Source organism: Lissotriton helveticus, chromosome 1_1 (genome assembly GCF_964261635.1).
Source record: "Lissotriton helveticus chromosome 1_1, aLisHel1.1, whole genome shotgun sequence".
Classification (NCBI taxonomy): domain Eukaryota; kingdom Metazoa; phylum Chordata; class Amphibia; order Caudata; family Salamandridae; genus Lissotriton; species Lissotriton helveticus.
The window spans coordinates 386,019,373-386,163,551 of NC_136057.1; positions in this window are offsets into that span (position 1 = coordinate 386,019,373).

The following is a 144,179-nucleotide window of genomic DNA, read 5'->3' on the forward strand; positions in this document are numbered from 1 at the left end:
AAACTAATGCTAACGTTCAGCAGTTAGGATTATCAGACCTCAGCTGACAAGAAAGGCGGAAGTCCCTCAAATGTGTGGTAATCTCCTAATCCCAAGAACATGTCTGTCCACTCACATGTACAATCAGTCAGTGCTTGAAATGGAAAAATAGAAGTACAGGTACTCTGTAACAGAGTACCTGCTTGTTTCTGAGAATTGCCAGTACTATCCAATTAAAAATATTACGTTTTACTTGAGAAGTGCAGGTACTCTCCATCTCAAAATAAAAAAATGCCAGTACTCAGTACCGGAGAGTCCAGCCCATTTAAAGCCCTGCAATCAGCACTTCAGCAGTGCTACTGGAACCATTTACCGAGAGGGGGGCTGCCCATCGACTTAAGTGCTTTCTTTGCTATCTCCACACTGCTGATATATAACTTTGAGATATGTGTAGGCACATGTTTTTATTTATATGTTTTAGGAAACCTGGGAATATTGTCACATTCGCTTTTCCCCATGTCTCAGCAAGGGCGTCACTAGATAAAATTACAAAATGAAAATGAGGTCACAGAAAGGAACAGTAAAAGTTTTAACCTCTATATTGCTAATTCTCAATTTGAATGTTATCAAGGATACCTGATGGTACAGCAGCACCACTCACCCCTACTACCAGCTCCACTGTGCTTAAGTCATTTACTTGGTCGAGAAAGGTATAGAACTACTTGCCAAAATGTTGATGTAATCTCCCTCCATATATTTTCATACTCAAATGACTTATATGGCTTAAAAACAGAAGTCAGTACACGATTGTACCGCACAGAACTGCATCGCTGCTGTGCAGGAGAACTCGAGTCCGATGGTACTGTGCAGCGTGCGCCACTGCTGTGCAGGAGGGACCGCTCCTTAGGGGATTGGGACTTATTTTTTGTAGTCAGTTTTTCACCTAAAGCAATTGAAAGAAAGCCAGAAGAGGGAGATAGAACATGAAAGAGAAATACAGGAAAACTGTGAAAAAGAGAAAGAGAAGATAAAAAATAACTTGTATTAGTGAGATGAAGAGGGAGGAAGTGTAGGTAGTTGGGGAAAGAGGTATTAAGAGGAATTAATGCGAAACAGCTTGATGGTAAGTAAACCTGGCATTTGGCTCATAAAAAAAATAATTATGGTCCAGTTGAATGCAGTAGCCAAAACGCCTTGACCGTTCACGCCCACACTTATTTTGTACTAAATAAAGCACTTTGATTTTAATTACTTGTGGACTCTCTCTAGTGCTGTGGAAACTCTGGTCAAATGGTGAAGAAATGGTGAGGAGTTTTTGTTGAAGATATATATATAAATATATAAAAATGTCAATCCAATAAAGACGACGCTGTGTGCGGTTCAAAAGTTTTATTTCAAACTGCCGCTATCAAACGCATTTCGACTGTAAAACAGTCTTGTTCACTGATAGCGAAAACATGAGCGTGGCCATTTTTAAAGGGCATTACGTGCTTCAAAACCAAGTCACATGACTAAACTACAAACGTGATTACAAACGAGTGGTGTGTGGCGAGGGAGGAAGTTAAGCTCTTAAACCAACGTGATTATCACCGAGGCAAGGAGGGGTTGCAGTTAAACGGGTCTACCGTGTGTGATAACAACGATGTCTGCCGCAGAAATCAAAGAGCATGAAGAGGTGGCTCTACAGATTTTTGACGATGCGTGTGCAAGTGCAGGTTTGAATGCTGGTGAAAATCCATCTGTGAACAAATCAACTAATTTGACAAGTTTGAAAAGATTGGAGAAACTCGTTCATATGGAAATGTCCAAATGGTTGGAGTCGAAATCATTGCAAAGATACCTAGAAGTACAGCGTATCCCCAGAGGGCTACTTATAATGATGGCACCTAGCTACGAGGAGCCGAACACAGAAATGCTACGGGAATGGGCTGCCAATAACAATGACGCCTCAAGACGAATAATGGCTATTCTTATAAAATATGCGGACATTGATAGACAAAAAATTCTGGCAGAAATAGAATCACTCTATGAAACTTTAAGCAAAGAGAAAGATCAAGAAGCTGTCAGAAAATTCAAAAATGAAATGAAAGAAAGATTGAGGAAATTGGAGATCTCGATAAAAGAACGAAAAGCACAAAAATTCTTCAGAGATAAACAAGATTATGACAGAGGTCAGATATATACATTTGCTAAACAATTCAATACCATCAGAAAACAGAAACTGGGAAGAGCAACCAGGTAAGTGCAAGAAATCCATTCTGAATGGAGTAGTTTACAAATTTCAGAAGTTGACACTTACCTTGAGGACGACACCAATGCCCAGAGAATAGTACCAACTGTAATTGAAGAATTTTATTTTTTACACGAGGAAAAAAGATTCAACTTGCGACCAAGGCCACCAATACAGAATCCAACACCCATAAGAGGAAGAGGCAGAGGGCGAAGAGGCGGAAAGGGGCAGCCTGCAGAAGGCGCAATCGAGAAGAAGAAGGGGAACAAGAACTAAGCAATGACAATGACACATCTATAATAAATTTAACCAACATAACTCTCACAGTTCAAGACGAAGAAATTTTGAAATTGGGATTATCTTTCTGTCCCGAAATTGGCTTAGACTATGTCCAAAACGAGGATTGATCTTTTTAAATTCATTAAAACATTGAAGCTAAAAAAAGCACTTTCTATCTAATCCGACAAAAAGACCGATGCCATCCCCAGCCACAACAGTAGAACAGGATGGTAACTTGGCAGTCAGTGACGTGAATTTAATGCTGGAACTTAGAGAAATGAATATGGAAAATTTCAATGATGAAATAGATAACGATGTGGAAAAAGAGGCTCAAGAAGAAGGCATCGATATTTTCCAAAATGTAAGGACTAACTTTAGGCCAAACTCAAGGTTCACTCCTATAACAACAAGAGATGTAACAGATGTATACAATGATTTGGTAACCAATGATTTGAAAAAATTGGGGGCAGGAACAAGTCAAAAAGTATTTGGCAGAGGCTTATAAACAGCCACGGCCGGTGGTAGGTGTAACTGCAGGGCGGTGATGTAGGGAGGGGAGGGGCAGGGTGGGGGGTTGTAATGTATGGATTACGTACTTTAACAGGTAAGTAAACATATAAAATAATAAAACGAATTTCGTTGCGCGCACTGCATCGCATTTGGTGAAGCAGTGCACACAACGATATTCGTTTAATTAATTTATACCATTAAGTGGCGGTACTGCAATGGGCACCTGCTTCGCCCCCAGCTCTGCTAATTTGCATCTGGGCTGGTGGAAGGAGCAGGTGGTCCAGGTGCAGTACCAAAATTAATGGGAAAAACACATAATGCACTGGAGTTGTTTTATAAACGACTTGTTCTTGGTGTGGAAGGGCTCTGAGGAGGAAGTAAAAAGCTTTATTAACAAGATACAGAAGAATGATTTGAATCTTATCTTTACTAGTGAAATCAGTTCATCCAGCCTGAATTTTCTCGATTTAACTGTGCATGTCCATGAAGGTAAAGTGCAAACCACACTATTTAGAAAACCAACCTCAGAAAACACACTTTTGCATGCAAAAAGTTTCCATCCAGTAAATCTCAAACGCAGTATCCCCTATGGGGAGAGTCTCAGAGTCAGACGAAATTGCAGTGAGGTGGGTGAGACAAAGAAAGAAATTAACATACTGAAAGAGAGATTTAAGAACAGAGGGTATCCACACACTTGGATTGACAGTGGCATATGTAAAGCCACAAAAAGGAGGAGGGAAGAGTTGCTTTTTGATATGAGCAAAAAACAGATTTAAAAAAGTGAAACACAATGTAGATTTATCACAACATCCAGCCAGCAACATGATGAGGTGAGAAGTATTCTTAACAAACACTGGCATGTGATTAAAAATTATCCACTGATGGGCAAAAATGTGACTCGTAGACCACAAATTACATTCTGTTAGGTCAGGTTGTTTAAACAAGCTCTAGTCAAGAACAATCTAAAGAAACCACAACCTAAGACAACATGGTTGAATAAAAGACAATAGTTCGTGAAATGCGTCAAATGTAAAGCATGTACGCATGGGATAAACACCGAACAATACAGACTAGGCCTTTCCAATAGAATGCGTAGGATTAAGGGAAAATACACCTGTAAGACAAGTTTTGCTGTGTACGTGCTGCAGTGCCCTTGTGGCCTGCGGTATATGGGCAGCACAATCTTGGAAGTACACAAGAGAATCTTACAGCACTTGAGGGCCATTAGGAACGGAGATAGAACTTATCCAGTGGCCAGACACTTTGAGAACGTTCATAGTAAAGAGAGCAGGTGCTAACATTTTATGTAATAGACTCAGTAGATCAAAGCACATGAGGTGGAAACCGAGAAAAGAAATTGAGACGATTGGAGTCGCACTACATCATAGAATTAGACTCCAAGCAGCCAGTGGGATTAAATATGGAAGAAGACTTGCACACACATTTGTAGATGAATCATGCAGGAGCAAATCGCCATGAGAAAGAATGAGCAATATTGAATTTTAAGTATAAATAGAAGTATAGTTTTTAAGCGGACTCATGTAGTGATGATGATTATTGAGAGGTTGTTAGTCACAACATTTATACCGGTAAATCAATAAATGAATTTGCAATGGATGTAATATGTAGGCCCACTCTGGCGTAATTATGAAACTACCTCTGAAGGGAAATCGAATTATATTTTTGTAAAGGAAGAGTGATGACATATAGCTCACTTGAGCAGATTTAACTATGAGATGTAAAGCGAACGTTTGAAATGTAACGCTCACTTATTGAAACATGTTGTCACAACAAACAGTAAATGATGTGAAGATCGCAATGACGAATAAGATATAATAGTGTCCAAAAATGTGGGGATACTTGTTAGGTATAGCTTTTCTTTTACAACTAATTATGGAGATAAAACAATTTACATTATCCAAAAGTTGCGACAAAAGTTATATATTGGTTCAATCTGTGTACAATGCTTGTGAATTGAAAAACTACGAGTCTGTCTTCACATTATTCATGTTTGTAGTTTTGTCATGTCACTTGGTTTTGAAGCAAGTAATGCACTTTAAAAATGACAGTGTTCATGTTTTAGCTAACAGTGTTTTACAGTCGAAACGCATTTGATAACGCCAGTTTGAAATAAAACTTATGAACCCCACACAGCGTCGTCTTTATTGGATTGATTTATAGGACCTGCCCTGGAGAGGTCCCAGCGACGATGCAACTCCCGTTCAGGTGTGGCAAGGGAATATTCGAGAGAAGCGAGAGGATATATATATATATCTTCAACAAAAACTCCTCACCATGTATGTATGTATATATATATATATATATATATATATATATATTACCTACTGGCGGTCGCCAGTAGGTATATATAGTTAGGATTTTTTCTCTATGGGATTTTTGAAAATTCTATGTCTAATAACTTTGGCGTTTGTGGACGGAATTGGCTGAACTTTTCAGGAAAATGGCACATTTTGTTTCTGAGCAGCCCTTGAAAATTTGGGGGTGTTCGTCAAGGGGGGGCCGAGAAAAAAGGGGGGTCCCAAAACGTGTTTTTAACATTGAGTTTTCCATAGGGCGGTTGGCCTCACTTTTAGCCCGAACGGCTGAATGGATTTGCACGAAACTTGGCAAAATTGTAGGGACTGGTAGCCCGATGTGCCTTTTGTAGGTCTCAATATATGTGCTCCAGTGGATTTTGAGAAATTAACGTTTAAAAAAAGATATATATCTGTAACAGCGGACCTGGCAGCGTCCCAGGACGCGTACTTTACGCGCAACGGAGCTTTGTGAAGCGAAGCTGATTGGTTCTCCGGCGTCTGTCAACATTCCAAAAAGTCCGTAGCGGCCGCCATCTTGTCTCTCGGTAGGATCGAGAGACAAGAGGAGGTCAAAACAAAGGGGGAAATAACTATAAGGGGGCATAGTAGATCCTCGCTGACCCCCTAGGTTTGATGTGGAGGTTTTAAAAGGGCCCCGCGGGGCAAAAAAAAAAAATAATAATAATAATCGAACGGCTGAATGGATTTGCACGAAACTTGGCAAAATATTAGGGACTGGTAGCCCGATGTGCCTTTGCTAGGTCTCAATATATGTGCTCCAGTGGATTTTGAGAAATTAACGTTCAAAAAAAGATATATATCTGTAACAGCGCTCCGCTTCGCGTAACGGAGGTTTGCGAAGCTGATTGGTCATTCTGTCACTGGGCTATAGTTGGGCTACATCTGGCTGATATTTGGGCTACATTTGTTTTTTTGTGTGTCTGGCGGCCATCTTTGGGCTACATTGGGCTACATTGGGCTTCATTGGGCTACATTGGGCTACATTTGGGCTCCAACATATATATAGGCCAATGTAGCCCAATATATATTTTTCAAAGTTAATTTTCGTAAAAACCACTGGAGCATATATCTTGAGACATAGCAAAGGCACATCGGGCTACCAGTCCCTACAATTTTGCCAAGTTTCGTGGAAATCCATTCAGCCGTTCGAGCTAAAAGTGAGTCCAACCGCCCTATGGAAATGAAGGAAATGAATGGGTAATTTGTAATTAGCAAATAGCTCATCGCAAACTAGGAATGGTAAAGAATCGCTATTTATTCCTTAAAGTTCGCTATTTAGGAACTGCAAAAAACTTTGATGATACATATGGCGGTTCATCTCTAACAAGATAAGAAGCATAGGGATATATTTATGATGACTGGCGCATCACCAGGGATGTGTTAGTCATTCTGTGCCGCTGTTCCGTCACCTATGGTGTGCTGCATTTACAATGCGGCGCATCATGGGGCAAAAACAGCACAGATGCGTGATGTATCTGTGCCGTAAAGGTGGCGCATTGCTGGAGTTGTATCGCAAGTGTGATGAAGCTCCAGCAAGGGTCGGGGGTGCCCCTGTCGCAGGGTTTCTGTTCTCACACAGAACTGTGGACAGAGGATTGGAACCTCGGCGAATTAGGGTGTCCCAAAACTCACGTTAGTAATCAAAAACTCCTTAGCAAGCTAGGTACAGTGTCACATTGGATATAACAAACTCTCAATGTTTAGACAATCCAGAATATGAACTTATAGTACCTCAGGATACGTGGAACTCATGAACAGTCGGTCGTTATATATTTCTTAGAAACCAGAACATGGAGTTAAGAAGAACACATGTGTATTTGAAATGTTTATTTACTAATGCCGTCTTCTCAGGCGTAGTATCTTAGATAATACAAGTACACATATTATCAGTAGCAAAATTACCAGCATAGTTACTAGTACATAAAAAGCGAATGGTGATAGTATGTTAACATGCTGTAAATGAATAAGAGTTAGCAACACTTATAAGCAGCCGCGGGCCGTGGAGGGAGTTACGGTGAGGCAGGGAGGCGGGGAGGGGGAGAAGCAGGGTGGAGAATACAAGTACACATATTATCAGTAGCAAAATTACCAGCATAGTCACTAGTACATAAAAAGCGAATGGTGACAGTATGTTAACATGCTGTAAATGAATAAGAGTTAGCAACACTTATAAGCAGCCGCGGGCCGTGGAGGGAGTTACGGTGGGGCAGGGAGGCGGGGAGGGGGAGGGGCAAGGTAGAGAGGGCTCCACCCTGCTTCTCCCCCTCCCGGCCTCCCTGCCTCACCGTAACTCCCTCCACGGCCCGCGGCTGCTTATATCTCACCCTCCCTAATACACATATTATATTATTTGCTAAGAAGGTCTCTTTGTGTTGGTTTAGGGCGTGCCCATACTTTAGTGTCTTAGATTTGAAGGAATCACATCAGCATACACCAGCTCTCTCTTCATGTGAACCGCATCAACTGTTGTGTATGTGTGTTCGGCAAAGCAATATAAAACCCGCCTCATGCCCAGAATTGGCAGAAGTTGCACTTATGTTATGAGTATGAAGTCGTGGAGATCAGACCTCATAACAATTCTGTATCGTGTTGTTCTTGAAACTTTAGCACTCGCTGTACAGATATAGTTTAACAAGCAAAGCAGATAGTAGAGCAATAACATATTATTCTCATGTAAACCACGATGAACTACTAGGTGGAAAGCTAAAGCAACAACTAAGTGTCGTGTGCAGAAGTTGCAAAAAAGGAAAAATGGCGTTTAAACCGGTAATGAGCCCATGCTAACTTAACACGGTGTAAAGATATCCAGGACCTAGATGACACCTCCCCATGATCCGGAAACGAACTGAATAAGATAATAGAAGTGCCATCTCATGAGAGCAGATTGCAAGTTTATATGTGGACGGTCCGCAAGGTAAAGCATTAAAAACTAGGAAAATTTAATGCTAAAGAAAAATAAAACAGCCAAGTACTTTATCGAGTCTTAAGCCAATAGGCAAGGTAAATAATAAAAACTTGACAAATAAGTCAATGAATTGTCAATGAAATGCTAGTACTCAGCATATCAAACATGAAAAAGGTCTATGACATAACTGTGTATGCAAAATAAGCTGCAACAGCCTCCAATAGGAAGTCACCGTCTTCATCCGAAAACAGTTCAGCCATCCAATTTAAAAGCGGAAAAGAACATACGTGCTCTCCCAGCACCGGATCCTCTATCACCATCAGAGGACAGCTCGGTGGGTTTTCAAGAAAGCTCTGTTCCAAGAAAGACTGTGCTGCCGCCAGTAAATTCCAGGGACCAAGTAGTCCATGCATCAATGCCACAGCCATAATCCTTTCGCCAGGACAAACCAACTCGTGAGTAATGATAGGAGTCATCAGCTGATTAAAGTCGACGTCAGGAGAAACCGGTCCGCAGAGACACAAATCAATGGCCCAATCGAAATCACAGGTCAGGCAGTGAAATACAGGCTGGACACAGGTGAAGTAGGAGAATCGAAAAGATAATCCATATGCCGTGCTTAATATCGCCAACGGCATTGTGCCATAATATTCTAGCATGCGATTGCGGAACAGTGTCAGCAGCTGCAGGGTGGGAGGTTGCATAGGAGGGACATCCATATTTAAAAATGTAAAAAAGCACAAGAGCGTCCGCTGGTAATGCAAGTAAAAATGCCAATCCACGAACCAGAGTGGAGAAAATAGAATGAAAGGAAGCAGGGATGACTCCAAAGATTTTCTCAAATGAAGTCACGAGACCACTGGTAACAACTTTAAAAAAGTGCGCCAGGGTCTTTGTGGAGGATGCGTTAAAGATAGTCGTAACCATCTTGCTGAAATTGAAAGGCAAATCTGAATTGAAAAGGGTCTGCACCTCTGTACGGGTGTTCGCTATGTGAAGCACGAAAGTTTCACGGGCCGAACTCAAGGCCACCTCTCTCTGAGACAAAAGAGCTCTTATTCTTGCCATGCCGTTGAAATCTGTCCCAAGGTTGGTATTTGTGGCCAGATTGAAAACTCCCTATGTTCATGTGTGGGAGGAAATAGAACATTTCTGCAGCAAATAACCCGTTCACTTACTGTTACGATAAAAGGAATACTTTTAATTAACTCAGAACAATCTTCATTATTGAGCATCAAATAACTACCATTTTCCAACAACTTGAACGTGGGGATGATAGCAGGAACTGGCGTGCCTTGCAACACGCAAGCCATATTTGGTCGGTGTTTGTTGCATGAACCGTGTAACTGTATGTGCATACACATTAGTGAATGATCTGGCGTCTCAGTGCATTCCTCTCCATTCAGATAAACTTCTTGATCATCTTTGAAACATCTGTATGTGTATGGAAGCGACCAGACCTCATGAAAAAAGCACTACCTAAAGGTTCATAACGACCTATTGGTATATATTTCATACAATTTGAAAACTTATATAAAGCAAAAGGCAGCGTTATTAAACCGTGGATAAGGCACGTTGCCAAAAAACCCGCAATCCTCTGCTGATGATGTCACTGAGCATGTCATGAATGATGTAATATGTGACATCATCAGCAGTGGATTACGGGTAATAGTATCTCTAGATTACTCCCCTATAGCTGTCTTTCTTTTAACATAAGTGTCTGTTTCCTTCCCTTATACTTACTGTTTTTGGTTCGCTTCTGGTTCGCGTACCGGCGAGCGAACTGGGAAGCGAACTAAGAGAAATAGAGGTTGGCACAGTTCCAAATATTGTACCAATTTTTTAATAACGGGGAGGTAGTTCTGAAAAGAACTTTTTTTTTTATTGTTTTTGTTGTTTTATATTTTTTTAATTATTTTTCGGAACATTTTTTTACTTTTTTTGAATTTTTCTGAACAGTTTTATATTTTTTTGGGTTTTTCTTGGAGGGGGCAATGAAAACGATTCATTGTAAAGGGCTCAACAGGAGCAACAAAACAAAAAAAGAAGTATTTATTATTTTGGGCGTTTCGTACAAACTTGCATATGATAGTCAATAGCTCTGTTGATCAGAGTGATGCTTTTTTCTCCGTAGGAAATGAATCCATCGCAAAATACGCAGATGTGTTTTACTTCACCAAATTTCATTTGTATATTTGGCACCATCTCCCTGCCCTCTGGTCCCGTTACTTCCGGTACAACAGATCTTCTGGCCATAATAGGGAGATTATCTAGGTCGTTCCGAAACTGTGCATTTATGATGACTGGCGCATCACCAGGGATGTGTTAGTCATTCTGTGCCGCTGTTCCGTCACCTATGGTGTGCTGCATTTACAATGCGGCGCATCATGGGGCAAAAACAGCACAGATGCGTGATGTATCTGTGCCGTAAAGGTGGCGCATTGCTGGAGTTGTATCGCAAGTGTGATGAAGCTCCAGCAAGGGTCGGGGGTGCCCCTGTCGCAGGGTTTCTGTTCTCACACAGAACTGTGGACAGAGGATTGGAACCTCGGCGAATTAGGGTGTCCCAAAACTCACGTTAGTAATCAAAAACTCCTTAGCAAGCTAGGTACAGTGTCACATTGGATATAACAAACTCTCAATGTTTAGACAATCCAGAATATGAACTTATAGTACCTCAGGATACGTGGAACTCATGAACAGTCGGTCGTTATATATTTCTTAGAAACCAGAACATGGAGTTAAGAAGAACACATGTGTATTTGAAATGTTTATTTACTAATGCCGTCTTCTCAGGCGTAGTATCTTAGATAATACAAGTACACATATTATCAGTAGCAAAATTACCAGCATAGTTACTAGTACATAAAAAGCGAATGGTGATAGTATGTTAACATGCTGTAAATGAATAAGAGTTAGCAACACTTATAAGCAGCCGCGGGCCGTGGAGGGAGTTACGGTGAGGCAGGGAGGCGGGGAGGGGGAGAAGCAGGGTGGAGAATACAAGTACACATATTATCAGTAGCAAAATTACCAGCATAGTCACTAGTACATAAAAAGCGAATGGTGACAGTATGTTAACATGCTGTAAATGAATAAGAGTTAGCAACACTTATAAGCAGCCGCGGGCCGTGGAGGGAGTTACGGTGGGGCAGGGAGGCGGGGAGGGGGAGGGGCAAGGTAGAGAGGGCTCCACCCTGCTTCTCCCCCTCCCGGCCTCCCTGCCTCACCGTAACTCCCTCCACGGCCCGCGGCTGCTTATATCTCACCCTCCCTAATACACATATTATATTATTTGCTAAGAAGGTCTCTTTGTGTTGGTTTAGGGCGTGCCCATACTTTAGTGTCTTAGATTTGAAGGAATCACATCAGCATACACCAGCTCTCTCTTCATGTGAACCGCATCAACTGTTGTGTATGTGTGTTCGGCAAAGCAATATAAAACCCGCCTCATGCCCAGAATTGGCAGAAGTTGCACTTATGTTATGAGTATGAAGTCGTGGAGATCAGACCTCATAACAATTCTGTATCGTGTTGTTCTTGAAACTTTAGCACTCGCTGTACAGATATAGTTTAACAAGCAAAGCAGATAGTAGAGCAATAACATATTATTCTCATGTAAACCACGATGAACTACTAGGTGGAAAGCTAAAGCAACAACTAAGTGTCGTGTGCAGAAGTTGCAAAAAAGGAAAAATGGCGTTTAAACCGGTAATGAGCCCATGCTAACTTAACACGGTGTAAAGATATCCAGGACCTAGATGACACCTCCCCATGATCCGGAAACGAACTGAATAAGATAATAGAAGTGCCATCTCATGAGAGCAGATTGCAAGTTTATATGTGGACGGTCCGCAAGGTAAAGCATTAAAAACTAGGAAAATTTAATGCTAAAGAAAAATAAAACAGCCAAGTACTTTATCGAGTCTTAAGCCAATAGGCAAGGTAAATAATAAAAACTTGACAAATAAGTCAATGAATTGTCAATGAAATGCTAGTACTCAGCATATCAAACATGAAAAAGGTCTATGACATAACTGTGTATGCAAAATAAGCTGCAACAGCCTCCAATAGGAAGTCACCGTCTTCATCCGAAAACAGTTCAGCCATCCAATTTAAAAGCGGAAAAGAACATACGTGCTCTCCCAGCACCGGATCCTCTATCACCATCAGAGGACAGCTCGGTGGGTTTTCAAGAAAGCTCTGTTCCAAGAAAGACTGTGCTGCCGCCAGTAAATTCCAGGGACCAAGTAGTCCATGCATCAATGCCACAGCCATAATCCTTTCGCCAGGACAAACCAACTCGTGAGTAATGATAGGAGTCATCAGCTGATTAAAGTCGACGTCAGGAGAAACCGGTCCGCAGAGACACAAATCAATGGCCCAATCGAAATCACAGGTCAGGCAGTGAAATACAGGCTGGACACAGGTGAAGTAGGAGAATCGAAAAGATAATCCATATGCCGTGCTTAATATCGCCAACGGCATTGTGCCATAATATTCTAGCATGCGATTGCGGAACAGTGTCAGCAGCTGCAGGGTGGGAGGTTGCATAGGAGGGACATCCATATTTAAAAATGTAAAAAAGCACAAGAGCGTCCGCTGGTAATGCAAGTAAAAATGCCAATCCACGAACCAGAGTGGAGAAAATAGAATGAAAGGAAGCAGGGATGACTCCAAAGATTTTCTCAAATGAAGTCACGAGACCACTGGTAACAACTTTAAAAAAGTGCGCCAGGGTCTTTGTGGAGGATGCGTTAAAGATAGTCGTAACCATCTTGCTGAAATTGAAAGGCAAATCTGAATTGAAAAGGGTCTGCACCTCTGTACGGGTGTTCGCTATGTGAAGCACGAAAGTTTCACGGGCCGAACTCAAGGCCACCTCTCTCTGAGACAAAAGAGCTCTTATTCTTGCCATGCCGTTGAAATCTGTCCCAAGGTTGGTATTTGTGGCCAGATTGAAAACTCCCTATGTTCATGTGTGGGAGGAAATAGAACATTTCTGCAGCAAATAACCCGTTCACTTACTGTTACGATAAAAGGAATACTTTTAATTAACTCAGAACAATCTTCATTATTGAGCATCAAATAACTACCATTTTCCAACAACTTGAACGTGGGGATGATAGCAGGAACTGGCGTGCCTTGCAACACGCAAGCCATATTTGGTCGGTGTTTGTTGCATGAACCGTGTAACTGTATGTGCATACACATTAGTGAATGATCTGGCGTCTCAGTGCATTCCTCTCCATTCAGATAAACTTCTTGATCATCTTTGAAACATCTGTATGTGTATGGAAGCGACCAGACCTCATGAAAAAAGCACTACCTAAAGGTTCATAACGACCTATTGGTATATATTTCATACAATTTGAAAACTTATATAAAGCAAAAGGCAGCGTTATTAAACCGTGGATAAGGCACGTTGCCAAAAAACCCGCAATCCTCTGCTGATGATGTCACTGAGCATGTCATGAATGATGTAATATGTGACATCATCAGCAGTGGATTACGGGTAATAGTATCTCTAGATTACTCCCCTATAGCTGTCTTTCTTTTAACATAAGTGTCTGTTTCCTTCCCTTATACTTACTGTTTTTGGTTCGCTTCTGGTTCGCGTACCGGCGAGCGAACTGGGAAGCGAACTAAGAGAAATAGAGGTTGGCACAGTTCCAAATATTGTACCAATTTTTTAATAACGGGGAGGTAGTTCTGAAAAGAACTTTTTTTTTATTGTTTTTGTTGTTTTATATTTTTTTTATTATTTTTCGGAACATTTTTTTACTTTTTTTGAATTTTTCTGAACAGTTTTATATTTTTTTGGGTTTTTCTTGGAGGGGGCAATGAAAACGATTCATTGTAAAGGGCTCAACAGGAGCAACAAAACAAAAAAAGAAGTATTTATTATTTTGGGCGTTTCGTACAAACTTGCATATGATAGTCAATAGCTCTGTTGATCAGAGTGATGCTTTTTTCTCCGTAGGAAATGAATCCATCGCAAAATACGCAGATGTGTTTTACTTCACCAAATTTCATTTGTATATTTGGCACCATCTCCCTGCCCTCTGGTCCCGTTACTTCCGGTACAACAGATCTTCTGGCCATAATAGGGAGATTATCTAGGTCGTTCCGAAACTGTGCAGCACTGTAGTTGTTAGGATGCCACCTAGTCATATGGCGATGCATTGTGTAGTTTCCGAAACTGTATTTTTTCTCGGTTCCTCTGGACAGTCTATCTTGACAGATAAGGCAAGTTACGTATCTTGCATTTACTTTTTTCTGACCTTTGGGAATTTTAAAAAATTGACAAATGAAGTTTTCTTTCCGGTGAGACGTCCTGGGCTGCTCAGGCAAAAACTGCCTCTCTTCGTGCTCGTCGTCCTGTTCCTCTTCTTCTTCTTCTTGTTGAATTATAACTTGAGCAGGTGGTCCACTCTTCCTTGGATGTGGTGGAGGTGGTGGGGAAGCACCAGCTGAAGCTACTAAAGAAGCCATTGCTCAGTGATCACAAAGGGTCTTTCTCTCACAATGATGAAAGTCAGAGTGAGGAAAGAAGGAGGGATTTTCATCATTTGGGAAAAACAAGAGTTCTCAACCAATCAAAAGTGTTCATTTTAGATTATATGACCTAGTCTTACATCATTAGGAAACCAAAAGTGAAATGAACCAATGAAAAGTGTTATTACCAAGTCACATGACTTGCTGTGTTTACGTTAAGCGCTTTGCAGGGCCTCCCGGTTTGCTTCCAGAAACCTGCGCTTTGCGACTCGCTTCGCGTACCAGTTGGCTAACGTAGCACGTCATATGACGTATCACGCGACAACGTGAAACGTCATGCGGACGGGAGGCGTCACGATGTTGTTTTCTAACGCGGCACTTGCGGTAAAGAAACGTTTACCGGCTCGCGGTCTATTTCACGGCATCAAGGTCAGCTAACGGGAAGCTTCCCGATTCGCGAAGCGGGAACGAAGAAAAAAAAATATTTAAAAAAAAAATTATTCATAAACATATAAAATATATTTTTGGATTTAAAGAAGAATACATTTTACAGCTACAGATATTAGCTGTTAAAAAACCAATGAAATTCACAGAAAAAACCATAGGTTATAGACCATATATAGTTAGGAATTAGCATTTACAAAACCTTGAAAATTCACTGAAAAAACCATAGGTTATAGACCATATATAGTTAGGAATTAGCATTTAGAAAACCTTATTTTACTCACACAAAACCATTGAAATTCCATATATAGTTAGTTGCACTAACTATATATCGCGCACCCGCAATCCACTGCTGATGATGTCACATATTACATCATTCATGACATGGTCAGTGACATCACTGATGACATCACTGATGACATCTCAAATGACATCACTGATGACATCATCTAGTGTCTGTGTGTTTTTGTAAAGTTTAAATACGTTTTACATATTGAAGAATGACTGGATGTATGGAAGACTGAGTGTGTGTGTGGCTGGCTGGGAGGTGTGTGACTCTGTGCATATCAATGTGTACTTGTATCAGTGATTGTATAAGAGAGTAAGTATGTGTTAGTATATGTGTGAAAGGTATGGTGTTCTGTGTTTAACTATAGATGAGGAAATCGAAGTGTGATTGATTCTTCACAGGACTGACTAGGTGTATGAGTGCATATGATAGTGTTCTAATAATAACTGACTGTATGTATGAGTAATTGTATGGGTGAATGAGTGAATGTGTGTGTAGACGTACGAATCAGTGAGTGCGTATGTAGTAACTGGTATTGGTGTGTCATGATGTCATCAGTGATGTCATTTGAGATGTCATCAGTGATGTCATTTCAGATGTCATTAGTGATGTCATCAGTGATGTCACTGAAGTATGGTGTTCTGTGTTTAACTGTATAGATGAAGAAATGGAAGTGTGATTGATTCTTTACAGGACTGACTTGGTGTGTGAGTAACTCCATGGATGAGTGGCAGTGTGTGACTGTCTGCATAGGTGTATGAGTGCATATGATAGTGTTGTAATAATGAGTGACTGTATGTATGAGTGATTGTATGGGTGAATGAGTGAATGTGTGTGTAGACGTAGGAATCAGTGAGTGCGTATGTAGTAACTGGTATTGGTGTGTCATGATGTCATCAGTGATGTCATTTGAGATGTCATCAGTGATGTCATCAGTGATGTCATTTGAGATGTCATCAGTGATGTCATCAGTGATGTCACTGACCATGTCATGAATGATGTAATATGTGACATCATCAGCAGTGGATTGCGGGTGCGCGATATATAGTTAGTGCAACTAACTATATATGGAATTTCAATGGTTTTGTGTGAGTAAAATAAGGTTTTCTAAATGCTAATTCCTAACTATATATGGTCTATAACCTATGGTTTTTTCAGTGAATTTTCAAGGTTTTGTAAATGCTAATTCCTATCTATATATGGTCTATAACCTATGGTTTTTTCTGTGAATATATATATATATATATATATATATATATATATATATATATATATATAAATGTATATATATATATATATATATATATATATATATATATATATATATATATATATATATATATATATACATATATATACATAAAGGACAACGGCCACATGACAAGTTGATTTGCCTGTAACACCCATGAATAAGGTCAGGTGAGCGAAACGCGTCAGGGAGGCACTCTTTGTGTTATGTCCTGGTGAAAATAAATGGATTGGATGCTTGCAGTCATGTGCATCTCTTCTTCTCTGTGGGCATTGGAGAACAAATCTATATTTGACAGTGTAGCCCGACGCTAGTACAGGACGGCACCACCTTGCTAATGTCAGCACTGTGTCGCCTGGAGGATTGGAGGTGACTTGTGCTGCCGCAGATTCTACTGCGTAGAGGGCCTGTGTTTGCCTTTGGAGTAGGGCTATACATGTTTTATGGACATAACTAAATGGAATTGGCTGAAATTATATTGAAGGAGGCTTGTCCCCCGAAAAGCGTCGAGTGAGCGTTACTGAAAAATAAACAAGCTGAAACTGCAAGAGTGGCCTGGACATTGTTTTGTTTGAAATTTGTCTAAAACAATCTGGTGGAATAACGGGAGTCGCAACCCCATCTGGGCCCGCCGCTGTCAGTGGCAGGGGTTCGCTGCCAACGATCTTTTCTGGGTACAATTCAATTGCCGACGCATGACGTATGATGATTCTTTCCAGCTGCCCAGAGGAAGAGGCTTGCTGCCTCGAAACGTGTCGGCAATTGAATTGTACCCAGAAAAGATCGTTGGTATGCCCTAGAAATAAATCCTTTGGATTAATCAGCTGCGTGTGCGTCCTGAAGCTGGCGAGGGGGGTTTGGTGATAAATATCGTGCGGGGAGATCCCATCCTCGCAGGACAGCAACATCTTTGGAAATACAAGGAGGCTGCGAGGCGGAAACTGTGTTCACGCCCAATATGCAGTGCGGTTGATTTTGGCACAAGAATACCAACTTTCGATCTGGACCCCTACTACAGGGAATATAATATGCTGCATTGGGAATATCATGGACCCCACTTAGGGTGCAAATGTACTAAAGGGAATGGACTACCCATCCCAGCATGCCGTGCTCTTTGCTGAAACGAGGCGGGGACTTAAAAACGGCATGCAATGAACTTTATGATGATTCTTTCCAGCTGCCCAGATGAAGAGGCTTGCTGCCTCGAAACGCGTCGGCAATTGAATTGTACCAAGAAAAGATTGTTGGTATGCCCTGGAAATAAATCCTTTGGATTAATCAGCTGCGTGTGCGTCCTGAAACTGGCGTGGGAGGTTTGGTGATGAAAATCATGCGGGGAGATCCCATCCTTGCAGGACAGCAACATCTTTGGAAATACAAGGAGGCTGCGAGGCGGAAACTGTGTTCACGCCCAGTATGCAGTGCGGTTGATTTTGGCACAAGAATACCAACTTTCGATCTGGACCCCTACTACAGGGAATATAATATGCTGCATTGGGAATATCATGGACCCCACTTAGGGTGCAAATGTACTAAAGGGAATGGTCTACCCATCCCAGCATGCCGTGCTCTTTGCTGATACGAGGCGGGGACTTAAAAACGGCATGCAATTAACTCTATGATGATTCTTTCCAGCTGCCCAGATGAAGAGGCTTGCAGCCTCGAAACGCGCCGGCAATTGAATTGTACCCAGAAAAGATTGTTGGTATGCCCTGGAAATAAATCCTCTGGATTAATCAGCTGTGTGTGGGTCCTGAAACTGGCGTGGGAGGTTTGGTGATAAATATATATATATATATATGTAGTGAACAAGGCGGACCTGTCTGCCGAAACGCGTCTGATCGTTTATATTGGTGAATAAAAGCCTTTGATCTTCATCCACGGAGTCGGTGCCTGTTCTTTTTCATGCCAAGCCAGGATTGAAAGCAATATATATATATATATATATGTATATATATATATATATACACACACATATTTCTTACCCATTGGCAATTGCAATTTTACAATTCATTTTCCCATAGAAACGTTAAACACAGCTACAGCCTCTATCACTGAACATATTTACACCAAACTAGGCAGAAAGCTACATCTTAGTCTAGAAAGAGTCTTTTGGCTAAATATGTTAGGTAGTTTTTGAGCAATTAATGCTCAAAAACGTTGTATATCTTGGGACGCGGAGCCTCTGTGGATCGAGACTGATATCAAGCTGAGATCTGATTGGCTGCCACAACCTCAACCAGGAATGGTGGTAGGCAGCATAGGACTCAGAACTCAGTCCTGAGTTCTAAAGAAAGTTTTTAATAAAAGGGTGGAGCAGAGTAGGGATACCCTGGCCCTGAAGGCCTGGTGGTGGGGTCCAAGAGGGACCTCACCTGGGGCCCCAAAATATTTTTCTTTTAAATTTTGAAGAAATCATTTGTAACATTTTTATAAAAAACAAGTGCAGGCTCTGAGCTTGTTTTTGGAAAATTAAAAAACAGGGTGGGTCAGGTCCCGTGGGTGAATAGGGGTTAATTTGTTTGGGGGGGGGTTGTGCCTGGCCTCCTCCCCAGGCCAATTTCGCTACCAGGAACCCCATGCCCTCAGGCCTGATGTCTTATTTAAAAAAGGGGGAGCACGCAGCACTGGCAGGGGCGTAGGTTATAGTTACCTTGGAGCAGCAAATATAGTTTCTTGAGATAATTATAACTATAACTGGTGAAATTCTGTAGTTTTTGGAGTTTAAAACATGACGTTGTTACTAAACATTTCACCTAACTACAACGTTGCTTTAACCTTTGTTTATTTCTGTGACATATATATATATATAGATATATACATTTATATATATATTCACAAAAGACGTAGAAATTCACTGAAGAAAACAAAGGTTAAAGTAACGTTTGGTAAATTTGTCAATGACAACATTAGCGGTTTAAACTAAAAAACACAGACATTTGGTAGTTAACGTTAGCTGGGCTAATTATAACTTGCGCCCCTGCCATGCACTGCTTATGACTCATGACATGATCTGTGACATTATTTATGACCTCACTGATGATATTTCAAATGACACCTAACTATAACGGTACTTTCACCTTTGTTTTTTTCATTGAACTCCTAGTGTCTCTTTTAAAGTAAATTCTTTACTTTTTGGGTGTGTATGTCAGAATAACTGAAGAATATATTCTGTGTGTGGACATTATTATGAATTGGCTTTTTATTGTAACAAAATAGGTATGTGTAGTAGGGTGTGGGGATGGACTGGCCTTTACTGTGAGGCCTCTCTCAACTGACTGGTGTGCGTAGTATGGAGAATGGGGAGTGACAGGCCTCTCCTTTGAGACCTCTCTCTCAAATGACAGGTGTGTTTAGTAGTTAGTGTCGAGACATCTCTCTCTCAGACAACAGGTGTGTGTAGCAGGGTGTGTTGATGGAAAGGCATCTCCTTTGAGCCCTCTCTCTCAGATGACACGTGTTCGTAGTAGAGTGTGTGGTTGGACTGGCCTCTCCATCAAGACCTCTCTCTCAGATGACGGATGTGCGTAGTAGCGAGTGGGAGGGGCTGACCTCTCCTTTCAGACATTTCTCTCAAAAGGGATTGGCTTTCTATTGTAACATAACAGGTGTGCCTAGTAGGGTGCGGGGAGAGACTAGCCCCTCCTTTCACACCTCTCTCAAATGACGTGTGTGCATAGTAGGGCGTGTGGGTAAGCTTGTCTCTCCTTTGAGTCCTCTCACTCACATGATAGGTGTGCATAGTCGGGAGTCTGGATGGGCTGGCCTCTCCATTGAGACCATTCAGATGACAGGTGTGTGTAACAGTGAGTAAAGAGAGGCGGGCCTCTCATTTGAGACCTCTCTTTCAAATGACAAGTGTGCATAGTAGGGTGTGTGGAAGGACTGTTCTCTCCTTTGAGACCTTTATGTCACATGACGTACATGATGGGTGTGCCTAGTACGGTGTTTGGCTGGACTGGCCTTTCTGTTGAGAACTCTCTCTCAGATGATGGGTGTGCATAGTAAGGTGTATAGGGAGCAACCAGCCTTTCCTTTGAGATTGCTCTCTCAAATGACAGTTTTGCATAGTAGTGAATGGGGAGAGACTGGCCTCTTCTTTCAGACCTTTCTCTCAAATGATGAGTGTGCGAGGTAGGGTGTGTGGGTGACTGACCTCTCCTTCGAGACCTCTATGTCAGATGATAGATGTGCAAAGTAGACTTTATAGGGAGTGACAGGTATCTCCTTCGAGACCTCTCTCTCAAATGATGTTTGTGCATAGTAGTGAGTGCGAGGAACTGTCTCTCCTTTGAGACCTCGTTTGGCCTCTTCTTTGAGTCCTCTCTCTCATATGACGGGTGTGCGTTATAGTGGATGGGAATGTATAACACTTTACATATGTGCACACGCATTTTACATGAGGCGCTTTAAAGTAACGACTTGAGGATGAATGCAATAGCTAAAGCACTTCTAAAATAACAAATTAATGATCTGTGCTATAGTTATTTACATAAGGTACCTTGGAATCATAGCTACTTAAAAATTGGTGCAAGAGCATAATTTGTGCAATAGTTTTCTATACATAGTGTGCTGTAACCTTGGTTATATGAAGTTGGTGCAATAAAGCACAATGTATACACACACATCATACTCAATATCAGAAAAGTATTAGCTATATCATGGGTCTGTGGTTAAATTTGTGCAATCACTGATATCTAATGTTTACATTATAAAAAGCATATACACATCTAAAAAATTGAAATGCTTGGGTTTACTCATGAACCCTATTTTGTATGGAATGTTTTGCCATTAATAGAGTACAAATGATCAAAATATGGATCTTTAATACAGTTACTTTACCGTGTACTTTGATGTATTGATGATAATATCCTATTGTGGTAAAGGATCACTCTTGTCCTGACTTCCATGTTATTAAACATTGCACGTTTTTCGTTTACTTTCTGGCTGTGCTGATAATATGTATTTTATTTGACTGAAGGGGTGACTAGGATGTGCAGAAATTGAACAGGATGATTCACAGGTAATGGAAAAGCCAGTGAATATTATTCAATGAAAGGGCAAGTGAGATGTTGATAACAGGATAAAATTACCATTGCTTAAATATAATATGGCAGAAGAAAATGGAAATTCTGATATGTGCAGTCTAGTATTTCTCACTATGTTCACATAGTGGGAGGAGTATGGATGACTGGCAACCTTAAAAGTACACTTTAGGAATGTGGACTCTATGGTCTTGTTGAAGGCTGTTGCCGAAACAGGTCAGCCATATCTTCCGCTTTTTGAGAAAATAATAACAGGTGATTCACCATCTTCAAGTAATTGCTGTGCTGTTTATATATATATAATATATATATAGATCCCATTCCACAAAAGTGGTCCATAACTTCAGTGATGTCAGTTGAGATGTCATCAGTGATGTTACTGACCATGTCATGAATGATGTAATATGTGACATCATCAGCAGTGGATTGCGGGTGCGCGAAATATAGTTAGTACAACTAACTATATAGGAGCAATTTCAATGGTTGTGTATGAGAGAAATGTCCAGCTAACTATAACACCCCTAAAACTTATAGTTTTTGAGTGAATTTTAAAGGGTTTTTAAATGCTAATTCCTAACTATATAAGGCCTGAAACCTATGTTTTTTTCAGTGAATATATATATATTGGGAGCAAGGCGGTTGTTCCGCCGAAACGCGTAGAGCCATCATCGTTGGGTGAATAAAAACTCCTCTCTGATGAAATTCCCACGGAATCAGCGCCTTTTTTATTATTCGTGAAACGAAGGTTTGGAGGACATATATATATATACTCACCTACCAGCTTACCTGTATGGTAATGAACTCCCGATGTAACAGTAACCCAGATGCAATAACCACAATGTAAGAACTCCTGATGTAAACATCGACGAAGTAACAACTGAGATTCTTTCAATATGTAAAATTCTTGCCTCTTGTATGTTCAAAACTCAAATACCTTTCAACCAAATTGGTCCTTCTATCTTGCATTCTAGCTGGTCATTCTATCTACCCTCCACCTCTTTTGTAAAAAAATGTTTAAATAATTGCTTTACGGGAAAGTCCCGCAGTGTTTAGGATGGAAGAATTCCTTGCAGCATTGCCAACGAACGTGTGTGGAATTCCAAGTATAAGCTGTTTTTTTTTTGTTTAACATTTTTTTATTGGGATTTTGTATTTCATTACATCAATCATAATATCAATAACAATCATTGCATCATGAATTGCATTGACATATGTCTATTGTCAATTGAGAGATCACTTTAAAAAAGAACAGAAGTCGTCATGTAGTACATGTTCCGACATTGTAGACATGGCATGATGAACATTCTGCGTGTTGGCCCGTGCCCATCCTCTGACACTTGATGGTGTTATATGTGCCAGCCCTCGACTGAGTATGTCAGTTGTAAGTATAAGCTGTTTATACTTACGTGGCTCTCCTGATGTGGCAGTTTGGGGCAGGATGAGGACATGTAATATTCATTTGGAATGGTTTCAGTGAATGTTCTCATTCACCAACGTGCACCCAGGAACGTGAATGCCATTTTGGAACTTGTATTCAATGTGGTGTGAATACTTAAGTTCATGAACTCGACCGGCACATGTCAGCTTTCACGTGATTGGTGCATGTTGATGTACTTTGAATATACGAGGACTGTGCCCAACCAATGAGAGTGAGGAAAGCCTCACATAAAACAACATTGTTTGAGGACATTTATGTAATGGCATTGAGAAAGACAACTTTGTGTCGAAATGAGTCTGCCTGTTTTTTTTTACAAATAAATGGATTACTATAATCCCGCTGAGTGCTCCTATTCCTTTGGGACATTTGTGAAATACTTAAATTCCGTGCAGCCACTTGCAGGCAAGGAAGTACTCATCTGCAGTGTTCAGCGGTTTAAACATGGCTTTGTGCAAGAAATATTATATACTGCTGGAACCGCTGTGTGCCTAAAAGGAGAGGCATGACAGATGACAATGAGTCAACATTACCAGAATGGAGAGCATCATTTTTTTTCTTCTAGTTTTTGAGCTTTGTATAGCGCAAACTTGACCTGAGGGCATCAGAGCGCTTCACAGAGTTAGAACAACGACTACCTGAGATACATTAGTAGTAAATACAGATGCATAATGACAGGATGAGATGAGAAATACAAGGTATTGCATAAGCAGTAACTACTTAAGATACATTTGGAGTAAATACAGATAGATGGTGACCGTATGAGACGAGGTATACAAGAACATTAGGGAAAGTTGCCAATACAATATTGAGGTAGTTACAGTACACATAAATACATAGTGCTCTAAAAGCACAGCAGCAATTGTTCGAGATTACCGGAGGGGTACATAAAACAGTACATAGTTACAGTAAAACAGCAAAAACAAGATAGGCAGTAGTAAAGGTGGATGATGTAGTTCTGTAGTAGCTGGGGTAAGGCCTTGTGAGGATAAGGGAACTTATAGGCACAGTTTTCCCTGGGGTAGTGGTGTACAGGTTTATTTAGAGTGTGCGAGGAGGGTGCCCGCAGGGTAGTCGGGTGCTTTAAGGGGGTGGGTTTAGAGATCTGTTGAAGAGTAGAAGCTTCAATTTATTCTTGAAGTGAGGGATGAATTGATTTTACCACAGGCCTTGGTGCAGGGAGTTCCAGATTCTAGGAGCATTCCCAGAATAGGAGCGGGTGCGAGATAACTCTCTCTTAACGTTTGGAGGAATCTAGAGTAGACTGTTTGAGCTTCCTCGAGGTCTCTTTTGGCCAGCTTTTGATAATTTATTTGTGAGGTATATTGGTTTTTCAGTGTAGAGGGTTTTGTGAGTTATGCAGGCAGTTTTTAGTATGGCCTTTGCCTCAATTGGAAGCCAGTTTAGTTGTTTGAGGACAGGAGTGATGTGGTCAGAGAGCCTTTCCACAATATAAGTATAACCACAGCTTGGATTGTAGCTTTCAATGGGGCTTGGTAGGATTTTGGGGCACCTGCAATCATTGCGATACCATAGTCCAGCTTGGGTAGGACTGAGGATTTCACCACTGTCTTTAGGTCTTTAGTGGGGAAGAAGGGTTTTACTTTTTTAAGGATTTTTAGCATGTCGAATGCAGAGGCATTGATATGACCTTTGATGCTTAGGTGGCAGTCAAGTGTAATCCCCAGGGATTTAACAGAGTTGGAGATGGACAGTTTGCAGTTTAATGTCATGAGATTGTTGAGCCAGCTGTCTACAGGAAAGGATTTTTCTATAGGATGAATGAGAAGGAGTTCAGTTTTGTTAGGGTTGAGATTGAGGAGGCTGATGGTCAGCCAGGCTTGAACTTTGAGGAGAGTGTTATTTAGGTGCTGGATGTCTTTGATTGATGAGATTTTCATGTAGAGTTGGATCTCATCTGCATATAGATGGTAGGCTATTCTAGCATGCTTCAGAATCATTGCAAGTGGTTACTTATAGAGGTTTAATAATGTAGGAGACATGAATGAGCCATGAGCGACTCATTATGAGACCAGTGTTGTTTTTGAGGTTGAGTTGTTGAGCTTGATTTGGTGTGAGCTTTGGCCCATTGATGGCTACACGGTGTGAGAGGGTGTAAGAGGATATTGTGTTTGACAGTGTCGAAGGCGGACAAGATGTTGTCTAGGAGGACTTTTGTGGCAATGGCTCTCTAGATATGGCAGTTTGCAGCAGGACGAGGGAATGTAATATTCATGTGGAATCATTGCAGTGAATGCTCCCATTTACCAATGTGCACCCGAGAATGTGAATGGCATTTTAGAACTTGTATTCAATGCGGCGTGAATACTTACTTAAGATTCATGAACTCGACTAGAACTATGTTGGCTTTTATGTGATTGGTGCATGTTGATGTACTTTCAATATCATTGAACTGTGCCCAACCAATGAGAGCAAGGAAAGCCTCACATAAAAAATATTGTTTGAGGACATTTACGTAATGGCATTGAGAAAGACAACTTTGTGTTGAAACACGTCTGCCTGGTTTTTACAAATGAATGGATCACTACAATCCCGCTGAGTGTTCCTGTTCCTTTGGGATATTTGTGAAATACTTAAATTCTGTGCAACCACTTGCACGCAAGGAAGCACCCATCTGCAGTGTTCAGTGGTTCAAATGTGGCTTTGTGCAAGAAATATATATATATATATATATATATATATATATATATATATATATATATATAGAGAGAGAGAGATAGAGATCTACCAGCTTACCTGTATGGTAAAGTACTCCCAATGTAACAGTAATCTCGATGCAATAACCACAACGTAACAACTAACAAGTAACAACAGGGATTCTTTCAATACGTTTCATCCCGCCTCTTCTATGTAGAAAATTCAACTACCCTTCAGTCAAGCTGGTCATTCTATCTTGCATTCTATCTGGTCAATCCATCTACTCTCCACCCCTTTCAGATAAAACAAAGGGAGACATTACTTGCCTGATTGTTGCTTGATTGCGGCTTGGAACACCATAATTTCCCCTTGAAAGCTCCTCTGGTGGGACGAGGGTTCCAGGGGACACGCCGCCTTGCCTCATTGCCCGCAATGCCCACACCTCCATCTACACTCTGGGGAGGACTGCCACCCCCATAGTGTACCATTCCTCAGAGTAGCTGCTGCGAGTGAGGGAGAGGCATGGCCATCGCGCTTATAGCGCTGCCTCCCCACCCGCAGCGCGGGACGAGCGCCGGACGAAGCCCGGACCAAGGGCGGGCCCATCTGCACCCGTCAGTGACCGGACGAGACTGGACTGGGCCACCCCCTAAAATCCATATTAACATTATACTGTGCGGTAATGACTCTACAAACAATACGGGACAACGTAATAATTGTCTGGGACTTGAGAATTATTATTAAGTGCTAATTTATGTTTGATACATTGAAAAAGCATGAGCTCAAATAGACTCAAGGGGGCTGCTGGCACCCTGGATGCCTTTATCATTAGAGCAGAGTCTCTCTTAGCCCACGAGATACAGATAGCAGAGAGGCGTCTCTCGCTTGACCCCTCTAAATTTGCTACATATAGACAAACAAGCCTATCAACCACCACGGCTATATTACAGTTACCTAGGTTAAGCCCAATAGTGATTGTTCGCAATGAACAAAGTACACCAACTCCACCGATACCATGCCTAGTTTATTTGGACAATGTGGAAGCCACGGAACATTTCCTAAATAAAAAAGGCATGGCAACTAGGTTGCGTGCTCCAAGGGTAACTGAAGAACCAAAGGAGATGGGGCAATCGGTAAAACAGAGTCAAACAAATGGGCCTAGGAAATCCAAAACAAAGAAAATAGGAGGGCAGGTGCACATGGTAAATTCAAGCTGCAATACCGAGGAGCAATTGAGACTGAAACCCGGAACAGAACAGTTAGTACGCAGACAGGGTTGGATTTTGGAATGCACCGATCCTTCATAGAACAGACTAGGACATTTTTAGAGGGCTCCATAGCATCAATGCTCAAAGCTGCACTTGGGACAATGTCAACACAGATTAGGGACCTAATTGACAAGAAACTTAGCCCAATAGGAATAAAGGTAGAACAGTTGAATAGTGCAATAGAACAACTAAAAATGAGTAGCAATACCGCCCGCATTGAAAAAGCTATGGGGACATACCCATTATCACAAGCAGAGGGGTTGTTAGTAGAGCAAACCAAAACGAGTAATGTGTCTCAAGAGTCATTACCAGTGAATCACACGTTAAAGCTGATCAGTAGGGACACGGGCCAATTAGGGAGAGCACGGAATACACAAGACAATCTAAGACGGTCACAAAATAGCAACACTCCACATATATTCCCTAATGTACCTGAAATCCATATTGGTCTAACTCAAAAACAAAGCCCCAAAGGGACAGACCCTGTACCTAACAATGAAGTCCTAGGCCTACCACCGGCCTCGTGCCCATATGCACTTATCTTATCTGGGATCCCACCGCTTAAAAAAGAGCAAAAAGAATCATGGCATATTTACGGAATAAGACGGTTGATTGGCTCACCAAACACAAACAGTTTCACCCCTTAAGGATGAAAGACATCCTCATGGTCCGTAGGGTTGGCTGGATAGTGAAATCTCCCAAAAATATGGCAGGTGATTGTAAATTTTCGGCGACCACAGCTGGTATGCAGAATACTAAATACCCATCAGGAAACCTCCCTCCAAGGCAGTTGTATCTCTGCCCTTTGACTAGGCTTTTTCTACAGACCCCCACTTAAAATGTTTTAGAACAACGATGGCACCCAAGTAGCACTTTCAAATAGGTTCCAGGGTTATCAGACATAGATACATTAGATTGACAACAAAAGATACCATATCAGGGAAATACTAAACCTGGGATCATCTGGCAAAATTGTAAAAAGGTTCAGATTTGTTTAATAAATGTTCATAGCCCGGAAGCGCCCCAGTATGTCCTAAATTTTGGCAGTACAGAGGAAAATAAGCAATACTGAGTGCAGGAAAACACAAGTACTACCCAAGGCAACCTCCTAGAGATTAGAAAAACAAAACATGTGTGTGGAGGGTCAAGGGGAATATTTAACGACCTCTCTGCTCACTCCCCTACTCTGAGATACAACATACACAAGAGAGCAGACAAGGTCTGGAAATAAGGTGTACAGAGATGTTGGCGAAAGTGCAACAGTGGGTGCATGCGTGCACGTGTGCTGTTGGAAACACAGGCTGGAAAAAACTCCCATCAGACCACCCTTTGATGGTGGATTTCACGTCATATGGGATGTTTTTATCGATCATTCCATCTCACAACTGACCATATAGTGTCGCTGTAGACATGGATGTCGGTATTCTAGCCGTGATGTCCATTGTGAAGTAGTATTTACTTAAGTGCAGTGCAAAAATAACTGTGATAAATAAAATTGACTACACAGGCGCTGTGCAATATTCAAAACGCTAATCTATGTGTCAAATGTTAAAACCACGCCGAGTAGTACGACTACCCCATGGCGCTGTGCAGGACGGTCGACATGTTTCAGCCCTAGGGGATTCTACCCCGGCTTTCTTCAGGACCATAGAACAAAGCTACTGCAACTGGAAAAAATGTGTTTGCAAAGAATGGACAAATAATGTACTACAAAGGTTACATATCTACCAGGAACGCCCACTGGAAGGAGAGAGGAGCATCTTCTTCCTGGAAAAGATGTTTACAAAGCACTATATTATACACACGCAACCACATGTATACACAGACAAAAAGCCAACAAAACACACACCTGCCTGAATGAAATTTACATTCAGCATTATGAACAAGCTTATTAGCTTACACAGCATGAAGAATTTCTTCACACTGCTACTCACCCAGCTTTGTGTGGGTGAAGACCTCACCTCACCCGGCGACCGCTCGGGAGAATGAGGCCCCGCTCTGTGGTGTAGAAAAAAGGAACACTGTAAGCACGCAACTCTGCAGTGTCCAGGCCAATTGCTCTACACACCAACCCAACAGACGTGTGATAGTCACCCAACTATTAAACCCAAGATCCCACCCATTAGCCAGACACTAAAAACGTAACACTATGATGTAAAACATAAAATTACTTAATGGGTGCTAGATAGCACCTAAACACTAGCCTAGAGCCACGGTGTAGCCTACTAGGCAGGGTACCTACTGGGAAGTTGTACATAGTGAGGGGCTATTAAAAGTACCAAAAGGTGGCAAGCCATGATTTAGTTAATAAAGGGCACAGGGGGCCATACAAAAAGTCCTATACTCAATAGCATAGGAAACTGCCTGGTAGCGAAAGCTTCATCAAGGGACTTACCTATCCGTCGGTGCCCCCAACGGTGACTCGAGCGGAAGTGGAGGTGTCTGGTCAGATCACTCCTGGTCGTTTTTATAGCTACCATCCACTCAGGAGAGGCCAGAAAAGGGCGTTTGAATACTGCCAATGGAGGGCAAACGCGCGAAGGAAAGCGCGAGTAAAGACGCGAGAGAAGATAGACACTGCTCTCTCGCGCATGCGCAATAGCCGGCAGTCCAAGGATAGCTAATGGACAAACGCGCAAGGGAGACACTGCTCTATAGCGCTTGTGCAGTAGCCGGTTTATTCGAAAGATGGCATGAGATTGTCATAGCGTTACAATTAGTAACCCATAACAAGGATTGCAATGTGCCAATTGACGAAAATAAGATCAAGAGGCTTCTTGTTGAAGATTGAATCGATTAGGCACCTATCTTAATGCATGTACATGGCTGATTAAAAGACACTATCTGTGTGTCTTGCGTCAGGTGTACCTAAATGAATTACATTGTGAGGGGGCGTGGTAGACTTGTAGGCTTGAGTCTTCTCAATAAAGAAACCCTATTTTGCGCCAAAAGTCCAAAAACTTGCCTACTCTTATCACATTAGGATCTAAGACAAACAGCTAGTGAGCGTCTGTGCTACAACAATGCCAAAACGTAGTTCTTTACAGAAAGGTTCATTACAAGAATTACTGCAGTGGTGCATTGAGCATATATATACACAGGGACGGTCTGGCCAACATTCCTCTAAAAATTGGACGGTGTCCCAAACAGGGTAATTCATACATGGAGAAACGCTCCATGGTGGAGTAGGTTATCTAGTTAAGAGACCATGAGGGGCTGCTATACGCTAAGGCGTTGTGAGATCCTTATTAGGGATCAATATGATTGAAATTTGAGGAGTGTTCAGTATCACCAAGTGTCAAGGAAAATGGGTAAAGGGCTGGGCAGACAGAAGGGGTCCGCACACAATTATGTTAGGTGAGCTTTACTGGTGCAACAGAAATTGTGTTGCACCCCATTACGAAGACCCGCAACCAACCGGTTGCTCTTGAAACTAGAAAAACAAAACATGTGTGTGGAGGGTCAAGGGGAATATTTAACGACCTCTCTGCTCACTCCCCTACTCTGAGATACAACATACACAAGAGAGCAGACAAGGTCTGGAAATAAGGTGTACAGAGATGTTGGCGAAAGTGCAACAGTGGGTGCATGCGTGCACGTGTGCTGTTGGAAACACAGGCTGGAAAAAACTCCCATCAGACCACCCTTTGATGGTGGATTTCACGTCATATGGGATGTTTTTATCGATCATTCCATCTCACAACTGACCATATAGTGTCGCTGTAGACATGGATGTCGGTATTCTAGCCGTGATGTCCATTGTGAAGTAGTATTTACTTAAGTGCAGTGCAAAAATAACTGTGATAAATAAAATTGACTACACAGGCGCTGTGCAATATTCAAAACGCTAATCTATGTGTCAAATGTTAAAACCACGCCGAGTAGTACGACTACCCCATGGCGCTGTGCAGGACGGTCGACATGTTTCAGCCCTAGGGGATTCTACCCCGGCTTTCTTCAGGACCATAGAACAAAGCTACTGCAACTGGAAAAAATGTGTTTGCAAACAAAGGTTACATATCTACCAGGAACGCCCACTTCCAGTGGGCGTTCCTGGTAGATATGTAACCTTTGTAGTACATTATTTGTCCATTCTTTGCAAACACATTTTTTCCAGTTGCAGTAGCTTTGTTCTATGGTCCTGAAGAAAGCCGGGGTAGAATCCCCTAGGGCTGAAACATGTCGACCGTCCTGCACAGCGCCATGGGGTAGTCGTACTACTCGGCGTGGTTTTAACATTTGACACATAGATTAGCGTTTTGAATATTGCACAGCGCCTGTGTAGTCAATTTTATTTATCACAGTTATTTTTGCACTGCACTTAAGTAAATACTACTTCACAATGGACATCACGGCTAGAATACCGACATCCATGTCTACAGCGACACTATATGGTCAGTTGTGAGATGGAATGATCGATAAAAACATCCCATATGACGTGAAATCCACCATCAAAGGGTGGTCTGATGGGAGTTTTTTCCAGCCTGTGTTTCCAACAGCACACGTGCACGCATGCACCCACTGTTGCACTTTCGCCAACATCTCTGTACACCTTATTTCCAGACCTTGTCTGCTCTCTTGTGTATGTTGTATCTCAGAGTAGGGGAGTGAGCAGAGAGGTCGTTAAATATTCCCCTTGACCCTCCACACACATGTTTTGTTTTTCTAGTTTCAAGAGCAACCGGTTGGTTGCGGGTCTTCGTAATGGGGTGCAACACAATTTCTGTTGCACCAGTAAAGCTCACCTAACATAATTGTGTGCGGACCCCTTCTGTCTGCCCAGCCCTTTACCCATTTTCCTTGACACTTGGTGATACTGAACACTCCTCAAATTTCAATCATATTGATCCCTAATAAGGATCTCACAACGCCTTAGCGTATAGCAGCCCCTCATGGTCTCTTAACTAGATAACCTACTCCACCATGGAGCGTTTCTCCATGTATGAATTACCCTGTTTGGGACACCGTCCAATTTTTAGAGGAATGTTGGCCAGACCGTCCCTGTGTATATATATGCTCAATGCACCACTGCAGTAATTCTTGTAATGAACCTTTCTGTAAAGAACTACGTTTTGGCATTGTTGTAGCACAGACGCTCACTAGCTGTTTGTCTTAGATCCTAATGTGATAAGAGTAGGCAAGTTTTTGGACTTTTGGCGCAAAATAGGGTTTCTTTATTGAGAAGACTCAAGCCTACAAGTCTACCACGCCCCCTCACAATGTAATTCATTTAGGTACACCTGACGCAAGACACACAGATAGTGTCTTTTAATCAGCCATGTACATGCATTAAGATAGGTGCCTAATCGATTCAATCTTCAACAAGAAGCCTCTTGATCTTATTTTCGTCAATTGGCACATTGCAATCCTTGTTATGGGTTACTAATTGTAACGCTATGACAATCTCATGCCATCTTTCGAATAAACCGGCTACTGCACAAGCGCTATAGAGCAGTGTCTCCCTTGCGCGTTTGTCCATTAGCTATCCTTGGACTGCCGGCTATTGCGCATGCGCGAGAGAGCAGTGTCTATCTTCTCTCGCGTCTTTACTCGCGCTTTCCTTCGCGCGTTTGCCCTCCATTGGCAGTATTCAAACGCCCTTTTCTGGCCTCTCCTGAGTGGATGGTAGCTATAAAAACGACCAGGAGTGATCTGACCAGACACCTCCACTTCCGCTCGAGTCACCGTTGGGGGCACCGACGGATAGGTAAGTCCCTTGATGAAGCTTTCGCTACCAGGCAGTTTCCTATGCTATTGAGTATAGGACTTTTTGTATGGCCCCCTGTGCCCTTTATTAACTAAATCATGGCTTGCCACCTTTTGGTACTTTTAATAGCCCCTCACTATGTACAACTTCCCAGTAGGTACCCTGCCTAGTAGGCTACACCGTGGCTCTAGGCTAGTGTTTAGGTGCTATCTAGCACCCATTAAGTAATTTTATGTTTTACATCATAGTGTTACGTTTTTAGTGTCTGGCTAATGGGTGGGATCTTGGGTTTAATAGTTGGGTGACTATCACACGTCTGTTGGGTTGGTGTGTAGAGCAATTGGCCTGGACACTGCAGAGTTGCGTGCTTACAGTGTTCCTTTTTTCTACACCACAGAGCGGGGCCTCATTCTCCCGAGCGGTCGCCGGGTGAGGTGAGGTCTTCACCCACACAAAGCTGGGTGAGTAGCAGTGTGAAGAAATTCTTCATGCTGTGTAAGCTAATATGCTTGTTCATAATGCTGAATGTAAATTTCATTCAGGCAGGTGTGTGTTTTGTTGGCTTTTTGTCTGTGTATACATGTGGTTGCGTGTGTATAATATAGTGCTTTGTAAACATCTTTTCCAGGAAGAAGATGCTCCTCTCTCCTTCCAGTGGGCGTTCCTGGTAGATATGTAACCTTTGTAGTACATTATTTGTCCATTCTTTGCAAACACATTTTTTCCAGTTGCAGTAGCTTTGTTCTATGGTCCTGAAGAAAGCCGGGGTAGAATCCCCTAGGGCTGAAACATGTCGACCGTCCTGCACAGCGCCATGGGGTAGTCGTACTACTCGGCGTGGTTTTAACATTTGACACATAGATTAGCGTTTTGAATATTGCACAGCGCCTGTGTAGTCAATTTTATTTATCACAGTTATTTTTGCACTGCACTTAAGTAAATACTACTTCACAATGGACATCACGGCTAGAATACCGACATCCATGTCTACAGCGACACTATATGGTCAGTTGTGAGATGGAATGATCGATAAAAACATCCCATATGACGTGAAATCCACCATCAAAGGGTGGTCTGATGGGAGTTTTTTCCAGCCTGTGTTTCCAACAGCACACGTGCACGCATGCACCCACTGTTGCACTTTCGCCAACATCTCTGTACACCTTATTTCCAGACCTTGTCTGCTCTCTTGTGTATGTTGAACCTCCTAGAGATTCCATCTGACCACATGATTAATAGTTTAACACCTGAGAAATCTAACTGTAGTGCGAGTAATAACCTACATCTAGATGATGAGCCAGGTTTGCGGCCGGAAATACGCCTTATCTCATGGAATATTGCAGGTCACAATAGGAATCTCAGAGACATGGAATGGCATGAGTATATAGAGTAGAGTGATATCTGTCTTCTGCAGGAGACTTGGGCATTAGAAATTCCTCATAGAATAGGATATAAGACATTTAACGTGGAAGCCATTCCGTCAGTCAGAGGTAGACCATCGGGTGGCCTAGTCATTTGGGTAAGGATTAGCCTTGAAGTTGATTTAACCCAAATTTTATTACCATCCATGACGTGATCGGGATTAAAATAACTGCAAGGGATGGAAAAAAGATATATTTAATTAACATCTATAATAGACTGAGCCTAGTGCATAAGGAATCATTAGTGATAGACCAACTTGATTCCTTTTTAAACACACTAGAATCAAAGGCCCGGGTAATTGTTGGGGGGATTTGAACTGTTGTTTTGAACCAGTGGTGGGTTTTGAAAACCTCTTTGAGGGTGAAGATGCAGCAAACAATATCCCCAATATAAAAAATGACAAGCTAGTGCCGTGCACTGTGGCGGTGGCACAAATTTTGAAATTAACTACAGGGACCGGACTAATGGCCGCCTAACCTTGGATACACCGGGCACGTATACATTTTGTAGAGGCAAATCCAGGAGCAATGTAGATTATATCATGGTATTGATGGAGTTATGGCCAATTGCCGTAGATTTAATATTAGAGCCTAGAACTGAGAGTGGCCATAGACCGCTAGAACTGGCCCTCTCAGCGCAACTATTTCTCCCTGTGAATTCATGTAGCGAGGGAAGCAATAACCTTGTGGATGAAACCCTAGTAAGTAACAATCGTCAAGCTCTTAAATGGCCGCATATTCTAGGGAATAGCCGCTCTTTGGAATGCATTTACAAAACCTTTGTGGATATTGTTTTGCCATATATTGATAAACTACCTGACTCAACCCGAATGTTAGAGGTACACAATGCTCTCGTAGACGCATTACATCCATTCGTGAGTAATACTCCGAAGGTAAGCAAAAGAGACAAGCAAGATGAGAAATTAGGAATTAATCTTTGGTATAACAAGGAGTGTCATGAAGCAAAGGCTGAATTAATTGAGGCAATAAAAAACAACAATATAATTTCAATAAGGGAGAATAGGATCAGATATAAAAGAACCCTAACTAAAACAAAACAAATTTGGGATGATGATATTTGGTCAGAATTAATAAACGCAGCGAAAACAAAAGACCAGCTAAGCTTTTAGAGGCTAATAGCAAAAGGGAACAGGACAGGTAGGGATACTAAGGATGTTTTACTCGATGCTAATACCTGGGTCGTACACTTCACTAGTCTTTATGCAGCGGTAGAAATCAACCAGTCTAATATTGCTGTTGATTTAGCATCAAACCCAAGTATCGACAATTTACATTTTAATTTTGAGGAAACTATTTTGGCCATTGACGCTGTAAAGCGAAGGAAGGCCCCCGGTCCGGACAAAATACCAGGCGACCTGCTAAAGCATGATACCAGTGTCTGGGCACCATATATTAATTGCCTATGCAACGCAATAGCCTCAGGAACGCCAATACCAGAGTCATGGAAAGGGGCAGAAATTGTGACGATTTTTAAAAAGGGTAACCGCTATGACCTTGTGAACTATCGCCTAATTAGTTTAATTGATATTTTACAAACAATTTACGCCAGGCATATTTTAAATAGATTAAGTGACTCGATAGAGGAAGAAAATGTGCTCTCAAATTCCAGGCAGGATTTAGAATTAAAACCAGCACAATTGATCAAGTATTTCGTTTTTTGTGCCTTTGCTGGAAGTATGTAAATCTAAGAAAGGGCCATTTGTATATTGCTTTCGTAGATCTGAAAGCTGCATTCGACTCGATACCTCGGAATCTATTATAGGATTCACTAAAGCGCCAACGGGTGCCTGGCGAATTGCTCGTACAAATTATGAGATTGCACGAGGAAAATTTCGCAAAAGTGAGATGGGGACCACGGGGCAAATTCACAAATCGAATCCCCGTAAGAAGAGGTGTGCGCCAGGCGTGTGTAGTGGCGCCAACCCTGTTTTCTTTATATGTAAATGATATCCCCGAGTATCTGTATGGTTGTGCGAATGATGCTCCTAAGTTGGGGAGAGATCTGGTGCCAGCATTATTATTCGCTGATGTCACCATACTAAGATCACAGACCCCAAATGATTACAATGTTTAATAAACCGTTTTTGTACATACTGCATTACAAAAGGCCTTGAAATAAACTCCAGCAAAACCAAGTACATGGCAATAAGTCAGCATGGATGGGTTTTTTTTTAAATCTAGTACTAAATAACGAAAAACTAGAGTATGTACAAAGTTTTAATTATTTGGGTATCACTCTAGATACAAAGATGTGTTGGAAACTACATTTGTAAAAAAACAAGATAATCCTCCTCCAAAATACAGTGCAGATAGCCAAAAAACACCAAGGTAGTGTTTTGAAAGTGGTTTCCCCAGCCTTGGAGGTTTTTCAACATAAAGCACAATCAGCCTCCCTTTATGGTGCCGAAATTTGGGGGCCCTGTTGCAAAAAGAATTTTGAATTGGGAGAAAATATTTTTTTTAGAAAAATACTAAGCCTCCCTATAAGAACTCCCCTGATTCCAATCACCATGGACCTGAATGTTAAACACACTGACCATGTCGCTCTATTAAGACCACTCCTATTCTGGGTAAGACTATGGATAACCCCGGAACTGAAACATTACAGGGAAGGTCTAGAGGAGATATTAAAGAACGACAGGAGTAGGGATATTCCATGGTTGAAGCATATTTCTTCTTGGTTCTCAATGTTGGGTATACCGCATTTTTGGGATGATCCGACCCAGCTGATATCAATATCAAATAAACTGTTTAAAACCAATTTTTTGGGTTTATATCCAAAATAGTATGTTACACAGCTCTAATAATGGGTCACTTACAACTAAGTTTCTTCTCTTTAAATATGTACCAACTTTTGAGCCATTTATGGATGAGGTGCACCCACAATTAGCTAAGTCCTTATATGCAAAGTTTAGATATGGGGTGCTACAAACAAATGTTAAGAGATCTAGATGGCGTAGTAACCCTGGAAGCGAAAGTAAGGAATTGTGTGTTTTGTCTCAAAGTGGAGCAAAAGAAAAGGATTTGCATGTACTAGTTTTCTGCCCATCGTGTAGCACACCGAGGAAGAAATGGATCATACCCATTTGCAACAACCTAAACATCAGGGTTTGCAAAGAGGCAGAGAGAATTTTGAAAACCGATACATTGCAAGTAATTGTCTTTGGTGTAAGCAGGTACCTATTCAATGTAAATCGTATAAGAACGAAAGCAGGACTAAAGCTTTAAATGTGGACACTTTGGTAAACAATAGCCCAACAAAGGTAAATTGCACACGCACCTTAATTTTGCATATAGCACTTTATGTTTTATTATAACTCTGGGAAGTTGAAACATGCACATCTATGACAGTATTGTGGAATATGGGTATTACGAAGCAAGTCCTGTATTGACCGAATCTGTGGCACCATGAAGTGAAAGAGGGATCCTGTAAGGAAGCACAATAAATAGACAAGTGCCATTGGATTAGAACAAAATGTTTTTATGAATATAAATGCCTGTATTTTAGATATTTATTAGATATTATATAGTTTTATTGGCTGTAGTTGAGGCAGGTTGCACTTTACAAATTTGTTCTAAAAACCCTTTTTGCAATGTATAGTTTTCATACCTTTTACAAATTGATTTAAATTATTGGAATGTGATTTTATATATATCTTTTATGGTTCTAAATGAATCGAAATAAAGAATTTTGATTTGATTTGATTTGATAAAACAAAGTTTAAATATTAGTGTTACAGAGATTAACTGTTGGGTATCTCAGGGAAATAGAAGACCAGAATTGGTACAACCAGATGGTAAATACCGCTGTGGTTTGGTACCAAGTGGGACAATCGACATATTTTATTAGACTGTCAAAAATGTGTGTCACAGCGGAAACTGAGCGCCTGCTAGCAATTAATCTACTTATTGAATGCCAAATCTTGATATAACAATCGCCATGGCAAAATATATGAAGGCGGTAAAAAGTACTCTGTTAGAACCAAATACGATTGGATAGAAATTGGCATGGAGATAATCAATCATGCCATTTGTATAGTGCACTACTCACCCGGGAGGGTCTCAATGCGCTTGGGGGAGGGGTATGCTACTGCTCGAACAGCCAGGTCTTGAGTTGTTTCCTGAAGGCGAGCTGGTCCTGGGTCAGCCGAAGGTGGATGGGGAGGGAGTTCCAAGTCTTGGCAGCCAGGATCTTCCTCCGGCGGTGGCTCTTCGGATGCGTGGTACGGCTGCGAGGGCGAGGCTGGTGGACCGTAGCTGGCGGGTGGGCGTGTAGAAGGTCAGGCGGTCGTTGAGGTACTTGGGGCCCAGGTCATGGAGAGACTTGTGTGCGTGGGTGAGGAGCCGGAACGTGATCCTCTTGTCGACGGGGAGCCAGTGCAGGTTCCTCAGGTGGCTGGAGATGTGGCTGCGTCGGGGGACATCCAGGATGAGTCGGGCGGAGGCGTTCTGGATGCGCTGGAGTCTTTTCTGTAGCTTGGCTGTGGTTCCGGCGTAGAGGGCGTTTCCGTAGTCCAGTCGGCTGGTGACGAGTGCCTGGGTGACAGTCTTCCTGGTCTCGTGCGGATCCAGCGGAAGATATTGCGAAGCATACGCAGGGTGTTGAAGCACGATGAGGAGACGGCGTTGACTTGTCTGGTCATTGAGAGGGAGGGGTCCAGGATGAAGCCCAGGTTGCGTGCGTGGTCGGTTGGCTTGGGTGCGGTGCCCAGGGCTGGGGGCCACCAGGAGTCGTCCCAGGCGGAGGGCGAAGATCCCAGGATGAGGACTTCCGTCTTGTCCGAGTTCAGTTTCAGGCGGCTGTCCTTCATCTACTCGGCGACGTCTTTCATCCCTTTGTGTAGGCAGGTTCTGGCGGTGTCGGGGTCTCTGGTGAGGGAGAGGATCAGCTGGGTGTCATCGGCGTAAGAGATGATGTTGAGGTTGTGCTGGCGTGCGATGGCTGCGAGAGGTTTCATGTAGATGTTGAGATATAGTAGGTCATGCCCTAAGTAAATTGTGATTAGGTTGGAATGCTATCCTTATGTGTTAGCTTGACTGATTGCAATTTTAGGAGTATTGTTGTATGAAGCTTTTTTTTTTTAAGTTGCGGGAGAGAGGCAGGAACTGCCCCTTGAAGAAATAGTCCTTTTTAAAATATTCTTGAAATTTTCTGTAAATGTTTTAACCTATTTATTGTAATATGTATTCTGTTTGGAGACCAACGGTCTAATAAACATATTTTTTACTACTACTAGTGTTACAGGAAAGTCCCAACGTGTTTAGGATGGAAGAATTCCTTGCAGCATTGCTACTGAAAATGTTTAAGCTTACTATAATTACTTATTCCACGTTTTCTAAAGAGGATTTATCATTACTACAGTTTAGTCCAATTCCACAAGAGCTATCAGTTGGTGATGAGAATCAGGATAACTCTACAGTTAAAATATAGTCAGTTTCATTTACAGTTTGGAAAGAAAGGAAAGGCAGGTAATTGACTGATTGGTAAGTGGAAGGTCTGCATTTTGCCCATGTTTCCTTTAAAAAATGATTGTGACAATGTTTTCATTGTAGAAAGAATTGAAAATGTTGCATACTCATGACACGATTATGGTAGTACACAATTGAATGGCAAATGTTAGCCAGAATTTTGCTCAAGAGAAATATCTTAAAGTTTACCCATGCGTCAGAAAAACTGGATATTAATGCCCAGGGGAGATTCAACATTTGAATATTGTGGTTTCAATTTAGACCCAGGATTTCTTTTTAGGTTTAGGGACGTGGCCACCAAGCCATCATTGTTTTGAAGGCACCACGTGCACCATACTCGCAGTGGGCAGACAGGCACACCTAGCTTGCCTCTGCTGAGGCAGATATATTTTCCTCCAAACAGGCTCCGGCTGTGTTTACAAGCTGTGCTGGTTGCAGCTCAAGCACTAATTTGTAACCTTTTTGAGTTAGTATATGTGCTGTAGACTGCACAATATTGTTGAGATATAAAATGAGATCTGTATGCCTATGGTCACTCATTTGATCAGGCACACCTTGCACTTCATGATCAACCTTCAGGATGAAATAACATCTGGAGCATGCTTCCTAGATATACGTCTAATACCTAAATAAGAGTTCAGGTGGTGTGTATCCCTGACACTGGTGTTACTGCTGTAAACTACAGATGTCTGTGAAGCAAAACAGATGTTCCCTTGTGGGGCATGGGCTTCTGCCACAATATGGGCCCCTCATTCTGTGTCACATATGGGCTCACACGAAATTGACAAATTTTAAACAAACTACACCAGTATTAAAGCTCCGCTCCCTTGTTAAAGTCCCTAACCCTGGGCTCGGGCCTTAAACGCTGGAGCAGGTCTTTAATGGCTGGTACAGCCCACTACGGCAGGCTATAAGGCTATATTCAAAGTGTTATCAGTTATTCTGACATAACACCAAACAATAATGTAAATGAAAAGCATCTCAACCCACCACAGCTAAACACGTTATTATATATTATTTCTGAACATTGTTAATAATAGATTTTCTGTAAAGATTTGACCTTGAAGCTAAGCTCACTGTTTTCCTAAACGCAGGCAATAAACTCCAGTTACTGCGAAGGAGATGAAACTGGAAGAAGACAGAAAGCTACTGAAGTCGACCCATGACTCACCGGGAGCTCTGGAGAGATTCTGTGCAATTATAAAATCCTCCAGAAGTCCTGCAGAACCCTGAGCGGCCCCTGGACCTGTGAATCATGCATTTCCTGGAGAGCGGAGCCGACACAAATTCAAAGGAGAAATGTCCCTGTGCCTGCCAGCTGTGTAATGGCGAGTAATGCAGATCATGATGTAAGTAGACACGCTTGCATGACATATTATCTATTCTCATATATCCATATTTCCTGAAACTCCGGGTGCCAGAAGGCATTCAGTGCAGCCTGGCGATCAGTAAACATTATCAGTTAACTGGCCAGGGCTTGGAGATGGAAGCCACAGAGAGCCCTCCTCTAGACGCAGAGCGCCGACTTCATGACGAGACTCAAGACCTGGCTCTTCGACAGAGACACAGCGCCCAGAGGCCCCTAGGCGAGACAGAGTGTACTTTACAAATGCTGATTGGTTGAAATCCATTTTATAAAGATTTTTAGCACCCAGCCATGAGCTATCACATAACAGGCAGACAAAAGATGTGTGGTCCAGTTGCAAAGGTGCAGAGGGAAGATGCCAGGCTACTGCATCGCTGATAATATAAATGAGGAATTATTAATGGATCTACGCAGTCTCAAGTTTATCATCGAGTTCTTTTGGCTGTTGTGGGAAAGGTCAAGAAGGGACTGGTGTCAGCTTGTTGTAGCTGGCATGGCATGGCATGGGCAGGCATGGACATAACCTTTGCATTACAATTAGTCTAATTTTATACCAGGAGCCGGATTACCTCTCATTTCATGCACTTACAGTACACAGACAATGACCAATAACCATGTTATACATTCTATGCTGGAACAGGGGGACCACAGATGTTCACGGTATACATTTGCATGTACATGGGATGAAGTGACATGGAACAGAGCACCCATGCCATCCTGCGCAAGGAGACCTGCAGCTTCAATAAGTACTCCATGCTACAACTTAGAACTGTGGATGTATCACAAACAGGGAAAACAAAGCAAAAACAACAAACTTCCAACAGTGCACTCAAGCACAGCAACAGACACATAACCCGTATCGTGGAGGCTCCATATAAGGGTTCCAGGGTGGAGCCCTTCTGACTGCTGTGAGGCCCCACATTCTGCACTTTGTTTCTCTGAGTTGAACACTCGGCATCATTTCATTGACCAGTGTTCATGAAAACACAACTTTCATGTTTTCATGAATATTGTCAGTGTGTAAGTCACCTCCAGGTCCCTGATGACAGAAGGAGGAGGGGGCTGAGAGGGCTGAGGCATGATCCATCTATGGAGTGCTGGTAAAACACAACACTGAGCAGGTGGATGTCTGTATTACGCATTTCTGCAGGCGTAGTACAACAATGGTCCTCTCACACAGGTATAATCCATTTTATTTAGCAGACATTTTGAACATGCCTCAGGTAGCAGAGTATATCTGCTAAAATGTGGTTGTCAGGATGCATGTCAAGCCAGTGTGAAGCTGCACAGAGAGCAGGGGCAGAAACCCCGGCTCTGCTGAAGATTCTGGTAGGGCTGTGCTTCCAGTCCTATCAAGAAGGTGGGAGAGGGATTGAGATGGGTCTTTCCCTTATCAAACCTATCCATGCTGCTCTGGCTGGCTCCTTGTTGGAAATCATGATTTGTTGGTTCCAATGTCCGACGCCAGATTATTGCTCTGCTGCTGACATAGAACCTCCGACTTGCCAGTATGGGAAGCATGGTAAATGAAAAAAAGTTTCTCTTTTCATTTATATATGTGTTTGTGAGTTTGTTGGTGCATGATTGAAAGTGAGCGGGACTGAGTGAAAGTGTATATGTGAGTGTGTTTCTGAGTGTCGATAAGAGTAAACACTAGTTAGAATGTGAGTTTGAGAGTGTGCCTGAATAAGTGAAAGTGAGTTTGAGGGAGTGGGTGAAGGAGTGTGACTGTGTTAAAAGGAATGAGTGATTGGAGATTGTCAGAGGGAATGGAAGTGAGTTAGGTGTGGTGCAATTGCCTTCTGTGAATACTGAAAGCCTTAAAGTTAGGATTTTTCTTCAGTTTAGGACTAGTAAAGTTAGGAGTCCTAACTTTACTACTCCTAAACGAAGAAAAATCCTAACTTTAAGACTTACATTATTCACAGAAGGCATTTAGGAGTCCTAAAGTTAGGACTCCTAACTTCTGTGAATACCGAAATGAGTAAGTGCCTTCTGTGAATACCAAAATGAGTAAGTGCCTTCTGTGAATACCAAAATGGTAGTAAGTTTAGGATTTTGTCTTAGGTTAGTTCTGTGAATCAGGCCCAGTGAGTGGGAGTAAGTATGATTGAAAATAAGTAAGACAGGTGCCACCATAAAGGCCGCAGAAACTGAAAGAGCTGAGCGAAGATTCCCTGCCACAAGAAGGCTACATGGGTTCAGCATAGGTGGGGGATCTGTGTGGATTTATACAAAGGACTCCCCAGTATGGTTTGCATTGCAGATGCCTTGAAAGACCAGTAGGAGTGTTCATAAAGTGTTTATATGTTTACACATGATGTGTTGGGTCCCTCAGTGATGCGCTTCCTGTCTGCCTCAGTTAATTAAGCAGTGGTGTCACAGACAGAAGCTGCTGCAGAAGCACGGGTGCACCACTTTCCTCCCCTCTAGAAGCACAGTTAATGTTACCGGCAGTGTCTGTCTGAGCCTTTTTTTGCTTGAAACAAACGCTGCCTTGCGCCCGTGAACAGAAAACTTCCACAGTGGTGGATAAAGCAGCATATATGCTGACCGACACAGTGGCGTAGCTAGGGGGTGCGGTGGGGGCGGTCCGCCCCAGGCGGCACTATTTTGGGAGCGGACAAGCGGCTGTTTCTGTAGCTGGGCAGAGGGGCTGCATCTTTCTAGATACCAGCGTTATAGATGGTAATTGCAAAAAGCAATAATAATCCATCCATTTTCCTTTCTAATACTGGCAGCATGCCTTGCCTTGGCTTGCCTCGCCCATTCGCTTAAACGGACGTCAGGCAGCCAAGCAGTTTTAATCAGGTGCATGCGCTGTTGCGCATGTGCCTGCTATATGGTGGTGTATTTCAAGCAGCCTACCAGCTGACATGCTGTCAGGTCGGGTTTGCAATACTTCAGGTCCCTCCCAGTTGTGATGCAACGCAGCATCGTCTTTTTAATGCAGCCCCGGGTGTGTACAGTATCAGCCCTGTACTCCTGGGGCTGCTTTTGGCAATTACAAAGCCGCCTCTCAATAACCCTCCCTTTCCCAACTTGTCAACGTGACGAGCTGGGAAAGGGAGGGGTTAGAGCCTTTGTAAGAGGGCCTGACATCCTTCAAAGTTCACCCCTTGGCTCTTTCCTTAACTTGCTCTTTTCCTTCTCTTAACATCCTTTCTCTTTTCACTTTCCTGGCTAAATTTCCCACCCTCCCATTCTGTAGCAGGAGCAGTTGGCACACGTTTCTCAGCATTCTAAATTCTGCCTACCTGACCGATGCTTCTGTAAATTGGCAGTGTATCCAACATGTACGTTCTGTGTCAGGAAAGCAAGTTGCCTAATTAGAAGGTATGAGCTAGATAAATGGTCACTTTCAGAAACATCACACTTTTGAACCAAAACATGCAAACTTGCTTGGATAGGTTTTAATTTCTCATACTCAGAGGTGTGCATACTGTTAATAGTTTATTAAGTTGCTTGCTTTTCTTACATGTACACCATGACATATTACCCAGCACATTACTAGTAATGCTGAGAGGTTCTGGAAGTGCCTCACACAAGATGCAGTGGCTGAGTTGTAAAGTTCTGATAATGTGTGCTTGGAGCTATCGCAGTCCTTCTACAAAAGAATGGGGCAATCACATTTAAGGAATGATATCTTGCACTTTGGGAAAGGTTGAAAAGATGACCATTTTGTGGCAGTAAAGTGGCAGGTTAGATCTACAGACTGAAATTCAAATCCTGGTCAGAAATGCGTATCTGGTGTATTGGTTGCGTGTGCAGGTGCCACTCCTGTATTTCATGGTCCTGCCATTTATGCAGATACTTGTGCAGTGATTTGTGACACCTAGCTGATGCTCTTCAGTAAGTGGCATGGGTGTGGTCCATGCAAGCCAGCATCCATTAGAGGCATGACTGACCAGGCATTCAACAACGCAAGCAGAGAATGTGTTAGGCCACAGCTGCAGAATTTGGGATTAGGGAACTAGGTCCGAGTCTCTACATCGGCCTAGTATCCTGTGATTCTGGACAAATCACTTAATCTTGCTGTGCCTAAAAAACGGATTTGTGCAATGTAACTTGTTAGGCACGATCCTGTCAAACTCTCATCTTCCGTTGTTGGAACAATAATGCTTTGAAGCATTTATCCAACCCTTTGCCTTTTGTGACAAATCTAAAGCTGTGTCTGTGGGGAGCCAGAAATACTAGAATAAACTTGAAGCACCAGCCTGAATTTCATACACTTTCTATGGTTGCTGCCTTGTCTCAGAATATCCCAACTGCTTAAAATAGTGGAACAAATATGGTAAGATTTCCATTCTACACATTTTAATATTTTTTATTGATTACTTGAATCTCTCCAAGTGTACAATGAGATTCAAAGCACAGACACACAGCCTTATAAACAAATAATTATATTTCAATAAGTTCACTGAGGTCACATGAACCTTGAGCAGGTTAGGGCAGTGCAAACGGTGTGACGCACTGGGTACCTATTTCGGGTGGGTGCGTAGTGTTTGCAAGTATATTATGGTATTTAAAAAAAACTTGCTGCCTCCTTCCTGGCCTCCAACAATTTTCAGAAACAATAAAAATGTCATGATAACTTCGGTGATTAATGTTCTTCCTAGTGATTGGAGTTTTGTCTAGTGGAAGGGTTGACTCCTGGAAAGGTAACACAGAGGGTTAATGTGCCTGCTGCAAACAACATGTACTATGCAGACCACAAAGTGCACTGCTTTAATGGGAGGACCATGATGAATGGTCATTTAATGTCAGCTGTAGATGATGGATCCCTGAACATTGTCATGTATGTGCATGTTTGCATTGTGCTGAGGGGATTACCAGGTAATTGTTCACGCAGCTCTGTGATGGATGTCACATGCGTTTTTTCTGAGTCCCCAGATAGATCATGCAGTCTGTGTGTTCTCTTATGTACTGCCAGTCACCAGTGTATTCAACTGTGTAGCCTTGGACCGTGTCATGGATGTTCATGTAACTTGCATGATCGAGGTAATTATTAATGGCAATACTATGTGTCTCTCGGACCTCTTTCAAGTGCTCGTCGTCCTTTTTCCCCAGCACCCCCTTGCCCCCACACCAGGGGCGGCAATCTGAGGGATAGCCCCGGGCGCCACAGCTCTAGCTACGCCTCTGGACCGACATTATTTTGGGGCTAATAATTAAACCCCACTCCAGTGTGCCCCGAGGACTTTTTCATACGGCTGAATGAGATGTTGTAAAAACAAGCTGCATTGTCTGCCTCTAAATGACACCTCCCACAAGGTAAAGCTGGGACGTTTACACTCAAGGCTCCTCTCTCCATACAGGTTAGAAAGACTGCAGATGGAACTTGACCTTCTTTCAGGATCGAGGAATTGCACTTTCGTTTGTTTATCCCGTCGGTAATTTAGTGCTTGTATAACTTTGTATAAATGTCCGCCAGGAAATAGAGCGCCTCCTATAGAAATGTGAGCACCTTGCAAAGCGAGTGCATTGTGACATGAAAATGGGCAGCCAGGATCTAAAAGCAGACGATATATATTAAATGAAACCTTAAAACAATACAGAAATGGTCGAAATGTTAATAATTTTTGTTGGTTTTGCATTCAGTGCGAAATGATTTTTTATCACTTCCATGCTTGTAATTACGAAAATGTGGTTCCCGTTTGCAGCTGCTTGTCCATGTTACACCACCACATTTGATATACACATTATGCTCACATTATATAACAATTAGTGATCTCTCCATCTACCACATTCCAGGCACTGTCAAACACACCATGTCTGGAATTAAATACAGTAGTGTGATTAAGAGGATAACATAAATGCATGAAATGTTCGAGTTATACGCAGCAATATTTTGCTTTTGCCATCTGATTGTTTGCTTTCTGTTTCTTCTGTTCACCCCTGAACCTCTATGCTGCTAGCTGCTTTTCCGATCTCCTCTGTAATTTCTCATTCTATGTCCTCTAGACAGTGCTGCTAGATACTTCTCTGGTCCCATCGGTAATTTCTCATTCTTAATCCTCTACACAGTGCTGCTACCTGCTTTTCCAGTCCGAGTGGTAATTCCTCATTGTAATTCCTCTAGAAAGTGCTGCTAGCTGCTACCCTGGTCCGAGTGGTAGTTCCTCATTGTAAGTCCCTCAGACAGTGGTGCTAGCTGCTTCTCTGGTTCCGTTGGTAATTCCTCATTGTACGTCCTCTACATAGTGCTGCTACCTGCTTCTCTGGTCCTAGTGGTAATTCCTCATTCTCAGTCCTCTATAAAGTGCTGCTACCTGCTTCTCCGGTCCGAGTGGTAATTCCTCATTGTAAGTCCTCTAAAAGGTGCTGCTAGCCACTACTTGGGTCCGAGTGGTAATTTCTCATTGTGAGTCCCCTAGACAGTGCTGCTAGCTGCTTCTCTGGTTCCTTCAGTAATTCCTCAGTCTAAGTCTTCTACACAGTGCACTACCTGCTTCTATGGTCCAAGTGGCAATTCCTAATTCTAAGTCCTCCAGACAGAGCTGCTAGATTCTTCTCTGGTCCTGTCAGTAATTCCTCATTCAAAGTCCTCCACACAGTACGGCTACCTGCTTCTCCGGTGCCAGTAGTATTTCCTCATTGTAAGTTCTCTAGACAGTGCTGCCTGCTGCTACTCTGGTCCGAGTATAACTCCTCATTGTGAGTCCCCTAGACAGTGCTGCAAGCTGCTTCTATAGTCCTGTCGGTAAGTCCTCATTCTAAGTCCTCTACACCGTGCTGCTACCTGCTTCTCTGGTTCCAGTGGTAATTCCTCACTCTAAGTCCTCTAGGCAGTGCTGCAGCTGTGTCTCTGTTCATACACCCACTACACTCCAAACCACAACGCATAGGTAAAAGACATTTGCTCTAACTCTAAAAAAAAATGTGAGAGCTATTGCATTGCAAATGCTTGTTTTCTGAAGCTCGAGTTAACATGTTGGAGAAAGAAACTGTCCTTTCTCTGATGTTTTGTTCATAAAACAAAGCAGCTGGAATGTTGCCATAAGGGGAAATGTCCTTGCAAGTTTTGTTTTGAAGGATGGAGGGAAAAATCTAGCAGTAAGATTCTACGTAATTCCTGAATTTTAACCCCTTTGCTGCGGCGGCTATTCCGCAGGCGCGAAGGGGCGGGGGGGCCGCGCGGCGCTCCGGCGCTTGTGACGGAGCCGCTCCGTCACAGCCCTCGGGTGGGCTGTGCTGGTGACAGAGCGGTTCCGTCACGGCCCCGCCAGCTCTTCAGAACGCTCAGCGCAGGCGCGGAATTCACGCCGCGCAGGCGCGGCGAGCGGGCCGTGACGGAACCGCTCCGTCACCAGCACAGCCCACCCGAGGGGCGTGACGGAGCGGTTCCATCACAAGCGTGGGAGGGGTTAAACACAGAGTATTGTTCACTGTCCTGTGTAACAAAACAGGAGCCAAGCATGATCGGATCCCGCCTCCGTTCCTAGAACACTAGGTACAAGAAAGGTACAGTATACCAGTTTAGGGACAGGGTTAGACACATTGACCGGTTGCGGTAGAGATGCGAAACACAGTTTACTTAATCATTCAATCAATCAGGATTCATAGAACATCTCTGCATCACCCGTGAGGTTCTCGAGGCGCTGGAAGAACATGCTGTCTTCAAGCCTGGTGGCAGAAAATGCGGGCAGGTTTTTCATGACTGTGCATATTACAAACAAACTAATATAATATAACTAGGCTGTTAGATAGGTAAATCTAACATAGGCAGGGTCTATCCCATTCACTAGGGAAGTGTGATGAACTATGGTTGAGGAATAGCTAACCATTGCACTGGTATGTGTAATCTATGCTGAGTTGTTTACAATCCTTAACCGCTTCGACGCTCATGACGAGCTCAGCTCGTCATGAGTTGTGCCGCTCGCACGCTGATGACGAGCTGAGCTCGTCATGTAACGCAGGTTTTTTCAAATCGCAGCGCGCAGCGGGAAAACCGCTAGCGCGCATGCGGTTAAATCATTCTGATAGTACAGATTTCTCAACAAATAGTGTATTAGAAACAATGAGACAGTGTAAAATAGTAAGCATTGCATGATTTTAGGCTTCAGGGTGAGGCTGTCTGGCCAACTGCAGAATAGAGACTTTCTGACAGGTTTTAACTGACTCATCACTCTTGTTTGTATGAGAATAACTAAGTGGAGAGGAAGTGAGACACACCTGCCAGTTTTCCCTTTCTCTGAAAAGTTTGTAGATTCCTATAGGGGCTTAGGAAAGCTATTTGGCATGACTTCAATAATTTGGGGGTAACACAACAGGACACCGATAAATCATTGCATCTCACAACAGAGGACCCAGGGAGTGGTGATGTGGTAAGTGGCAGTGATTTGTGCCTCTTCTGGTAATACAAGGAGTTTCATGTGGATTTGCTGTGACCTCTTTTCTATGTGCCTCATCTTCGTCAGCACGGTCGTCATATGTTGCTCTGGAGGATCCAAGGCAGTCAAGTGTTTCAGATTCTTATCCTCAATGGCCAAGACCCATTTTAAAACTTTACTGAGGTAAATTTCTGAAATCTGAAAAATTGAGTTCCTCACATGCAACTTTCCTATCAGGATTTCATTTACTGATGGATCTATCCTCCAAGGAGGACAAGGAGTGATACAGGGGAGAGCCACGTATGGTTTAATAGTTCATGTTGTCAGCTCAGAGGCCAAATCCAGTTGGGCTCCATCCACCATTCTACGTTCCATTATGGTGCTTCATCCTGGGCTCCAAAGCAGATTCCTGATGAGTAGTTTATATGCATTGTTTTTTTTGATAGAAGGTTGATGTTTCCATTGCCACCACATATACATTGCCACACTAATCTTGTCTAATAATGGGCACTGACGCCCAGCAGTGGCTCCTTTGCTTACGTGGAGGAGTGTTGCCGCACTACCTTTAAGAGCTGTGCAAAGGAAACATAAAATGATAATACCAGAACATTATTGTCATTTAATTTTTAGCATTGAAGTTGCAGCCAGGTTAGGTAAGGGCAGGGCGAGATGGGGCTGGGCTCCCGTGACCCAGAGGGAGTGGTTGCTGCACCTTGAGTGTGCATGGCAGTTTGGCTGGCCATCTTAGGCCAGCCAAACCATCATGCACACTTAGCATGTTCTCCACTGGCTGTAATGCACAGTCTAGGTGGAGAACATGCATAGCCTCCTAGGCACCTTCTGAGCACTGAACCACAGCACACAGACCAATCACATTGCTGCTGTCAAGGTGACAGCAGCGTCGTGGTTGGCTATGGGAGCCTGGGTGCTTCCTGTTACTGTTGTTGCTGGTGAATGGCAACCAGCAGGTATGTATTCTTTTTTAATATTTAGGTATAATCACATCTGCTTTTTTGCATCACCTACTATAAAGGAACTTCTAATGTAACATACTGGAGCATAAAGGTTGTAAACTTTTTTTGGGGAAGAGTAGTAGGCATTGTTACAGATTAAACTGTGAAAAAAGAGATCGTTGTAGAGGTAAGCGCCCTGACTACCAAAATCTGTTTTCTAATTGCAGGTTTTCTTATTTTGATAAATAATGAATGCATGATGTGTTCTACTTCTTATTCGACCGATGCAATTAATTGTGCTACTCACCAGAGAGAAGTTACCAGGTTGACAGATTAGTAAATGACTGGTGGGCATCTTTCTATATGTATCCAGTGGAGTTCGATTAGTTTTGGTGAGAAGTGGTGTGCTTCAGAACTCCATGATCTGCCCGGAGAGTAACTCGATCTCCTAGAGTAGAGAGCTGTCACTGAAAACTTGGACTAAACCTTTTCCTTAGTAAATGCAGTATTGCGCCATATCCTGGAAATAACCCTACGGGAAAATTGTATTAAAGTATTCTAGTAAAAGTGGGTGGGAGGTGCACATAGTCCACTTTCAAAAATCTCAAATTATGAAGCATACATTATTGTACAAACACTTAACGACCTCTGCAATTCAGAAATACCACAAATCAGAAAGTAATTTCGTAGGAAAGTGGACCCGGCTCTTATTCTTGACCATCATAGGAATTAAAATCTCAACCTGGAGGTTCAAACGGAGGGTCAAACCTGTATGGGGCTTGCATCCCAAGTGCTTGTCTAAGAACATTTCTGAGGCATGAGCTTCTATTCTATATGTTTACTGGATGGTCCGACCCAATGTAGTTTTCTGGTGGCCGTCAATATCTCCTACTGCGCATTTTGGACCTTTGCGCTGGTATTGAGGTCTTGTTGGTGACATTGTACAGCAGTCAGCAAGTCTAAAAAATAAATCACTGGATATAATAACCTGCAGATGGACCAGCAAAAGTTCATAGGGCACCAAACAGTGGTTGCATTGTCTTACTTGGTGGAGCCCAATAAAGAGAAATTAGGAGGCACAAAATGTGTACGACCACCTCAAGATGACGTACTGAGGGTGATGTTGCCCGCAGTGTCTTTTATGGGAGCTGCTAGTGACATCTACATCAGGGTTCAAATACATGGCATGGGTGATAAAAGCGATTGTGAAAATCTGTGTCAGGAGTTCATACCCTCAATGACTCTCTCATAACGAGCCTTCAGCAGAGAAAATCAATCGCACTTGTGTGAGCATCTTGGCTGGGTGTCAATAAAGAAAAGAATCAACAAGGATGGAAAATGAAAATTCAGGGAAAATGAAACAAAGATGACTAGGCAGTCAGGTACCTACTAGGCCTTTTTTTATTTTATTTTTTACCTACTTGGCCTGTGTCATATAAAATAGATCATCTCCACTTGCTCTCTGTGGTGCAAACAAATGGCAATTCTCTTCTAAGGTAAGCTAGTTTGGGGTGCCGTGCAGGTAGAGCTCACGCTTTGGCAACAGTTTTAACGCCCCAGATTTAAAAGTAGAGTAGGGAAGCAGTCAAGTCATCTTTATCTGTTTTAGAGCTTGCACTAGTTCACTCTTTGAGAGTTTCCAGTATGACCAAACTTAAAGAGAGTTATCCAAAAAAGATGATTAGTTCCCCTAACTCCCAACACTCCTTCTTCTACCTTTTTCTTCCACTTACATTCATTCTTATATGTTTTTAAATAATACAAATACTTTGCTCTATGTAGGAGTGTGAATATATAAGTAAGGTTTAATTGCATCAACACTGGCATAATGAAACTTGAGGGTGCCCACGTGCGAGGGACGTGGAGGGGCCCCCTCCGGACTCAATCAGGAGGTCTCTGGCCAGAGTACGGTGCTTAGGGGGCCCCCTGGAGCTTGGAGATCCCCGCACTGTGGGTGCTGCGGGGGCCTGTGTTACACCACTCTTCACCAAAACTTTTCGATAGCGGTTTGATTTGAGTCAGTCAAGGGAGTGGGTGCTGTGTTCAGTGAGCATCCTCCTATATGTAGGGGTTTTTTACTTGGTGGGGGGGTTGATCTCACTAACAACGGTAAAAACTCCATTACATTGCTGAAGTTTCTGCAGAACTAACTTCAAGAAAGGGATAGTAAAAATTGAATTGTTGGGGAAATAGGTGAAGGTGGCCCACAGGAATGTTGGATTGTGTAAGTATCCACAACAATTTCCAAGTGCATTTCCCTCCACTTATTGTGCACTGAAAGGTTCTTCAAAAATCGTTTGGTCATTTTTTTTATTTAAGTGGGGAAAGCTCATCAAACACCACTAAATATTCGATGGTATACAGGAAGGGATTTCTCTAGATGTAAAAAAGAATGTCAATATTGAGAACAAAATCAGGAAAATAAACTTTGTTCAAACACACATTTACTTACCCTAGAGTTAGTGGAAACTGGTGTGCCCGAAGTTCTACAGTTATTTTCACATTTTCAAGTATACTACTGTCATTGTTTACGAATCCCCAAATATGAAGGAAACGTTTTAAATTATAGGTATAAACCTACGACTCGTAGGCGAACTTTTTTAATGTATGTATTTATTATGTTTTAAAAAGAGCGTGTTATCGAGAATTCACAAACAATGAAGCTAGCCGGCAACAAAAATACAAATGCAGAAGAATTACCTTTCTTTGTTTTATTACATACGTAGCGCTGTTAAACGATTTATTACAAAGTTAAAAATACATTGCTTAAAAAAAGTAATAGTTTATCAATATTCGCCGAATTCTCATACTGAAAAGTTAGCAGGTAATTTAGGGAAGAGCCAAAATACTGCAAGTTCAGATCAGAGCCCGATGACCCTTGTGAGCAAGTCAAGAAAAAAGAGATCCCAATACTACGAGTTTATGCTGGTTCATTGTTCACTGTTATCGTATTTTCCAATATTCTGCTAAAAGTACAGCAGTTCTCCGTTATAATTTTTAAGATGTTAATTAGCAAAGAGACACCTAAAAACGTTCCTCACGTAGTCCCCTCATCAAGCTATCTATTCTTGTAATCTTTATCTATTTCTGTTTTGGATACAGAAAGATACATGGAAAAGATATCTCAGTTGTCTTCACAGCAGCATCCCCAAACCTTCAAGATGTCCTTAGCGGAAAAAAGTGTTTTTTTAAAGGTTTCAGAAGAGTATCCTTTCTTCCGGTGCCTTACAAGTTGCAAGGCAAGGATGAGAGAGCCATCATAATAAAACGTCTCCTTCCATGAGACTGCACTAACCTTGAAAAGGCTTCCTACTATTTTTGCATCATTAGTGCTTCATATACCTCATTATATTTTCTTTTAATTATCGCACATGATTCTGACTATGGGGCCACATCTCCAGGGTCTATCAATAATAGCACTTTGAACAATTTTCTCCATGAATCCACAGTGTCGCCTAAGAATGCTTTCAGCTTTGAATAATAACATCCATCCACACCCAGTAGGAGCCCACGAGTCCTCTCTTCACATTTTGTTTGTGATGCACAGAGGCGAATCCTGCCTGCTGTATTTCCATAACACAGTCACACTGGGTAGATTTTTGCAAGGCCAATTGGATGGACTGCTGAGCGCACAGCTAAGTTATTCTTTTAATGTTTTTGTCTCAAAGAAATCAGTTTCAGCCATATCACCATGTAACACTCGCATCCCATTACCACTGGCTCCATCACCATTCTCAGATAGGCAATTGTGCCAATTTCTCTTTCACATTTTTTAATACCTGCTACCTTTTTTATTTTATTTTTTATACATTTTCTATATGGATGTTTATTGGATTACTGTAAATAGATGTGTTGTTATATATGTTCTGATTGTTGTATACTTTTATAGTCTAATTAGACTGAATAAAGATATTTAATGATGATGAATACCTGCTACAGTCAAAAAAGGGCTTCTATTGCATTTAAAGTATGGGGTTTCTGAAGGTTGCCTTTAGTATTTTTTTGACAATACACAAATCTAGTTGATTTTCCTTATCGGGGTGTATTCATCCGTAGAAAACAAATCTGTGGCGCAGTAGTAGTTTATCATTTGCTACATAGTAGGAGTGAATTATTGCCTTATAACATAAATGCTATTTATCCCTCCATAGACATCTTCGCCCGCTTAAGTCAACTTATTACACAGGCCGCTCTTCTGTAAAACCAACCAGCCATAATAATATGTTTTGCTGTTTTTCTCTTCTCTATGTTTTTATTCCTCTCTACATTGACACTGGATTTCAAATGTCATTTGCATTGATGTGCCATAATAAAGGTTCATTGTTGTCAGTTTGCAAAATGGATACATGGTTGTCTGAGTTTTCCCAAACTTCAGGCCTGGATCCACTGTTAAAAACTTTAGTATACTGGAGGAAGGCTTAATATATTGGTAATTGCTTCGTCAACTCAATGTTTCCACCAAAACTTTGAACATCTGTGTATCAGTTCATGTTGGGGCAATTTCGGTCAATGGCATTCCCCAGATTCTGCTATCCTGACTTGCATTCGAATGCATTGTCAAAACATCTACTGACCTTCAGAGATGACTGCAGATATATTTTTGCTATGTAAATACATCCCTTGCAATGATTAGACCTTAATGTCTTTATGGCTGTTGTTGAACCTGGCCCTCTAAGCAGGGTCACCCCCACATTTTTTGCCGCCTTCACTTCACATATTTCCTGAACTTGTTTTTGTTAGCTTTTAGGACTCTTTACACTTTACCACTCCTAACCAGTGCTAACATGCTTGTGCTCTCTCCCCTAAACATGGTAACATTGACTTACACTCAATCTGTCTATTTATTTTACTTGTATGTTCCTGATAAAGAGGTAATACATGAACCTAGGGCCTGGAAATTAAATGCTACTAGTGAGCCTGCAGCACTTATTGCGCCACCTCCTGGAGCAGCCCTTCAAAGCATGTCTTAGGCATGCCATGGCAGCCTGTGTGTGCAGTTTTAAAACTGCCATTAAGGCCTGGCAAAATAAACCTTTTGCCAGGCCTAAACCTTACTTTTTAATGCATGTAAGTCACCCCTAGGGTAGGCCGTAAACATTGTAATTAAGAATTTGGGCATGTACTTTAAGTTTTTCATGTCCTGGAAGTGAAAAACTCTCACATTAATTTTTCACTATTGCAATGCCAACCTCTCCCTTAGGAAAACATTGGGTCATCCTATTACATTTAATAAGTGATAACTTTTATTTGGGAGTAGGTAGGAATATTATGGTGTCTGAGGAATTGTAATATAAAACTCTCTTTAATGGTAAAGTTGTTTATTAAGCAGTGTCACTGGAATTGTACAGCAGGGACGGCCAAGAAAAGGCAAATTATGCGGCACAATGTAGCATATTTTCTGGTGGAATCAGCTCATCCTTCTGTCATTATCGGGTCGAGCCTGGGCACGCATGCAGGGTTTTATCGCGACATGCTGTGTTCACTCTGTTTGACTTACAGCCTGCCTGTTGCCTTTTTATTTATCCCTTCGATTGTCCTTCAAAAAGGCTTACTTGCTAGTGGTCAATCCTTCTCATTTGTCCCTTCTTTTAGGTCTCGGCCTTGATACATCCCATGCGCTGCTCTCGGCCGAGACATTTTGGGGCTCTGAGAAATCCTACTTTGCCGGCGATCAGCTTGCTAGAACGGGCACAAGAGCGTGCGCGCGCATGTGCGTTATAGCAAGCTGATCGCCGGCAAGGTAGCACTTGCGGTGACGCGCGTGCACACCACCCGCATCACACTCGCGTTTTTTTTATTTCATTTCATGGCACGCAACTGTGTGTTTTATATATTGCATCACGTTGCTGCTTCCAATGCTTGTTATTCTTCGCTCACACCGAGTCGCGGACCGCTGCGCTTGGTTCAGCTCTCTGTGCCGCCAGTCACGCCTACAAACCTTCCCGCTCACTTCTTCACAGTCCGCCTGCATACATAAGGTTGACATAGTGTTCCTATTTTGTCCAATCATGAACGTTTGCTGTGAAAAATTCAGAGAGAGAAACGGGGCTAGTGTTGCTTCTACTGCCTTCCGCACACACACCCCGAACCCCCCCCCCCCTCCCAAAGGGATAGTGCTAGCCAGGGCCGGTCCTAGGACTTTTGGGGCCCTGGGCGAAAGGGAAGATGTGAGGCCCCTCTAATTTGGGACATTCAGTGCCGGCGTTAGTGCTGGTGGCCGTCGGTGCGACAATGTTAGTTGGTCTCCTCGCCAATGAGCTCCTTCGCTATGAATTCCCTCACTAACACCCTGTAACAGTGCTCCTCAAGTTATGCTATGTAGATTTATTCTATGCAGATTTATAAAGTAGTTAGCCGCCTGAGGGCTTCCCAGTGCTGCGTGAGTCGATCGACGTGTATACTAGCGTGATTCTGAGGCGGTAATTGTCTAGAGCAAGTGGGGCAAAGCCATGTTTTAAGCATTTTCTTAATCTGGTCTTGTTCATTTAGTTTCTGAGATCAGTGGGCATAGCATTCCAGAGCTTAGGGGTCAAATGCGAGAAGGATACACCCCCCCCCAATCTGATCTTTGGACCTGTAGCAATCAAGCATTGGAGGATGTTAAGGTACTGCTAGGAAGTATGGTACCAGGAGGGTCCATTGTAGTTGATTCCCCTATGCACCAAGTAAAGTGTCTTAAATTCTACCCTTTCCTTCACTTGAAGCCAGTGCAATTTTTGCTGAGGTATGTTTGGGAAGCTTGAGGATAGTCCTTGCTGCCACACTTTGGGCTAACTGGAGTCTCTTGGTGATATATTTGGGTGAGCCCATATACAGGGAATTTCCATAGTCCAAGCAGGAAAAGAATCAGCACTTGGGCCACTATTCTCCTAGATTGTGTAGGTAGGAGGTCTAGGATTTTCCCTAGGGTTCTGATAAAGCCAAAGCAAGATGCTGTAAACGTTTTTACTTAGGCCTCCATAGATAGGGAGCTATCCAACCACATACCTAAGATCGTAATGGGGAGGGGGAGAGATTGGTAGTGCCCCCAGACACTCTGGCCATCCGAGGGTTGTTTGCGGTGTTGGCTTGTTTCTTAAAATCATCAGCTTGGCTTTGTTTCCCTTCAATTTAAGTGAGCAGTTAGCCATCCATTATGCAACTTTCTCTAAAAATGGGACTAGTTGTTGCAAACCTTTTTCCAGGTAAAGGGAGACTGCCAGTTGGGTGTTGTCGGCAAAGGAGACCATCAACTCCTAAAATTCCTTGACGATGTCTGCCAATGGACTTAAATAAATGTTGAAAGGTGTAGGCCTCAATGCAAAGCCCCATGGAACCCCACACTACTCATTCAACAAAGCCCAGCATTACATTCCACTGTTTAGTTGGAAGGCTCAAGGAACAGCTTGGCGTCAAAAGATTACAATCATTTTCATTATTTAGAGATTTTTCTTCACAGCCTAGCGCATGAGCATATATTCCACAGTCAGATATTAAAAATCGATGACTTCCTGTCAGGAAACTGCCCTGCGATCAATACTTAGAAGCGGGTGTTACAATCCCCTCTAATGACGACAACTGCGTTTGCTAACCTGATATTAAAGGGAATTTAAAAAGCTCTGCCCGGTAGTGATATGTGGCAGCCCAGTTATTTTTGGCACATGCCACCCTTCTGTTCTGGCCCGCAGGTCTATATACTTCAGACCTGGCAACTGAAATGGTGCCACTGCATGATGTGCTGTTCCAGTCCAGGTTTTTTCTTTGATTTCTGGGGCTTGCTTTATAATGGCATCAACAAAACTACAAGCACCAGAAATCAAAATAAAAACTTGGGCTGTAGTAGCACATCTTGCATGGACCAGGGAAATTTAGCAGGTGGCCCCTTAGTGACATACAACCAACCTCCAAGCCAGCCTTTTCTCGCCTGACACCATTATATGTGTATTAGAAAAAAATTACATCCTATAGCCTTTCCTTTTACATCAGCAAGATTGTCACATAGATCAATTTGTAAAGTCCTCTCACTTTGCACTCAAAGAAAAGAAAAAAATCTCTATGTTAAAAGAATAGGCAGCAATTTGTCAGAACACATCCCCTGATATTTGATGTCTGTCTTTGAAATTTACAGGCATCTTTATTGCTCATTCACCTTCCAAACTCCAGCATTTTAAAGTTAGGGGTCCTGCAGCTGCCCCCTCCCCCCGCACTCCTACTTCCAGCACCTATAGCCTTCTTTGTCTCCTATACGGCATGTATCTTATTTCTTTACACTTTTCCTTACCTCCTCCTGGTCTAAGCACACTGTTTCCCCGTAGTCAGAGTGTGTTGCTGCTATTTACTTCTCTCAAGTATCCCCTTTGCTTTCCTCTCTCAGCCTCCCTCCAGCATATTGTCTCTTGATCACCTTTCTCGTCCTAACACAAACTGTCTCACGTTTGAAGTCTTCCCATTTCCCCTCTATTGCTATATGTTATCTTCACACTTTCGCTCCGCACACTCCCATCCACTTATCTCCTAAAGGGCAGGGTACACCACAGACCCAGATGTTAACACACACAACAAATGTGACAATATAAAAGCAATAATTCTAAAGCATCTTTATTGCTTATTTACCTTTGGAACAACAGCAGGGTTATTTAGGGGGTGCTGTAGCACGCCACTCACCCCTATTTCCAGCGCATGTGAAAATTCTCTGGACTGCCCACACAGCAAATGCACCCACAAATGTAAAACTCTGCTGTGTTACATGGACTGTGGCAGTAAAGTCAGGCATGACTCAGTTCCAGAACGTGAGGATATTTGCAGTCTTATGTTATGTGAACTCAGCTCTAAGGCATTAGAGAGCTTTACATGATCGCCAGTTACGTTACAAAAGGATATTTTCATTTTTTAGGGGCGTGTGGAAATAGTGATATGCCCAGAATCACAGGATGTTCAGCAGACGCTGGGACTCTAACCTAGTTCTTCAGTTCTATTAAGCTGCTCAATGCGCACAAAGCCCAGAAGAAAGCGTTTGTCCCATGGGCTTCAGAGCCATACTTTAGTGCTGCAAAGTTCAGGAGATGGGGTGGGGGGGCCTACCCTGGGTGTCACAGTTCTGAATAATGACTGTATGTCCCAGGGTAGGGGCCCCCAAACTTGGGCTTAGAGGTCTGATCCATTGCTGCAGGGCACAAGGGGCCTCTCCTACCCTGGGCCTCTTTGCGCTGGATAAGGGATGTGAGGCCGAGAGAAAGGGGCTCCACACTTGGGCCCTGATCCAGTGCATGGAAGCCCAGGGAAGTGGGGGCCACCTCCCCCGGGCTTAAAAGAGGTGTGGTGCTTTTACTATAAACTTTGCCCAGCCACGGCTTCTCCCTCTTCTACTGCGCCGCCTCTCCACACCTATTACAGTTCAGCCGATCCTGAAAACAAAAGGGACATTTGTTGCTTGGAAACGCAAATGGCACCTTTTCAACAGAGCACAGCCTGGCCCTTGACCTGCTCACACACAATAGTCTTCCCTGCTGTCCCAAGACCCCCAGCCATTCTTTCCATCCCCCCATGCCCGTAATTCCAGGACTGACACCACGCCTTTATAACTGCTCAGGTTTAGGCACCTCATTAGCAAAATGTAAAATTGCAGTCATCGGAGGGGAGGGGGGCCTGACTTTAATGAAGCCTTTCACGTGGAAGCGAGGCCCCATGTTTTTGAGCTGAGCGCGAGGCCCTGGGCGGCTGCCCATACTGCCCATGCCTAGCGCCGGCCCTGGTGCTAGCTGTAGCAAAAGACAAATCCAGCTTCTGGATAATCCAAGGTTTTTGTCAGTCCAGGCAAAATTGCAGCTTGCCGCTGGAGGTCTCGCTCTCTTCCAATAAAAATGCCATTTTAAAAGTATCAATTTCTACTTGGATTTGTAGATCAGTAATTCAATTACTATGTGTGTGCTTTGTTTTCAAGCTCCCACGCCAAGCCAAACTCGACCTGCAGTGCATGATTTGTGCTATCTGCAAAGTAATTCCAGGTTGGAAACGAATGCAAAACTGTTATCAGCAAGTTTACATTTCGTGGCGCTTTTCCGTGCAGAATGGCTATGTGGAGCAAAATATACTGTTTTCTGTGATGCCTATATCTGGTGAGTCATTTTGTAGTGAAATTAGCGCCGTTGCTTTCACTTTCGCGGCGCGTTGCCCTTGTTTATTGTTTCCTACTGCTTGTTTTACATAGCAGTCATGCGGATTTCCACGGCTTCTCATTTGTCTGTGCTGTTTGTGGTTCGGCAGGGAGGCCGACCATGTTGTATCACGCCATTGGATTAGAGCTGTACCTTGCTCTTCTTAAGATGACTCAGTGAGTTAAACTTATGCTTTTGACATCTGGTGTGAGCTGCATATTCTTCCTTCGAATCACAGCAAGCCCAGGCTAGCGTTAAATAATTCAAGTAACCTGCTATTTACCGCACTTCGAAATGGTAAAATTGCAGTATTAAACAATACATAAAAACATTCTACTATTAGGGTTACCATAGGTATATTAGAAGAGTTTGTATTTGGCAATATTTTGAAGGAGGCGGCAGGCGCGATCCTTAATAAAAATGCTTATATCCTGCTGGGAATTAGAGTGATCGGTTTCAGTTGCTGAAATTGGCTTTCTAACATGATGGAGAAGCAGTCAAAAAGAGCAGACTGCGTTCGGTATTTCACGCATTGCAATGTTTTGTAACATACTATGTACATAGATGTTAAGGTCCAGAAGTGTTAAAATATATGTTTTATTTCTACACTCGAAAATGTTTGTTGAAAACAGTAAGTTAAGTAATGGTAATGGACCGCACCGTTGACATGGTTAAGGGGGTGTTGTTTTAGTAAATGTTTTATTGCTGTATTAAAAAACAGATATGTCTTTGACTGGAAAGGGCTCTGCAGCTGTTGTCAACTAACAGAGGCCTGTGATTGCAATTGGTTGGCAGGCAAAACTTGCACAGAGTCCTAATGCCAACAAAAATGGGTTCAGCAACAGAAGGCAAACATCTGGGAGAGAACCTGCAAAGAGGGCCATATCCAACCCAGTGCTACACCGAACAAACAAGAATATAACACCTGGCAACACTTCTCACCTTACCTTCTCTATATCTCTGGAAAACATAGCTATTGCATTACACCACAACTCCCTGCTCATATGGGCACTGGGTTGCACCTTGCTCAGGCTTGTAACTCAAACTTATTATTAGTCCATGTGTATCAGCATTTCTGCTTCAGGCACCCTTGTGCTGCTATCAGACGATGTTCTTCCAGATTATCAGACAAAGCAACTTTTTCTTTCACAAAGATCTACCAGCAGGCAGACATTCAGAGTTTGCCTTTACTACAGGGCATGCCACTCACACTGTGCCCATCACCATGAAACATACTATTTACTCAGGAAACTCTGCTTTTGTCTTCCTCTTGACTACCTTGTCTTAATACAGCTCCACAATAGGTTTCAAAATATGATAAACTTCCTGATTTCAAACCATTGATTTAGTAAAACAGCCGGCTGACAATGGCTATAATAGTTGCTAATGGCCATGAACCTGCTCCTCAGTCGTATAACGAGAATGAGAGCCTTTAACAACCAGTATAGTCTGAGGCAGAAGGGCTATTTTGCTGCTAAAGGTTTCCATCCATTGAGGTTAAAATGTTTTAAATTAAAGAGAGAGTAACAGAATAACAAAACCTTGGAATGTTGGAGACGAATTTCCATAACAGTCATTACCTGGAACTCAATTGCCTTCAGTTCAATTCTCAACACTGCAATGTTCTAATTATGCTTCTAGGTCATGGATTAAACACACCATTTGTTGTGTGAATATTGTGACCAAAACTTTGGCTTCCATGGGCTTCATATTAACCCAAAACAAAAATCTGCTATACATCAGGTAAGAAGGTTTAATTTTGAATTTGGCTATTTCAATATAAAGAAACCTTAAGAAAATAAAGTCAAATGAGAGACTCTTTGAAACAAAGTAGTGCTTGATTACGATGCCATGCAAAGTTGCCTCTGACCGACACCGTCGTGGTCTCGGTACCGACCGACCTCCGGTTGAGGGTCCCAACACCGCAATTACAATGCGACAGCACATGGTGAGGCCACACACTCCCACTTCTCTATGGGAGCTTGTGCTGCAGACGTAAACCGGTCAAAGCACAAGCTCCCAAAGAGAAATGGGAGATCGTGTTAGTCCCTTCACTGGATGGCAGGCACTTGAAGGTGCCTGCCACACAGTGCATGGATTAACAGGGGGCACCACAGGTGTCTCCTCTGCCCCCAACTGGAGGCTGCATGCAGAAGGGGGCCCTAAACTCGCTTTTCTACAGACTTTTCATGTCATTAAGCCCAGCATGGAACGCCTATTGGGAACCGATCATCGAAATCCCAACGGATGGAAACGCCTTCCATTGGGATTACAGGTTGTTGGTCTCCGACTGGCTCCTTGAGCCTGTCGGAATCCAGCCGGAATGACTGGCCGTTTTCAGTTCCAACTGCCCAAATTTTAATTGGGCGGTCGGAATTGAAACCACAATGAGGCCAATCTGCGGGCAGAGGCTTTCCAGGCTTCATCGTAATAAGGCCCTTAATCTACACTGTAAATGGATGAGACAAAATAGAAGATGCATGCTTGGTTCATGAAAATTATGCAACCTAAAGTATCAATATATAATTCAGATATAACATTTTGAATGAGATCATTTTTCTTATTTATGTAAACCATTGTGATGATGGCCCAAAAAGGAAGTATCAATTCTGTACTATGGACGAAGTTTACACCACCATCCTAAAAGAAATACACCCAAAAGGTCGAAACATTATCTGCTTCTCATAAATATAAATTGGCTACATGCTCAACCCTTTGAAAGTTTTGCGATAGAAAAAGGTATTGAGATGTAAGAGGTCATTCTAAGCTCGGTGATCCAGATGGCTTAACTCTGGACCATTTTAGCAATTTCGAAAGCAAATTTATCTCCAACCCTCAAATATTGTGCATGTGGTTGTGTTCATTACTACATCATGTATTGTGAAAGGGTAATCTTCCAGTTCTTCCTAATAAAAAACTATGGAAGGAATGTTGCTCAGTAACTGCCTTTAATTATTTTTTGGGTGAAATGTAATTCAAAGCGTTGCAAATAATTTGATTATTATCTTTAGTTTATCTTTTGAAAAGACAAAGATGGCCAATTAGAACAAAAAAGGGACAGATTCTGATGTTTTAGTTCATCCCAGGGTTTTGTAAATGTTTATCGCGTTAATTGAATCAATACTAGATTCGAAAGAAGACTACAACTGTCTAGCCATTGCTCTTATCCCTAGATCAGTGGTGACTACTTTCCTTTGAAACCAGTTAATTGTTGTCCCCAACATCCTATTTCTACAATGCTTTACTCCAGCAATGGTCCTTCTTTGTCGCCTGTCCCAGCTGTGCAGCAGCTACCCTAATGAGATCTCAGAAGCGATGATGAGTGTCAGCACCCTACATGGCCTATCTGCTGACGGAGACAGCTACACCGCTGCCACGATGAGACTTGTCGCGAAAGCTGACACAGACCTCCACTGCAGTGCGCAGAAAACAAGTGACTCTATAAAAACATGTGTTCCTTGTCTATCAAACACAGCATCTTCCCCTCTCCATGCACACATCTTCAACTCACACACAGCAGGATTAAATCTCGAGTGCTCCAGTTAGCACAGCATTACGGTGAACTGGAACACATATGTTTTCTTTTGATTTTGGAACTTGCTCTATTAATACAAATGCCCCTATTGTTGTCTGTGCTTTTGCCACATACAGTTTCCAACCACTGTGGTGAAAGCTCCCCAGTGAATGCCCCTTGGACTGATCTTGAATGCACTATACATTGAGGCTTTACATGGCATTTCTCTAACCCATGTATCCTTGTTTTATCCACACTTGTCCACAGATGGATATCTGAATCTGTCACACTGAGGGTAAGACCTGAGATGTGTACATGCCCTGCAGCAGGTTACTCATTCAGCTGAGCTGCTGCCCAGCCTACAGATGGCATGCTGCAGGCAATGGCAGGGGGTGCCAGCAAGGTTAGGAGGAAACCACTTGTGTTGCATGGCACCACCAAAAATACCAACTTTGCAGTCATATAAATCTCTGATTAGCAAATCAGAGAGGCAACATGTTCAGAAGATGTAATGGTCTTTTCCGCTTCAAGTATCAGTAAGACCTGCATTCCTACATCCCTGGACTTGAATCATGGGTAATCAGCTATAGTAGCTCCTACCCCTGGCATGCCCCTTGCTACTCCTTAGGCACCGATTATGCCAACCTTATGTCTCAAGGGCCCTGAAGGCAACAACAGTAAAACAAAGGGTTCTAAGACCCCTCTTTACTTTCTTTACTTCTTTTTTTCTTTAGTCCTTGTCCTCAGCCAGCTCTCCTCCCCCCAGGCCCCCCCCCCAACCCCGGCTCCTCAGTGGCATGTATAATGCTCTATAAGTGCCAACACTGTGATAGTATGAGGGGTCAATGGATCGCCAATGTTATTTCAGAGACCCCTGCCATTTCGGTGAATCCACATCAGTACCCCTTATAAATTCCTCCTATTTCGCCTTGCCTTCCTCAACTTTCCATAACCATTATATGTGGCAGGAGAAGAGAAGAGACAGGAAGGGGAGGGGAGGGAAAGGGAAGGGGAAGGATAGGGGTAGGGGAAGGCGTATGGGTGAGAGGCAAGAGGGATAGTCTCCTCCTATCAACATGTACGATGCTTTCATAATGAAATATCTTATCAAATATTTTGAGCACTTTAAAAAATATACATTAGATTACCTTAAATAAAGTTAATAAATGATATGGTTTAAAGAGAATGAATCATGTATTAGTAGGACAACCGTAAGGTAACACAACAGCACAATTAAATACCCATATTTGACAAATAATACGTCATTCCTGTCCCTTTTAATATCCTTAATAAACTCAGGGTTTCTTCACAGATCATTAATCGATGCTTAGATTGATTTTCGTCTTGGCTTCTGTTATGTTTTTTGCACATTTTAAATAAACAATATGGTGAATATAAAGTAGTCTGCAACCTGTAAATGCATCCTGTTTTTGGAGACAGATTAGGAATCAGGATAGTTCTACAAGAGGGAAAGGTCCAATTAACAATGTTTGTGATGTATCTAATTCCATCAGAATACGCCTCTAGAAATAGGCTGACAACTACAGCCGCAGATGGAAATTAATACCAAGGAAATCTTACAATAGTGCAGATTTTTCATAGTACTAAGCATAGTGGGAAAGGCAAAAAAATCAGAGACTGAGATGGAGAAACTTCTACATTCGGTCCTCCCTAGAAACTTAAAAAAGATATAACTGACACATAGTTTTCGAAAAAGGGACATTACTCTATGGGCCAGATGTAGGTAAGCAAATACCGGTCAGTAACGGCCGATTTCGGCCGTTACTGACCGGTTTTTGGCTTTTGACATGTAGGTGGCTCGGAATTTACAGAATCGGTATATTTACCGATTCGATAAATTTACCGCTTCGGTATTTTTCCGAATAGGTAAATATACCGATTCTGTAAATCCATATGTAGGTGGCACAGTTTGCAGTGCCACAGGCCCTTAGGAATTCTTAATTTACCACCCAATCCTATTGGGTGGTAAAATACCGAATTCCAGTGTACATGCACATCTGTGCATGTACACCTATGCCATGTGGCACACACAGACATGCCCTTAGGGCATGTCTGTGTGCCACATGGCACACAAGCCTGCAATTGGGGTGCTACAGGGTGTCAAAGTGACACCCCATTCCCCCTGCCAGGATTCGGTATTTATCGATTCGGTAAATACCGATTCGGTATTTCCCATTGATTCCTATGGGCTTCAAGGCCCATAGGAATCAATGGGAAATACCGATTCGGTATTTACCGAATCGGTAAATACCGAATCTTACAGAATCGGTAATTGTAAAATAAAAATTAACTACATCTGCCTACTTCCAATTTACCTACTCTTAAATACCGAATCGGTATGATTCGGTATTTAAGAGTAGGTAAATCGGAATTACCTACATCTGGCCCTTAGTCTTTTATTCCTTTGCAGATATCAGAATATATTGGAAAAGGATAATTCATCCACTAACATTCGTAGCATGCTTCGTCATTGTTGTCCTGCCATCTAGATGGACTCAATCACATTTGTGAGTTCAGAGATACAGGCCCTGATTACAATGTCAGCTGGACTTGCCTCTGCCCGACACCGTTGCTGTGAAGGAACCGCCCGACCACAGGTCGGCAATTCCTGCAAACCAATTAGGATGCAATGTGGAAACTTCCATTTTTCAATGGAAGCTTGTGCTGTGGGTGCTTTCAAATGGAAGTTTGTAAACATCCCTGCATCATGTAGCAGGCACCGATGTTGAGGGGGGTATCATAGGTGCTCCCCAGAGCAGTATGCAGGGGCCACGGAGGCCTCAAAGACACTTTCCAACATCAGTTCCATGTCGGAAGGCCGACATGGAACTGCTGTCGGAAAGTGCTATCATAATCCTGCTGCAGAAATGCCGTCCTTAAGAGATTATATAGTGTTTCCAAATGACCAACAGGCTCCTTGAGCCCATAGGAACCACGTCGGCATCCCCTGCAGTTTTAAACTCCAACCACCATCATCCTAATATGGCAGTCAGACTTTAAACCTACCATGTCCTTACGAAAAGCATCCGACCACTGGTTGTTGGCTTTCTGCCCGACATTGTAATCAGGCCGATTGTAAGCTGGACCACCCCTTTGAGCAACGTATTCTGAATCATTTATTTGGTGGCATGATTCTGGTTTCAAACCAAAGACACTGTCAGCATTTCATGGTTCATAAGTGAAGGCCTGATTTAGAGTTTGATGGACGGGATATAATACACATGAAATAAGGGTATTGGTGGTTTGTGACAAAGTAATCCATCAGCCAGACTCTAAACAAGGCCCTCCGTCTTCTTCCCCCTCTCTTTATTTCTTTTGTTTTGGATGCAGATAAAGGTCTGCGTTATTTGGATGACCCTTCTCATGTTCCTGAAAAAACAGCTCATTTTGGAATTCAGATAGACTATTTGTGATGGTTAGACCATGTAGAATGGCTAGTTTAATAACATTAAGCAGGAAGATCAGCTATACAATTTATCTGGTATTCACTGTGGCAGCGTGGCCAAATTTGAAATTATTCAAGGCAAATTTTCTAGGGTGCAGAGGTACAGGGCGTCCTATTGTCAAACCTACACAGGGAATCAATCTGTGTGATCCTTTGGACATTTATACAGCACTATTCATTGGTGAGTGGAGGCATAGATGCATTCAGACAGTGTGATAATTATCTGTAAACATTTTCTACCATACATCTTCATCCACTAAAACTCCCTGCCTTAGCTGCATGAAAGCAGTTGCATTGCACACCTAATTATTGGCAGGTATTTTTCCCTCATATACAACAAATACATTAGCTTAAGCCTTAGAGTAACACTGAAGCTTGTGCTTCCATCACCAAGTTCTTGGTGAATTACCTGGACTCGTGAGACCTCCTCTTTCTATTATGCAGCATGGTTACTCCTTTCCACCTTACACCCACTGGTTGGCAGGCCATTGGTAGCTAGGTCAGTATTACTTGAAAAAAAGACATTTGTAATATCCTCTGTAATATCTGCCCTATCTTCAAATGATAGCTATCCTATAATTTGTCTAAATCAAATCCTCTTTTCTTGCATCAAACACTCTAGTTAAACATTTGCCTTTACTACACTTATCAGATATCACAGATTTTTGCACAGCTTTCTTTCAGCTGGTCTGTAGGGTTTCCCATCTTTTCAGATGCATATTTAACTTGGTAGAGCTTTAGAGCTTTACATTCCTCCTCCAACAGGCCACTATCTGGGCCAGGGTAACCTGTGGGTAACCTAGTAAGAAGCATATCACAGGTTGCACACCTTAGGGCTTCTTGTAGCCGTTGTGGCTATGCTATTCTCCAGAGGTTTTGAAACTGACAGCTTTTTTCTATAGATGCTCTCTCTCAAATTAAAATAAAACTAATTTTGAGTAATGTTGCAGGGACCTCGATGAACTATTAGGAAACTAAACTAATGAGCAGGGACAAGTGCTGGAGTAAAGAGATGGTCTGTTCCTATAGGATGTTGCTGTGTCGTCCGCCTACTACTGGGACTTCAGGATAAAAAACTGTTGATCTGCAGTCTCTTAAAAGACCAGTATTAAAGACACTGAATGGAGTTTGTATTCGTGAGAGCACATCTCACAAAGGGGTCTACAGCACTGTTTTTAAGATGGATAATTCTGCCTGTGCATGACCCAGCAGCATGTATATTTGCACTGAGGAACAGTAGTATGTGCACAGTTAGAGAAGTACAGGTAACCAGGTTAGTAATGTAATACACGTGGAGTGTAAACTAATACCCTCTCTGTTTGTAATACTTGTTGGCGTCCTTTTTTTACCCTATCCCACATTCCTCATTCCTCACATATCACATGCTCTATTTTCATTTCCATGTCCTCTTCCCTCCTCCTCTCGCTCTCTCTTTGAGCAATGCTTCACATGTAAGCATGCATTCCGTGTATGTAGGTAACGAATTTCATGTGAAAGCTCTCTTAACACCGTCATGCAGCACCAAGCTTGAGGGGATGTCAGGCTCTGGCCAGACAAGAGCAGCCTACAGAGATCTTTGTGTGCACAGCATTTTTTCGGGTATAATAATAACAGAAAGATAGCTCTGGTGATTAATGGAAATTATGGAGAGATCTCTGATTTTTCTCATCATACATAAGAATACAGGGCTAATGCTGCTGCAAAAGCACAATATACAACATGCAGATCATAGGTATGAATTTTATGTTGATGGCTCAGTGGATTACTGCTGTGTTACTTGCAGTTCATAGGATACAATCCTTCTAATATATCACAGTGAGCAACAAACAAGCACCAAAGAGATGAATGGAAACTGCAAGGTGTAGGTTTAGAACCTTATTGTTTTTTTCTCAACCTTTCATTACTCTAAGGTTGCTTAAAAGGGTTTTGGGGCTAAGACATTCTTATTGGTATAGGAAACCACAACCACTGTGTTACATTTTACATCCTAAGTTTGTGGGGCAGATTTGTGTGGGGTTAACCTGGGTCAAGGTATTATTTTAGGATTTACTTTCCAGCGCAGATCAAGATTTGTGTTGGAAAGTAGCCATAAAATAAAACAAAGTAGTGATTTGCATTACTATCCACTACTTTGCATCAAGGGTGTATACTGTAATAGCTAGATATGTATTTCCATACAACACCCACAGATGTTGACACTAATTGCTATCTGCTAACATTGGTGGAAAGGGATTTGTGTCAATAAATTATGCGCACTTGAGGTCGACATAACGTTGGAGAACAGTTTTATTTTCTCCACACTTTTCCAACTTTATATGTGGGTGCACAATACAGGATATAGGTGATTCCCAGCCTGGCATGACCAGGTAAGGCAGAGGTTGAGGCAGCCCCTGTGAGAGCGGTGACCACAGCCGGGAGGGGGAGTCTCCCGAGTTCCACGACTGACTTCTGAGCTGGCACCATCCAGCAGAGAGCGTAGGAAACATCTGTCCCGAGAGGCAGAGCAGAGGGAGCAAGCATATGCCAAAGGTGTCAGCAGGCAGAGACGTCGAGGATCAGCAGAGGGTTCGGTCGGCCTGACAGCCTATCACAAATGCAGCGGGCTTATGGTTTGCTGCTGCAATTCTTTCCACCACCCCCTGTCAGTGGGAGCGGAGGAGCAGAGATCACTGCGGAGGTGAAAACAAAGGGAGCCGCAGGTTCCCCTATCAGCTGGAAAGGTCCGCTCTACCCTTCAGGGGACAGCCCTGGGGTTGATATTGGCAGCCTGGCAAAAAAACAATCTGAGGGTGAATTGGAAGTCACAGTGGGTTGCAGAGGGGAGAAGTTGTGAACAGCATCAAAGCCTGTCCAAGGTAGCCATGAAAACTCCAAGGACCCCATACCTGCCAAGACTACTCCATTACACCTGAGGAGGTGTCTGGCAAACTGTGGGCAAGGGGAAAGCCAAACAGACACTGCCTATGGGTCAGGGACGCATGGATAAATTCACAAAACCCACATGTCTTCAGAGGATGACCTACCAGGCTAGCATCACCCCCTAGATTCGGAGCCACAATATTACAAGCTATTCAGGGCTCCGGAGCCTGCTTCCTGGGATAGACCAGAGAACTTAGCATTGACCTCTGCCTCCTCAGACAGGACCTGCGAAACACTATGGACAGGGTCACCCAGGTGGAGGGCCATATATTTGAAACAGAAGACATGGTCCGTACGCTACAGGGAAGCGGTCTGTAACTACTGAAAACAGTTTGAGTACTTGAGCACAGCGTGGAAGATGCTGAAGGGTGGTCACGCTGAAATAACATCTGGCAGGTAGGGTTTCCAGAAGGAGTGGAGGGACCCAATCCCACAGACTTTGTCACCCGGTGGTTACATTCTTGGGTGCCATCACAGGACCTGTCATTGTGCTTCCTGGTGGAACAGGCCCACAGATTCTTGGTGCCCCAACTACTGCCAGGGACCCATCCAGATACTGATAATAGCATGCATCCGCAATTCCTCAATAATGCTAACAGGGAAAGGATCCTCAGGGTGGCACGCAAGATGGAAGTTCTTCTTAGTGACTCCTCAAAAGTCATGTTGTTCCCAGACTGTACAATACAGGCCATGCAAGTGCAATACATGCTCTTGACGCCCCTTGGGCTAAGTTAGCGCGATATAAGATACTATTCATTCATTCATTCTTCCCAGCCTGCCTAAAGCTGATATTCGCCGGCAAGACAATTTTCTTCGACAGTACAGAAAATGTAGTGGAATGGATTGAGGAGCACCCTAACTGGAGGAGGCGAGACACGGACAAAGAGGAAAGGCCTGAGCTGGGCAGATGACCAAGAGCTAGGTCGTAGATAGTGCACAGGAGCTAGAGAAAAAAATGACACCACCGGTGAGCGGAGGGGACAGTTGGTGACTGACGCTACAGTGGACTGTCCCTTGAGACCGCAGAGTTAGCATTAGCAAGGTCAGACATTCGCTGAGACACTGGTACACCATGCCCATGCTGGTCGACCCTGCTGCAATCCTTCCCTGCAGACTGCTGGCATTTCTCTTTTCCTCCGCATGGAGAGGGTGGGGATTGCCTGCCCCGATTGTTTGACTCTTTAGTTGTTAATGGATTATTTTCAAGGGAGCTATGCATGGGAGTTGAAGAGTAGGGACGAGTTCAGGTCAGAGTTCAAATGCCCAGGTGATTTTTGTACCTACCACTCTTTTGAGACAAACACTTCATGTTTTAGAAGTATTGGGAGGAGGGGTATAAGAAGACAGCACAATGTATTTTCACTACTCAGGAACAGTTCAGCAGGTCTGCCCACCGAGGCAAGGTATCTTGCCAGGACTAAATTAGTGAAGGCACAATGCCCATGACTCCCCCATAACAACTCATGGATTGTCCCTCAGTGAGCAGGACCGAATCAGGCTCCTGGCCTGGAACATGAATGGCTCCTGGACAAAATTAAGCGAGGGGCAATTCTGACAGCAGCACGACGACTTAACCTTGACGTACTCACAGGTCTTCCATGATGGTTTCACTAGGGGCTCCAGTGGGGTGGCCGTCCTGCTCTGCTCTACTGTCTCCTTCTAAGAAACGTATGTCAGGAGAGATAAGTTAGGGAGATATATAGCCATTTTGTGCTAACGTAATGGGCAACAGATCTCCTTCATTCCTTATACACACGCTCCCATTATCAGCAGAACACCTCTGCACATTGGGTGAGGTCCTGATGCAACTTACCCCAGGGATGTGGATTCTGGGGTGCAACCTTAATGGAGTTAACAATGAGGTTTTGGATAGGTTAATAGTCTTGACTACCCACAAACTGCGAAGATGGTTGTCAACCTATCTAGACAGTATGGCACTGACGGATGCCTGGTGCCTCCATCACCCCAACAAGCGGAGCTACATGTATTATTTGGGAGCTCATAAAGTGTTTCTCCTTCCTGCCTATGAGGCCCTGTGATGGATAGACACAAGACTAGTGGCCAGGGGCCTGTCTGACCACTCCCCAGCTGGGCCCGCGGCAGATGGTGTTGGGATGTGGTGGAAACACCATGTATGTCTACTCAGACCCACGACCAAGGGAACACCTCCGGGGAGAAATAGAGCACTACACAATACATGATAAAGGCACCGTCACATCAGGAAGGACATTGTGGGAGGCACTCATGGTCACACTGAGAGGAGTTATCATTATTTACCAAACTGGGATGCAGCATCGCAATCAAAAGGAGATTGCTTGGTGGGACGCTCAACTGCTGGAAATAGAAAGCAATTATCCGGGGGGATCCAGAAGCGGTCCTCCTTACAAACATCACATGCACCCAATCCCTATTTAGACGGACACTTCAGAACAAGTCCCGGCAGGCATGGGAGGCGATGCAGAGCCACATCTACCACCGGGGAGACAAAGCTAGCAAAACTCTCTACTTCCTATGCTCGCCCACCAGGGCACACCCATTGATGTGCAGGTTGGTGGACAAGGCAGGGAAGAACATCACAGACCCACCCCTGATAGTGGCTGAATTCCGAATTAGCTCTATTCCACCACAGACGGGCCCTCTGACCTGGGCATGGCATCCTTTATCAAGGATCTATAACCATACATCTAACAAGCGAAGAGAGACGCCCCCTCAAACAGTTGCAAACCTTGGAGGAACTTGGGGAGACCCTGGCTTAACTCCATTCGGAGAAAACCCTGAGTCCGATCAGCTTTCCACCGGAATCCCTAAAGGAGTATTGCACCCAAATGAGCCCACCATTCATAGATATGTTCCACAAGGCGCTCAAGGAAGGCTGTCTGCCCCCAACTAAATAGTGGTGATCCCCAGGCCGGGGCAGCCTTCGACAATCTGATCTACCTACTGTCCCTTTTCCCTATTGAACATTGAAGTTAACAATTGGGAGAATGTCCCTGCCAATAGGTTACTGAAGGTGGTGAGCTCCCTGATCCACCCCGACACCTCTGGCTTTATGCTGAGTAGAGCAATGCGACATAACATCCAATGGGTATAAAACGCCCTAGCCCTATCCAACCAGATACTAGGGGGTAAGGCATTACTCCTAATTGTTTTCAGAAAGGCTTTAGATTAAGGGCAAAGGCCCTATCTCTTTGCCTTCTCTCCAAAATGAAGCTTGGTCCAAAATCCATTAGTTTGTTTGATTTCATCATACCAACCTCATGGCCAGATCCAGGTGTGAGGGTCGATCTCCTGGGCATTTCCCATACGCTGCGCCCCACTACAGGAATGGTCCCACTCCCTACTACTCTTCGTGCTGGCAATTGAGCCTCTCATAGTGTGAGTACCGGTTTATGAAGAGCTGCATGGCTTTAAATGGTGTCCGGGTACATCCGATGTGATTGCCTTGTATGTTGACAATGTTCTTCTCTTCTTATCTGACCTACCTGGGCCCAAGCTCCTTCTGAATCCTGCAGATCTTTGGTGAAAACACTTGCTTACATATGAATATTTCCAAATCCGCTCAATACCCAGTCAGGAATTAGGCACAATTATTGTCTTTGGCAACAGAACTTAGGATATAGACTGACGGTTTCCAATACCTAGGGGTGTATATCACAGAGGACAGCCATTGAGTGTGGGATGAGAACCTACAACCACACACGGTCAGAATACATACCAATTTTGATTCCTGGTCCATTCTCCCACTTTCTCCTATGGGCAGGTCGACCATCTACAAGAAGGTCAGGCTTCCCAACTACTATACCAGCTGCAAAACTACCCATATTCCATATCCTCAATTTTCTTTACACACCTCAGAAAGCCCTATGAAGCTTCCTCTGGAATCGTTGGCTGTCTGGAATTGTGCTGTGGGGGGTTGGCCACTCCAGACCTTCTTTCTTATTATAGGGCTGCACACATCACGTGGTGGCATGGACGTCGGGATGACCCGGCCTATGCCTCAGAAATGTGGGCCATGCAGGAGACCGGGATCTCACATGACCTATATGGATACTCTGTTCCCCCTATCATTTGCCCACAACGTGAGTAGTCTACCACATATACAGTGATACTCTGCGCAAGCAGGGTTGGAGCAAGCACCTTACTGGAGAGACCCCATGATGGACTGGATGCCGGCTGTCTCAGGTATTATCTTAGGAGGTTTTTAAAGGGTAGGACCTCATCATAATCTCCAACATGGGACATATCATGGTGGGAATGACCATTCCATGTTCTCAAGCATGCAAGTGAAATATGAGTTGCATACATTTCAGTTTATCACTATTTGCAAATCAGACCTACAACTCTACACATCAAACCTATAGGAGCTCCCTGAGTTCAACCGCCTACAGGCCCAGGTACTCATAAACCCCCCAGTCTGACACAAATCTGCAATATACAAATCACAAGTCACTTTCATCCCAAATTCTTTCTCTACTCTGAGAGCCACCTGGGCGAAAGGCCTCGAACAGATAGATGACAATGGCTTCCCAAGGTATGCAGCTATAGCCACCCGATTCTGCCTTATACAGTTCAAATATCTACACAGGTATAATTGATATTTAATTCCTCTTGCTGGCCCTACCTCTCACACTCTAAATTATGGCAAATGGGCGTGATCACTTTAACATTGTTCCTGCGATGCACATTCCATCAGGGAGTCTCCTTCCACATGGTCTGGGCCTACCTGAGCCTTACCACATTTTGGACTGGAAGTCTGGCCTGTCTGGGCAAAGTCCTGGGGTGGCCTTTGCCCACGAACGCCAAACCCACATTGTTACACATCACAAAGGATATCGAGGGTGGCAGGTGCAAAATACATTTCTTATCGGTAGGTCTGGTGGTGGCAGAGATATTGCCAAACATTGGCAGTAATTGGTCGCCCCCCCACAAAAAGAATGGAAGATGGGTCTGGACTGGCGCATGGCACTAGAAATACCCATTAATACAGCTAGAGGTTGCCCACGGAAACACAGGAAAGTCTGGGTGAACTGGGCTTATCATGGGATTGTAATAGAGTCGCACGATGGTCAACCCCACTGTCTCGACACAGAGATACAGGCCTATGAGGTGACATGATTTAGTCCGGAAACACACGGGGAGGAAAACAGATGTGGGGGGGGGGACTCCCCCGGGAGGACAAGGAGCCCGGGTCACTAAGGGGTGGCATGGCAAGTTATGGTACCATCCTCAGTCATGCGGATTGAGTGATACACAAAACGGATATGGACATAGCACTGTGGTATATTTTATTCCTTGTAAAATACACTGTCAGGGTTACTATGAACGAAATGCTAATAAAATGTGTTATAAAAAAAGAATGTGTGCATTGGAGCAAGCAGACTAAAGCGCACACGCACTAAAGAAGAGAGCAACAGCACCATATCCTAGTAGACAAGCTGCTGTTGTACTCTCTCCCTTTCAATCAACACAACTTTGGTTACAGCACTGCATTGGTGAACACTTTGTAAATATGTCCCGTGGTTTCTCCAGTCCAATTACTCTTAACATGTAATGGCTACCAGTACTGCTACACCTTGTAGCCCTAATTTTCTTATCTAACATTTACTACACGTTGATTTACGCACTGGTATGATTCATTTACAATAGGTGTGTGTGATGTAAAGCGCTCTGGCACCCTACATTCGCATGAGTAGCAATGTCAAACAAATGAAATAAGCATGAGAGGCCCCTACTGTCATGTAAGACTAGACAAATATAGTTTATAAAACTGCTTCCCTCTCTGTACCCAAATTTGCCTTAAGTGTGTCCCGGCCACTCTCCTCAACTACTAGCGCCTACCCTCTCTCTTCTTCCCCTCTGTTAATGTCGCAGCTCACAGGCTGGGAGGGAATTAGCTTGTTCACCTAGGGCAATAGCATGTCAGCAGGCTGGCTGTCAAAGCAGTACCCAAAACATCCGGCTCAGCTGCCCCTTCCACAATTGCCTCAGGGGAGCTGGAAATTCCCTCAGGAAGCCATTGCCACCACCCTCCCATCAAGAAAACAAAAGGAGTAAGAGAAAGAAACACACAATATCAATACATTGGAATGTGATGTGTACAAAAGAGACTCAGAGACTGAGTGAGCAAAGAACTAATGAACCATTGTGGACAGCAAGAGGAATTAAATATCAATTATACCTGATCCTGTGAATGGAAGCTAATATTTAGCCAAGATGGTGAGAGATGAAACTCTTGATTTGATATTTTCATCAGAGTACCCTCACAATACTTCATTTTGTGTCCTGCGTGCAGTCCCATTAGGCTAACCACCGAGCAGGCATGTAGCCCATCGTGTGAGACATTCTTGCCTTCCCTGAGAAGTCAGCTAGAGCTCTACATAAAAAGCTAACTGTAGATCACAAACTCTGTTTCAGCTGGATGGAATAGAGTCTTATAGAGGTCATTCCAAGGACCAGGGAGAATCCAACTAAAGACAATCTCATCTGCAGTGGTGGAAGGCTCAGACATTCTTAGTACAGCTCTTCATATCATATTCTGGGCCTAGTAGATTCAATCACTGATTAATAAACAGAGGGGAGTACTAGCATTGTCACATGTGGTTGCAGTGTCTTACTTTAACATTTGGAGAGTGCTGACTCTAAATTCCAGGGTCTTGATTTACTTGGGTGATTAAAAACGGGGATATCGTCTTAATGTCTTGGGGAACCAGACATGAATATTGTTTCAAGAGAACAAAGTGGTAACTGCTAAAAATACAAACCTATCACATGTACAACGTTTAATTCTCTGAAAGTGTTAAAAAACTGGTCTCTCAGAACCCAGCCAAAACAGTGCAACTTAGTTTGAAAGCTTCTGCACCAGCAATCACTCTTACAATGTCCAAAGCCAGCACAACAACTAGCCTAGAGCTACAACTCCACTGTCTCCACCTTATATCCTGATCCACCATCTGGCAATGCTTCCTTCCAGCAGTGCAATTTTCTTCATATAAACACTTCTTTATCTAGAGAGCTAATCATAGAATGTGCAGCCTTCATCAAACATCACTTGCTACCACTTACTACCTGTTCCCACGTATTTTTATTTATTTATCAAATTTTATTTAGCGCAAACATGACCCACGGGGGTATCAGAGTGCTTTACAATACACTGTTATCAAACAATAGGGGATTGGGGTAATATACGTACATTCGAAATTCGACATTCAATACAAAAGAGGTATACAGTGGTGTATGGACATCATAGTTGGCTAAAAGTCACCAAAGAGTTAAAGTCATAGGGTATTAATTTGTTCATGAGAAGCATTTTCACTTCTGTTTTAAAGAAGGAAATGGAAGAGATTCTGAGTACATCTGGAGGTAAGGAGTTCCAAATCTTGAGTGCGATACCTGAGAATGCTCTGCATCCAGTTCTCTTTTTGTGGAAGAATTGTGGTTTTAGTAGTAGTGAGCTCGCGCTTCGCAAATGTCTGCATCCTCCCGACCGCTCTAGCTTTTGTGCTAAGTAGTTGGGTGTGTGGCTATGTAGGGCTTTATTGGTCATGCAGGTGATCTTTAGTTATATTTTCGCCTCGTAGGGTAGCCAGTTCAGAGCCTTCAAGGCCGGAGCAATGTGGTTATTTCTTTTTGTTCCCGAGACCAGTCTGGCTGCAGCATTAAGCGATGCCCTCAGCAGGGCTAGCTTGTATTTGGGAAGACCACATAGAGTGGTGCTTGCATAGTCCAATCTTTGTAACACTAGGGCTTGTACCGCCATTTTTAAGTCGGTCTGTGGGAGGAAGGGTTTAAGTTTCTGATGATAAGCTCCCTTGGTGGCATTGTTGATTTGCATCTGCATATTTAGGTGTTTGTCTAGGGTGACTCGCAGGGATTTCGCAGAGTTGATGATGTGGGGAGTTCAATCAAAGGAAGTTAGATGTTTCAGCCATAAGTTTATCTTGGGTGTGTGATTGGGGGGGAGATGAGGAGGAATTCCGTTTTCTTGGTGTTAAGCATGAGGTGGTTGCCGTTGAGCCAACTTTGAGTATTATGTAGAATAGCACTGAGAGAAATGAAGTTCATCTGGAGAGAAGATTTTCATAGACAGTTGTGTGTGGTCCGCATATACGTGATATAGAATGTTCGCAGAGTTCAGCGCTTTTGCTAGGGGTTCCATGAGTAGATTAAAAACAATTGGTGATAGTGCTGAGCCCTGTGGAACCCCCTAGGGTGACCATGGAGGTTTGAGAAAGTGATTGCTTCATCTTGATTCTTTGGGTTCTGTTATTTAGGAAGGAGGTGAACCATTGTAGCACTGGGCCCATTAGGCCCATCCTTCGTTCGAGTAGGGACAGTAGGTTGTCATGCTTAACTGTGTCGAAAGTGGAGGAGAGATCAAAAAGACATGATTCGTTATGATCTAACATTTTTAGTATGTCATCCATTATGTGGGTGAGTGCTGATTCAGTGCTATCACCGTCATCCATTATGTGGGTGAGTGCTGATTCAGTGCTGTGACCTTGACAGAAGCCGGATTGGTGTTTGTCTAGAAGGTTGTAGTTCTCGATGAGATTGCATAATTGAATTTGTACACATTTTTCCAGTAGTTTCGCCAGAGTGGGGATGTTGGATATAGAGCTGTAGTTGTTGAGATCAGTGTAGTGGGAGTTGGCTATCTATAGTATAGGTGTGACCTGCCCTACTTTAAGGCAGTCAGGTATGGAGCTTTGCCTGAGAGAGGCGTTGACAATTTTTGACCATAAGGGTAGAATAGAGGTCTTTATCATTTTGAATAAAGAAGGGGGTAAGGGATCAGAGAATTGATTGGAAGGGTTGATTGCTAGAAGAGTGTTATAGATTTCGTATACAGGGCTGGATGAGAAGGTGTGCCAATAGGCATGGTTTTTGGGAATTTCGATTGGTATGCTAAAATGGTCCTTGATCTGTTTGTAAAGAGTAGACTTATGATCAATAGTTTGTGGAAGGGCATTCTTAGATTGAATGTTGTATTCAATGGTTTTAGTCTTTTCTAGGAAGAAGTTGGCAAGCTCATCGCTCATCGCAATTAGGGGTAGCCGGGTTGCTTAGTTCCATAGCGTTAGGAGTGTTGTGCGATAGTTGTTTTATGATTTCAAATAGTTTTTTGGGTCGGTGAATGGCTTGGCTCAGCTGGGTTTTGAACAAGTCTGCCTTGGTCTTTAAGATTTTTCTGTATGTATTCCTCAGCGCTCTAAGGTGATATAGGTGATCAGCAGAGGGTGCTGATTTCCATATTCGCTCAGCTGATCTTAGCTTGTGCCAATCAGAGTTCAGGTTTTCATTGATCCATGGTTTGGAGATTTTGGAGGAGGCATTTATTTCTTGGAGGGGCACTGTAGAGTCAAGGATTTCAAGCATAGTGTAATTGTAAGTCTTTGAGGTCATGGCCGTCAACCATGCCTGATGTGGTGATAAAGGAAGAGTTGCATTGGGTTACCAGGACGCTGGGGTTAATATTTTGGAAATTTCTTTCCATTGTTTTGTTTTTGTAGGTTGGCATCTTTTTGGAATGACCTCAATGTGGATGGAGAAGAAGATGCTGTAATGGTCGGTCCAGTCAAATGGGATAATGGATTCTGCTATACTTTAGGAGAAGTGCCATGACTTTTCTTGGTGGTTATGCATCATCCCCAGAGTTCCAGGTCCCTGCTGCTTCCAGTTTGTGAGGTCATCAGAATGTTGAGAGTGTTTGTGGTTTAAGTTGAAGGAATGGGCTAAGCAGCAAGGATGCTGCTACTGGTGGGGCTTTCCTATAACTTGTAACTGAGGTTAATAAACCTCTATCTTTAATCAATACGTCTTGGCTACACACCATCTTTCATTAATTTTAACATGAAGTCTACCATTTCAACATCAATTTTTGAAAACAAAGGGTTCTTGATATAGGGGTGCAGCACCTAGAAGCATTAAGATGACTGTGGTCTTTAGAAGTCCGAGTATCAAACTAAGAGTGGCGGGGGAGCAAAGCGAGGTAATACAAATTGAACGTGGAACCCGGCAAGGATGCCCTTGCTCCCCACTGCTCTTCGCCTGTTATATAGACTCATTTATAAGACATATAGAAAGAAATAAAGACATCTACCGAATGGGGTTGAATTGATATGAGACCAAAATGTTGGGATATGCAGATGATTTAGCAATTACATCATCAGCACCAACTACAGCGCTAGGGGAAATTGAGAAGGAGGCTAAAAGGTATGGACTTCTGTCAGGGTGCAAATTGAACCAAGGGAAAACACAAATAGTCGTAAATCAATTCGCTGTGATTAATGACGAGAGAGTCACAGAGTCTGCGGTCTATTTGGGTGTCACTATAACGTCTGATTTATCTAAGGTTGTGGCGAAAAATTTCACCCCAGTAATTAAAAAGGCTAAACTAGATTTAGATAGGATGGACAATTTACATTTAACAACTATAGGTCGCTGCAATGTTATAAAGATGTTGTTTTTGCCCAAGATTTTATATTTTTTCCGCACAATTCCTTTAATATTCACTAACAATTGGTTTAAGGAAATTGAGAGGATTTGTAATCGATTCATATGGGCTAAGGGCAGAACTCGAAGGGCCATAAGCTGTTGGCACTCTCTAAAGATCGGGGGGGGTCTTGCAGTACCCGACTTCAAGGTTTACTATTTTGCTTCAGTTCTTCAGTATTGTAGAGGACTCCTAGGTGGGAATACGAAAGATATCTGGAGGGGCAGCACTGGTATTCCGGATATATATGATCTGCTGGTCCTGGAGTCTAACAAGGGACTTCTCACATTTAAGGAGCTAAACTACTATAAAAGAACAAAGTTTAAGGTGTTGGGCGCGGCCATTTCAGTTTGGTCAACCATCCGGAAGAAAATTAAACTAGGGAGAATGAATTTTTATACCCCTTTGTATATGAATGAGCTGCTCCCAGAGGTGTTCCATGATCAAGTGATGCGGCGGTGGGATAATCTTGGGGTTGGGACAATTGGAGATATTATGGACCAGTCAGGTTTAATATCATTTGAAAGGGTGCAACAGCTATATAAATTGGATCGTAGAGATTTTTTCAAATATTTACAGATCAGATCAGTTTTGCAAGAAAAACAAGCAGGTAATTGTAAGTTTATTAGGGTGGATTTGATGGAACTTGTTCGAGATGAAGAGGGATGTTCAATTTCTCAACTTTATGGTGCATTATGTCAGTATAATGAGGATGATAGAGTAAAGGTATTTGATAAATGGAGAACTAAATTAAGTCTTGTTGGGAATGAGAGCGAAAAATCACTTATGTTTGGAAATACTATTTTAAAGGTTGCAAACCTGCAGGCTCAACACTATAAGACCATGTACGAATTATACTATACACCGCATAGAATAGCCAGTTGGGGGGGTACGAATGGGATTTCTTGTCCAAGATGTCAAAGTTTACAGGCAGACATGATACACATGTTTGCATCTTGTCCTAATCTAGATCCCTTTAAACAAGCTATGGAAAAAATCTTTAAGGATGAATTGGGGATCTTTATTAAGTTATCTAATGAGATCATGGTTCTTGGGGTGTCAAAGGAGGGGCAGGATGTACCCCATCAAGAATTCATGTTTATTGCAATGACGTTGCGCCGGCTATGTATTGCAATGATATGGAAAGACCCTAATCCTCCATCATTTCAACAATGGCTCTCAAAATTATTAGCTATTTATACTCTGGAGAAAGCTCTGTACGAAAAAAAAGGTGCGAGGTCAAGGCAGCTTGGTAAACGCGTTTGGGCACCAATTAAAAAGTGGAAATTAAAGCTAGATGATTAACTCAACAGGGGGGGAGGGATATGCTCATTTAGATGGGATTATAGTTGGGTGTGCTGATATTGTTTGATCCCCACTTTTATGCTTTTCTTCTTTAGATCTCTCAACTTTTCTTTTTTGAATATTATTTTCATATTATTTTTTTTAGCATCTCGTTGTTTGTTTTAAGATACATAGGGCCAGATGTAGGTAATTTTATTTTACCACCTCTTAAATACTGAATCATACCGATTCGGTATTTAAGAAGTGGTAAAATAGAAGTACTGAGATGTAGGTAAATCCAGATGTGCATTTACTGAATCGGTAATATTCTGCATTTACCGATTCGGTAAATACCGACCGGTAATGCCCATTCATTCCTATGGGCTTTGAAGCCCATAGGAATGAATGGGCATTACCGATTCGGTATTTACCGAATCGGTAAATACCGAATTTCACAAGGGTGCACGGGGTGTCACTTTGACACCCTCTAGCACCCCCAAAACGGGTTCGGGTGCCATATGGCAGGCATACATGCCCTAAGGGCAGGTCTGCCTGTCATATGGCATAGGTGTGCATGCACACATGTGCATGCACACCGGAATCGGTATTTTACCATCAAATTGAATTTGATGGTAAAATACCGATTCGGTAAGGCTTGTGGGACTCAGAAGAGTCCCACCTACATATCAAATTTACCGAATCGGTAAAAATACCGAATCGGTATTTCACAGAATCGGTAAATTTACAGATCGGTAAATTTACCGATTCTATAAAAATATGCCCCCTACATCTCAAATTCCATTTACCGGTCGGTAACGGCCGAATTCAGCCGTTACCGACCTGTAAAAGCCTACCTACATCTGGCCCTAAGTCTTAATTGAAGAATATTTGTTGTATTAGATATATATATCGAATTGATTAATTGTTTAAACAGGTTTTTTTTTCTGATGATGAACAATAAAAATAAAAAAAAATAAAAAAGTCCTACACTAGAACACACCTAATGCAGCTTTCTACAGCAGGCTTTGCTTTTCGGCCAATAGCTAAGTACTTCCAGACTTGGCACTGCTCTTGAATCTGCTAATGCTAAAATCAGCCATGTGCCTTAGACATTAGCTGGAACATTATTCCACTAACCTAGACGTTAATGTGCCATGATACGAAGGATTTAGTTCAGGTTTCAAATTTATACACTTATTGGATGCTTGCTCGTACTTTTGGTGGTCAGAGTATTACTTACATCATTAATGTTAACTGCTAGTCAGAATATTCCTTTTATTTTTGGAAATCACTATTGGATTATTCTTCAACATTATTGCACTGTACATGAATATGCATTAACCAAGCATTATAGATGTTGCCTCTTGCAACTTTCAGGGCCTCTTGCATGGTTAAGTCAAAGCGCCTAGACCTTGTCCAAGTTACCAAAACGAGAGACGGGGACATCATACAGAGCCTTTCATTTATTCTGTCTGCAAAATGCTGAGCTGCAGAGATGTGGAAGCTCAGCTCTAGCTGAGCAAATGTTATCCCTCGTCCAGTCCTACCTCGCTCTATGAAAAATTTATTTGAAACACATAACATAAAAAAGTATTTTTGGAAGCACCCCAATGGCTGTGCTGTGGCACTAATGCTCAAATATCAGTGTAGTGTAAATGATATGATGGCATACCATATGCACTCCCTCTTTTGCTATCTATACTACTATTATAAAGGAAGAACTTTGAGGCTTTGAGGCGGGTAAACTCGGGAACCACAGCGCCAATCCACACACCCGATACATCGTTGGAATCCTCAGGGTGTGCAGATGGACATAGGCTATATAAAGTTAAAAAATACGTTATATTTAAAAAATTTACATTATAAAAAAAAGTAGTCCCCTCGAAGTAGCGCCGGCCGCAACCTGCGTGCTGACATCAGGAGCACGGGGAGGAGCAGCGTCCAGGAGCGGCGGACATGGCACGGGGGAGAAGCGGTGACGAGCGGCGAGGAGCGGTGGTCTGAGGAGCGGCGGCTGAGGTAAGGCAGCGGGGGTCGGGGCAGGCGGGGGACGGGGTGATGTAAGGCTCCAAACTACCAGCTCAGGAAGTTTAACTGCAGAGCGCCAGCGTTTCAGCATTTCAACTTTAAGGGTCATTAGGTTGACACGCGGGCATTATGTTACCATGCTGGAATCTCGGCACGCCGAGCTCCGTCAAGGGTAAACCCCGCTCAAAGAGACCCCACAGGCGAAAGTGATCCGTCAACCTCGGAGCCGTGTTTAAATGTGCCCTCTTTTCGTGGTACTTTTCATGTGGAAGGGAAAAGCAAACAGCCCGAAGCGCACTGCTGTGACTATCATATGTCGCATTTTTAAGGCTACGGGGGACAGTGTCGGTGCAGGCGGGGGACGGGGCGGGCGGGGACGGGGAAAGCAAGCAGCCCGAAGGAAAGCCAGGAAATCGGGTTCGGTTTATCCCCACTCTAAACACATGGAAATGGTAATTTCCAGGCGAAGGCTGGAGTAATAGCTGCAATACAGTGAGACGGTTTTACAATATAGTGCACTGCTGTGACTATCATATGTCGCCTTTTTAAGGCTCCGGGGGACAATGTCGGGGCAGGCGGGGGTCGGGGCAGGCGGGGGACAGGGCGGGCGGGGGCCCCAAAATGCTGGACAATGTCGGGGCAGGCGGGGGTCGGGGAAGCCTGATTGCTCCGGGACAAGGTCGGGACGGGCTGCTAGTTAGTGTTATATTTTCAAACTTTACCATTTTTCAAACCAGTACTTTGACTGACCAGTTGCTAGTTCATTTTCCAGATCCCATCCTATTTTGTGGATCCTATTTTAGAATATTATGCATATGGTGGTTCCCCCTCGATTAATGCATTGCACTCTAATGGCAAACAATTAACAGATTCACTTAATGCATCTTACCTAAATGTAGTATTAAAAAATCTGGAAAACAGGTTTTTGTATTAAAAAAAAAACTGAACTACTCATACATTTTTACCTTTGGAGAGTTACAACATCCTAGCCCCAAAGGTTTACTTTAAAATGTTATTTTGTCATATCAGAGTATTTATAATGCGCAAACCTAACCTCAGTTAAACCTAACCCCAGTAGTCGAGTATTGTGCATAGCAACATGTGAGGATAGAGAGACATGAAGGACACACAGGGCCTCATTACAAGCTGGGGGTAAATCCCTCTCAGTTTGAACAGACGTTTGCACAGGGTTTGGGATTCTGAGTTGTGTGACAACTTTCAAATCCTCACTGTTTTCCTCTGACACATTTCGCAAGTCAAACCTTTTGAATTTAATCTAGGCAAAAGGCACTGAAAAGAGGTAAAGCATGCAAAATGTAGTAAGTTGAATACCGTTTCCACATGGTATGTCACATTTTCAAGATGAAATCTCATATATTCACCCTATAAAAACCCCACCATATTCCACACAATTTGTAATGAAGGCCTACTGATGTAGACATACAAAGATAAACACAGCATCATAGTGGATGAAATGAGGGAGAGATGGTGGTGGCTGTAAGAGGTATTCTGAAATTCCTGACCCGCAGGTACATTATATTACTATAAGTGTTCATTTTACAGCGAGTGAGTGGCCTTGCTTATTCTACTTCAGTAATTTTCTGGTTAAATGAACAAGGACTGCTGCTTGGATAGTTGCAGATAGACCACCCGTATTATAAAAAGGCCCAAAAAATTGAATGGGCTACAAGGAACCAGAACACTTTACTTTCTTTCTTTCAATTAGTCTTTATTAGGGTCGGTCAATATTCAATACAGCATGACTTTATCAAGTGGAGGAACATGATACAACAGTCTTGCGTTAACTCAAACAACAGCTTCATTAAGCAAACCAGGCAGTCCACAAGCTCCCTTTTCTGACTGTCAAGCAGAGTCCCAAGGGAACAAGTCCTCTCACAGTGTGAGTCCACTCAACTTTTCATCCAGCATTTGTGAGGGGGAAACCGACCTGAAACAATAGAAAAACTTCAGATATATTTAAAGGGCACACCTCCCAAAAAAACCACACAGCTATCTAACCCATCTCCAGCCAACATGCAATATTCATGGGAAGTTAAGCACATTGACACCTGAAGGAAGCTTTTAAGAACTTCTTATGTCTAGTTTACTCACATGTGCCTCAGTTGGTTCACTAAACATAAGTTCCCAAGATCACAGAATTTTAAGGTGCTGAGCCACCTTTAGAAATATTTATTTACCTCTTTTCTTGACAGAATGTAATTTAGGCTTCACGTTTATAATTATAGTCTCTGTGTGTGATGGTTTCTTCAGAGTTTACATATTTATTGCTTTTTTGCAGGTATTATTAAAATATACACAGAGTACCTGCATCAGTATGGACTGCCCAATTAATATCATAATCCCCAAATCCTTAGAAGGGAAAATGAGAGGAAAGAATCAATTGCTCAATGTCCATGGAGTTTCTCTCAGTATATGGGAACCACTGACCATTTTTAATGCATGGGTCCACTATACCTCATATGGTGGTTCAATTCAGATCCTCTGCCGCCCTATCATTTTAAGAATTTGGCAATTATTTTTCATTAACACTTTTCTCTACATCAATAGCCTACCTTCACACCTTTAATCCAGATTAAGGGGCCAATTACGATGGCGGTTTCAACGCTATCGCCAATCACTTTTACACCTGCCATATTATGAAGGCGGGCAGTGTGCTGGCGGACGATTGCCTGGCAGACCTGGACAGCATACGTAAAATGGTGGCGTGGCTAGCAGGCAGTGTCCGCCAAATTACGATGCTGCTAAAAGCCAGCCTTTCTATGACGGTGAAACCGCCACAGAAAGGCTGACGGGGATAGGATTTTGGGTCCCGTTCCCAGCCCCCCTTGTGTGATGGGGGAGGTGGTTGTGCACTGGGGGAGTACCTATGGTACCCCCTACATTTCCCTGTACCAGGTGGCAGGCACCGCATGGTGCCTGCCACATAATGCAGGTAAATGCACATGTTTGTTTAGCAGTGCGGCGGATGCTGCTGCCAGCAGCACCGACCATAATGTTAAATGAGCTGGATGCGACCGCCATGTTGATGGTCGCATCGTGATCGGGGTGCGGGACCGCTGCCTAACAGGCGTGCGGTCCCATTCCCCGCATCGATGGCAGGTGGACTAAAGTCCGCCCGCCATTGTTATCAGCTCCTAAGTTATTGCCATTCCACAGAAACTTAGTAATATTATTATTATATGTCTCACTTTCATTAACCGGGGTCTCATCCCTTTTTATTACAGTCTCACCTAAACGTTGGTAGTCTTATCTCCCTTAAAGCACTTTAACGGTACCTTGAACAGTAACTGTTTCCTGTCTTTATTATAATATTCAATATGCCCCATTCTCTTTTCTTTGTATGTGATTTAGCTTTGTCATCACTTATCTTGAACTGCAATCACTCTTCTTTGCTGATGATTCCCAGGTCTTCATTGCCTTTCATCTTCTCCGAACTCTCTTTAAAAGAAATACGTGTCTAATATTTTGTCTTACATCTGTTGTCTTTTTTGATGTGTGGTTTTTAACTCTGATCCAAACTATCCAAAACAGAGATACTGAATATGTCTCTATCGCGTTAAGCCTTTCCTTTGCTTGTTTCTCTCTCGCTCTCCCCCTATGCACAAAATCTGCATGTATATTTGGCTCCTCCTTTTTATTTCACTGAAATAAAGAATTGTAAAGGCGACCTGTTTCTGTCAATTTCAAGACTATATAATACTGTTCTCACCTCTTGTTTTTACCTCCTAAACTGTTACAGTATTGAACTAATCGTTCCAGTTCTAATTATATCTGCTCCCTTTCTTTTTTGCTAACTACAACATTATCTCCCTTTCTTTTTATTCTAAAATCTGCTTTTCTTATTCATACTCTGTACATATTTTACTCTATCTTTGCTAACTTGAATGGCTTCTTGTTTAAATTGTACTTTGCTTTGTTCACTCCCTCGCTCATTTTTATCTACCTGATCTTTATACTCTAGGTCTATCATGTGTTCCCTCCACTGTGTGCTTCTCCATGGTTTTTCATTTTCTTTTCTAGACCTTAGTTTATGGAATTCTCCACCTATTGCAAGTTGCCTGTGCTAGTCACTAGAATTTTTCGAGAATATTATCCCTTGCCATTCTCTAACCAACTGCTGTTGTTCCTTTTGCTCATATGCTTTAATATTGTTTGTGTTGTAAGTAATCTTGTTATAGTTTTTCGGACTAATATTGTATAGAGGTTAGATTAAAAATAGAGTAAGGGAAATGATAAACACACAATCCTTTGATTTGATTTTAAATTGCTGATCCATGGAAAACAGTGAGAATGATATAATTAGTTAACGAGAAGTAAGAGATATTTTTTAAAATGCTTTCTTAATGGGAAAACAAAAGAACTTACTTAAAGTATGGCAAACATGGTAGTCCATCAAAACATGGCATGTGTCCCGTCCACCGAATTTCGCATGCCATTGACTATAATGCACTTGTAATACCGAGAACGGGACATCCACCAGCTTTTTTATGCCAACTCTAAATAAGGGCCAAAATGGGAAACAATGACAGAATCCTTCACACACATTGAGACTAGATTAAAAAGGAAAAAAGTACATTATATCGCATGCGTAAAAGCAAGGTATTAAAAACACTGTTCAACTCGTTCTTTCTAATGCCAAATACTTTATATAGACTGCTTGTTATTGGCACATTCCAAATTGGTACATTTCTTCACTGAAATCCAGTGATGTAAATACAAACATGTGTTCTCCCATGGCAGCGTTTTTTTTAACCCAAGCATTTTCCCAGTTCCTTCTATTAGTTCTGTCAGGCTAATCCTAAAAAAGGCAACAGATGTATAATTTTTCTACAAACTCTCTGGCATATTTTAAAATCTAACTAAAAAAGCCACAGAGCAGAAGCAATTTCTGGTGCCACTGAAAAATGCAGAATTAAAAGGAGAGTAGGGGAAACTTGTCCAACAATTCCTCTTTTTTTAATACTGCTAAAACAAAGATATCAAAATATTATGTGTACGCACATTAAAACTAATTGGAAAATAAAGTTGGAAACTAGAATGAAGCAAGGGTGTACAAAGTAAGAAAATTGTGAAATGCTTTATGGATGGTTACTAATGGTTCATGAATGAGGGGAATGGTGCGCAAAATATCCTGAAATCTATAAGGATGCAAAAAGGACCCACTCTCTTCATGCTCAGTTGACACATCGTCCGGTTTCCATTTTGAAAAACAAATAAAGGCAAATGGCTGGTTTCTTGTTTGAGAATATATTTTGTCTCTCTCTGGCTAACATCATTGCCTATATCGAGGTGATCCTTTTGCGGCCTATCTTCCGCCCCAAATCAAAGTGCCAGGGCGGTGAAGAAGGTGATATGATGAAGCTCCATGAAGCAAGACTGTCTCTGATCACTCCCAACCTGCTGTCATGGCCATGGTCTACTGAGTGAAACACTCCACAAACCGGTAATTTGGTAGGAATCCTCCTGAGTGCTTCATTGTGCTGGTCTGTGCCTTTGATGTCACTTTTGCGTTTGTGTTGATTCACATGATCCTTCTTCCTGCTGACTGTCTCTTTAACTGTCAGTTGCCAAACGCCATCCACCAAAAACCCCACTAGAACCTTCAAGGCAACCATGATGTCATTGTTCTGAAGACACTCAAAAGATGGCAGCTCAGATTAATTCATCTCTTTAAAAAGAAAAGAAAAGGACTAATGTGCCCCTTTTAAACATTCCCTTCTCCGCAGTTCACTGTCTGAGGCACACTACAACTTTTGTCAACGTGTATGTATGGTTTTCCAGTCTATCAGTCATTTCATCATTGTAAAAAAAACAAGGCAAGGTCTATGACATCCCAATTATAGTCTCAAATGTCTCTAACAATAGATGTTGTATTGATGGGGATTCTTAGCACCCTTCAGCTATTATGTTGGTTGGGTGGTACTTAATGTTTTGTGTACTGTACAGCACGCTAATCACCCGTGAGGGTATACAGGTGCATTGCAGGTGGGTAAGGAAGCAGTCTCTTTAGTGAGGTTATTCGAAGAGCCAGGTCTTCAGTTAGTTGCAGAACTCCAGAAGCGCAAAGAAGACTCTGCTGTGGTGAGGAAGGTCGGTCCAAGGTTTGGAGGATATATGGGAGAAGAGTCAGTCTCTGGCTATGGTTTTGCGGATGCAGTGTATGCATGTAAGTGAGAGTCCAACTGAGCAGCGTTGCCTGGGAGCTGTGTAGAATGTTACTGTATGCAGGGCCAGTGTTGTGTAATGCCTTGCATTTCTGTATGGAGAGTTTGAGCTGGGTGCATTTGTGGATTGGGTGCCAGTGCATTTCTCTGGGATGTGGGGTGATGTGAGTGTGGTGAGGTAGTTTGAGTCTTGCTGTGGCATTTTGAGTGGTCTGGATCCTGTTCAGGAGCAACATAGTAATTTCTGTGTGGGTTGTGTAGTAGTTGAGTCTGCTGGTGTTCAGGGCCTGTGTAGCCATTTTCCTGGTGTTCTCTAGCAGCGATTTGAAAATATTTTGCAACGTCTAAGGATGTGGAAGCAAGTGGAGGTCACTGCATTTACCTGGGTTTTCAAGTCAAGCTTGTCACCCAGGATGATTCCAAGAATTCTTGCCTGGGTAGAAGGAGTGGGTATGGGGCCGACGCTAGCTGGTCACCAACTTGTGTCCCAAGTGAAGCCTTTCCTTCCAAAGATCATCACTTCAGTTTAGTTTGAGGCTGTTGGATTCATCCAAGTAGTTACCACTGTCATGCATGTGGCAAAGTTATTTTAGTAGTGGAGGTCTTGTCTGACAGTAGAGAATCAGATGGATGTCACCTGCAAGGGAGAGTATGTTGATGTTATATGATCTGATGAGGTTCACCAGCGGAGTCATGTATATGTTGAGTATCGTTGGACTGCAAGATATTCCTTGGGAACTCCACATATGGGGTTTCTGGCTTCTGACGTGAAAGGTAGTAGGTTGACTCTGTGTTCTTCCTGTGAGGAAGGAACAGCTGCAGTTGAGGGCAGGTTCTTGTACTACTGTTTCTTGCTGTTTTCGGATCAGGGTGGGTGGGAGACCATGTCGGAGGCTGCAAAAAGTTCAAGCAGTATAAGAACCTCTGTGCCTTCATGGTCGAGGATAAGTCTGATGTCATCAGTTGCTGCGATAAGGGCAGTCTTGGTGCCGTGGGTGGTACGGAAACCTGTTTATGTCGTGTCTACAAGCTGGTGTGCATTGAGGTAGTAAGAGAGTTGCTTTTTTATGTTTTTTTCCATGACCTTGGCTGGATATGGTAGGGTAAAGGGAGATCAAGCGGTTGTTTTCTAGTTACGTGGGGTCTGTTGTGCGTTTCTTCAGCAATGCATTGACGTCACATGTTTCCAGGCATCTGGGATCATCTTGGAGGTGATGGAGCTGTTCAGGATGCTGATGAAGACTTCGCTGGTAGGGGCGGAGCATATATTGTAGATGTGCTGAAGATAGGGGTCCGTTGGGGCCATGGAGTGGACGGTTCTCATTATGTTGGCTGTTTCTTCTGTGTTGTACATGACTTTGATTGTGTTGCTTAAGAATTCCGAGAGGTTGTCACAAAATTCTTGCAAGGGGGTGATTCTGTTAGTGGTGGCAGCTAGTGAAGTGAAGTCTTTGAAAATCGTGAACATTTCTTGCTTTTGTTGGAGCTGTGTGTTCTGCTAGGGCCTTCTTCATGGTTTCATTGGTTTGTTGGTGTTAGTATCTCAGGGCTGTCTTGTATGTTTCTTAGTTGTTTTCTAGGTGGTATGCTCTCAATCTTCTTTCCATTTTGCGGTGTTGTTTTGTTGGGCAGAGTTCCTCAGTTTACCATCTGGCCTGCTTCCATGTTCTTTGATGTTGCTGCTGAGGTCATCTGTAGAAGATGGTTGATTCAGGCGCAGGGTAAAGCTAGTTAGAATCCTAGATGCTGCTCCAGTTGTGTTTGGCTATGCTTGTGGTGGCGGGTCTCGTGAGACTGGTTGTGGATTTCGAATTGGATGATGGCATGGTCAGTCCAAGTGAGCAGTGTAATTTGGTGATCTTAATACCTGTGAAAGGTGGTGAAGACAGGGTCAAAGGTGTGGCCAGAGGTGTATGGGTCCAGTGGCATGCTGTGTCAGTCCCAGGTTCACTAGGCTCTCTAGGAGCCCAGTGGTATTGGTGTCGCTCTTGTCTTCAAGGTGGAAGTTAAAGTCTCCTAGAAGGATGAAATTGTTGGAGTCATAGTGAGGGGGTGATGAAGTCAGTGATGTTGTCGGCAAATGGGACTATAGGTCCCAGGGGTTGGTAGACCAGGGTTCCACTCAGGGTGTATGTTGCGGATGCTCGTACCTTGAAATTTAGAAGCTCATGTGGGGAGTTGCTGTCTCTATTGTTGTAGTGCAGTTGAAGAAGTCTTTGAATTTTATTGTGATTCCTCCTCCTGGCCTGTGTTCGTGGTCCTGACGTGTGAGTTTGTATACTGCCTTGATAGCCACGGCGATGTCGGGAGCCGATTTGGTGGTCAGCCTTGTTTCCATTAGGAAGAGAGCTGGTGTATCGCTGTATAGGATATCCCAGATTTCTGTGGCGTGTTTGCTGAATGAGCAGGTGTTAAGAAGCATGCATGATAGTTTATCTTTGGGTGTGTGTCTGTAAGTAGGTGCGGAAGGTGAGCTGTTTGTGGGTTGGGTGGATGGATTAGGCCTAGTGGGTGGAGTGGAGAATTAAAGACAGTCTCTCTCCTGGCCTTTTTCTCTATAAGCTTATGGTAATGACCAACCTGTAATGAATGAAAAGAGGGGCTTATCTGTATGGCCAGTCATGGTGTCCTTATCATTCACCCCAGGAAGGCTTTCTGAATGGCAGATGATTGGAGATGGAATTAACTACAGCCAGTAGAGGGCTTAAGATAATGGAAAACAGTGTCTTAGCAACACGGAAATGCCTGTGAATTGGCAGCGTTATTAATTGATCTTCGACAGAGCTTGTCACTGAGGGACAATGCATGTTACTGCCCCCAGGCAGCACGTTTTTCATTTACAAAAACCTGCACTAAAATTTGTTACAGCATTTCCAATGAACTCAAAGGGGTCGGAATTTATTGGACAATCAAAATGAACAACCTGACACTATCTGACACCTATTGAGCCAGCATGTTAAATAGGCTCAATATTGTAATATCAGAGGAGGAGCTTCGCGCGCATCCAAGATGGCCGCGTGAGCATAGGGCTCTCGAGACCCTCGTAACCTCCCGCATATATCCTGTCGTTTATCCTGATTTTTATTGACGTCTCCATACAGATGACTCACAGGAGAAACTAAAACTGCAACGTACGTCCCGATCGGACCCGGGAGTCCGGAGTTGTGGTGTTGGGCACTTTGCGGCCTTGGACTCGAGGAAGCCTGGTGCTAGAGTTGGCTGTGTGCCCGGGGTGTAATTGAATAACAACGGCCAGAGGTGGTGATTGACATCCGGAGCTGGTTTTACTTTCACTTTCGATTTCGCCCCGGAGCCAGATTCCATCGGGGACACATGCCCGACCTGACAATCGAATGAGACTTATATTGCTGGAAGTGCTGATCTTTGGTCGGAAGGCTGACCGTCTCTCTCTTCTGACCAAGTGCCATTTTTGGACCTCCTGTTTTTCCGCTTCACGGCCGTCCGCCGTGTAGATAGACATCCCTGGCTATTGGGCGTCGTCTGGTGTTTTTTGGCTGGTCTTTTCGTTGGTTTTCCCCCCCTTTGGTCCTGTCTCGGACTCTACTTGAATATCTCCTGTAATGGCGGGGAAGCCGGAGGGAGACAAACTGAAGTCTAAACCTACCAGGCGGGGTGGATATACCCAAACCAATGTTATAGATCGATATGCCCAGGTCAAGGGGTCGCCCAGCGGACCGGGTAGGCCATTGGAAGAGGCGAGGGATGCGACGCCTCTGACCACCGACCCAACTTTGCAGGACATTATGGCTGCCATCGAAGGCATCAAGTCGTCCCTCGGGAAGCAAATGGAGACTCTTGCTTACAAGCTGGACACGGTGGCGTTAGATGTCAATTTAATTCGTACTGACTTGACTAAAACCAACGAAAAAGTCAAGTCCTTGGATATAAAAACTTCGAGTTCGACGGGCGATGTAGTAGACTTGCAGACTGAAGTCCGCAATCTAAGGGCTTCTAATGATCTGGTTACGCGTCGCCTGGAGGATTTCGAAGGGAGGGCTCAGCGGAACAACATCCGTATCGTTGGAGTTCCAGAAAAGGCGGAGGATCCGGCAGCTGACCACTTCGTGGAAGACCTTATTACCAACCATCTGGCGCCCAAGGGCATGAGTAAATTTTTCACCGTTGAACGAGCACACAGTGTCTCGGGGGGTAAGCCAAAGGTGGGTGCCACGCCCCGGCCTATGATAGCGCGAATTTTAAACTTTCGAGACAGAGATGCTATCCTTCAGGCCTCACGAACGGGTGGACCCTTGAAATTTGAAAATTCCACCATCAGTTTCTATCCTGACTTTACCCAAGCGGTCAAGAAGCAGAGACTCAGTTTTCTTGGGGTAAAAAGGAGACTCTGTGATATGGGCCTCAAGTATGCTATGCTTTTCCCCGCAAAGTTGCGGATTGAATACGAAGAGCGGGCCTATTTCTTTGATAAACCCGAGGTGGTAGCTGATTGGCTGGACACTCGACCTGCACGACCAGACCCGGAGCAACGGTCCGGTGGAGCGGAGGGAGGTTTGCCCGAACAGGAATGAACAGCATCTATCTGGTTTCTGGGGACGCTTCGGAGACTAACACTGTGGGGTCTTAATAATGCTATATGATCATTTGTAGATAGCAGGGGTATGGGGTTTCTGGTGGGTCTCTTTCCTCCTCAGTCCGACTTTTTGTAGTTTAGTTTAGATGTGTGGGTGACAGGCACACTGCAAGTTGGGGTGGCTTTCTAGGCTTATGCAGGGGTGCAGGGTGGGGGGTGTTCTGTGGGGTTGTTTCAGGGGGGGAGGAGGGGTTTGTTGGGATTCCAGTTTCTCTTTTTACAAGGCACCATATTGCAAGACTCTTTCATTGAAGTGCTGGACTCTGGCCGAGGTTGGATCTTTTTCCTTTTTCGTGATGGGGGGTAGAGGGTTGAGATTGGTGAGTTGGAATGTGAATGGGTTGGGGGATAGGATAAAACGTGGGGTTGTATTGCAATTGTTAAAATGTTATTCCCCTGATGTGGAAACTCCAGGAGACCCATTTGATCGGGAATCCATGCCATGCCATGAACAGGAAGGGTTATCGTCTTTTTGCCCACGCAGGGTTTTCCTCTGGTTCCCAGGGGGTGGGAATCCTAGTCAGGAATCCCCTCCCGCTGGAGATTGATGCTACAATCCCTGATGATAGGGGGAGATATGTTGCCGTATCTGGGCGTTGGGAGGGTCGGACACTTTCCCTGGTTTCTGTCTATGTACCTCCGGGTTTGCAGTCTACCACCTTTGCTGATCTGGGGCGGGTCTTACTTGATCTCCCTGAGGGCTCTTTGATCCTGGGTGGGGATTTCAATGCTGTTGTGTCTGGTATGCTTGATAGACATCCGCCTAGGGACCTTAGGGGAGCGCACGGCTGGCTGCCTGGTTTAATTGATACCTTAGGCCTGGTGGATTGTTGGAGATTGCTACATCCCACCCAACAGCAGTACACATTTCACTCTGGTGCACATGGCAGCCTCTCTAGGATAGATTACGTGTTGGTACCAGCGGCACAGGCTTCCTCTGTTGCGGAGGTCAAACATATGGCTCGAGGTATTTCAGATCACTCCCCTATATGGCTTTGGGTCGAATTGGCATCGGGGACCGAGGGACGGGTAGGCCCGATTAACCCTTGGTATCTCCGCAATCCTAAGACCCGTAGGGAACTGATTCGGTCCTTAGATCTCTATTTTCAGGAGAATGAGGGCTCGGTCTTTTCCGCGGTGTCGTTGTGGGAAGCCTTCAAAACTGTGGTGAGGGGACAGGCCCTGTCTTTGATTGCTGGAGTCAAGAAACAGAGAGATGAGGATATAGTACGGGTGGAAACTGAAATAGTGGATTTGGAGTTAGATCTAGAGCAAGAAGTAACCCGCGCCAAGATAAATATTTTGCAGTTGAAACAGTTGGAATATAAGTGAAGGCTCTTGGTCGGGAGCAACAGGGACGTCTGTATGATGTCGGAGATAAAGCGGGTAAGCTGATAGCATGGCTGGATAAAAGAGATAGAGCGAGTTGTGTGGTGCCTGAGCTTGAGACTGCAGAGGGACCTCGGATCACTGACCCGGCGGAGATAGTGGCAAGCTTTGCTGAGCATTTTCGGCCAGTCTACTCTCCGGTCTCGAGTAGGCCGGAGGAAGACTCTCACTTATTATTGCGAGATATCGCCCTGCCGTGTCTATCTGACGCAGACTGGGAGCTTATGGATAGGAAAATAACTGCGGACGAGGTGGCATTGGCGATGCGTTCCCTACGCTCGGGTAAGGCTATGGGTCCAAATGGTCTGCCGATAGAGCTGTATAAGCTTCGGCCCGATAAAATTGATCCTTATTTACGGGATATGTTTTTAGAATCTCGAGAACAGGGTTTTCTCCCCCGAGATCAGCGGCTTCCGTCAATTGTCGTGATACATAAGGACGGGAAGCCGAGAAACAAATGTGGATCGTATCGGCCGATCTCGCTTTTAAATGCCGAACCTAAAATCCTTGCCAAGTTGCTGGCCAATAGACTGGTTACTGTTATAAGTGATCTGATCCATCCAGATCAATCCGGTTTTATTCTGCATCGTAACACAGCACTGAATCTCAGACGTCTACATGGTGTGCTGACGAGGGCTGCGACGCTGCGTGAGTCGGCCATTTTGGCATCATTCGCCGCCACTATGGCTTTCGATACTGTGGAATGGCCGTATCTGTGGGCGGCGTTAGCTAAATTTGGTTTCGGACCGGAATTTATTGGATGGGTGCGGCTCCTCTACAAGGACCCCCTCGCACAGATAGTTGTTAACCGTCGTGTCTCTGATCCATTTGGTCTTGGGCGTGGTACCCGTCAAGGTTGTCCTTTATCACCTCTCCTGTTTGCATTAGCCCTTGAGCCTTTGGCAGCGTGGATCCGTTGGGAACCCTCTCTGAGGGGTATTCAGTGGTCCCCGGAATACGAAGATCGTATCTCGTTGTATGCGGACAATATTTTATTATATCTGACCTCACCCAGAAAATCATTGATAGTATTGTGCGACGTATTGACCTCTTTTGGCAGAAACTCGGGCCTGGTTATCAATTGGACGAAGTCGTATCTATACGTGCTCAGTGGTGACACCCCTCTCCTCCCGCGCAATTGTCCCATTCCAGTTACATAGGAAGGGTTTAAGTACTTGGGTATATTTGTGTCTCTGGACCCCTCCATTCGATATAAAAAAAATCTTGTCCCTCCTTTGGATCGTTTGAGACAGGACGTTGCGGGTTGGCGTAGGCTTCCGCTTTCGCCACTCGGACGCGCGGCTCTCTTTAAAATGATGTCCCTCCCCCGTTTTTTGTACGCCCTCCAGAATACGCTCGATGTGGTTCCAGCTAGCTATTTCCGGGCGGTAGAGGGTCTTCAGAGGAAGTTGCTGTGGGATGGTAGTACAAAAGAGGGTGGTGTTGGACGGAGCATCTGAACCAATCAAACACTCACACACAGTCAAAAGATCTGGGTTTAATCCATCACCGTTCTTTAGCCCACTTTGCCACCCCAGTTCAGACATGGCCATATGCAAATCAGTCTGACCCTCTGCCTCATGGGAACAGTCCAGCCCGAACTGCCAAGCCATGCCTTCCCTGGACCGGAAACAAGCTTCCGAGGACCGGTTTCTAGCATTACAGCCGTCTTCAGCCCGGCTTGCTTGAATCCAGTGGCAAAGTGAGCAAGGGACTCACGTCTGAGCATACCCTGCCACACTTATGGCGGCCAAAGCGGTACAAAAGGGGGTGGTGATGGACGGAGCATCTGAACCAATCAAACACTGTGGGATGGTAGGCCTCGCATAGCGCTTGCTAAACTCACACTCCCATGGTATGATGGAGGTATAGCTCTTCCTGATATCAAATGATACTATTGGGCATCACAATTAGGGGCAATTAATCATGGTATGTAGGGCCCGAATTTGAACCCCGGTTTTGCTATGGACCGGTGGCTACCGCCCGGTGGTGACTATTATAGGGCGTTGTATACTAAATCGGTGGTTGGCTCTTTGACGTGGCCTACGAAGTTGGCCGTTTGTATTTGGAAAGACGTCACCAGCTCGTTGGGATGGAAGGATCGTTTGACATTAGCGACCCCGCTTTTTGGCTCTGATAGACTAGGCAAATTGTGGAATACTAAAGGATTCGATAAGTGGGATTTCATCGGCATTATGAAGGTGGGAGACCTATGGGCCAAGGGGCGAGTGAAGCCGTTTTTGGCCTTGCAGGCGGAGTTTGATTTGAGTGCAACAGAATACTTCCTCCATGCCCAGGTCCGACATGCCCTGATGTCGGTTTTTCAGGAGGGGGAAGTAATACCGGAGTATACCCCACTGGAGGATCGGGTGTTGGATGGCCATATGCCCGATAGTACTATCTCCCTGGTTTATAAGAAATTGATTAACGACAGGACAGACCTTCTGCTCCATTTGCGTGATCTCTGGACCCGTGACGGCCTCGAATTAGATGATGAGGACTGGCAATCTGCGATCTCCTCTCCTAAGGAGAGGTCGCGATTCCAGCGAGACTCCGATTGATTCAACTGAAAATCTTACACAGGGTCTATGTCACAATCCCCATCTGTTTCAGATGGGCTTTTCTGAGGAAGGTTTGTGTAAACAGGGTTGTGGATTGTTGGGTACATTTCTTCATATTCTTTGGGAATGTCGGGCAGTTGCTGATTATTGGAAACGAGTCCATGACGTGATGGAGGAGGTAACAGGTGTTGCTCTCCTGCCCGAGTCTAGGCGCTGCTTACTGAATGTTTGGGAGCCGACTGATTACAATGTCGCTCAGACTCAGTGGGTGACCTTGGGGGCCATGATCGCCAAACGCAATATAGCGCAACTATGGGGATAACAGAAGCCTCCCACTCTTGATGTATGGATGGAGAACATGGACTGGTGCATGTTTAGGGAGAAAACGGTATATCTGGCCCGGGGTCGCCCCCGGAAATGGCATAGAATTTGGGGTCCTTGGAACCGATATCGGGGTGACATATGTGTTCCTCCACCAACTACCATCATGGATGTTTCACTTTCCCCCTGACCTTAAGTTGCTCTTCTTTGTTCCCCTCCTCTCCTCCCCTCCCCCATTATTGTAATATTTGTATTGTGGTAAATCAAGGGGATATTCCGCCTCGGTACAAGCTATGCACTCTGTATTTCATATTCATGCCTTGTTTGTTGGTTTTTCTAATAAAAAGAAATATAAAAAAAATATTGTAATATCAGTAATTAAAAGTGTCTATATGTGAGGGGATATGCACATTACTTTAGTCACCATTTCAATTATGGCTTTTAGTTTTTCATTGGTCAATATTTCATAAATAAGTGAATAAGTCTTATTGAATGAGTCCGTGAGTCACATGGTGATTTTAGTTGTGAGGGAAAGGTATACAATTCTAACAATTGAATTATGATAGAAAGTTTACACTTTTTGAAACTTAAAACAGCTAAAGTGGTGCCTAGTTAATTCATTTCATGGTACTTCAAGGATCACGCAAAAGACTCCAGAAGGAATTGCAGTTTTTTTTAACAAACACACTTCTATTTTAGTAACGTATTTACTAATGTAGCTCTTTAGGGGAATTCCAGCAAAAACTTTGAGATATGCTTCCTACTAGTGGCTGAACATATCATCCAATTAAATCTTTTCAACATTGTGAAAAGTAAGAAGTTGATAAAAGATAGGACAAAAAAAGTACATTTAGATGATCAAAGGGAGGAGAGCAATAGATTTGCTCAAGTTTAGAATTTCCTGGAGGCTTAGGTTAGGATTTAAATACTGAGAGTCTCCATTATCCTATGTTCAATGCCTACTCCCTTACTGTTGCATCTACTCAGGAGCCTTTGACATTTAATCGCAGAAGGTGCAGCAATTTAATGACATTATGAACACCAAAGAGTGGCTTCTCTGAGGACCAAGGGCTTCTTGGTTGCAATGATGCTGCCAGTAACAACATCCGTTTAGGCGTGAGGATACTAGAGGAGATAGTTAATAAACCTTAGGGTCATGTAAACACTGATGTTTGTTGGTGTAGCTAACGTTTTATTACTGTAAAGAGTACACACACACTCTGGCTTATTTATGAGGCCTGCATGACTTTTGCTCCCTGAAAGTCAAGCTGGCAAACACTCACCGAATCTGGATTGGTGGAGAGCAGCAGGGGCCTTTGGCGAAAAAGTTCCAGAAAGGTTTCTAAGTCTGAAGGTAAAATTTTGCCCAAGTTCTCCCGCCGGGTATCTGAACAGGATTCCATCACAGTTGGCCTCAAATGTTTACTTTGTCCCAGTCAAGCGCAATCAGATGTCCAGAATTGGCAATTTTGGTTTCTAAGCACTAGAAAGTGTTTATTCTTCAAAAATTCATACATTGGATTTTGATCTTTTTGGTGTCATTTTAAAGATACAAATATTTGCTATTTCTAGAAATTGGTGTCGGATTTTTATTGTGTGTTGTGTCTTACTTATTTACAGTAACGGTGTTTTAAATGCTTTACATGCATGTCTTCTAAGTTAAGACTTATGCTCGTGTTAGATACCAGGGCTGACCAAGGGACTAATATATAGAGGCCTATAGAGGCCTAATTAGAACCCAGGACTGTACTGGTGGCCTTGTTTCTGGTGTTAGGTGCCTACCACCACCAATAAAACACTTTCCAAACAAGATTATTCTCTGATCTCTATGGTTTTCATTCCATATTCTAACTGCAAGGTTTCTGTTTCTGGGCGTAACTTAAGGGACTTGTGGATGATTGACTACTGTTAAGAAAATACACCAGTCTCTTGGTAGTTGCAACAATGATTTTGGATAAGAATGTTCTTTGTTGGACTGCTGCATGGTAAGTCACTGATAATTTAGCAAGTCTGCCCCTGGATGCCTCACTGCAAGCCTCAAACATAGAGCAAATTGAGGCTCTCCATCTCCCAATGCAACATCAACTAAATAAATCAGCTTATTGAAGCGTATTGCATCTAAAGCTTGGTTGCATGCAATACGTCCAAGAGAGTGACCTCTGGCTTCCTTGGAAACATGTATACGTTTTTGTGAGCCGTAGAGTGTGGCAGTGTGAGTTTTGTTGATAGAAGCTAATTTCTGTGTTCCTTCAACATTTTTAAATTGCCTTTTTGGATACAGAGATTGCACATCCAAGAAAAACTACCTCATGTGAATTTCCTTCCCACTGCTTTTCATCAACTTCTTAGGATCATGTTGTCTTTGTCAGAACCCTCCCTTTCCATAAGTTCTTCTGCAATACCAATTTATTGGACGATCAAGTTGGGATTAACATGGTATATCTTCCTTTGCAGATTCTTACATTTAACTCTTTATAGGCAGCTTCCAGTGATATTTTGTGCATGTTTTTGTGCTGGGACAACCCTACGCTCTCCTACCACTGGAAAGTCTTTGTAACATATTTAACCTCCGGTCGACAGCATTGAGTGCATCTGCTCCTGTATGAAAAGCTCCATTGGGTACAGAACATTTAGGCTTCTATTCCCCCTTAGAGACAGGCAGATGATTGGAAAGAGAATGCTGTTGCATTGCCACACATGGCTGATAGAATTAGGGCTGCAGGGCCCGCCTTATCAAAACTGGCATTCTGAGATCACACAAAAGAGGCATGTATCTTTAGGTCAATATTGCTAGTGTTGAAATGCATCACATGAAACTGTGGGAGACATTGGGCAATGTTTCCTTTAAGGCTGATTTGAAACTGTAACTTTTTCAGCACCAGTACCTTTAGGACATCTCTGCATAATCTCCAAGGTCAGTCCTTTCTAGGTCCAAGAGACACAATTCATTGATCCCACTGGTATCAGAAGGCACAACCTCTACTCATCCTCCAGAAAACATTATTTGGCAGCGTCTTCACCTTTGCATTTGAAAGAAGTTTCTTTATGTTGCAGAGTAGCATCAGGGTGGCAGAGCAGTCATTCTCGGTTGTGCATCTTAACATTTAACACACCCACCCTAGAATTAATCTGTACATTAAGTCGTGAATTAAGCTCCTCTTCTAAGATTCTGAGCTCCATAAAGTTCTACAAAAATCACTTTTGGCACCTTTGATTGCTAGGAGGTTTAGGGATTAAGGTCTTTGTGCCAGCCTAGCAGGCTGTCATTTGAAAGCTAAAAATAAACCGAGAGAATGAACATTTCTCTTACTTGTAGGAACATTTTTGATTGTAGAGCAGAAGGTGAGGAGTTGTAAGTCACTGGCATCCTCAAGTAATAAGGGGAAAAGGAAAGAACAGCAATGTTGCATCATGTATTTAATAGATAACAAACACGTGGTCATGCAGTGGTGATTGGACCTAGGGTGGCACCAGAAAATTGGATCTGTAAGACCTCAGTGTTCCTCGGTCCTGGACTAGCACAGAAAAATGCAGGAATTCACTGAAGAAGAAGACTGCTGTCTGCCTACCTACACTGTGTAAGAAAACACCTTAATGCAGAAATCCCAGTACTTTTGTACAGCATCTTGTGTTGTACTGAATACCACCCAGTAGCAGATTTGTTCAACCATTTTCCTCTGTAGGGAACACGTGTTGAGCACTTGCAAATGATCCAGTTGCTTTTTTGGGCACTGAACTATGTTTGCACATCTGGGGAAACAAAGGAATGGAATTTGGACAAAATATTGAGTTAAAAAATATTGAGTTTTTAATATTGTGACAGAAATATCATGTGCAAAATTATTGTTGACAGAAATAGCTATTTTTTAATCTAACAAAATATTCTTTTTTAGGTTTCTTTAAGTTTTTAAATAATATTTTAATTGTATATGAGGGAATAGTAAGTTGTACCCCTCCTGAGACATTTCCCCTACTGTTGCACCAAGTGGAGTGGGAATAGTAAATTGCACTCCTCCTGAGTCCAACACTTTCTCTACTGTTGCACAGACTGGAGTGGGAATTGTAAATGTTACCCCTCCAACGTCCAATGCTTTTCCTACTGTTGCAGCGACTGGAGTGTGAATAGTACATTTTACCCCTCATGAGTCCAACGCTTCCCTTACTGTACTGTTACACTAAGTAGAGTGGGAACAGTAAATTTTACCCCTTCAGAGTCCAACGCTTTGCCTACTGTTACACTAAGTAGAGTGGGAACAGTACATTTTACCCCTTCAGAGTCCAACGCTATGCCTACTGTTTCCCATATTGTAGTGGGAATAGTAAATATTACCGCCTCCCTCCTCCCCAGAGTCCAAAGTTTTCCCTGCTGTTGCAGCGACTGTAGTGAGAATTGTATTTGTATCATTCCTAGAATGTAATAGTTGTGTTATTATTCTTTAAAATGATATTATTATTTTGTTTTTGTGTATTTAAAATTATATTTTTTATATGCTAATTTTTGAAATATATATTTTTTGTAAAATGCATTTTATTATATTGTTTACTTTTTTATGTCTAATTAAATTGGAATAAAAAAGTTCCAATTAATTTCTAAAAAAATGTAATTGATTGTGTGTAAATATATATATATATATATATATATATATATATATATATATATATATATATATATATATATATATATATATATATTACCAGTCCTGATTTCGAAACATGCAAAGCAGGCGCTGACTCAGGGGGATGCAGTAATTCAAAAAAAAAGTTTATTCCATAGATGAACCTAGACGCGTTTCGGCGGACAAATCCGCCTTGCTCACATATATATGTATATATATATATATACTTGTAATATTGTTAACTTACAAATTAAAAGTTGTAACATAAACTTAAAATAATTATTTAAAAAATAGTTTTACATTATATATGTGTACTTAAACATACCTACACATATGTGTGTGTTTATTTACATAAGTATATATTGATATATATTTTATATATTATTTAGGTGTATTTACTTTACATTATATTACTTTTAAATTCTAATATAGCTAGTATTTATCATGTTTAACTATATATATTATGAACAAACAATTTTTAAAATATATTTTTCGATACTGGTATAAAATGATATTTCTTTGATATTTCTGTCACTTAGATTATAAGTATGGTAAACCGATATTTTTGTGAACAATATTTTTGACACAATATTTCTGTATCACAATATTTTCGTTTTCGATATTTTGCCAGTGAACCCAAGGGAGTACTATTGGTGAAAAAATACTAATCAAATGCATATGTCACCCCAGAAACTTACAACAGCTGCAAGATCCCCCTGGAATAGCAGAAATATTAGTCCATTAGATGTACATAAAATGCATGTGAGGAACTGGATCCAGAGAGATCATTTACATGTGCTCCAAATATCCAGTAAGGTGCGTAAATAAAATGCAATCGCACAGGTTGAATAAGCACATGTAACACTAAATGAAGGCATGCAAATCACAGGGAGGGGTCGTGAGGAAAAGACAGTAGGAGAAAGAAAGAGACACATGGATGGACGGACAAAAGAAACAGACGACAAATAGGTGAGGAGAAGAGAGTTGATGTAAATAGACAGTACGGTGGAAGCTCAACTGCGCTTTACGCTAGCATCACTGCACGCTTTTAAATTGCTACAAAGAGGAGGCAATTCTTAAAGATTTCACAGGAGCCATTTGTGGCATGACTTGTCCATAAATGAAATCAGTACTATGCTTTAATAGTATAAAATGTTTTGGGCTGCTTCTAATTCTCGGTGATCCAGAGTTTGGGTCTTGTATATACTTTAAACTCACTATATGCTCCTACAATATTGGACATCAAAGCATACTTTGGCATGACTCAATGAGAGACTGGCATGCCAAGCCAGACTGCCTTAACACCTACCCACATGGTGGTCACCTTCAGACTTGCTTTCACCACACCATCGGTACCCTATGTTTTACAAGTCTTGTGGAGTCATTCTATATCTCTGTCACCTCTCTTTGGAGGTGGGTGTACATACCCCTTACTCTTTCTAGAATAAATCCTCTCTGACATTATTTCTATCTCCCTAGTTCCAGTCATGTGTCAGGATCTCTAATTCATGGAGGACTCTTCCAGTAAAAAAGTTTCTAATTCTCTACTAAGTTTATCCTCTCATTGAAAAAAATATGTCATATTTTAATGTATAGGAAGTAGGTGCCTACATCCCCACACACTGGATGAGTGAATGACAGATTGAATGAGTGAGGGTTCTTTCATTTAAGGTGGGTCTATGAGAGCCACAGCCATGTCAGATTTTCAAAATAAACAGTGACTATGTAATGATTCCTGCGCAACCTCACTGTATGTAAACTTGTCTCATGTAGGTAGCCTTAACATCTGGAACAACACTCGGCAATCATACTCTAAATGCAAACCCATTTCAGACACTAAAAGCCAAATGCACAAAGGATTGACAACACACACATCTGTGATTTGTATAGGCATATCACAAATAAGCAATTAGCCCAGCACAACAAAAGTTCCTATTTCACATATGGGATCCACAAGGTGTGACAGGGTTTTCTTTCACAAATCATTGTTTTCAGCTTGTTATTTCATCTGGATAAACTAAAGTGAACTAGAACTACAACTCCCATGTATATAACAACCATCTGGCCACACCATTGGTCGATAAATTGTGGAAACCTCTGACTTGGGCATTTGCATTTGCACAGCATAACACTTGCAAAAAGTACTTTGTCAAAAGGACATCCATAGCTTGCACATGTATTGAAAGAAATATTCACTCAATCTCACTGTTAGAAATGGGGTCTCCAGTTGTCAGTGGTTTGCATCCTGTCCATGTAGGGACCCTGACTCTAGTCAGGGTACGTAAGTTACACACCTGGGATAACTCCCACTCACCCCCTTGATAGCTTGGCACAGAGCAGTCAGGCTAATCCCGGAGGCAATATTTAAAGTATTTGTACATACACACACAGTAACACAGTGAAAACCCTGCAAAAGGACTCCACATCAGTTTAGAAAAATAGCCAATATTTATCTGAATCAAACAAGAACAATACAACAAAATTGTTCATACACAAATCAATATATCACTTTTTAAAGATTAAATCAAGTATAGCTCTTAGAAATCAAAAATAGCTCCAAACCGGAGATATTTGGTCGCAGTCAACGTTGCTGACTCTACAAAGGCAGTTGACCTGGATGGCATGAGGGCCGGTTATGGAGTAGAGCAGACCTTAGTCCAGTACCTTGGAGACATCATGAGAAACAAGGCCATGCAAAACACAGAGGAGGTGAGGACGGTGCAGTGTTGGTTCCTTATTTTTGGATAGGAATGTGATGTGTTGGTTCCTAACTGCCAGGCAGGGGAGGTGGTCCGTTGGTCTCTTACTGCTGCATGGGAGAGGCTGCTGCCGTTGCTGGTGCAGTAGCTTGGTACCTTACTGTGGAGTGGCCTCAATAAGGTGTCGAGAATCAAGCCGCGAGGCTTCGGTTTCACTTCGTTGATGTTGGACCAGGCTTCGGAGGTGTTGAGGCATCGTCGGAGCCTACGGTGCAAGTTGCAGTTGGTGCGTTGAGGGGACCACAGCTCCGGTGCAGGCAGAGGCATGGCATCAGAGTTGCAGACAGGCACTAATTCTGAGGTTAATCGGCGTTGATGTCTTGGTTTCTTCTTAGCAGCACCCCAAACTCACTTCCAAGGACTAAGGAACTGGAATTGGCACCACGTGGCAAGTGGGACTCCACAGCATAGGGGCTCAGGGGTTGCAAGTGAAATCTTTGAAATTTCTTAACAGGAGGCAAGCTCAACTCAAGCCCTTGGAAGCATGATGTAGAAAGCAAAGTCCAGTCCTTTCACTCCCAGGACAGAAAGAGCAGGCAAACACAGCAAACTGGCTGTCCTCCTGACAGCTATCCAGCTCTTCTTCCTAGCAGAATGTCCTCAACCCAGAAGTGCTTTGAGTTAATGGTGTCACAGGTCCAGTAGGTATGCCCATTTCAGCCTTTGAAGTAGACAAACTTCGAAAATTCTGTGTAGTGCACATGATCATGCCTTTCCCTGCCCTGGCTCCAGATACTACAGGGGTGGAAACTTCTTTGTGTGAGAACAGACACAGCCCCATTCAGGTTTCAGTGTCAACTCCTCCTCAGCCTGGTGATGAGCCATCAGGATACGCAGGGCACGCCTCAGCCTCATGTGTGTGAAAGTGTAGAGTGAATTCACAAACAGCCCAACTGTCATCCTGACCCAGACATGTATTTAGAGACAGGCAAAGGTACAGAATGGTTAAAATAAGAACATGCCCACTTTCTAAAAGTGCCATTTTCAAACCTGCAATTTAAAAGACACCTTTACTAAAAAAATGTGTTTTTAAATTGTGAGTCCAGAGACAACAAACTCCAATTTTCTCCCGGCTCTCAATTGGCAGGTACACTTGTAAACTGTTACAAGGCAGCTCCAATGCTAACCTAGGGGAGAGATAGTCCTTGCTGTAGTGAAAAAAACGAAATTAGCAGTATTTCACTACCAGGACATGTAGAATACAACAGCACATGCCCTACCTTTTAACTACAATGTACCCTACCCAGGGGGCTACCTTAGGCCTACCATAGAGATTTATTACATGTAATAAAAGGCAAGGTTTGGGCCTGGCATGTGGGTGCACTTGCCAGTTCAAAATGGCAGTTTAAAACTGCACACACAGACACTGCAGTGGCAGGGGTGAGACATGTTTGAAGGGCTACTCGTGTGGATGGCACAATCAGTGCTGCAGGCCCACTAGTAGCATTTTATTAAATTAAAGGCCTTCCTTGGCACACATGGTGCACTCTACTAGGGACTTATTAGTAAATCAAATATGCCAATCATGGAGAAACCAATTACCATTACATGTTGGGAGGGAATATGCACTTTAGCAGTGGTTAGCAGTGGTAAAGTGCCAAGAGTCTGAAAGCCCACAAAAAGAGGTTCAGAAAAGTAGGAGGAAGAAGGCAAAAAGCTTAAGGATAACCCTGCAAAATGGGCCAAGTCTGACACTCATAATGTCTGTCTATGTTCATTCTTTACATACTTCTTCCATGCCTTTTCACTCTGGATAACCTTTAAGTTGGGAGGGCACAGTAGACATTCGTGAGAATCAGGGGATTGTGTATGGTATCCTGATGTGTTATGATTGTTTATCTACACTTTAAAGAACGTTTGTGGGTTCTGTTCTCCTTGCTCCATTTATACTGTTATGCATTGAATCTGGAACAACTGATACACATTGGTGGTTTGAGTTACTTTGCCTAATGAACATCTACTTGGATCACAAGGATCTGCCTATTTTATGAATTTCTTTGGAAATATACTACCACAGTGCTCTACTGAACGTGAAAGCAAATCCATTTAGCATGGCAGATATACACTGGAATTGCACCAAGCCAATCCTCATGGGAAGCACTTTTTTTTAAATCAATTAGGCTGGGGTGTATAATTTTAGGACTGGACTGTAAGGATTTTGTTGTCAAGGCTGATGTGCAGGATCTAAAAATACTGAATGAAGTTGAGACACTGCTTGTGTTGAAACATATGGTTGCTAGTGATGGCCCCATGTCATCAGATCCGCCATGTCTATCTGCCATGCTATCTCTTTTACATTGCGGTGCCACATCATCCTCAAATTATTTGAAACCCCATAGGATTGTTTAAGTTCCACACCTTTAAATTTAGAGTCAACGGTGATCGTATCATTCCATACTGAACTATTTAGGCCACATTATTAATTATAGCCCCAATATTATGCTAGTTCATGATAGAATTTACAGTCAATTGGCCACTAATACAATGACAGTCCCAGTTAGCCTAGGAAAGGCCCCAAAAACCCATACAAAATACAATAAGGTTCTCCATAACCTATTCCCGAAATAATTGTTCCTCCTCCCTCCCTCTCCTTACAGGATAAACAATCTGCTTACAGCGCGGGGATGCCCTTGGGTCACCAGGCGCTATACAAATCGCTAAAATAAATAAAAAAAATAAACAAACCAATCTAAGGAGTCCAAACTCTTAAAAATCAGTGTCTGATTACTGCAAACACTTCTTACCTGGCATCATTTAACACTTTTCTAACTAAACTGTAATACATGCATAATGTTTCCGAAGGATCCAGAGAAGGTTTAATAGAGTACGGCCCAAAATGGCCAAACAGACCACATGCAAGCAACAACTGAACTGACTGCTGGTGGCCAAGAGAATTATTTTTAGCGGCCAAGGCATTGGAGCTTAAATACATTTATGGCCAAGATGGCTTGTGGCTGGAAGATGAATAGCATTGCAAACAACTGAGACAGTTCATGATTGTGCTCAATTCTTCCCTCAACAAATGGAGAGATGATTCACAGACTGAAACCAAATAAGCTCTGGGTTAGATGAGATGGTTCCCTAGTATCCTTTAACGTCATCGGGCAGAGGTACAGCTGAAAACTAATAATTGAAGTAAATTATTCAAAAGAGAAAGGATCTATGGCTTTACATATGAGCTACCTTTCACGTGCTGTCAGCCCCTTTTGCTTGGGCAAGCTCTGGGAAGCCTCGGCTAACGGGTGAAGGAAAGTAGGGTCGTGTTTTGAAAGGTGACTAAATAAAGAATGCATATCTACCTTACTCAAAACTACTTGAAGCCCTGAACCAGAGGGCAAGGAGGCTGCTGACTGAGGTGTAAGGTTGGCCAAGAGCTAAAAGCATTTAAAACTAACCCTGATGAATACTTAGGAAAAGATCCACACATGGTTTCTGCAAGGAATACGTTATTTCCTCCATATGCTCAGGCATAACATGGCAACACTTCTGATTGCATGGCAGCATAGCTGGAATTTCAGTATCTCTTCCTTCTGCTCAGACTAAAAATCAGCAAGCTGCTTTTTTTTATTTTGGTGATTGACTGAATCTCATTGACTTAATTTAAAATCCTAATTGAGACAATGCAAATCAGTACATGCAGGCAACTTTCTGCTACAGAAAACTCCAGAGTATTTGCATATGATTTCTCAAGATGTGTCATTACTCTTGGTATCATTAGTTGTCAGTGAAATTAATCTTCCCTGCACACCACACCGCTGCCCCTACCCATTCTTCCACCCACCATGATCCCACCACCCGCAGATATAGTTATGAGAGCGATAATAGAGGAAACCGCATGTGGAAAAGTGTTAGAGCAGGCCCGGTGGAAGCATTAGGCTGTTTTGAATTTGCACTTTGATTGGCACCTAGAGAAAGCGCTGGAGCAGAGCAGGTATCCCTTAAAATGAGTCCATTACTTTTTTAATAATAATTTATTTTTAGGTTTAACAGTACAAAGTATCATCCACAGATAGTTGAAAACAGGTGGCATCACATTTCTGGGTCTGACCAGTGAAACTGATAGTTTCCCATCATAATTACACATTTTAAATAGGCAGTCCATGACAATTACACCAACCTCGAGCTTCGTATGTTGGTATGTTGCATGAAGATATTTAATTTGGGCCATCCACAAGCGGGAGGAAATCGCTAGTTCCCTTGGGGACAGGCATGACTGCCGCAAGTCCTCGTCATCTAGCTCACCCCCCTAGCCCTCACATTTACAATGGAGGTGTAAGAAAAGATCTGGTGCATTGATCATTAGGGAGGCATAGAGCACAGAGATCGCACCCCTGCTCGGACGACTGGTCATGAGTTTCACCTCAAGGGGGCTATAATCAGGGATCTGTTTGTCTGCCCGGGGGTTGAGTCAGGAGAGCCTGGCTAGCTGGAGATAACAGAAGAATTGTGTGTGAGATAGGCTTTATTAGTCCTGCAGCTCCTGGAAGGACATCAGAAGCCCCCACTGGTGAACATCACCCAGGTGAGTAATACCTATGCGATCCCACTGAAAAAATCCTGAAAGGTCTGTCACCTAGCCCAACCAAGTACCATGCTACAGATGTGCCATGTCTGTGAGGAGGCAGAGTCCATCAATTGATTTGCTGGGCCATTCTCCAACAGAGTATTGTCACTTGAGTGTAGGAGGGCATCCTGAAGGGATTAGGACCACCATAAACTAGATCAAGAAGCCCAACAGGGCTCATAAGTTCTAGTGTGAGGCGATAGGCGGGATCAACCCAGCCCCAGTAAACTATTCATTTACAGGGATTAGGTGTGCAGCGAGATAATACCCTTAGAGATCTGGAATGCAGAAGCCTCCATCACACTGTGATTTGCTGGCCAACGCAAAAGACATACAATGTCGCCCACCTGCCCAGACGAAGGATGGCAATTTCTAAGTGAAGGAGCAAAACCACGTACCGGAAATGGGATCAGGGTAATTTGCCAGGACATATAGATATCGGGGTAAAAACATAATTTTAAACAGAGCAATGTGCCCCATCAGGTTAAATGGCAAGTAGTTCTACTTGTGTAAATCGCGATCGACCGTCACCACAAGAAGGCAAAAGTTAAGAGACCAGGCCAGGTGTGGGAGGCAAGAGATGTGGATCACCAGGTACACAAAGGAGTTCCATCTGGTAGGGCCATCAGGGCACCAGTGTTGTTCAACAACATTACTAGCTACCATCACCAGAACAGATTTGCTGGGGTTAACACACAGCCCAAATGTCTCTGCATATAGCAGGAGAATCTCAAGGCATCCAGGACCCGAGGTCTGTGGCTCACTGAGGAAAAGCAGGACATCGTCCACCTACAGGGCAATGCGATCTTCCATGCCACTCCCCCTTTGCCAACCCTGAACCTGTGCATCGCACCTCATCAGGCATGCCTGTGGCTCTATGGCAAGAATGAATAGAAGCGGGACAGGTGGAAGCCTGATGTGTTTCGCTATGAATCGAGAAAGGTGGGGGGGGCCCATTCACCAGAACCTGAGCAGTGGGGGCACTGTATAGCAGCCCCACAAGTCTGCAAAGAAAAGCGTAAAATACTTACAGATAATGGCATTATTCCTTGTACTACTCCTGCTCCTTCCTTCTTAACCAGCAAGGCTCTCTTGCCTGCAATAGGCCCCTCCATCTAAAACTAAAAACACCCCCTACATTTCGTCCTGTACGTGAACAAGCCAAACCAGACACTCAGTTGTTCCGAACTAGGAGAGTGAGGACTAGAAGTGATGCCATTATCGGTAAGTAATAGACGCATTACCTCCTGCCCTCCCTCGCATTTCTATTTAACTAATGAGACAGAGCAAGTAAAAAGAAACGAACAACTGAGTCATAATCACCCAACTTTAATAGAGTACACAGAAAAACCTGTATTCCTTATTAGAAGACAAACTCTGTGACCCAACACATTATCTAGGCTTCCAACCCAGCAATCCTATAGTGATGAACAAAAGTGGGGGGGAGCCCAAGTCACAGCCCTACACATCTCCAACACTGAGGTCCCCTGTAATTTAGCTACAGTCGCTTCCATACTGCGTGTAGAATGTCCCTGTACCTTGAACCACATCCTCCTCTTTCAGGTAAAATCACCTCCTGACTGACATGAAAAGCCGAATTAATGTTAGGCACTAATGATAGGACTGGTACCAGAACAATCCTATCCTGAAACACCTTACAAAAAGGAAGTTTCAAAGATAATACTCCCAACTCCTCCCAAGTGCCTAGCAGAAGTGATGGCCACCGAAAACAAGTTTTAAAAATCAAGAGTATCAAATCAATCTGATCAAGGGGTCCAAACGGAGGACCAATCAAGGACTCCAACTCTAAATTCCAACAAGGAAAGGACCAAACGGGTCTAAGAAACATGTTCAATAGCCCTTGGAACAACCCAGGCATTAGCCTATCCTCATCTTTCAGATTACGCCAAGTACTACGAAATGCCTGAATCGCTGCCAATTGAACCCTCAAAGTAGCAACTGAAAGGCCCATGTTATCCCATACTGCAGCAACTGCCTCATCTATAAAGACTGGCTAAAGCCCACTTGCTTTCCCGCACACCAGACCAAAAAATCCCTCCCATGTCTGGCATAAGGATGCAGCGTAGATGACCTCCTAGGAGCCTGTAAAGTCACTGCCAATTTTTCAGGAACCACCAGATCAGCTAACCTCTCTGTTAAACCTCCATGCCATCAAGTGCAACTTCCTCAATGAGCCCATGGGAAGAGCCGGAAAGAACAGTGGAGACAGGACAACTGGGAGAGTCCATTATGGACTGCACCTCAACCACTCCAGAAGAGGGAACCAATTTGCATGGAAGCAATCAAACTCACCTGAGCCCTTTCTCTCCTGACTCACACTAGAAACACCATAATGAATTGAAATGGCAGAAAGGCATAGTTCTGACCCTTAGGCCAACAACAAGTCAATCTGCCCATCACCCAAGACACCAAAGCACGCATCTGATCCTACAAGCTCACCAACCTCCTTTCTGAAATAGTCACTTGACCCGTGAGAGTCAGAAACCATGTTCAGATGAACACCATGTCCTATGACGGAACCAAAGATGGCTTCTCAAATTTATCACGAATACGTGCCCCTCCAGGACCTGCTACACCCAATCCACATGAGCCACCAACTGAGACTCTTTTGAGGATTGCACCATCAGTTCATCTATATAGGGATGAATGAACACACCCTCTGCCTGAAGAACAGCCATCAGAGGAGCCAGAACCTTTGTGAAGAGTCTCAGTGACGCTTTGAGCCCAACTGGAAGAACACAAAACTGTAAATGATTGTCTCTTATTGCAGCACTGAGAAACCGCTGAAAGGGAACTGCGACAGGGACATAAAAATAGGCATCCTGGAGATTCAATGAAGCCAAAACGTCTAGAGGCCCTATCAGAGGAGTTGCCTGAATTGTCAACATTTGAAAATGAATAGCTCTTATCCATGAATTGACCCACTTAAGATCCAGGACTGGCCAAGAAGCCCCCAACACCGCCTGGACCAGGAACAGGATGGAATAGATCCTTTTGCCTTGTTTGGACAAGGAACCCTCCAAATGGCTCCTTTTGACATTAAGTCTCTGATCCCACCTAGCAGAGCCAATGACTTTTCCTTGACTGCCGGGACCGAATCAGAAGACACCATTATCTGGGGGAACGTGCTTGAATTTGATTATGTAGCCACTGGCCACAATGTCCAGGACGCATTGATCTGTTACATCCTGTTACATCCAGCTAAAGAACGATGATGGATTCAACCCAGATCTGTGACTGGGGGTGAGTGTCTAACAGGTTTTAGCACTCCCTTCACCATCTCCTTGTGCTTGCTACATCCTGTGACCACACAGAAAGAAAATGATGGATCCTGCATTCCACTGGTACATTCCCCCACCCTCATGCCTGTGATTGTCGAGGGCCTTTCTTCGAAGCCTCCTTCTGAGCCGTGTCATTACGCTTCGGAGATAAGCGTGGCTGGAACCTGCACCTCCTAAACGAAGAGCGGAGGGCTTTGTGTTTCAGAGATGACTTGGAGCCCTTACCAGCCAAAGAATCACCCTTTTAGGGCAAGGCATGTGTTCTCTCTTTAAAAGCCTTAGACATTATGGCACGCAACTGTTCCCCAAAGAGCGCCTGACCCTCAAACAGAATTTTCATCAAAGCGGCCTTCTCCCCAGGATCTGTATTCCACTTCTGCAGCCACAGCCACAGTGATCTTCTAGCTACAACCAAGGCCCCAGTGAACCTAGCCAAAGAGCAAGAAATGTCTGAAGAAAGGTCTGCAAGCAAACTAGCCTGTTGTTACATGGCTGACAACAGATCAGAGCACTCTGAGCCCTCTTGGATGGCTACTGCCAATTTATCAAAATCCTGCACCAGGGATTGTGCAGAATAAGCAGAGAGGAGACTAGCTTTCAGCACCAAGTTCTCAACCGTAAATGCCCTCTTCATACTAGAGTCCACTTTCCTATCGGTGGCATCAGTGGGATCAGGCCTCTGGATTAATGGCATTCTTTCTGATCACGCTAGCCAGAATAGTCTAGGCACAACGAGTGCGGTAAAGTGTCCTCTGCTTCCAACAGGTAACATTCCTACAAAAACCTAGGGACCTTAATCTTATCAACATCCTTCCATTCCCTCATTACCATATCCCTAACAGTACCCTGAAAGGGCATGGCAAACCTAGAGGGTTTGACATATTGGGGAACCAGAGCACCCCTGTCATCTGCTGCTTGAAAGGCTGGAAATCCCAAGTTTTCTCGCACATGTGCTAGAATGTTCCACATTTCCTCTCCATGCCAAGGCAGAAGAATCCTTCTCTGCCACAACAGTCTTGGGCTGAGTCGCATTACCAGGCTTGGCAGGAGGAGCCTGAAGTCCCGCCATAGAGGGAAAATAAGGTTGGAAACGAGAAAAAACAGGATGTGGTGGGGTAGGGGGCATTTTTATTTTAAGAGGGAGAGATCTATTGGAGGCAAGGGATCCTCAAAGGTTAAGAAGGAAGGTGAGGGAGGGACAGGAGGTAATGGAGGTTTTCACTGTTCCACACCCTTTGCAAACTATGAGGCCTGCGCAGGGCAGGGAGACATCATAAAGTTTGTCTAACTCCACCTTTTATCTCTTCACTCCCAAAACTGCTTGAGGTTTTGTGCCGGTGGCTCTGTCAGAGTAAGGACACCTACATAGGCTGAAGGACTATGGGAGGTTGTGTTGCTAACATACTTGTAGCTACACATCCTTCAGCTTGTTTATTTATTTGTATGTGTTTTTTGCAGCACTGGCACGGCTTTGCAGACACTTTTGGGATTTTTTACTTTTACGGGTCAAAGTTAGAATGCTCTGAGCAAGGCAGAGTCCAGAAAACAACAAAGTACAAGCAAAACATGTGTCAACAGTTGCAGGTTGGATCACTTGTAGACATAATAAGTAGGGAGATCTATAATAAAAGTGCAAAAAGAATGGAAAATAGTGTGAGCAGTGTTGTGAGAGGGGTGTGAGTGCGAAAGGGATAGAGGGAGACTTATGATTGTCGGATGGTATCCCGTTAATAATATGTGCCACAGGTATTTCCCGCTATGTACTGTGTAATTTTTAGTTCTGGCAATGACCTCGCCAGACCTATTGTGTTCAATGAACAAATAGTGGACTTGGCAAAATCCTACAGACCATTGGCTAGCTTGCTTGCTTCAGGCTACATCAGCACTGGCATAACATGTTGTCATTCACCCCTTTGCTGAGCCCAGAGGACTAATTTAGTCTCACCGCCATACTGTTAGTGGTTTAGAAGTGTTCTTCCTCATCCATTGCTTCCACCGGAGTGCATGAAGGACTATTATTATTATTATTAAAATTTTATATAGCGCGCAGTCACCCTTGGGCATCCCAGCGCTTTTCCGGACACCATCAGATAATAAAAACAGCAAGATTAGTGGAGTCAAGCAGGAAACAAGTGGGTTTTAAGACATTTGCGAAATCGCAATGTACAAGTCTCAGCACGCAATTCAAAAGGAAGCGAGTTCACTGAAAACCTTCTCCCGCCAGTACGGGCCCTTTTGACTCTGGGGACTAAGAGAAGGTGTTTTTGATCAGAGCGCAGCGTTCTGCTCGCTTTATATGGGACCGCTAAATTCCTCAGTATTGGAGGGCCCTTCCCCAGGAGGATTTTGAGGGCTATACAGAGTGCTTTAAATTTGACTCTTTCCCGCACTGGCAACCAGTGCAGCGCCTTTAGGGCAGGTCTGGCGGACTGTGTCCTAGGGATGCCCATGAGCAGCCTTGCCGCCGCATTTTGGACCTGCTGAAGGTTATTCAAAGTGGAATCCGGGGCGCCCAAAAAGATGGCATTACTGTAATCCAGTCTTGATGTGATCAGCCCCTGGATCAGCAACTTCCTTGATGTTACAGGCAGAAGAGGGAAAATTTTGCGAGCTGACCGTAGCAGGGCAAAACACACTCCTGCAGTTTTCTTGGCATGGGTCCTAAACGACAAATCTTGCTCTAACCAGACCCCCAAGCTCTTGATCACCTCTTTCGAGCTTGGGAGGTCTCCCATGCAGCTCGGCCAACTGGTCAAAGGGAGCGAAGGAGTTTTACTCCCTAACAGCATTAATTCTGTCTTCGAGCCATTCAGCTTAAGAGCTGACTCATCCATCCAAGTGTGAACTTCCGACAGGCAGGAGTGCAGTAGGTCGGGGTTCTCTACCAGTTGGGATAAGGCGACCACCAACTGCGTATCATCCGCATAACTGACGATCTTAATGTCGTAGGGGGCCACCACGTCCTCCAGGGGGGCCATATATACATTAAACAATGTCGGGCTAAGAGTGGAGCCCTGTGGCACTCCACACTGGAGGGGGATAGATGTAGACCGATGACTGCCATTCCAAACCTGGTATGTACGTCCGGTAAGAAATGACCTCAGCCACTTCAGGGCAACCCCTGACACACCCACCTCTGACAGCCGTTGAATCAACACCTGGTGGTTCACGGTGTCGAACGCCGCACTGAGATCCAGGAGGATCACTGCCACTGACCCTCCTGAATCCAAAATGCGTCTGGTTTCATCCACGACTGCCAAGAGGGCAGTGTCAGTGCCCTGGCCTGGACGGAATCCGGTTTGTGAATCTCAAAGCAGTCCATTAGACTCCAAGAAGCCCGACAGTTGTTGATTCACCAACCTTTCAGCAATTTTGCCGAGACCCGGCAACAGAGAGATGGGCCTAAAGTTTGCCAGGTCCAAAGGATCTAGATTAGGCTTCTTTAGGAGTGCCTTTACAACTGCTGTTTTCCAGCTCGGTGGCACCGAACCCAGGGCAAAGGAGGCATTCATTAAATCTGTGACGGGGGCCACGATGGAAGCTGCTACTTATTTAAGGAACTTCATAGGGACCGGGTCCATGGGGGAGCCACTTTTCATGGATCCAAGGGCCTTCAGAACTTCAACCACTGCTACTGGGCCAAAAGTGTCTAAATAGGTAGATACCTCACATGGCTGTGTTGCTATGCTTGACTTATAATTATAATGAGGCATCAGGGGCTGAGGCAGGGTATTTAAAATCTTCTCAATTTTCGTGTGAAAGAAGTCTGCGAGCTCCGAACACTTCTGTTCATCATGGGTAGCCACGGGTTCGGGGACTTTAAGAAGTTCTTTGACCACTTTAAAAGTCTCTCTGGCAGAGCTAGAGGCAGATTTTATACGCTCTTCAAAGAATTGGGCTTTTGCCTGCCGAAGAGCAGATTTATAGCCCCTCATCGCAACGCGATATTCCTCTCGCCTAGTTATCTCCCAATTCTTTCTCCACAACCTCTCCAGCTTTTTACATCCCTTCCTAAGGGATCGAAGCTCGGCAGTGTACCATGGAGCGGATCCAATTCTTTTCTCCCTCTTTTGCACTCTCTTTTTCGGGATAAGAGCGTCAAGGGAGGCGGTCAGCCATTGATTGAAATTGGCGTCTCCCTTAATAGGGTCCGCATCGAAGGGAAGGGGCATATCTTCCAGCTTAGAGGTCCAGTCATTAATCGATAGCCTGGACCAGGCTCTGTCCACCAAAAAAGCCTGCTTGACAGTTATGGGCAGTGAGCCAACTTGCCAGAATGCCGATACCAAAGAATGGTCAGACCACGGGAGTGGGAGTACTGGCCTCACCACAAAGCGGGGAATGTTGGAGAACATAGGGTCGAGTAAGTGTCCTCTATCGTGCGTAGCCCCAACATTGATTAAGGCCAACTCGCAAGCTTTCAAATCGCCCTGAAGATCTCGGGCTACTGGGTCGGCAGAATCGTTGAAATGGAGATTAAGATCTCCCAATACTATAAAATTAGTCGTGGATGAGGCCAGGGACGTCACAGTTTCCATTAAGGAGCTAGCAAAGTTACCCACACAGCCCGGGGGCCGATAGATCAATAAACCTGATAGAGATACTGTAGGACGTATCCGCAAGGAGAATTGGCAGCTCTCGCAGTCCAAAACGAAACCATTCTGGGCCCTACATACATATGTGTCCTTATATAAAACAGCGATACCACCCCCTCGCCCCTCAGGTCTATCAAGATGGTACAGAAGAAAACCCGGCGGGAGAGCTTGCACTATGTCGGCATCGGAACTGGAAGTTATCCAGGTTTCCGTCAAGAACAAGATATCTAAATCCCGCTCTTGTATAAGAAGGTTGACTTCTACTGAGTGCCGCGGAAGAGATCGGCAGTTCAGTAGACCTAACAACAGGGCATTCTTGCCTTTGTTAGGAAGAATAAGCTCGCTCGGTCTAGAGACAGATGGCAAAAACAAGTCTTCATAGGCCGGTTTGCTTCCGACAGTGTGCAAATGGCGCAATGCGATAATGTCGTCCCAAGCGTATGTCCGTCTAGCTGTAGGTTTTTTGGACAGAGTACCAGGCCCCTGGCCCGTCTGGAAACATGCACAAGATCCTGAGCTGGAAAAAGTTCAAATGAGTTCGAGATATCAAGTCCCAATATTTTAGGTGCTCCTCATTTTATTCTTCATGAAAAGATTTTTCTTTCATTCAATTGATAGAGTCCAATCTTCATATATTAACAAGAGAAAAACCACAACCACCGCCAACACGTGTTTCGTCTGGGTCGTTAAGACCACTAGACTTCATCAGGGCAAAATTTATCAATTGCAAGCTTCCAATGGGTAAGCGTGGGCGTATTTGTTCAGGCAGAAAAATTATTAAGTTTCCAAATGTGAAGTGACTCGCGAAGGAACGTACTGTTTCCTCAACTTGGACCCCGTACTCGGAGGATCTATTGGGAGCTTCGGATTGGATGGATACGTGTTTATGACTTCAGGACTGACTGTCCTTTACCCGGGATAATTGCCTTGTGCTAGACGCTTCACATTTGGAAACTTAATAATTTTTCTGCCTGAACAAATACGCCCACGCTTACCCATTGGAAGCTTGCAATTGATAAATTTTGCCCTGATGAAGTCTAGTGGTCTTAACGACCCAGACGAAACACGTGTTGGCGGTGGTTGTGGTTTTTCTCTTGTTAATATATGAAGATTGGACTCTATCAATTGAATGAAAGAAAAATCTTTTCATGAAGAATAAAATGAGGAGCACCTAAAATATTGGGACTTGATATCTCGAACTCATTTGAACTTTTTCCAGCTCAGGATCTTGTGCATGTTTGTATTGGTTAACTGTGGCCCCTCGGTGTCGCAGGTTTTGATTCTGGTGGGGTGACCAGAATCTGATCCTTGGAGCTTACCAAATATTGTGATTGTACTTATTTTTCTTTCCCAGCGCATGTTATCCCCTGTTCACCCCTCATTTTGCTGTTGCTGCCCTGGCCCGTCTGGGCCCGGACGGGCACAGACGGGCACAGACGGGCACAGACGGGCTGGACTCTGGCATGACTCCGGCGCTGGGACGGCGCTTCCGCTGGGCGTCACCGCTGCGCGGCTCCATAGTAGCTTTAAATAGGGGCCGCGCCTCCTGTGACTAGCACTAAAGCGCTCACGAAAATGGCGCCTGCAGAACGTCCCTAAACTACCCCCAAGATGGCGGCGATCGTATCAATCTGCCTGAAGACCCGCGAAAAGCGCGGTGAGGGTCACGATTATTATGCAAGTGAGTGCTACTCTGGGGTAATCCAATTTAAAAACAGGGTATAACAACAAATAAAGTGAAAATAAGTTATGACAAAAACGGGATGATTTAAAATATGCGCGATTAAGTCCACGCACAATGCTCGCTAAGTAAGTTGCTCCTTACGCCAAATAACACAGAGCAAATAGCGCTATCCGCTTTAGAGCGCACAAACCTTTGTCCAGGACCGGCCTGCCTGCAGCGCTCGTCTTATTTTACATCTCAAACGTAGTCCCAGTTCATCCTACTTATGTGTCACATTTATTTCACACATGAGTGAATTTTATAAATAAAGCAACCATTGTGTTGATTTTTTTCACGGTGACAGACATTTTCAGATGCTTCTGTCGGTACTCAAGTGTGAGCCTGACCGTAAGATGGCCATCCCACTGGTTTGCAACTTTTCAGATTGAGACAGCCTGATCGCGAGATCAGAAATAAAAGGCTCAATCTTATGGGACCTCGGACATGCCCATACGGTGAAGCCATCTGTTCTCCAGCATGGCGGCTATTGCATGTCAGCACGCTCTGTGCCTCCTTCTTACCCTGCTGCTGGGCTGCTTCATCAGCCCTGCAACAGGATGAAAAGGAACAGCTGCTCATACTCAGCATGCCTGGCACCTCCTTTTCATCCTGCTGCTGGGCACTGAGGTTGTTCTGCATGGCGGGCTGCAGGAACTTCAGCACACCCTGCGGCTCCTTCTCATCCTGTTTCCAGGCCACTAGTATCAACTACTGCAAAGCCAATGTGTCTGCTAGGTCAATGTGTCTGGCTTTTATCTCAAAATGCAAGCTCCACTGGTTTGGCAATGCTTGTTCAAAATGTGTCTAAGGTCACTACGTGTAAAGTGCTTCTCTAGAAGGCCTAATTTGAGCTGGTGGTTGCCGGTGCTCAGCACCAGCACTTAATTATGAACACCGGCACTAAGGTAGTTTTCCACATGGTGATGCTGTCTGTGTAATTTAGAGAAGAGAAGAACAGCTGTTTATTAATTCAATATACATTAAAAGCGATTAATTCCTGACACCCATGTCATTCTTATCGCTTTGGGAGCCTGGAATAGTCTGAATAATCACACTTGTAGGAGTGTTATGGTTGGTAGTAGCATTGGCATTGTTGTTGGCAGTGCTGGCAGAGGCAATGGGGGGTTAAAGGTGCAGTGGCTTACTGGTGAGGCCCTGGCACATATTTTATTACAAATTAAGCACTGCCTACAATGTCACACCAGGAGTCAGATGATATGATAATATGGTATGAAATAACATCTGTTTGCATGAAGCAATTGGTGCTTGCGATGGTGAGTTTATTTAAACTTAGGGTGGAATCAGAAGGCTCTTTACTAAACAGTTGAGTAGGAGCACATTGACAGTTAAATTCACTAAAGCCTAAGTATATGGTTTAAATTTTAACCTACCTTCCCAGGGGGGCGGCTACTGTTTGGGTTGATCCAGGCCATATGCAGAGTTTAGTAGGTTTGTCTGTAACCCTCTCTAAAAGCTGCTCATGTCTACTACAGATCACAGAATTACTCTCCATTCCATGAGTGGGAGGGATTCTCAACCAAAAAGGCCAGACAAACTGACCAGCCTCTGCAGCTGCAGCCCTTGTCTTCCCTTTCTTTCCTTCCCTGTGGTATCTTCCCTCTCCCTGTCCCCCTTGTAATTCCCCTGGCCGTGGAATATTCCATGCAGCCATACGTTCATTGTACTGCTTGCCTTTTTTCAGGCTTCGTGACAGTGAGAAAAAATCTTCTGAGATCTCTTTCTTGAGGCTGGACTTATTAAATTTTGCACCACCAGCGTTTTCGGACAATGCAGGAGAGGGCGTCCCATTTGGGGTGTGTGAAGTTGCAAGGGGATTTCTCCAATGTTTGCAAAGGTCTGTTGAAATCTTTGCTGAGTTTCTTTATGTTTTCACTTCTAGACATTCTTTTGAAAATCACTTTTTGCAACAATTCACGTCACGTCTATACTTGTAACGCTAAATAATAGTTCTGCAGATGATAATGTGTCACAGAAAACGATGTTATTCTCCCCTGCAAAGCTTTTATGCAAAGGAAAACTCCACAATATGTAAAATTGCAAATAAATATTCAGCATACATTTTCCATCATGGAATTTTGATGCAAATTTGGAAGCAGCATGAATCACACGCCACGAGACAGCCAAGTATGGCTTTGCTGGCTCTGATAGAGTGAAAATGATCTCATTTTACAGAGATAAAACTTTGGGCGCCGAACAGTGTGAAATGGAAGGCGTGAATGCTTGTTTCTCACTCCACAGTACATCAATATTGTTCTCTGACTGGAAACTGACGAAGAAAGACAAGATTGGTCTGGAAGGTTCTGCAGAATGATCTCTGGTTGGAACTGATGTAATGGCAACACTGCTATAGAGTCACATGCCCACAGCTGGCACCATGGCTGCTTCCGGGCCGTTTTAGTACATCTGGAAGCTGGGGCATAAATAAGGGAGCAAAGGGATTTACCTAACATTAATTACACAGTTCTGTCAGATGGAGAAGCCAGAATTTCAGTACTCCAACTCAAAACATTTATCCATTAAATCCCATAACATCCCAAGCACTGGTCGTAACGCAATTGCAGGCAAGATTAATAATCCCGGTTTACAGGAGCCCTGGTGAGTCTTTGCAGCTGACCTTGAACCCTGCACCGCTTGCAGACTCACTTCCCACAGTTGGAGGCCAGTTCTTCTCATTGGCTGGGGTCTTCAGAGCTCCAATAATAATGGTGCTAGCCCTTGAAGTTGATTGGATGTAACCAGTAAGGAACAGCAAGACCTTCCTGGCAGTGGCATTCACTGAGTCTCTGACAGATCTTCAGCAGAGGAGGATGAGGAGGGTAGATATTGAATGAATGAATGAATGAGGTGATTTGTATAACCTCCAACATCCCACATGAAATCACTTGTAGAACTGACATGGACAACGAGTGAGTGAGCAGAACTGACACTATGAGGATGTGGTGGGGTGGGGGTCTTTCCACCAAGAAAAGTTTGAAATGAATAGTGCCTAGCAGAGGATTTTAAATTAATATTTTAAAATAATTTGACCAATTGCCACAGGTTTTACAGATAGCTCTGATAAGGCACTCATGAAAAATATTCCAATACTGTTATGGTTTAGAAACCAAAAAACCCCAATCCACAGAAGTAATGATAGGAGAGGTATGTAGGTAACAAGTTGCCACACAATAGGTCTTTCAAAATCTTATGGCAAAACAATAAAAAATAATTTTAGAATGTGCGTAAGAAATGGTAGACAGTTCTTAATTAGTTTTGAAAAAATGAGTGTGGGGGGGCCATCGTTTTTTTCATAGCAGCACACCTCCGAAGCTGCAGAATGCCGGGGTTGTCGAAAACAAAGCTCCCTTCCTTGATACAATTTATTGACTATGGGAGGATGGAGGGTTGAGTCAGCCCTGCTGAGTTTTGAAACATAGCATGTGGAAAACTACAGATGGACGCAGAGAGGGCTTGACTCATTTTTTATTCTCATTTCATTACGTTTGTATGCCTTATTGATGGCCGTTCCAGTTTTTGATGAACGTTCGCATTCAACTGAGACATAATCTAGAAAAATCAAACGTTTGCCAAAACTAGAAAGCAAACAAACTCTATTGCGTAAACTCCTGTGATCAGTGAGTCTGCATAATAATAATAAATCCACATTTGTAAAGCGCGAACAATCACCCGTAAGGGTCTCTAGGCGCTGGGGGCCGTCTGGAAGATTAAGCAAGCTATTGCCCAGAGTCACACGGTGCTGGGCTAACCTGCCGCCAGAGCTGGGGATCGAACCGTGATCTCCAGATTCCAGCGTCAGTCGCCCTGGCCGCGTCGCCACACCTCATCCCTAATTAAAAGATCGAGATGGGGAGGTAGTTCATTTTTTTATCTGGTCCCGCAGCTCTGTAATTCCATGCCTCATGGACTGAGACTTCTGGAAGAGGAATCCAGCTTTAGGAAAAAGCTCAAGGCATGGCTTTCCCCCAGTAGCTCCGTAATTGGGTAATTCACCACCTTCTCTGTCAGCAACTCTCAATCAGATCCGGGAAGCCCTAGGGCAGCCATGAGCTTAACAAAAACCTAAGCATAGGGTACAGCAGCAGGGGCATGCAGTTACAAAATACACTGAAAGTGGGAAAACGCAAGACATTGTTAACATCGCAACCCAGCTTCAGTAGAGGCAACCACATTTTTCGAGAAGAACAGAACTGCATTGCATTGTCTTTACTGTGTGGGAGTTCCGCGTGTGGGCGCCTGTAATGACAGAGGAGAACGTGGGCTTAATAGTCAGGGCTGGACTGAGGAACTAAAAGCAGCCTGGTAAAAATGCTGAAATCAGCCCCGCTCCCTTCATCTAGTCGCTGTATCTCTCTATTTCCATCCGTCCACACTCTCTTTATCTCTCCTTCACTCGCTTCTCCTAATCTGGGGCCACAGGACACGGCTGGAGACTTGGATGCCTGTGAATGGGCAAAGTATAAATGAGTTATCTTTACTAACACCTGTCTTGAGGTCAGCAAGAGAAATGGCAACTAATGATGGGCACTTATAGTGAACATCAGTCTCAAGTGCCTGACGCCTCTCTAAGGCAAGCAGGGGTTGAGGTTCTACAGTGAACTGGAATACGCTTGAATTCGTTTCTCATCTGTTTATCTCAGGGAATGTGTGGGTTGGTTTGCACCAAGAACCTGTCAGTGAAGGTAAAATTGGCTTAATGCATGAATGAATGACTTTATTAATTAAGAGAGACTTGTATGGAGGGGCACCACAGAGAGAATCCACGATGTGATTACCATTGGCCATGGCCAACGGAGCATCGAGATCAGCAAAGAGCGTATTTATAATGTAGGGATCATTCAGGATCTACAGCCCCACCTCCGGTTCGCTGCGAGGCCACCACCAGAGCCGGTTTTCACACAAACCGAGTTTAGTACAAGCATTGGAAATGCAATAGGTCTCGCATTAGAAAAGTTGTAGCTATTGGTCTTGTAAATGAAATTGTTTATTTATGTGTTGGTTTTTAAAATAGCTAAATTGATAGCTTTGTCATTTACAATGCCAATAGTTATAACTTTCGCGAATGTGACACCTATAGCATTTGTAATGCAACATGTTTTGTATTTACGTGACTTAGATGGCAGCTCTGGTCGTTAGGCCACATCTGCGGTTTACCTGCAGCACAGAGTACTACTACATTAAGTGGTGTGACAAGCAGAAGTAAAAGAACTCCAGTTTCTCTTGAAATCAGAAGCACGCTAAAGGGGGAAACAGTAGTGAAAGGACACGTGCTCGGTGTGTAAAATGTATTTAGGACTCGATGCGTATATATTTTAAAAAAATAAAAATCACAACATTTGTGCTTAATTCTCAGTTGTTTACATACAAAAAAGGAGCAAAACTGAGTGAAGTTGGGCTTCAATACTACACATTTTCCGTTACTTGGAAATTTTAGAATATGTAAAAATATAAGCCAGCTTGCCATTCCCTCTTCCCCACCACCACGTATGTTATGAAAACTGAGACTGGTATAAAAAATCGGAGCATTCAGTGGAAGCTGGTAGGGGACAGGGGGGTGGGGGGTGGGAGGGTGCTAGGAAAACAAGATTGAGGGAAGGAAGAGAAGGGGAGGGGGAGGAGAAAAGCGACACGGCGGGCAGGGGAGGGGGCGGAGCGGGGAGAGCCAAAATTACAGAAATGCAGCTTTCCAAAAGCAATAGACGAAGTGCTGCAGAACTGGAAGCTGCCGGAGCTGCACTCAATGCACATTAGGACTGGAAGGAGAAAAGCGTAACTTCTCACGAGCCCAGTTACTTTCACAGAAAAATCGGAACATTCAGTGGAGGCTGGTAGGGGACAGGGGGGTGGGGGTGCTAGGAAAACAAGACGGAGGGAAGGCAGAGAAGGGGAAGGGGAGGAGAAATGCGACACGGCGGGCAGGGGAGGGGGCGGAGCGGGGAGAGCGGCGATGAGGGTGTGAAGCAGCAGGGGCCTTTGAAGTGAAGCTAAGCTTCACTTCAAAGGTGTGGGAGGAGTGCTGCTGGGGAACAGATGGCGATTTGATGATGTGCACGCGCATTTTAGGTCAATGCGCTTGCGCATTGACCTAAAAGCGCACGGGCACAGCATCAAATCGCCAGTCAATCGCCAGTCTAGGTAAAGCTTATTTAAGCCCCTATAGTCTCGCTCTGCTCAATGTGCATGCGCATTGAGAGGCAAGACCTAAAAAGGGAAGGAGCCTTCTGAAGCCCAACTGTAGCACTCATTCATGCAGGGGTAGCCTTTTATACACTCTGCAGGTAGTGTGTGCCACAAACGTGCTACCTCACACCCGGCCTGTTCCCTCCGGTCCTTTGGCACTCCTCAGTGTGCTCTCCTCGCCTGCAATGCCGCAGGGCCTTTCACTGTCAAACAGAATTATACGCGTAGACTGCGGAGCATTCATAGTGCTAGTAACTTCGGACTTCGCACCTCCGCCTCACAGTCACAGGCATTGCACTGCAACTCCAGTATGTGTACCTCATCTAGGGTGACCAACTGGCATGGGTGCAAATTCCGGACAGTCAGTGTAAAAATTCAGGGCAAAGGGACAAAATTCAAGACAAAAGGTCAAAATTCAGGACACAAATTTGGGGCAAAACATACGTTTTACAGACATATCAGAGGAGGTTGCACAATAGTATATAAGTAAATAGACAACCAGAATAAGTACAATTCAAAATAAGTTTATATAAGGTTGAGACAATCCTGCACTTCACAATTTTTCAGTATCCGCGCAGCTTTACAAAGCGACATCAGGCCCTTTCTGCAATCAAGATTTGTGCAGGAGAAGGCGCACCACATGCTGTCACTATAATAGGGCCCATTGTCATTCTATCTGTGATGATCGTTTGCAGTCTCAGAATGACAATGGGCCAGGCCACAGTCTTTGCGAGGTCCGGGTGGGGGGGGGGTTGCTACATGCATCCTCAGTCTACAGATTAAAAGATAAGTGCGAGAGGCCACGAGTGGAAACTTTTAAACTCATGGGGCCTCTGCAGGGGAGCAACATACCTTCCTGAAATTCCCCAGTTTCATTTTAGTATGTTATCTGTAAGGCGTCCGTAATTAGGGGATCCCAAATTACGGACATCTTACAGACATCATACAATAATAACGGACAGTCCGTGAAATATACGGACGGTCGGTCACCCTAACCTCATCGCGAGATTCTGACTGTGACCCAGTCACGCAGGACTGCACCGCTAACTTCGCAGGCGTGTCGACCGGAGAGAGGGCTCTGGACTGAGTGCCCCATGGGCCTCTAACTTCGGGTCTGGACTGGGCACCTATTCTCACATGACTGCCATGATCTTTACAAACAAGTAGTGCCAGTCGAAGCGTCCCGAGCCCTCCAAAGAGTCATGTGAAATCAATCGGCAGACAAAAAGTGGAAGACTCCTTTATCAATAAGTCTGCTAACAAATATTAATAGCAGCAATAAAAAAAACAGCACAGTCAATCTGCGCAGAGGGCGCGTCTTACAAACAGCGGCAAGCCTCATTACATTGTGCACCAGTTTCTCTGTCTATTGGACTTTTAAACGCTGTTACTATTTATTTATTTATAAAGTTTTATATAGCGCGAACATGACCCACGAGGGTATCAGATCGCTTTACAGTACATAGTTATCACATATTATACATACAATCGGAAATCGCTTCTAATACTCTTCTGTGCTTTGAGGTACCTTTGTTGTAGAGTAGAGCGGGGAAACTCTTGGTTGGGTAGTCATGCACTGTTCAAATCTGAATAATAAATATAATAATAATAATAATAATAATAATAATAATACGCCTCTTGCTTAGGTCAGATAGTTGCATATACCAAGCAGAATATTGCTATTTGTGGGTGCAAGGGGTTTGAGGTGCGAGTGCCTCGCCGGGAAGGTTTGTATTGAGGTGATGGTCATGTTTACCAAGGCTGAGTGGCTACTTATTCATCCCAGAGGGCTGTGGCGTCTCTCATGTATGGTTTTTACGCTGCTTGCCTTGCATCTTTATGGAATGTAAGACTGAACAAGCTTCATTCCTGTCTTTCTTCGCACATGCGCAGTGATGTTAGCTCGGCAGCACAGGTCGGATTGCCATTAAATAGTGTGGTGTACATTAAGGCTTTTACGAAGCTTGCACTGTTTAAAATAAAGAAAGGCTGACAGTGAGTGAGCGTAGACCTTATGCCATCAGTAAGAAACCGGCCCGGCTGAAACTGGCCCCATTTTACCTTCCCAGGCCCTGAAGAATAGTCAAAAGCAGTGATTCTTAACCTATGGTCCGTAGAACCCTGGGTGTCTGCAATGAATATATGACGTTGCAACGCATGCGTTTACAACGCATGCCTTTATAACGCGGTCAGTACAACTATAGCATTGTTACCACACATACCATTACAATGCAAGGTATTACAATGACTTGCTGTGGGTGGGTGCTGGAGTTTGGAATAGTATAATTTAACTATTCCCACTCCAGTCTGTGCAACAGTAGGGAAGGTGTTGGATTGAAAATCCAACACCTAAAGCCCCCTACAGCAAGTCGTTGTAATGACTTGCGATGTAATGGTATGCGTGGTAACAACGCGGTCCTTGTACTAACCACGTTGTAATGGCACCATGTTGTACCGACAGCGTTGTAAACGCTGTTTCCCATCTGTAATGCCTACTCAGAAGTCCACAACTGCTCAGAAAATTAAATAATATTAGCAGATTAATGAAGTGTACATACCTAAAGCAAAACTGAAAGATTTAAAATGCTCTGTGTGTAGGAATTTGAAATTGGAGGATACAAATTAAGTTGGGCTCTTTATCTTGATTTGTGGGAGCAGCACAAGTGTAGCGAAAAAAATATAGTATGGCTCCTTGCTAGCCCCAGCTGAAGCACATGCAAACACCGACAAAAAGAGAACATGCATTAGGAGCAAAAAGGATAAAAATATATGCTGGAGTCATTAGAAATAAAGCAACATTTTAAAATGCTCCAACCTTATGATTAAAATTGTGGGTTTTCTATATGTTTTTATTTATTAATTAAATTAAACATTTCATTATCTGTGTATTTGATTTACACTTGTTTCTGCAATTTTGTGAGGTTCAAATCACAGAAATTGCATCGGTGGGGGCCACCCGCCTACCAGTAGTGACCCAATGGGGGGTTTATGGAAGTCAAAAGGTGGCGAACCACTCATCTGAGGTAAAGGGTATGCCCTGTGTACCCACCAAGGATCACCTCTGCTCACTGGCTTAGTGCTGCATTTGAAATTCATGAGGCAAGAACCACTGCGATTTGGGATGAGCAAAGCACTTTGAAGACGAGAGCGTCCTCTCGCGACGTTTACGGCGTCTAGAGGTAAAATGTAATTACTCAAAATTCGTGCAGTAAACACTTACAGGATCCATTGATCTTGCTTCAATCCCTCGCAATATCCAGAACTTCAAACCAGTGTTTAAACCCCCGAAGAAGCATTAATGATATGTGGATGATCACAGCGCGCGCCCACGTGCCTGGCTGACCCTGTTTTTCGCCTCTGTGCTCAGCAGGCCCTCCCCCGCTGCTGCTGTGGCTGTTATGCAAGGATGCACATTTGTCACATATTTCTCATCCCCTGGCTCTTACTTTTCTGCTCTGTGGGCACTTATGTAGTTCACAGGGTTCTGCTCAAAGCTGCCCTAAGACTGGCGTGGGTGAGACCCTCGGCCAATGAGCCTGCGGCAAAAAAACGGCAAAAATGGCGGGTCGCTGATTTTTAATTCCTGCATTGCAGACTCAGCCCTTCTCCTCTCTGAAGTTGATGAAATCAGCACAGATGCTAACTGGGTCATAACAAATAATTGGGAAACTTGTCATGCAAGGCACTTTGGATGAACACACCGTGATAAGGACAAGCTTAATTGTATTAGACGCGAAGCCTATTTTTTTTTGTGCAAGGCCACAACGGGTGCTTGGGAAAAGCTTCTTTTCAGGTAGGTCCATGTAACTCCCATAAAACTAGCCCACTTCCCATCAGCACCTCACAAACACATTTCTGGCACTTCACTGTGCTTTTTAAGAACTGAACATAACTCTTCAGGAGCGAAGATTTGGAGAAAACTTCAGTATATTCCAAGACAGACAAATGCACACTTTGCACTGGAAGCCACATAGATGGTTGGATTAAAACAGTATGCACAAAGCGTAACACTGGATGGAAACCTCTAACAGGGCTAATCATGTCCAAAAGAGCTGCTTATAGCAAGCTCTGGGGTGAAATACTTCAGAGAGAGAGGGAGGGGTCTACTCACTCTTTCAATTTACTATTCTGCTTCAACTTTGGGTGAACACATATATTTTCACCATATATTTTATCTGCAGCGGAGCCGAACAGATACCTGGATGTCCATGCCCAGGCAAGTCTTTAAACTCTCTCCCATGCGTAGTGAGTTTGGTTTCAGATCAGGTGACACCCTTAGTCTATGGCCTTCATGCAGCCTCTTTCAGAATACCCTCTATTTGCTGGTGGTCTGCAGTACACAGGACTCCTTGCTCAATCCATTCCCCTCTTGCTGGGGGCTTGTAAGACTTATAAAGTGGATTTACAGCTTCAGGGTGCTCTGGAAAGATTGAGATGAGCATTATGCAGATGGTCTACCTTGGCTTCCAGCTGCAGGACTGCAGTTTCCACAAAGCTCCTCCTGCATTTTAACCACGTTGTTCCGTATTGCTTCATTTCCACCTTTTTTTAATCTAGCTGAGCTGCACCCCACCTTAATTACATTGGCTACAAAAGTGGCCTCAATGGTATGTATCTTCATCTATCAGAGACCCTCTGATGAAGCCATGTGCACGCTTTGTAAGGTCCCTATCCGGTCTTCCTCTGATTCTTTCTCACTTGCTGAATAAGGCTGGGGTATAGTGCGGAGAATGAAGATGTCTTGGGGCACTCTAAAGGTCTTACTCCTGTTTTTATCTTCTAGAAGAATGTTCCCTATAAAACGCTTTGTATGACTCCTCCTGCATCTTTCCTCTCGTCTCACACTATTCACCATGAACATCTCAGGGAAACCTCAGCTGCCTTTCTTGTGGCCCTACACAAAGCCACGTCTCGACACAGTGCCTTCTTTCACCCTACTCGTCATCTCTGCCACCAGAGTGATAGATCCACTCTTTACCACCACTAGGTTTCCACTCCACCATCAGTTGTAGTTGAGCCACCTTCATTCCACCACTTAGCCATCATCATTGACTATCCCATCATGCCTATCGCTAGATCTCTCTTTGAACCACTGTGAGTTTGCTCCAGACCTCAGCAGCCAATCGTCTTGTTCTGCACTCTTGCTGATGGGAACAGGCAGACACAGCAGGGTCTTTGGCGTCGGGCACCTGCGAATTTTCCATTGGCAGCTACAGGTGTGCAAGGTATCTACACAGGCAGGCTGCCCACGATGGCTGCACAAACCCCTGAGAGGTGGAATGATGGGTCAGTGGCAGCCATCAATGGATGCAGCTCCTGCTGCCCAGGTCTTTTTGCAGTGCCAACACTTCTAGTATTAATCGTTCAACTAATTATTTATTTAATGTTAAATTAACCAGACATAAAATTAAGTCACTTAGGAATTGCTTACTATCAAAAGACCAAGGTACTCGGTTCTAAATAACTTCAGTGGTGCAAGGGCAGGTAGAGTGAATTAAGGATACTACAACTCACATTTGTAACATTTTGAGGTCAAACCTATGCTCTTTGTACTAGCTGTGTGGTGGACTAACTCCTATGAAGAATCTAGAGTGTGATCACAAAACAAATATTTTTGAAACTTGAGTTCTAGAGGACAGAATGGCTTAAAAGAATTGAGCAAAAAGTTAAACACTTGGGGCCCGATTCACAGAATGAATTTAAGTCTCAATCCTAAACTTACCACTATTTTGGTATTCACAGAATGCACTTACTATTTTTGGCATTCACAGAATGCACTTACTACTTTTGGTATTAACAGAAGGTAGGATTTTGTCTTAAGTTAGTCTTAAGACAAACTTAGGACAGACTTAAGACAAACTTAAGACAGACTTAAGTTAGGATTTTGTCTTAAGTCCGTTTTAAGACTAATTTAAGACAAAATCCTAACTTCTGTGAATACCAAAAGTAGTAAGTTCATTCTGTGAATACCAAAATAGTAATAAGTTTAGGATTGAGTCTTAAGTTCATTCTGTGAATCGGGCCCACGCTCTTGTGTTTTGCTTCTCTCTAAACTGCATGTTAGGGCGATATGTGTACACTCCATCAGCTCTGGGCCACACAATTCTAATACACTGCTCTAGGACGTGCAGCCTTGTACCGTCATGTCTTTGAAGCCTTTGTGCCTGACTCGTGTTAATAGTACCCAAGTTACAACCTGTCTACAACAGCTGTCACCTCTAAGACATCTGGTATTAAATTTGCCAACAGGATTTCAATCATTTTATTCCAGAAGGCAACCTGAAAGGCTAGTGGAAATTCAACCTAGATGTGTACATCAGCGCTGTGCATGCGTGGCACAAGAAACAAGAAAACAAATTCTAATTCACCATCTGAGTAAGCCACACCTCTGCATGTCCACTACCAACAGCTAAGGGCTGTCGGGAACATGTGTCATTCACTTGACGTCAAATGTTCTGTGCAATGCTCCCGGGTAGGCTTCATCCTGCTAGAGGTAGTCAGGTTCGCATCCATAGTTTTCCGAGTGATTCTAACCATCAACTTAATCTATGTACTCTCAGTATGTGAATCAAACATTTTTGTAAATTAAATTACTTATTATTAATCCTCTTAAAAAGGTTTTTGTGGCATATGTTTCTTTGAGTCCAAGGAAGCCCAGCCATAATCCATTGAAAATAATATTTCCATTCAGATCTTAGCCTATGATATTATTCCACATTAAATTAAAAAAACTTGCACTCTAGCACATGAGGAATTGGTTGCCGGAAGTCTTCAACTCCATCAGGATGAGTTGAAAAATTAGTTTGCCGGTACCAAATCATACTGAACAGTTAGCTGAAGTCGCGCAAGAATAACACGTCTTTCAGACGTTTCAACCTTCAGATGAAACATAAGCCTGTATTCACTTTCTCTGACATATATAGTTCATTAACAACATGTCATATTCCTATTGCCGCTTTGGTCCTAAAACGTATCCGATCTTTGATCGTTTTCTAAATTGTTTTTGTACTCAACACAAAGCAAAATAAAATTGAAAAGTGTTTTTAACGTATTCTTGTTGCTTTATTGCAATTTAAAATCCACAAAAATAACTTACAAATTGCTGGATTGACAGCGTGACCTGAACATCTGGGAATCACTAGTCATTGTCACAGCCATTTACTCTCTTAAAGACTACCCATTATGGCCTTAATCAGAGACCTCAATAAATTTGAAGACCATCCTCATGCAAAGACCACAAATCATTAGTGAATCGCCATTCCCATATTTCACGTCATGAGGAAATTGTCATTCACACACCATCCATTAACAATTCCAGTCGCATTAAAGAGGATTCAAAATTACCTGGAGACTATGACTATGCACTGATGAGTTTAAATTTCGAAATAATGATTTGGTAAAGATGTCAAGTATATTATTACAGATTGCCTCACAATTCACAGTGTACTTATGATGGTTCTGTAATAATTAGAGGTCTGTGAATTACGATTCAGTAACGCTTTGGGATCAGTGAAAAGACCTCAATTCAATAACGATTTGAGATCTTTTAACGATTCGGTAAGGATTTGAGATCTGTGACTGATGAATCAGGAGTTAGATGACATCTGTGTCTAATGATTCAGCAATGTAACATCCATGAATTATTATTCTGTCTGTGCATGTTAAGGATTATTCACTATTGATGAGATATTTATGAATGAAGATTCTCTAATAAATTGAGCGCTACGAATGACGATTGTGTAACGCTTTGCAGTGTTTCGATGATGATTTATTAGCGATTTAAGGTCTATGAATGATTATTTACTAACGAGTTAGTGCCTGTGAATAAGGACTCACTATTGACTGACTATAGTCATTCGAAGACCTCATCATCATTCAAATTATATATGAATCTTCATACTGAAACCGCCATAAACCACAGCTAATTATTAGCCAATCATCAAATATCCACAAACCTTAAATCATTGTTGAACCTCAAGTCCCACAGTCGACATCCTTACGGGCAACATCAAAGACCATAACCCATCCGTGAGTGCTCCTGTGCGGACCCCCGATCATGGAGGTGCCACTGACATAGCCCAACCCATTAATAAAGCATGTATTACATCATTCAAAGATGTCAAGTTATAACTGAAACACCACTCACAGACCTTAACTGATCAGTGAATCATTACTGTCAGGCGTCTTATAATTAGTGGAAATTCACTTTCATACCTTGAATCATTACTCAGTCACTTTTTACAAGCCTCAGATCATTAGCTAATCACTGCTGACAAATAACCTTGAAACAAACCTAATTCACAGGCCCTAGTACTGCAATAAATTACTCCTATCATATTGCAGCACTCTGACACCAAATCAAGACCCCTCAGATGTCCGTTTGAAAGGCCCCTAGAAAGCGAGCCATGGATGTATCAAGGCTTTATGTAAATACCACTGCATTGCAGCTAGAACAGGAAAGATGTTTCAGCATAACAGGGAAACAAATAGCAGCTTCGGATGCTTTAAGAAATCGGAGAATTTGGCCTACTGCCCTAGTGCAGAGGTGCTCAGGAAGGAAATGGTAATGTTTACTAAGACCCTGATTCAGAAATGTGTTGCTGCAATTTCTGAAATGTAGCAATCTTAGATTCCCATCTGCAATGTGCTAAAATGTCTTACTCACACAGATCACTTGGGGTGTGCATTGAAATCTACACGCACCATAGATACCCCTGACTCTCTGTGCATGTTGCCGAGGACATTGTAGGCCTGTCATTGGAGTATTCCTGCAGGAAATGTGATTTGTTTTAATTGATTTTGTCGGTTTACCTGTATTGCCACATGTAAAATATGTTTATCTGTTAAAAAAGCCATGCACCTTAGTTTTTTAGGAGTAGCATTTTGTGGATTTTAGAAAATAAATACAAAATGCTTGGAAATGCCCACATACCTCCAAGTTTCTGAATTTTGCATGGCAATCTCTCACCTCAACCCCAGCATTGCTGCCTTTATCCATTTATGGGGCACCCTGGGCTATTAACAGCCATACTGTCAGATTTCACATTTTCTATGTAGTGCTAAGTGCTGGAGACAGGATTCCAGCCAGTCAAGATTTTAAATCACCAAGGTTCAGCCATCGCAGCAAAGGGGATTACCATTGAAAGTTAAGTTTGCGTGTATGTGCGCATGGGTGCATGTGTGTTTTAAGAACTCCCCCCAGGAAAACCATTGATTACAACCAAGGGTTAGCTGGTGTAATTATGCTGCAATAAAAACTCTTGCTGAAATAACAAAGAAAGTGCAGCTAATAGAAGCTCTGTTAAAAATGGTCACTCATACAGATATGCTGCTGAACATGGCAAATCATGCTTAGTAAAGACAAGTACCTGAAGCCACATCAGAGAGAATGCTATTTCTCCTAAACTTATTTTATAAAGTGTATCACGATTTCTCTTGTTTATGCTTTAGAGATGTTGGTTGATTTGAATGATTTGGTTTTTTTTTAATAGTAATGGGGCTTTTTCAAGGCTTGTGGGGCTTATATGTAGCTATAATCTCGGAATAGCAAGAATATTATCAATTTTCAGATAGGATGAACCATAGACACAAATAATAGCATGGAACTAGTCTTGGTCTTGGGTTGCACGGCACAAACTACTAGCAGTATTTCTTCTGTATTTGCAGTATTATTCGCGGGTCTTGCTGTAATTTGGAAAAAGGTCAGGGAGGATTGTAGTGACTTGGGGTCTAGAGGTTCAGTTGTAGCAACATATAATCCCCACAAGCCTTGAAAAAGCCCGAAACATGTGAGCCCTCATGGGGCGAAACACGTGTTGGCTGAAACTACATTCAACATATATTCAACCCAAAAGAGGGTTCTAATACAAGCTGTACCACCATCATAACTAAGAGACATATTTGAAAAATGGAACTCATCTAATTTTATGTTTGTCGGTACTCTTATTTTGTGTGTATTAAAATATATTGACATAATTAACAAAAAAACTTTGCTCAATACGTTACTCTTTGTTACCATACAATATTGGCTCTTCTACGTAATAGTAGAATTAGTATACGTTATCTGACCCAGCTCAGTGACACGGTTGGACAAATACACATAGTCAGTTCCAACAAATTTACACTCACAGTCATTTAATTCCTAAATCATACTCACTCTGGGCAGTTTAATTACAGGTTCTATATCCCTTCCTCATGCTATCAGGCGGCTTCCATGGGGTGGTCATTGTGACTATAAGGTATTAGTAGAGATCTCTGATTGGTCACATTGAAGCGGTCATTAACTGGAGCAATAAGGACGTTCAATACAGGAAGTGGATGTTTAATGACTCTCGAAAGCTGAGTAGAGAAGGTAGAGACCTTCCCTAAATTAAAGAGGCAGTCGGATAATGCACAAGAAGAAGGACTTTGTACAGCTGGCCAGATTAATCAAAAGGAGGTCGATGGCTGGACGCGGCGCGGGCACCTGCGGATAGTATTTATTTACCAGTTACTGATGCAGAGACGCCCTTATTAAAGCTAGGCTTGCATTTCCCAGGCACACGATCAGCTCTGTTCCTGTCGTCAGCTCCATGTCATCTTAGTTAATTACCAGCTGAGGTGCAGTCTGGCTGCTTCCAGCTTCCACAAAGCGCAATCTTCTCAGCGAAAGTCCATTTAGATTTGTTCTGCCTCATGCATCACCGGAGAAAGGATGAGGAGCCCACTCTATGAGCATCTTTAACCTGATTGTTTGTTCCTGGGGGGACTGCAGGAAGAGGACGCGGCTTAGCTCAGCTGACCATGGCTTTTGGCCAGGCTCCACCCCCAGTGGGTGAGTAAACTTTTTTAAAGTTGAATATTTATTGGTACTTTCTAATAGGAAAGACAACATAGTATTGTATTGCTATTATCATTCCAGCAAACTCTTCAGCCTGCTCATGCTATCTTACTTGTAAACCTCATATATTACTTACCATATGCGCAGGTGCCTACAAAATTGCATAGTTCATAAATTATTCTTTTTAATCTGAATTATGAAATAATTTAATGGCACTTTTCAAAGTCCTCAGTGCTGTCTCTAATCCCAATTAAAACTGCTTCATCCCAAATGCTTCTAACCACTGGGCAGGCGTCCCGCCCTTTCTCAACTGTGTCTCTTCTTCCCCAGTATCTCTAACTTTGTCGTCATTCCACAAGCTGGCTTGCCACTTTCTGGCAGGGGACCACCAGTACACAGCAAATCATTTATTCCACCAATTGTGCTACATATTACCATTCACATGTGTGCAGTCATTTAGGATTCACGACCAACTCTTAGCAGAAAAAAATATAAAAGACTTCAGACAAAGTAAACACTTCTTAAATATATTGTTAACCTTTCTAATATACTAGGCAATTACCTGGAAGAGACTGTATTTCTCTGTACTTTGATAAAACTGATAAACGTCACCAAACTGACCTTTAATGAAGGTAACATCACTGTGAAAGGTCGTTAAATGTCAATATATACCGAATTGAGGGCTACAGAAAACCATTGTGATCTAAAAGCATAAGACATAAGAATGCATGGGGGATGCTAGTGAGAAGCACTGCTGTTGCTTTTGTTACAGGGGTTTGATATTGTAGCACTGCTGCAAAACTGGCCCCCAGTAACAAAAACACCCTCCACCACTCAAAAACTGGCCCCTACCCTTTCGGGCCACTGGGAAAACGTCTGGTGCCCACTACTGACAGTCCGGCCTGGATGGTAATTGCATTTAAGCTATTAGTTTGGGTCCCTGACAGTACTCTTGAAAGACACTTCCCACCAGGTAAGCCTGTGTGCAGTACCTGCCTGCAGGGCCCTCAGCGCTCTAGCAGGACGTGACCACACACTGGTCCCCCTGCTGAGGAACCTTTATTCAATGCCTGGCAGGAGCAGGGCAGTGCATTTCACTCAATGCAATTGCAACTGCTGGACTACACAAGTATCCTTCACTTCTCGCATTCTTCGCTGCAAGGGACGAGGAATCTAGGGCATTCCATTCAGTGCTTAATTTGAGCCAATGGTTTCCGGTGCTCGGCACCAACACTTAATTGTCCACACTGGCACTTATGATAGTCTGCCACATGGTGGCCCTGTTTGTCTAATATAGAGACAAGCAAAACAACAGTTGTTTATTAAGTAAATATACCTTAAATATTACTAATATCTACCTTCCTTGACAGACTTATAGCTTTGGGGCCTTGAATAGTCTGAATTGTCACACTTGGAGGAGTGTGATGCTTAGTAGTTGTGTTAGTACTGGCACTGGCAGCGCTTGCACAGGCAGTGGGCCGATGCAAGCTGCAGTGGCCTCCTGACAAGGATCCCAGCACTTATTTTTCACAAATTAAGCACTGATTCCATCCGCATTCTGACCTTCAAAATAAATCTGGAGGTGGGCGAATGCAATATCAGCCAATTGCCAGAAGTTTTACATCTGATGACCAGGAATTGAACTGCACATCCCACAGCTGCACAGGACATCAGCACAGCCTCCATATCTGTATGCAGTACTTATACAGGCAACAAGGTCTTCTAGGTCTAGGAGGATGGCTCAAATGAATCGGGTTTCCTTGGGAAAAAGCCAGTCTTGATGAGAATATCAGTTGCACATAGATGCCAACTAAATTGGCATTAATAACAATATTCTCTCTTGCCTAACTCAGTGTGTTCATGCTATCAGCCTTTCAAGAGTAAAGGGAATTGGAATCTGTGTGATGATACTCTGGACCAGGAGTGTTAGCGTCTGAGCTACCTTACCAGAGTGATGATAATTCATTAGACATAGTGGCCCATGCTTTAGCTACTATTCAAAGAGAAAGGCCATAGTTTTGGGATTGTGATGAGGCCGCCCTTATCTGGGGGTAGCTTGATCCTGTCCTCTCTAGATTATGACATTATGATTATTGCCCGCTTGTAATGTTATTACCTTTTCTGATCTATCTGTATTAACATTATGGTGTCCCAACTCTCTTCGGGGGTGTTGCCTTAACCTGTAACCTGTACTGTGCTAGTTTTTGTAATTATTACTCGATTGTCATGTTATTGTCTTTTTGACCTATCTGTGTTGACATTGAAGGGTGCTGCCCAGGGGTGGCTCCTCCATGTGGGCGGAGGAGCGTCGCCCAACTGCTTTCTCGCAGTGCAAGAAGCAGAAACATAAAATGGTATTATGAATACCATTTTATGTTTCTACTTCTCGCACTGCGAGAAAGCAGAAAGAAGAGTTTGGTTGGAGGCGGGTGGGCGGTCCAGCTCCAGGCATGGGAGGAGTAGCTTGCCCACTGTTGTGGGCGCTGACTGTTTGGTCGGCCACAGGGCCGACTAAACCATTCATACGCACTCTCCCGTTTTCTGAATGTAGGCCGCATGCAGCTTGCATGGCGAAAACGGCCGCTCATAGATGCCTCTGCGGTCGGCATCCCAGCCAATCACAACGCTGCCATTGCAGCATTGTGATTGGCTTAGGGGAGGAGAGGGAGGCTGCCTGCCACCTGGGACTTGGAGAAGGGAAAAGAGATGTGACGCGGGACTTGAGGCGAAGGTACTTTTTTAATTAACCCCTCCCCCACCCCGTGCGACCCCAGGCCCCGCCACCTGCAAGTCATACCGGCCGCGTCATCATCCTTTTTATGATACTATGGGTTCTATATGTTTCTACTCCTTATCATCTGTAAAGCGCTCAAATGCCAGAGAGGGTCAAGATTGCGCCATATAAATCTTTTCAAATAAAATAAATACATTTGTGGCCATAAGTGTGGAAATTAATTCAATGAATCCTCCTCTTATCCAGTGCCTTAGGTTATGACAAAAAGGGCCCCTGGTTTTATTAAAGAAACAAGCCTCAGCTAGTTTTTGGGGGAGTTCAGCATTAGAAAAGCTTAATCTACCAATTGTTAAGATTGCAGTGGCATTCTAAGGGTGCGAGGCTCATTTATCAGGCATGGCAGTCCCTTGAACTCACGGCCTTACAAGCAAAGCATCCTGGGAGATCAGGGGGGAGGAGGACTGGGGCTCAAGAGCTTGGGTCCACTAATAGCTGATTTCTGAGCACACTCTATTTGTAGGAGGAACGAACGAAAAATATATCAGATGAAAACAAATGGCCAGGTGTTCATTCCCTTAGATAAGGAAATGGAGCAGTGTTAATACCCCTGGCCTGCAGCTCAAGTCACTCTCTGGGGCGGGCTAGGCAAATGCGAAATTTGAAATTTGAGAACATGCAAACAAGTGTGTAGTTAAAGCCCCCAATTTCTTTAAATCTTTTAGAACCTTTTCTATACCTAAGATGCAATCTAATACACCACAACAACACAACACAGCTTAATCACACAAAAAACGAACCACACAATAGCACTTGGGTGATTTTCAACAGAGTCATGTTAAATACTGTAAGAGCTGTTCTTTTGGTTAAAGTTACAATATTATTTTAATGAAGGCATATTTTCCTCTTCTCAGGCCCTCTAAGAGAGACAAAAATAATTTTAAAAAATAGTCATGAAAAAAAAAATGTAAAACACTGTAGGGAAACTATGCTCTGAATGTCTGCCAGCTGGCTGGTTCTTCCTTTAGGTCACTGTGCGGTGGGAGGCGACGCAAAGAAGATCAATTACTCTGCATTACATGTCTCCAGGGGAAGGCGAGAAGCTGGTAGCGGAGAAATGTCACTCATGTAGCGAAGTGACAGGGTCTCGGCCAATCACATGTTAATCGATGGCTCCCTGCTGGAGAGTGGCATGGGGTGGTACTAATGTGTGGAGTATTCCCTCCCTGGATATCTCTATCCTGTCTCAGATAAAGAGCACATCTTCCTCAGGATGGCACCTGCTCCCTGGCTTCTCCTACTGCTCTCCACGAAACTCTACGAGCTTGCTTGGAACATCACCAGTAATTTTTCAGTCTCCAGAAAAAAGGACAAACTAGTGGAGCAAAGAACTGATTATTAAATATTGCCTCAGCAGTGAAAATCAAGCATTCATAGACACAGGAATGTATTTTCAGTACTCTAGGCAAAATAGAATTTTTCCTTCCGGAGTGCTCCCCACAAATTGAAAAGAGACTATTTCTTTGGCCTTATTCAAGAAGCAGGCGTTTTCACTAGGTAATAAGTGCAGGTATAACTCCACTTTCCGATGTGGAGGCCCTGCATAGGCCATATTTTCTGGGTCAATAGAGACCTTTTGGACTGCAGTTCTTAATAGTTTGAAATTAACCGCTGGTTTAGTAACACATGCCTGCATCTATAATTCAGACAATAGATAATGGATTCCTACAATAATGGTCAATAAATACTGAATCTGGAAATCTACCTTAAAGCTTTGCATTAAGAAATTGATTCAAGTCTTTCTAACTCGTGCTTCTACTGAATAGATCACATATGAAATTGAGAAATCTGGTTTGTTTCTTCCAGCATTACATTTGTGAGAATAATTTAGATTTTCTAAAGAACACAATAAGTCCGAGAAATATGAAATTGCCCTTTGCCCCACTATACATGGAGCCCACAGAAATCTTGTCTGTATGGATGTTACCACTAACACAATTCCTAGCTGCATTTTGTGTCCCTGACACAGGGCAGGTCAGAGGGCCCATTTCCAAATGAATGGTTGCTTGGCTGTAGTAAAAGTGTTTCAAACCTTACATGAGTTTGTATTACCCACCTCAAAATCTTGAACAACATTCGTATTTGTGTCGTTTTACTTCGTATTTGGTGTGCTAACCTATTCAGCTATCTGGCCAATGTGGCGGTGAGCCATGTAACATGGTGGTCCAGCCTTTGGCCACTGTTCAAAATAAGGTGCAGGGAAGTGGTTGTAAACTGTGACAATTCAATAAATCCGCCTTCTTTTCAGGGCCTTCTGCCATACCCACCGCTAACTCACTAGTTGCCTCAAATGTCCAGTTTATTGCGACACAAGGCTACATACGTTCATTATAGTGGAGGTATTTCAGGGGTGCAGCAGTCCCTTGAGACCTCACCTGTACACACACACCATATTTCCGGTAAAGATTGAGAGGATATGTGCAATATTTCCATAACTGAATTGATTGAAAGTACTGAACTGTGAATCACAATTTGTAGATGTGCTAACCGCTCTTTCACACTGTAGGAAGACATTACAGGGTCAATAAGTTGTCCGTGCATTTGAAGCAGATTCATGAGCGATTGAGGGAAAACATATTTATTGCTTATTTGAGCATTGCATTCGATCCTTCTTTGCGATGAAATATCAATAAACTCAAATATGACATGTTAAAACCCACTAGAGCATGGACAGGTACTAATTGCTCCTTGAGACCGTGTAGGTTTTGAAACCAACATGTGGTTGAAGCACAATTACACAAATAAAAGGCATTTAACAAGACTGTGGCTAGTAAGTTTAAGGCTAATGTATAATGTTAATGGGGTTGTATGATATTTATTCTGTTGTTATTTATATAGTTACTGTAAAAACTAATAAGAAACTCTTAAGTAAATAACATAGTTCCCCATTGTTTCTTGGTGTGTTTGTGTCTTCTTTTCTCCTCTAAACAATAAGCAATTTCAGACACTATCAAGCAAGTAATAGTTGTTTTGTTGTAATAACTGGTCTATATGAGCGGTGTGAGTTTAAGAACATATTATGATTATTATATTGTATACTATATTATAATACTGTATGACATGTTACAAGGTCCTAACTCAAAGAAATGTACCTCTAAAAAGAAGCAGAATAAAAACAGAAGACACAGTCTGTTTTACCTGTTTCACTAAATTAATTACAAGTTTGGCAGTCCATAGGACCGCCAAATGGTCCAACCCCCGTATTACAAGTTCAGCTGTTGGACCGCAATAGGACCGCCGCTACCACCAGGGATCCACGATCCCTGGTGGGCCGCAATATACTGGCTGTACCGCTGTGGCACCGCCAAGCATATCACAAGTTTTCTCACATCCGCCCTTTTCATAGCAATAAGCCGGCAATGAAAAGTGTGGCGGTGAGGGAACTGAGGGGGCCCTACAGAACCCTCTGTTCCCTCCGGGCCATGTGATACATGCAGGGGGTCACATGGGGTGCCCCTGTCTGCATTCACCCCATTTCCTGCATGGTGGTGCAGGAAAGTGCTTTGGCAA